The 144,179-nt window shown below is 35.2% G+C and overlaps 2 protein-coding genes across 2 annotated transcripts; one reads left to right on the top strand and one right to left on the bottom strand.

The window, feature by feature from the left end:
* Positions 1-37,017: 37,017 nt before the first annotated feature.
* LOC138385696 (multidrug resistance-associated protein 1-like) lies at positions 37,018-119,844 on the top strand. The gene is made up of 28 exons (XM_069471951.1): positions 37,018-37,089; positions 45,012-45,073; positions 51,208-51,355; positions 52,072-52,214; positions 59,094-59,271; positions 66,753-67,007; positions 69,078-69,143; positions 71,505-71,642; positions 73,356-73,502; positions 76,085-76,169; positions 76,264-76,330; positions 76,700-76,826; positions 80,651-80,827; positions 83,887-84,054; positions 85,238-85,400; positions 91,115-91,190; positions 97,475-97,535; positions 98,080-98,299; positions 104,075-104,229; positions 105,996-106,151; positions 109,173-109,372; positions 110,135-110,261; positions 111,634-111,735; positions 114,670-114,813; positions 116,093-116,251; positions 117,905-118,071; positions 119,164-119,358; positions 119,706-119,844. Exons 1-28 carry the CDS (start codon positions 37,018-37,020, stop codon positions 119,842-119,844), a joined length of 3,897 nt encoding a protein of 1,298 aa, XP_069328052.1.
* Positions 119,845-129,735: 9,891 nt separating this feature from the next.
* On the bottom strand, positions 129,736-138,850 carry HSPA13 (heat shock protein family A (Hsp70) member 13). Its single transcript, XM_069472449.1, has 5 exons — positions 138,826-138,850; positions 136,950-137,290; positions 134,434-134,647; positions 132,563-132,730; positions 129,736-131,005 (listed from the first exon to the last, which is right to left on the bottom strand). Exons 1-5 carry the CDS (start codon positions 138,848-138,850, stop codon positions 130,338-130,340), a joined length of 1,416 nt encoding a protein of 471 aa, XP_069328550.1. The 3' UTR covers positions 129,736-130,337.
* Positions 138,851-144,179: the final 5,329 nt, after the last annotated feature.

The raw sequence follows: 144,179 nt of genomic DNA, 5'->3' as shown, positions 1-144,179 counted from the left end.
TCTCAAGATCTGCAGTTGGCAAGCTGTACTTCCAGGCTGAAGGCAGGAAAAATCTGAAGTTCCAGCTTGAAGGCAGCCAGGCAGGAGGAATTCTCTCTTATTCAAGGATGGGTGAGACTTTGTTCTATTCCGACCTTCAGCTGAGTGGATGAGGCCCACCCACATTAGGGAAGGCAATCTTCTTTACACAGTCAATTGACTTAAATGTTAAACTCATGCCAAAATACCCTCATACCCTCACAGAAACACCCACAATAACGTTTGATCAAATAGCTGGGCACCTTGTGGCCCTGTTGACACATAAAATTAACTATCACACAGGAGAAGAGTTTAATTCACGTGCATGTGGGAACACTCCATAAGAAGTGACTCCCTGAACAGCCAGGGGTAAGGGTTTATATACCAGCTTAACAAAAGGTGGGTACATTAGGACTTTAGTATGGAAAGTTCTATTGTGCTCTTGGGCTCATTTATAGAAATTTTCATCTTGTGCTAATTGACAGTCTTCTTTCTGGCCAGAAGCTCCCCAAAAGGGTAATTTCTGGCAGCTGAACTCACATCCTAGTGCTAAGGGTCCATCTTCTGGCAAACAAAAAAACTCTTGGAGGAAAATTTGTGGCAGCTGAACCCAACAAGAAAAGAGGCTTTGCTTAAGTCAGTAAAAGCAAGTGGAGATGAGATGTCCCTGCGGCTGCTGTTTGTTCAGATGTCTTCAGTTTAAAGTAATTAATCCTTATACTATTCTGGTGTGTTGTTGGGGGCTTCAGTAGCAAATATACTCACCTGTTTACATTTATGTAAATAATCTGGTGCTACTTTTCTTAAAAGAGAAATTTTTGTTATTGGTAAAAATTTAGTACTTTTAACTTGCATTTATTATGAACTAAGCCATTTTGGTTCAACTAACATATGCCTCTGTGCATATCCAGACATGCATCAGACATTATTTTTTAATTGTTCAAATGACTATACAATACTTTGGTCTGAAAAATTGGTGTGTTCCTTTGACCAGAGATTCTTAAATTAGTAAATCTGTTGCTTTAAGATTCAATTCAAATCTTCTGAGCTTAAATGCCCATTCCCTAGCTGGTGGCAAAGCCCATGTCACAAGATTTTGGATGCAAATCAGACTAACCATTTGCCCTTCTAGTCTCTGAACATGTGCACACAAGTAAAATCTGGTTCAATTAAATATCATATTCAGAAAATAATGACATAAAAAGCTCCAAAATCTCAGCCTGTGGGTTGTACATGAAAACAGAAGAGAGGCAGTTATAGGCCATTACTTTGATGAAAATCTCAAGCCTGTCTTTCTGGTACCACCTCCACCTTCAACCCACAGACCACCCAGCTGCCTGGACATCAGCTTATTCCCCTTTCCAACACCCATTAAAGTAGAACTTAGTTATTCTCATCCACTGTACCCCAGGAGTAATTGGGAACCAAATGAAAGAATTCATGCAAAATACCACAATGTACTTTTCTGAAGAACACTGGAGATAAATTCACTGAACTGCTTCAAAGAACTAAATTTTCAGATAATAGCAGGAAAAGAATATGAATCAAACTTTCTTTGCTTACTGCTGTAGATGGTCATTACTCGATTTGGGGAGTAGGAATGAATGAATGGATGAATGAATGAATGAGTGAGGGATTAAAGCTGTAAGAAGTTAATACTCACAATAGCTACTCTTTATTCAGGCTGCTTAATGCCAGGCATTAGTCCTGAGAATAACACCATAGAGATGAGGAAGCTAAAGTTCAGTTGCCCAAAAATACAAATGTTTTTTCAGGAAAGAAAAGCTAGAGTATAAATCTTGTGGAACTTGTTCTAGTGACCTTACTATATTAATGCACTAGTGGTACCAAAGATTTATTTACAGGACAATTAACTTGGCAATGTTTTTGAATGGAAATTTGTTTAATAGGTATGATTACCTTTTGCAAGAATTGATTTCATTGTAACTTCTAGGTATAAAGCTATGCCTACTATTCAATGTGACTGAGAATGAAGCTCTATTTAAAGGTTCTGCCTTAGCTTAGTGTAAATTCCAAATCTATTAAACTTACTTTGGGTAAATTAAATGGAGGCATTCCTATAATATTCTGTGCAAAAGAACCATTTTATAATAAGACTGCTTTTTTGTTTTGTGATCACCTAATTATCCTATTTCAGTTCCATATTTTTCCAAGTTCAATAGTTTTTTCTCTATATAATATGCACAATTTAGGAAATATAAGCACAGAGAATTTTAGAAGAACTGATAGAATGTGTATTTTTTTTAAGCAGAAAGGCATCAATATTAGGTCTGGAGGAGAGTAAACAAGTGGCAAGGCGGTGGCTAAGGCTAGAGAGCAGCAACCGAATTGTAGCTAGGAACCAAACTGCAGCTAGGAACTGTTACCTGGTAGGAACATACATAGTAATAAGTTCCTGATGACCTCTAACTGACCTAGAGTTATTACCATCTTATTAGCATGGCATGGATAGAGCTTTGTGAAGAATTCTGGGGAAGACACGTGCAGAAAGAGAAACTAATATATAACCAAACTGTTATGTAACCAGTTATATAACCTCAACCTGTCAATCACCCCCAAAGGCAGAAACAGTAACCAATCCCGCCAGAGGAAAGGCAGGACAAACTAGTGAACTTATAAAGGGCAGCTTGTGTGCTCATACTTCGGGGTTTTTCTCCAGTTGTAGAGGCTGACCCATTCCACTCTCTTTGGAACATATTTTCACTTTGTGTAGCTTCCTTCCTTACTTGCAGTCTTTCTTTTATATGATAAACTGTTTGTATAAAATTGCTCTGTGTTTGGCCGGGCGCGGTGGCTCACGCCTGTAATCCTAGCAGTCTGGGAGGCCGAGCCGGGCAGATCGTTTGAGCTCAGGAGTTCAAGACCAGCCTGAGCAAGAGCGAGACCCCATCTCTACTAAAAATAGAAAGAAATTATATGGACAGCTAAAAAAATATATATAGAAAAAATTAGCTGGGCATGGTGGTGCATGCCTGTAGTCCCAACTACTCGGGAGGCTGAGACAGGAGGATTGCTTGAGCTCAGGAGTTTGAGGTTGCTGTGAGCTAGGCTGACGCCATGGCACTCACTCTAGCCTGGGCAACAAAGTGAGACTCTGTCTCAAAAAAAAAAAAAAAAAAAAAAAAATTGCTCTGTGTTTGTGATCACTCCATCACGGGCTCAACTCAATACCAGTACTCATTCTTGACACTGGGAACCAAGGGACCAGGGAACATTCACAGAGATGAACCTAACATCAGTAGCAAAACCAAACAAAATAAAACAAACAAAAAACCCAGAACTTAAATGAATTCTAAATGCACAAAAACCACCACTTACGAAGATGAATAATGAAATGCTACATTCTTAAAAATTTTTAAATACACTTTTTAAATTTTTGCTTGATTAAATGGTTATGTTACTTGCTTAAAGAAATCTGAAATTCGAGGCATGACTGTTCTGAAATTTGAAAGAAAGACAGGGTTGTTGCCCAGAGAGTATGGCCAGCTGCCTTACAAGGTGGAATTGTCAAATTGAGCATGATTCAGCATTAAGCCCTCAATTTTGAAATTCAGAAACCTGATTATATCTGCCCACCTCTTATGGATATCCTCATACTACATAATCTCATTTAAAGACCAATCTCCATCTCACCATGATGCACATATGTAACAACTATTTTGACAAAAGGATACAGCTTCCTTAGCTCACAGATGTTTGAGTTAGCTAAATGTACATGACCCAAGCTGAACCAATCTTCCTTGACCTCTTCTATTTTTGGCCAACAGTGATTAGTCAGGATTGACACCCAATCCAAGGTGAGTCAATCATGGTGGATTCTGCTGGAAAATACAAAAGGGAATGAGTGGCTACATTCAGAAAATGTAAATTTGGGAGCTGACAGTAGTCATATTTTCACATTGTGGCTAAGTAAAACAGATGAAATCCTACAGAATAGATTAACATAGACATACACGGAAAGCAGAAACGAAAGAAAGTAATAAGATCCCAATTCAAAATCTTCCTAAGGCCCAGTGATTTTACCATAAATTCCCCCTTTTTGCTTAGGGCTTTGATCTAAGTTCTAAATAATACTCTCCTCAAATCCAAACTTTTTTTGTAAAGATCATAGGTATAGCTGGTAATGATCTCTATGTTAAAAGCTGAGTTCTGTCACTTCCAATCTGTTACTTTGTGTAAGTTGCTTGATATTTCTTGTTTGGGTTTTCTCTTTAGAAATATTACAGTAACTTACATTTCTACCTGCTGTATATGAGATAGCTTACTTTCCAACAATCTTATCCTCCCTAGATATTTAACCTCTTTAATCTTTGTCAATCACCAATTTAATAAGCCAAGTATGTTATCAAGTATGGAATGTTCAATTTCCTTAAGAACCAAGTTTAACAGCTGATATCTCTGAACTATCACTTTGACACTTCTTGTTTTATTTTTGTTGTGAGGGTACATCCTCAGTCTTTCAAGGGCATGTTTTGGCTTGTGATTATCTTTCAAAAAAATTTTTAGAGCAATTTTTGTGAAACCATGGATAAGTCAAAAATTTGTGTTCTTTTTGAGTATGAGTTCTAGCATGGAACCAATGCAGGGTAGACAGCTCAAAATATGAATGAAGTTTTGGGAAGGATGTTGTTAATAAACGCACAATATGTAGATGGCTTGTGAAGTTTCATTCTGGTGATTTTAATCTTGAAAATGAGCCATGTGAGCGACCTGAGACCAAGGTGAATAATGATGAGCAGAAAACTGTAGTGGAAGCAAATCCATCTCAACCTACATGTAAATTAACAACAAGATTTGATTTTACTGTGCCAACAATATGAAACAAATGGGCAAGACAAAGAAGCTGGATAGATGGGTTCTGTGTCAACTAAATAAGTGCTAGAAGAGAAATTGTCTGAAAGCTTGCCTTTCTTTGCTGTCACAACATAACGGCGAACCATTTCCATGCTGTATTGTGACATGTGATGAAAAATGGATTCTTTTTAACAATTGCAAGTGTTGGGCACAATGGTTCAATAAAGATGGAGTGCCAAAACACAGTCCAAAATCATATATTTATCAAAAAAAGCTAATAGTGTCTGTTTGGTGATCCAGCACTGGTCTCCACTAGAGCTTCATGAAACCTGGTCAATCAATTATAGTGGATGTCTACTGCAACCAACTGGATGAAATGATGAGGATGCTTGTGATTTAGCAGCTGAGATTGGTTAATAGAAACAGGCCAAACCTCTTGCAAGGCAATGCTTGACCACATGTCACACAAATAATGCTACTGAAACTACAGAAGCTGGATTTGGAAACTCTCTATCATCCACCATATTCACCAGACCTTGTGCCAACTGACTACCACTTCTTTCAGGCTTTGGACCACTTCTTACATGGAAAAATATTCAATTCTCAACAAGCTTTGAAAAACGCCTTTTGTGATTTCATAGCCACTTGCTCTCCAGGCTGCTTCGCTGCTGTCATAAACAGGCTACTGTTAATGTGGCAAAACTGTGTGGATGGTGTAGGCGCATACTTTGATTAATTTTACTACTTCTTGTGTGAGATATAATAAACTACATTTTTGATTCAAACTCGGACATTTCATATTTAATGAGCTTATATTTTTTATTGATATTTGAATTTTTATATATTCATTATAAATGAAATTTATGGAGAAAAAGAAGGTTGAAACTTTTTTCCTATTTATTGTTCATTTCCTGATCTATGTGAATTAAGTTCTTTGTCCATTCTTTCTATTGGGGGCTCATATTTTTCTCAACTATTTTTAAGAGGTCCTTATATAGATGGAGTTATAACCATTGGCATTTATTGTTGTTGCAAATAAACTTTCCCTGTTTGTCATTTGATTTCAATTTTGCTCAGATATCTTTGAACTGGAGAATTTACAGTTTGTAGTCAAGTCTATTTTCTACATTTTGGTGCATGCCCTGTGTGACTTTCTCAGGAATGCTTTTTTAGTATTAAATTATGTGACTATTTCTAGCATTTCCTCTGGCATATTATTTCACTTTTAACATTTAAATGTATAATCTACCTAGAATTAACATTATTGTGTGGTATAAGTTAAGGATCTATCCTTCTTTATCCTACAAAAAGTTAAAATGACCCTTCTGTCATATAATAATTTCTTATTTGTATGTGCTTCTGCACTTTTTATTCCATTCCATTGACCTATCTGGTTTTACAACAACACTACATTATTTTAATCACTCTGGATTCACAACATAATGTGCTATTTTCATAGGTTTTTGTGTCTCCATAAGACATTTATACTAACAAAATTTTTTTTGCAATTAAAATTTGTTTTTCTGCTTGTTTTATTTTGTTAATGCAAAATATTTTAAATTGAAGAGCTTCATAGCTATAATTTTAAAAAGAGCCTAGCAAAATAATCACCTTAAAGGGTAAATTTTGCTTTGAGTTAATTTCCTCTCTTTTCTAATCTAAGCTAAAAGATCTACAGAATTGTTGTTAAGTATTGGCAACTTATTTTAAAAATATGTATGAAAAGGCTGCCCTCTTGTGACAATAAAATTTATATTTTGTGACAATATGACTTATAATTAAGTAGTTTTATGTAGACTTTATTTCGGGTGAAAAGGATAAAACAGTAAATGCTTTTGAAAATTTATATGGCTATATTAGTAGTAATAAATAATAAAGGAAAATGAACAATCCAAATTGCTCTCTTTTTTCTTTTTTCACTTTTTTCTTCTCTCTCTCATCTTTGTTTAAATGATAGCTCTTATAACATGAACATTTTTTCTGCAAATTATTTCCCAGTTATAAAAGTGTTAATCCTATTTTCAATGGTATTTACACATAATACTTTAAAAAGGACTAAACAGTGCACAGTCTTTGAACATCTATATCTATGTTGGAGAAGTGTTTCACCATGGAGAGAGCTTTATTGGAGTAGCTCTAGATAGAAACCAGAAAGAGACTACTCTGAAATTCATATAGCATGACCTTTGGCTAAAAAGTGGAAATACTAAGTGTTAGTAGAGAGAGTCCAGGTGGTTTACCTATTACAGAAGCACATGCATAAAGCAATTGTGTCTTAAGTGAACATGTACATGAAAGTTCTGGAATTTGAAAGTGGAGGAGAAACTGTATTGAGCAGCATATGACAGAGTTTTCTGTACTCTCTAAGCTGCTAGGTTCATGAACATCAGAAACATCAATAACAGTTTCAAATGAGAAATCTGCTGAAGAAGTTTTTTTGCCCCTAGCTGGAAAAACTATGGAGGCAGGAAGGTTTTGTAGGTCTGCTATGGACTGAATATTTGTGTCCTCCCAAAATTCATATGTTGAAGCCCCCAGTGTGATATTATTTGGAGGTGAGGCCTTTGGAAGGTAATTAGGTCATGAGGATGGAGCCCCTCTGAATGGGATTAGTGTCCTTATAAGAAGAGACACAAGAGACTTTGTTTCCTCTCTCTCTCTGCTCTCTGCCATGTAAGACTATCATCTGCAAACCAGGAAGCAGGCTCTCACCAGACACAAGATCTTACAGCACCTTGATCTTGGATTCCCCAGACTTTAGAATGGTGAGAAGTAAACATTTATTATTTAAGCCACCCAGACTGTGGTGTATTTGTTGTAGAAGCCTGAACTGGCTAAGATAAGGTCTAAGCAATTCTGCAACAAAGGGTAGAAGCAGCAGGGATAAAAATTCCTTCCCACATATGGAGCCCACTGTACTTGACAAATCTCCCCTTTTGTGCAGCAATGAAGTTCCAGTAAATGAAAATAAAGAACATTTTCCAGATTGCAAATAATAAGCTTTCATCTTTGCAAATGTCCACACTTTGTAAACGATAGCAATGTTTCAATTGCCACTCTTAGGAAAAGGAGAGAACATGTTTAGGTGGGTTTTCCCCAGAAATATAGTAAATGTATGCACCAAAATAATTCTCTTACCCAGAGACATCTCTAAATAGTTTAAATTTGCAATTTATATATCTATACATGAGCATTGACTGCTTGGCATTAAATAAATAGCGTTAACATTCTGTCAGAACTGAAACCAGCATACTTTCCATCTACTCCTCTTCACTTATTTACAACTAAATCTCTTGTGATAGACATTGCAATGCTAAATAATTAGGTTCTGAATAACAGAACTCATGAATAGGAATTGGCTTTTTACTAAATTTGCTGAGAGTTAGGGCAACACTGAGATATTCATGAGCGTCCTATTAACTCTGAACTTTTTAAAAAACTGTAGCCAAAATATGGTGCCCATAAATGGATGAATGGATAAATAAAATGTGGTGTATATATACACAACAGACTACTATTCAACCTTGAGAAAGAAAGAAATCATGTCATTCAGAACAACATGGATGAATCCAGAAGCCATTATACTAAATGAAATAAGTCAGGCACAGAAATAAAAATACTATTTGATCTCACTTCTATGTGGAATCAAAATGTTTAACACATAGATGTAGACAGTAGGAGGTGTCAGGGTATAGGAGTGGGGAGGGAAGGAGAAATGGGGAGATGTTGGTCAAAGTGTACAAAGTTTCAATTAGGAGCAGTAGTTCTGGAGATGTATCATACAACACGGTGACTATAGTTAAAAATAATGTACTGTATACTTGAAAATTGCTTAGAGAGTAAATTTTAAATGTTCTTACCACCAAAAAAATAGGTATATGAGGTAATAGATATATTAATTGCCTTAATTTAATCATTCCATTATATATATGTATATATAAATATCACATTGTATCCCATAAATATATGAAATTTAAAAAAAATAAAAGAAATTGAGGCTTGGAGTAAGTTAACCCACCTCTAAAGAATTATGCCCATTTTTGGCGAATTCTTACTGTGTCAACTTTGTTAAACTGCAACTAAATTTTCCAGAATTCTCTTCCCTGTAATCTCAAGTTAGAGTCACGCACATGAGAAAGCTGCCATTAGGCTGTAGGTTTCTGTGCGGGGCATCAGACACTGTCGCAGCTCAGGTATTTTGTTACTGGTCTGCTGGCTCTCACCTTATTGGCATGGGGAAGCAGCCAAGCCCACAGTCCTCCATATCCCCGGATCTCTTCATTCGGCTTTTCTGAGTCCCGAGGCAGGCATGTGTACAGTTCTGTAGTTACGGAAGCAGCTACTTGCACAAGTCACCCACATTATCATGGTTGGACATACTGAGAAGCAGATATGGCTTCCAGTTTGGCCTAGGTCACCCTCCTTCACATTCATCATTCCTTTTCCTGCTCTGGCCCTATTGATCTATAGCAACTTTGGGTTCACTGCTAGATGCAATGGTAACATTCTTCTACAGACTTTTCCACCAGGCCCCACAATTGTATGAGCCTACCCTATAATAGATCCCTGTTCCTTATCACTCATGGTAGTTCTTCTTCCCTGGTTGTATACAATAAATTTGGTGCCTGAAATAGAGATCCTGCCAAAATAAAAACTTGAAACAGGTGACATTGTCTCTGGGACAAGATGGCAGGAAGAAGGTGGAAAGGGCTTGAGGAATTGTTACTGAGAAGTTTGGACACACAGCTTCCTCCCTGTTGTAATGTGGAAATTAACTAGGATATCTAGCAAACTCAGAATGGGAAAAATGCCACCAGGCTTCTTCTAGTTTTCTGTAATTAAATACAAGATTGGTGGGAGGAGAGATGCTAGGGAAGAAAGAGAAACTAAAGAAGAAATTGTTCCATTTTTATTCAGATTTTAGAAATTAGATAAAGGATCAAGGGATTGGTGGGTTTGAAAAGAAAATCATTTTCTGTCCCCCGTTATTGTAAACGATTCTCAAAGAAAGAAATAGCTTCAGCAAATACAAAATCCAGTGCACTAAAAGAAACTCAGGGTAAAGATCACAAGGGCGTGACTGCTGTAAATCACTTTGTTGAAACTCAAAAAATCTAAGGACATGCCTTCTGGGGTTTTAAAGAATTTTGTGAGTATTGTCCCACAACATCTTTACTTGCAGTCCAAGGTGGAGAAGGACCCGTGTCAGTAAAAAATGTGTGTATGGTTTATGCTAATGACATGGATTTTTATTTTTTTCTTTCTCTTTTCTTTTTTTTTTTTGTTTTCTTTTTTTCTTTTTTTATTATTATTTCAACATATTGTGGGGGTACAAAAGTTTAGGTTACGTATATTGCCCTTGCCCGCCCTGCCCCGCAGTCAGAGCTTCAAACCTGTCCATACCCTAGACAGTGCGCATGGCACTCATTACGTGTGTATACACCCATCCCCTCCCCCACCCACATCTGCCCGACACCCTATTAATGTTATTCCTGAATGTGCTCTTAGGTGATGATCAGTGATTTTTAAATTACAAAATGAATGAAAAGAAGTCTATGGTCCAAACCCTCCCAATCTACTATGGATGCGAAGCAGGGTAAGAAGGCTATTTGGTTGCAAAAATTGGCCGTTCTGTATGGGTAAGGAGGCAGAGGGCAGGATCAATAGCACAGGAGGCAGTGACAGCAGACAAGGGCAATCATTCCCTGGAAGCAGAACTGTTCCCAATCCTGGATTTCAGCATTACTGATGACCAGTAACTGCTGTGCCTCTTATTCCCTCCACTTTTGTAGGGGAGTTTCCATTGCACATATCTTTCTCTCACCATTGCGTGAAGGTAGAAAAAATTGTCTCTTTACTTCATACTCATCAGACACAGAGGAACCAAGGCCCAGAGGGAAGCCAAGGAGCCCCATCCATGCCTGGACCTGATTTAGATGATGACCACTTGAAACCTGGCCTAAGTGTCATGCTATAATGCAATGAGAACTTTGCAGGGGTCATGAATACTTCTACCAAGCCCAACTTTCAGAATTTTAATACAATCAGATTGGTTTTATTTGCTTTTAAATATCAGTAAGATGGAAAGGAAAGAACTGATTTGCTTGTCATGTTTCTTTAACCAACTCAAATAACTTTCCATATGCCTCCTGAACAATTAAATGTATTTTAGAAACTGACTTGCCTTTAATCTTTTTGAAACATATCTGTTAACTGGGAGGTTTAGATATGCATGGGCACCTGTCCTTCCTTTTGGTTAAAAACTGAGTAAAATTACAGAACTTTAATACTTAGAGTTATTCTGTAAAATTTTTACTTCTCATTTAATTTTAAACAGAAAAAAAATCCCATTTAATAATATGCTAAATCTATAAACAGATATGTTTAAAGCTTGGTCTAAAAAAGTCATAGGAAATAATTTACATTAAAGCTGCTCTAAGAATTTGCATATTCTGCTTATTGTTGGCTTTTGGTTTCCTCTCTGAGTTGGCCATCTGTGTAGCTCCCTCTCTTGGACTTCTTCCCTCACACCTAAACTCCAGCTACCACAAGCTGGATAACCTAGAAAGCTTCAAACCCAGTTTGATCTTCTCAGGTCAAGTAAGAATACAAAAGTACTGTTTATCTCAGTAAATACTTTTCATTTTTTTTTTTTTTTTTTTACATTTCAGGGAGACAAAATAGTTCCCCCCACCCCAACCTTCCTTCTGAATCCATCCTGTTTATTTACAGTGACTGTCACACAGCTCCAGCCTGGCATTCTCAGGCTTTCTAATCCCAAACATGTAAGTGAGATTATGCTCTCCGATATTTCCTAAAATTATTAAATATGAATCGAGATGGGCCCCTGGAATCTATAATTGTTTTGTGGTTTAAGTCCAAGTACTAAATTCTTCATAGACCAGATTATTTGGGGGGTCCCATCCAAAGAGACAGGTGTGTAATGACAAACATCCCTTCCTCTGGCCGCCAAGCTTTCTTCAGCAGGCGAAAAGGGGTGTTCACCATTCTCTCCCCACAACTCCAACCCTTGTACTCAAAGCTTCCTCCTCACTATTTCCCTTAAGACCATTAAGATCTTATTACGGTATTTATCTTTATTTACTTTAGTTATTACTAAGAACACATCAGGTCATCCCTCATCTCCCACAACATGGGCACCATCAGATATGGGAATATCCCTACTTTGATTCATATTCTTCACTTCCAATTTCTGAACTTTTCTGTCTTTTTAAAACTTACAGTCATTCAACAGCAAAATCCCCTATACCCTTAACCTGTTCCATTACCTTCCTCCTCTTACTGAAAGTAGATTCTCTCCTGAAGACGCTGGTTCCTGGTAGCTCTCTCAAGTGGTGGCTATTTTCTCCTGCACCCCCTCAACCAAACTAGAGAAGGGGTTGCCTCTCTGCTCAACATCGCCATCTTCAGATCATTCTCCCTTCCCACCCCCACCCCCCCAGGGTTGGAATGAATCACCTGCCAGGCCTCCTCATTTACAGTGCTCTCATTTGTTGAATTTAACTCATGGCTCACCAACAGTCTTTTCAACATTGTTCCTGCCAAAATTCTCAGTGATTTCAATTTACACGTAGCTGATCCTTCCAAATCGCTGGTCCCTTACATCCCTGAACTCTTCTCTAGGGATCTCAACTCTTACCCTACCTCATACACTCACCCCCATGGTCAGAATCTAAGACTTTGCCCCATTACCAAAAAACTGCAGCCTCTCCATATTTCAATTTCAGAAATCTCACTCTTCACTGACCAACTGGTGTTTTTAACAGGTGTGGACAAGAGCAAGATACAGATTATGAGAGCTGATATGATTATGTTTTAAACCCTGGGCCAATTGTAGGCTAAACAAACACACATTTCATAATATTGCTTCACTACTTTATTGTTGGGAATCTGAACATCTTTACTTTTGTAGACAGTACTATTCTAGACATCTTTGTGCACATTGTTGATTGTTAATGCATAACATACATTTCCAAGAGTTAATGGATTTAGAAGGAAGAGCTCTTTTTGGTGCTCCTAGTACATTATCTGAAAGTGGTTAGCTTTGATCAAAGGAGTTTTGATAAGAATTGGAAATATAAAAGTCTGTTATTAATTTTTTCCTCTATACTTCAGTATTGTTTGAATTTTAAAATAACAAGCATTTATGAGTCAGTTGTGTAACTAAAAGCTTTTAATTTTAAAAATAGCAAGTAACATTAACCTGTGATTCACAAAGAAAATAAAATTGTCAATCAATATGTAACAAAAAAAGTTCCAAAGATGAGGTCTGAAATATTCTTTGATTCTCTGTAAGCAACTTAATCACTCTGCCTTGATAATTTTTAAGATTTTTCTCATAAAAGTTATCTTCTGATTTACAGAATATTTAAGGTGTGGCTTTCTTCTCATTGATTTTATCTGAAATATATTTTGTTCTTTTTCCAAGTTGGCTTTTTTCTTCACTTATGGGATATATAAAATCAATTTTTTTTCTCATCCATCTCATTTTTTATTACAGCTTATTCACTGTCATACCAACCTGCTCTTTCCTTGTAGTCTTCTCTTCTTATTTGATATTCAAACATCTTATGTCCTGAAGAGAATAATAAACATTCTCATCATTACACTTCTTACAGTAAATAATTTCTGGAATCTATCCCTTCTCTGAAACATCAGGAGGATTTCTTTTCTGTTGCTTTGTTGAGCTTAAGAATACTGAGTTATAGAAATGCCTCCTGTATTTTTGGAGACAAGATTTGATTTCAGAAGTCAAATAAGGCTTTGCCTTAAAGAAAAAATATATGTGTTAGTTCAAAAGCTGCCTCGCCTCAGGAGGGCGTCTCATTGGTCGGTAACAGCTGCACTTCAAAGAGACAGCTGTAAACTAGGTCTATGGTTCTCACCTGTTTTGGAAAACAAGACAGGCTTCACCTAGGGCCATAGGTTGCTGGAGCTGACCAACAAAGACCCCCTGGAGATGAGAGCTGATCAAATAGATATGCCAATGCCCAAGCCGGGCCCAGACGGAACCATGTGGTTAAAGTAATTAACACAAGGCACAGCTCATGTTGACTTCTGAGATCGTCTCTGTCTCCAAGAACACAATCACTGGAGCCAAGATGTCTCTGGTTTTTGCTAAAGTAATAGCCTTATCATAAAACTTAGAAGTTTGCCCTAAGAAGATTTTGTAACTCATTGTTCCCTCAGATAGAGTTAGTTAAAGGATCTGTAGTAGCCTTTTAGAAGACTTTGACCCTAAATCAAACTGCCTGTTAGTATGTAAATCCCATTGCCCTTGGCAACGGGAGCCTGTATCTACCCTATAAAATACCTATGTGGAGTTTCAGTCTTTGATATATTTTCGTGGGAGAAATATATCCATCTGGACTTCTCCTTTGTCTATTTTCATAAACCTTTACTTTATAAACCATATCTTTGGCTCTGTGTATTATTATTCTTTTATTTCTGTTTCCTACTATTTTTTCAACCTTTGCGATGACCCCTGCCTGAGAGACCTGACTGGAAAGAGAAAACCTCTTTGCGGAAGCGTAGCTAACTCCCCTCATTGCTTTACCGTACATTTTCATATTTCCTCTTTTAAAAGTGTACTAATTCCTAAATGAGGAAAACTCTCCCCAGATGCACTGTTTACCAAATTACATGAAATGGGGAATGGGTTCATGTCCATTGTGTGCCCACTTGGGAGCAACTTCTATTCTTTTCTTGAATCAGAATACTATGTCAGGACCATGGGCTGAGTTCATGTGCTCTTTCATTACCTAGAAGGCTTTTATCTATTTGGGGCCTACAAAAGTGAGTTGAGCTCTTTCTACATTCAACATCTTGGTATTTTAACATTCAGACCAGATAATGCACATGTTTTATTTATTTATTTTTTTTATTTTTTTTATTTTTTTTTATTTTTTTATTTTTATTTATTTTTTTTTTTTGAGACAGAGTCTCACTCTGTTGCCCAGGCTAGAGTGAGTGCCGTGGCGTTAGCCTAGCTCACAGCAACCTCAAACTCCTGAGCTCAAGCGATCCTCCTGTCTCAGCCTCCCAAGTAGCTGGGACTACAGGCATGTGCCACCATGCCCGGCTAATTTTTTCTATATATATTTTTAGCTGTCCATATAATTTCTTTCTATTTTTAGTAGAGATGGGGTCTCGCTCTTGCTCAGGCTGGTCTCGAACTCCTGAGCTCAAACGATCCGCCCACCTCGGCCTCCCAGAGTGCTAGGATTACAGGCGTGAGCCACCGCGCCCGGCCCAGATAATGCACATGGATCTGTAGAACCCCCTGTGTGCACCATGATGGAAGGTCTTCCTGACCCCATCCCTGTTTCTATTGCTTTATTTGTAGGAATTACATCTTGCAGAAAATAGTAAGCTACTACCACCAGTTTGCTTTTGGGTGGCTCCTGTTTCTATCCTATTTGTATGATGGAAATGCTGGTCTTTAATTCAATGTAGAGAAAGTTGAGTTGGGATGTAGACATTGACATGACAAAGTAACATCTAGGAAGTAGAGGAATGGTTGTCAAGCTTTCTGTTTGAAAAAGATCTTCAACTTCTGAAACACAAAAAAGATAGCAAAGGAGTGAGAGAGGATGGCTCGCTGCTTCCCTCTGCTGGGCCGATTGGCTTCTCACCTCCATCAGCCTGGCACTTGGTAACACATTTTTACAGATTCAGACAAATTTTCTGCCGTGGCTATTGTGAATTTTACTTTCTTCTGTTTCTACTATTGGTTATCTCAGAAGCTGAGTGAAGCCAATTTATTAGAGTCATTTTCTAAAAAAGACAAGAGGCCATTAAGTAATACGTTTTATTTTGTAAAAAGGAAACCAAAGCAAGCAGATGGGGAAAAAATATCATATAAAAGATTGATTTTGTTTTCAAATTATCCCAAAAGAAAATTTAAGCTACTGATATTTTCTGTAATCTGCATTATTTTTTACTGGAAAAAAAACATTTAAATACAGCTAGGGCACAATTAATTTAAATGGAAAGTATAAACATAAAAATTACATTATCGGCAGCCTTATGTCCTTAGAGTAGACTTACCTGCTCTGTCATCATAGCTTCTGAGGGTCATATAGTGCCTTTAAATCAAATAGACTTGGTATTTATTCATCTTAACACTCACCTGAAGATATCATTATTTATTAATATATAATACTTAAGTGTGTAATGATAAAGAATTTGATTGTAGGAACATATGCATATAATTTGACTATATTATTACTTAGAATATTTTCAGAAATTACCATATGTTAGTTCTCCTAAATTCCTTATATAATATATCCTTTAACATTTCTTCTGGGAAACTGAATATCTGAAATCTATATTCAATCCGTATTAAACACAGAATCATGGACCAGTGAAATTTGTACAATTTCATATGCAAAATGGGAAACAATGATGTATCTCACATGTTAAGGTTAGAGTATTAAAATACTAAGATTATCCTTGACACCTTGTAAATTATCAGTAAATATTTTTCCTCTGGATCATAAAAAATATGCCACATATATTTCAAGAGTTCTAGATGTAATCATGAAAGGATGCATGGAAATGAACCGACATTCTATCAGTACAAACACTTAAAAGCAAAGCTCCATTCCCAAAGAATGAGAAAACATTCAACATAGCTGTACAATTGAACAGCTTTCAATATTAAAGCCAGGATATGCTATAACTATGTTCCGTTTTCCATATCTGTGCCTGTGTTTATCCATTGAACCAGATAATTGATATAATTCTCCAGTTGGAGTTAATCTGTGCAAGGATGAATTTTAATATATTTTACTCTGTAGAAAATATGATTAGGAGAAGAGAAATAGACCTCATTTCCTCAAATTGTTTACCCATTATCTAACTAACATATTCAGTTTGTGAGGGATATATTGTAGCAATGTATTCCTTACAATCTGCAGGGATGGTGCAGCAGCAGGGACAGTGGATTAAAATTCTTCTCAGCAAATCCAGGGGAACTATCTTCATATCACAGAGTGCAGCAAGGATAAAGGGACGTGACTGTATCATTCAAGTGTTAACAGACCATCTTACTTTATTCTATAGTTTTCAATATGCAAAGATATTAATGTTTTGAGTCATCATCCCCTTTGCTACCATGAATATAGCAATATAAATACCTTTCAAAATTCATTTTTGTAATGAGAAATAGAATAGAGAAAAATACATTTTACATGTGTCTGAGATTTGTAATATTACAATCCTGCAGCTTTCTGAGAAGACAAATGGCAGTAATGAATATAGAATTGTTATACAGAATTATCAATCCTTCCTAGCAGATTTCAAAAGAAGGCTAAGGAAATCATTCCAGTCCTAGGAACTAAAAAAGACAGACTAAAAACTGCTTCCAGAAAATAGAACTCCTCGTCTTGAGTTTCAATTATTGACGCTTCCGTTGTGATTTTGTTAAAAAACAAACAAACAAACAAACAAAAAACAACAACAACAACAAAAAAAAAAAAACAGCTATAAACAGGTTTGGCTATTAATCCAGCTAATTCTTGTGTGGAGAATTTCTTTTTGGTGTGAATTATCAAATCCTGTGTAGAGTACCAATCAGTTTACTATATATTAAGCAAAATCAAACTTCACTCTGACAACCTTAATTCAAGAAGCTGTAGAAATTGAGTTATTCTAGTAGAAGGTACAGAGTCAGGGGCACTCTGTGTATGTCAAGACTGATCAACAACTCTCCTTGACCTATTTCTCGTCTCTCACTCTGCTCTTTTTATGAATTCTGTCATGTTTTATTTAACAAGGGGTAATTCTGAGAAATGCATCATGAGGCAATTTATTTGTTGTGTGACCATCATAGAGTGAATTTACACAAACCTAAATGTTATAACCTACCTCACACCTACACTAAATGTTGTAGCCTATTGCTCCTAGGCTACAAACCTCTACAGAATGTTACTGAACTGAATACTGCAAGGAATGTAACACAGTGGTAGTTTTGTATCTGAACATATCTAAACATAGAGAAAATACATTAAAAATATGGTATTATAATCTAAAGGACCATCTTAGTATATGTAAGGTGGAAACACTCACAGGTGGAAACATCGTTATGCAGTGCATGACTGTCTTCTCATCCATTATCTCTGTGAATCATACCTGTGTCCTTATTCCATCCCTGAGCTCAGCCTAAATACCGGCTCCTCATTCACAAGTGCCTATTATGTGCCTTTACTGTGCATATTTTATATGGTTGATTGTATTAGAGAACATAGGGGAAGAAACCAAGGCCAGAATTTACACATGAGCAGTAAAAGTCAGTTACCAGTACCATTACACAAACAAAATAAATAAAAACAACAAAAACCTCAGTACAGCTCCTTTAAACCTTCTAATTTTAATTATTCCTTCTGCTACGCAAAACAGGATGAATTGCTATGAAATATGACAAGGTTAAACAACCTATTGGAAGATATTTTTATTTGATATTGTTCATTGACAGATAATTTCTTTTTAGAAAAGCCAAGTTCTGCAACATATGTAGAAAAAATACTTAACATCATTCCAATTCCTCAAGAAAAATTAATTTCAAAATAAAGTTATCTAAAAGTTGTGCTGAAAACTATCTTAGTTTATAACTAGTGAAGTGTTAAAATAAGAATTAATCTTAAAAGCTAACATGAATTTTCATTAAGTGGGTGTCTTTGTTTAGAAAAATAGCTAGAACGGCCACTAGAGGGCAATGATTAGCAGGAAACTAGTGAAAGTAAAACGTGTCAGAACTGCCTAGAAATGAATAGGATGCAAAACGAAGGGAAATGGAGAGAAGAGCAAGAGAGAAGATAATTAACAAGGTGTTGCAAGACTGAACTCTTTGTTGTCAGAAAGCACCAAGCGACAGTGTTTAATATTCCATTTTAAAATTATTCGTTTTGCAGCAATATCAACCTAGACCGTCTGTCCCAAACATCAACAAAGTCAACTATGCCAGCAAAGGCCTTCTGTGAATAAGGGGTTGTGTGTGTGTGTGTGTGTGTGTGTGTGTGTGTGTTTTGAAAATAAGGAAAGCTCTAAGTTCAGTGTTTGAGTAAACAGGTTAGGAACAGTGCCAATATATTATTTGTACCAATTTAATAGAAGCAGGATTTTGAAAATAGAGACATAGACTATGGCAATAATTATACTGAGTATTCCCAGAAATCTTGGGGAGGCCCTTAAATCGTTCATAAGACATAGATTTAGAGTTTGTACCAATCTTACAATCTTAAGTGGCAGGAGAGTTTATCATAGATTTTAGATTAAACATACACACACCTTTCAGTCATTGAGCAAAAGATTAGCACAGGGCTTTTAAGGGCTTGCTGGTTCACAATGGCAGATGAAACAATCTTAGCAGGCAAGTAGCCTCCCCTAATTATTGGAAATTTAAATATTTTCCCCAAAATAAGTAAAAATAAAGAATCCCAGAAGAAAGAAAAGTGTAGTCCAAAACACTTACAGAACATACGGCTCCTAAAAGTGGGAACAGCAATAAAAGTACTCTAGACCCAGAGTTTGTAGATACCAGGAGCAAAAGAATTTGAAGGGGCAACTGCCAGTGTGGTCCATTGGGTTATTTGCAGAAGAATCATCCAGGCTGGGTGCCCCCACCCTCCGGCCCATCCACTGTGAGCCCCTCCTGTGAGCAGCAGCACCAGGCCCCTGCCTCCAGGTGGGACCCGAGAAGTGTGTCACCAAACAATGACTTTGCCAACTATTCTTGTTTCTGTTTCATTTCCATTTCCAGTTTTTATGACACAAAGAAAACTATACTATGAATGTATCAATGTTGGTACTAATTCTGGGGCTGTGGGTTGGATAGATGAATTTAATCAAAATAGTTTTATGTTACAAAATTTTTAACATATCTAAAGAGTTGTTAAAACAGTTACAAGATAGGGAAGTCAGCACATATCATAAGGCACCTGGCGATACTTTGTGCCTTCCTTAGAGAACTGTTCCCTCGGAATTCTGGAGCATATTCCTCAGAGTTGGGCCAACTCTCTGCCACCTTGAAACTCACCTTTGGGTTTATTTAATCTCAGCATTCTGTCTCACTTCATGGCTTCCTGGGAAGGAAATTCAAACTGTTTACTAATGGGCTTAGGAGGAAATTGAAAAGAGTAGTGTATGGTTTTAGAGAAATTGGCTTGTAAAGGTGGAAGTTGTTTGTATTGATAGAATGCTGGTCTCCTTCTCTTAAAGGCACTAGCCTGTCTCTGGTTGGTGACTGATCTGATGGTTATGCCCAGTGGGTTAAGAGAATAAAAGGCATAGGAATATTAGAGGGAAATAGGTTGTTCCCTCTGCTAATGTTTCTATTCCGTGGACATCCCAAAAGTTGTTTCTTCTGGCCTCTTTTCCTAATTCTCTTAACCCTGTTACAGAGGAGATGTGTGTACTGGATTAATGCAACCTATTAGTCCACATTTCCTAATCGTGTGGACTTATTTATAAAAAGCTGGATATCCTAGGGATTCCACTTCCATCTTTGCCCTCACCCCTATCTGCCCCAAACTCATGTGACTCTGCAGTCCTACAAGAGGGTGTCTGCTCCACAGACCCAAACTTTCTTCTGCTTGTCTGTGCCAAGATCTACACTTGATGGGAGGAGGCAATGCTCACAAATCTTTCTACTTTTCCTTAGTTCTTTTAAACAGTTTTCTATTGTGTTTCATAACGAGAGTTTTTTGTTTGTTTGTTTTACCTTGGAATTCTAAGCTCTGTCCCTCATTTGGGGTCAAGGAATTGGAAATGGAATTTAGAATTGCAAATTCTGACTTTGCATTCCCATAATGTCCAGCCATGATAGCTAGTATGGACCATGAGACGTGATGTAATGAAGTCAAATCACATGAAAATACTGCAACAATAAAATACACAAATGCTTTAGTAATAAAAAGCCAGTAAAAGATTCCCCAACTTTAATATAATCCCTTAGGATGTTTCCAGGGAGAAATTGACTAACAAAGTTAATCTCCTTACAACCTAAAAGAAGTTAATGGAAATTAAAGTCCCACAGACTAAAATAAAATAATCTTACCCTTGTGAGTTAACAGTCCACAAGCTCAACCGTTTCTATGTGAAGTTTTGAAAGAGAAATATGCATTGTGGAAGGTTTAGCAACATCTAGATTCTAGCCTCTACCCATTAGATGCTAATAGCAGACTTCCACTCCCTTAACCCCCTACACTGTAATGACAAAATATGTCTTCAGACATTGCCACGTCCTCTGGGTGGAGAGGCAAAACTGCATTTGGTTGAAAACCATTAAATTAGTACAATACCACCTTAATATCTATATCTTTATGTTTTAGTAGCCAGCAAAAGTCCATTTTCATTAATTTTCTTTATCAATGTTTTTGTTGGCTAGGCTCATCCTTTTAGTTTTCTGAATGAATTATTTTTAAATATCTTATTTGTAATTTAATTTGAACTTATATATAATAAAAGTATTTCGGATGTCAAATACATTATCTTGTATGTCTTATCAGAAACATGACTTGTCTCCCCTTTTTATTTAAACTTAAATTTTGCAGTCCTGAATATTTTATATTTTTGCCATGATTTGGTAATATGTTCTTCAATTACATTTTTAAATTGGTTTTTATATTACAGAGGAAAAATCTTGGTTTTCATATATTTATATTTTTCCATCCACTTTATCACCTCACTCATTCTAATGTATTTGTGATACAGTCTTGAGATTTTCTTTAGTAGACTATCATACTGTTTGCAAATAATAATCATTTGTATCCACCTTTCTTAAACATAATTATTGAGTCATAATTGAGGACATGCTATCTTGTTTCTGACAGTAGGTAAAGAATGTCTTGTACTTCAACATTAAGCATAGACTTATTGTTGATTTCACAATAATAGTCATTATAATAAAAAGAGTATTTTTCTTTCTCTTTTTTTTTTTTTTTTTTTTTGGAGACAAGGTCTTGCTATGTTGCCCAGGCTGGTCTTGAACTCCTGGGCATAAGTGATCCTCCTGCCTTCGTATCCTAAAGTGCTGGGACTACAGGCATGAGCCACCACACCCAGAAGAACTATGTTAACTTTTGAATTAGAAATTAACATTTTATGAAGTGCTTTTTGTGTCTACCAAATTATAATTTTTCAATCTTTTGTTATATTTGTATGAACAGTTGTACTAATAATTATCATCTTATGTTCCTGAAGCAAGCATTATTGAAGTTTTAGTAAATATTTGAGTTTTCATAACTTAGAATCTGTTAATGTCTTGCACAGGACAAATCTGTACCACACATTATGGGAAGCATGAGTACAGGTAACTTAAAACATACATCCAATGACACGTTGTCAAAAAAGGAAAAACAGCACTTTGCAGTTAAGACACAGCCAAGACAAATCCTACTAAAGTGCTCTGTCTGGCCATGCTTGTGTGACATGCTTTACCTCTTGAAATCATTACTGTGTTATTGTGAGAAAGAAGAATGTGTACTGTGCATAGAAAGTAGCTACTATGTGAACGTTTAATACAATTAATTGCAAAGGTTTACTTTTTTAGTGCTATGAATTTGCACATATAAATCAGCTTTCTAATATGTTTTTACATTTTGATTGGGAGAATACATTTTTGAGAGTTTTTTGCATCTTGTATTGTTATTGATCTATTCTGGCATTCTTTGTCTTCAAGTTTTAGTGGTTTCGATTGATGTTTTTCTATTCTAGAAAATTTTTTCTTTCATATGAAATTAATTATTGATTCAAATAGAAATCACTTAAAATTAGAATAAATTACATTATACTTGCCCAAATATATACTATTCCTTTACATTTTTGGTATCATATCCTTACAATATTAAAATTACTTTTCAACTTGAAAAGTTCATTTGACATTACTATGCATTGACATAAAAGGCCAAAATTGATATAAAAATAAGTGGTATATATAAGACTATAAATGCTCAATTACTAAGGTCTTAATAAATGATGTAATTGTGCAACTAAATATCACTCAAGCTCCAAGATTTTAACACTGATTGTGTTGGTGTTTTAAATCCAATATGGAAAAATAGAAATGTAAAATGTTTATAAGGTTAATGTTTTATACAAATTAAAATATTTTTTTCCTAAAAGGAGTTTTAGGTTTTAGTATTTTATTCTTTATTTGTATTTAAGAAAGTCACCTGAGACAAGCCAGGTGGAAATATCTCTTCTGTCTGAAGCCAATTTAAATAGGCAAAAGTGGCTGCCAGTATCTTTAATACAGCAATTTAACTTAGCAAAGCAGAGATTTTTGGCTGACCATAGAGACCCTAATTTTTTGGCATAATTTCAGAGATTTGTGGAAGGATCTTCAGTTGGGACTTTGTAGTTCAAGGAGTGAAATTACAAGCTAGCTCCCAGGTAACAGGGAAGCACTTTCTTCAAATTCCTAAAGTTTCTCTCAAAGCAAAATCTAGAAATTTTGTATCTTCTTATTTTAAGCTCATTGTAATGATGATACTATTCTCCTATTTATTCATTCAACAAGTGATGCCTGATATAAATTCCCATATACAAGTAAAAAGCAAGAGCTAAGAAGTGGTTAATATGTGGTTAGACAACCATTGATCATATTAACAATAATAAATATGTCTTCTTAAGAACAAAAAGATATAATTTTATACGTGACAAAATAACATATAAGTCAGGAAAGGAAAAAAATAATTTCTTAGTTTTCTTGTATTGTTCCTGAAGAAGATAAAGGTATTGATTAACTTTAGACTTTGCTTAGTTAATTATCAAGTTGTAATTTCTATAGTGTGTACTAAGAAAACAGAAACTGAGTTTATAACTTCCAGCAGAGTAACGGGAAAGGGGATTGATGCCAAAAGAGGTCAGATCAGTCTAAAACAAGGCAAGAAAGGAGAAAAACGAAGCATAGAACAGACAGAAAAATGAAAGGCACAGAATAAGAGGACATATTTAAACTCAAATACATCATTAATAATATGAAATATGAAAGTTATAGATAAATTTTCACACTGTACTTTTTAAAAGTCCAAGTATATTATATATACAGTAAACCAAGTAATGGAAAAGGATACTGAAATGTTGAAAGTAATAGAATGGAAAAGTCATATACTATAAAAACATAGACCAAATAAAAAAACTGTTGTAATGTTATTAATAGCAGGAAACAGATTTTAAAGCAAACATTATTACACGAGGTAATGGGGGCACTTAAAAATAATGTAATATTCAATTCACTAGTTTGATATAAATTTAATGTTGTAGGCACTTATAATATCCTCCAGACATATAAAGCAAAAAATTGCCAAAGATATAAAGAGAAACAAATTTACAATTTTAGTGAAAGATTTTACACTGCTTTATATATAATAGAAATAACAAGTAGAAACACAAATCAATGCCTGTTTTCTTAAGTAAACTTTTATTATAATAATACAGCCACACTCATTCCTTTACTGTCATCTATGTTTGCTTTCACACTATGATGGCAGAGATCTCGTGGCCCCCAGGATTTTGGGTTCTGCTGATTTAGTGATCTTGGTTCCCAAAGGAGTATTGCTTCCACCAGGGACATCGTCATATGGTTCCATTACACTGAAGGTTGAGCCCACACCTGGCCACTTGGAGCTCCCCATGCTAGTAAATCAACAGGCAATAAAGGGGTCAAATGTGCTAGCTGGGTGATTAATTCTGACTATCTAGAGGAACTGGATTGCTACCACACAAAGGGCTTAAGTAGAAGTAAGTCTGAAATGCAGGGGTTCTCTGGAATATCTCTTATAGTCACAAATCCTCAGTGAGTTGCTTGTTATTTAATATTTCCAGTAGATGGTGCCCAAGTAACATGCATAGTTGACTTGGGGGCTCCTGCAGGCTGTTCCAAATGAAGATCTGTTGCCACAGCCAGCCATCCCTCTTTGCCTGGGAAAGGTTAAGTCTGCATTCACATTTGCTAACGCTGGCCCGACAGCCTCTTGCCTATACAGTGAGCTAAATGTTACTGCTTGCTTTACTTTTGGTTTTGAAAGAATAAAGGTCAATCCATTATCTTACAGTTTTTATAGACCTTTACTGATACAGTTTTTATAGAATCATAAAAGAAATATATTCTTGAAATTAAGTAGGAAAAGTGTTGCAAACATGAGGGCAATAATTTATAATCATATATCATACTTTTAATTGAAAAATCAAATTTGAAAGGTGTGCAGTATTTTTAATACTGTACATACACTGTTTAATATAGTACATACACTCTTTTGTTCTAAGGTTAGCTTTTAATCCTAAATAAGAATACTTCTCAAGCCTTGTTTATTCTTTTATAGGGAATCCCTCATTAGCTGAAATGAATAGTCAAATGCTGTAAAGGATTTCTATTTAAATTTACAAAGCTATAGGTAATAAAAAACACTTGCTAAGCAAGGTTGATGAAAGGTTATGATATAAAAGGATTTAATTGTTTCTGGCAAAATGATTGAGAACGCAGACTCCAGAGCCAACCAAGTTTCAAACACTTTCTCCATATAATTTAGAACAAAGTTCTTAGATTTCTTTCTGAACCTTCATTTCCTCAGCTGTAAAATGGAGATAATAATAGTTTCTCCCTCACAGGTTTGCTAAGAGATAACATGAGTACAAATAAAGCACTTGTACCATGTCTAGCATATATAGGAAGTGCTAAATAAATGCTAAGAATATTAATTACCATTATAATTATTTAACAAATATTAAACTGTGTGAACTCATGTCTAAAATATTAAAATTATCCTGTGTAATTTGGATCATTAATTTAAGGTAAATTTGTCCCTTTGTTCTTACTTAAATACTTATGTAAATCAACTTTTTTTACAGAATGCAACATTATCTGCCATTTAAATAGCATGACACTCAGGGTATATTTAATTAAATTTAAATGGATTTCAATTAAATGAGGATTTAATTCATTAATCAGACAATGTACGAATTCTTTTCTATGAATGACACATTCTGGTTCCATAGACAAATATTTATATTCTTGATAATTAAAATATAGTTGCAAATTTTACATTGAACTGTAATAAATATTTTAGAACCCACACCCTATGTATTTCAAATAAGGTATCCAATTAACAATAGTTCAGTTGATTCTGTAGCTACAATCAGACACGTGTTTTGTTCTAGTTAAAAAAGTTTGTTTAAGCGAACTCTAATGGGACCACTGAAAAGTAATCCTCTCTTCCCAACAGTCTCATTTATGGAGATTGCTGCACCTGTGCTACGTTGAGAACGCATCCACAAAGCCTTAACAATTTTATTCTAATTATATTGAAAAGATATCAGTACTCTTGAAATTAACACAATCCTGTGCTCTACACTATTTTGCAACTCAACAAAATAATTCTAAAATTTTCTGGTAAAAATAAATTTGTAAAGCTGTGAAATAATACTGTGAAACTAGCAAACACACAAAAACCATAAGTTTAGGAAAGAAAGTATATATAGTCTACCAAAGAATGAAACATAAATTGATGCAATAATCATTGAAGTATTATTTATTATATTGGCATGAAAATACATCAATGAAAAAGAATAGAAAGTTCAGAAATAGACATAATTGATTATCATAATTTAGAATATAAGGAAGTACATGTAAACAGGATAATATTTAATAAGTAATGTGATAAATGGAACAATGTAGAAAAGACTATATGCACACAGTTTAACATACTAAAAAATAAATTCCAGAAATATTAAAGGGTCATATATTTTAAAAAATGCAAGTGTTAAGGAAACCAATCCTGCAAGATTTTTAGTCCTATTTGCATAGTATGATTGGGAAAGTTTATCTGAAAGAGGTTAAATAATATGCAGAAGGTCACAATGTTAATTAGTAGAAGAGCAAGGAATCAAAATAAGTTCATTTGAATATAAAACCTATAATTGTCCATTACAATTCTATATAAATTGCTTACAATAGTGCCCTGCACGTTTTGGACTAGATAAGCTTATTATTGTTGGTGGTGATGTCATCATCACTATCATTATCCATAGAGCAGGAGGATGGTTGTAGGATATTAGGTGAAAAAAATAAATCAATTTATAAATAAATACCATTCTAAAGACAATGTAACTTAGCAGAATACCTTTAGGTAATGTTGCCAAAAGTTAGATAGAGCCATTAAAATGTTTAAACCTCCTGAACTATTAATTCTTTGTAATTCATTTCAAAGTAATAAAAACAAGAGGGTAAAAACACTTTTGCGCAAAGATGTTTATGTGCCAGTAAAAATTTGGAAATGATAAAATATCAAAGAATCCACATTAATTAATTAAATTATGCTACATTAGCACAATAGGTATTGTAAAATGGTAATTATGGAGATAATGCAGCAAAAGAAAACCATTTGTGAAATCTAAAGAAGAAATAAATAATTATGGTAAAATTGTGATTAAATACAAAAACAGGCCTTACAGGAAAACTGGGACATAGAAAATCACACACAGATTTGCCATGTGGTGGGGCTGGGGGTGGAGTTTAGGTGATTTTTTTCTTTTCTCTTTTTAAAAATCATTTTTATGTTTTTAAATTTATAAAATTTGGAGAATATATATGTAGCTAATTTGCTTAATCATGAACATTAACTATTATTTCTAAATATGAACATAAATACATTTGACTATTTAAATTCAAACTAATGTGGGTTTTAATTAGATTGTCTTAGCTATTACAAAGAGAAAAGTTTAACATATTAAATAATATGTTTCATATTCCTCCTTTTTGTCCAAATTTGGAAAGATTTTTTCCTCTTTAATCCTTAAACTCATTCCCATTTAATAATAATTGAAGGGAGAAACCATGTTTTCTCCCTATGTATATTTTTATAGGAATCTACCATGATTAAGGCTCATCACTTTAGTAGACTTTGAAGAATCTAAAGGCTTTTCTGACTTCTCTCTGCTCATTAATGTGCCATTTAAAAAACCAAATTAATGAAACTCTTCCTTGTGTAGCTCTTCCTTATCACATAAATTCATCTTAGTTAATGTTAATGGGAAGATAATGACTACATTCTTGTGTCATAACCACCATCCTTCTTTTAATAAATGAAGATTGATGGTGATTCTAAGGATAAGAATATTGGCCAAAGAGGGGGCTGAGAATGAAGTAGAAATTGTGCACCAACTTGTTATAACCTCATTTTAAAGCTTTAAAGTGCACATAATTTTATTGTGTCTACTTCTAGGTACTTAAAAGATATTAGCCTTATTCTGAGATGATTTTTTAAGGAGAAAACTCCTTTGCAAATCTTTATCCTTGACTGAATTCCACCATCTGCTGTTCCTAATACTATAATTCACTGGATCTAAGATGTCAATGATTGTAAGCCTTACCTTTACTTAATGGGCCACTAAGAAAAAATATACTACAAATTAAGCCATGAAAAAACCGTTTTCTTATATACATGTTATTTTGTACTTATTTAATTCTAAAGTCTAAGCTGCTTGTTTAGAATAACATTTCTAAACAAGCACTGTTGTCCTGGGTTTCTTCCAAATTGCTAACACCTGTTCTGCAAATTTTGATGCCAGGGTTTCCTAGAAAATTACCAGATAACCACATTTCTTGCTCCCCTTCTCTCTTAGTTATTTGCTTAAAGGCCCTGAAGAAATTCAGATGATACCACACCAAAATATGTTGCTTTGGCATATTGATTATTTTGAGTGGAGGTCTCTTGATAGACAGCGAATGCAGGGAGAATCTTTTGCTGAACTCCCCTTATCTGTCTGAAGACAAATACTACATAAGAAACTCAATTATCGTCAATCCCTTCTCTGGGAGTTTCATCAACCAGGAAAAATTGACTGATCACAGAATAGAAGACTAGAAGTTGACACTACATCCAGATAAACTTTGTCATGAACTATCACATCTCCCACCTGTTCTTCTTCTGAGGGTCCACTCACCTTTCCTAAAAATCATTACTCTTCCCTAAGTTGCCTACGTCCCACTTCCCCTTCCCTATATTCTCGTCTACATTCCCGTTATATATGGTATATAAGCTCCTAAGTCTCACTGCTTTTTTTTTTAGATATTCAAATTTTTTCCTGAAATGCCCCTGTGTACATAATATTAAAAATTAATAAATTTGTATACCTGTTTTCCTATTAATCAGCCTGTTGTCAGTTTATTTCATAAAACCAGCTGTCAAACCTAAGAGAGTAGAGAGAAAGTCTTTTCTCCCTACAAGCCTTTTACAGCGACTCCCTTCCTGACCACCGTCTACAAATTATGACGTCACCCATATTCCTATCACTTTTCCCCTCATTAATTTTCTCCATTGCACTTATTGCCATGTTACTTTAAAATATTTCATTATTTAAGTGTGTAGTGTCTGTTCTCCAAAATACACTCGACAGTAAGTTTTATGTGGGAAAGATTTTTCTTCCTGATTTTTTTTCCTCAGCACTTTCCACAGTTCCTGCCCCATAATAGGAATGCAATATACACTTGATGGACGAAAGATCCCAGATTCAAGGAAATATGTTTTTCTCTAGCTTTTCTTCCATCTATAATGTTGGCAATCATTGAACTCTCTTGGTCTCATCTCTTCCTCTGTGACATGGTAGATTTGAAATAAATCCTAAGAACCCTACAGTCTTTTCTCCTATTGTTTTGATTTTAATTTCTCTAGTCCAGATTTTTAACTTTTGCCATGTGGTCAAAAACGGTCCAACTTGCACTTGTTTTTAATAAATGGGGTTAGCACATGACTTTACTACTTCTGCTAATGTTCTTCTAAATCCAATTTACTATCAGCTCTCAGGAGGAATAGAGGGATAAAAAGTTGGTGATTTTCCCAAAACTGCCAGATCTTGAGGTCTGGACTTTACATAGAGAAGCCTGTGCATATAAAACAGAAGTAAACCCAGAAGTTCTAACTTAAAAAATATGTTTGATTCTCCCTGTGGAAATCAACACCTGCCCTTTAGCTGCTAAATGCCATTATTATGCTGAGTTTGAAAGTTCTGAAGAAATGTTTACTCCTGGGAAAAATTGGTAGCCATGTTCAACAGAGAATCAAACTGTCAACCCCAAATGACAGACCAGCATATGGTTTCCCGTAGGACTTTCGTTATGACCAGTGAAAGAAAGCAGACTTCACCTTCACCATGCAGCATTCTGTTGACAGAGATAACAGAATATTGCCAGGCCTGTCACTCTCAGGGCATATTTGGAATTACGATCTGCTGACTGATTGTTTAAATGCCACTCAGAAAGGTTTATCCTCCTTGAGATGATCAGTACTTTGACCTCCAGGTGCCAGTTCCCTATCACTTTCTTAGCTTCAACTTTATCTCTATCAAAATTAAATGATCTCATGAGCACTCTTGATTCTTGCATGTTTTTGGACCTTTTACAGATCCTCTATGTTGAGAAAGTCCAATCATTCCTTTTGTTACTCCTGTTCCCATGTTCGTAAGCAGACCTGCGAAGACAGCCTCTGGGTTATGCTCGCTGGTGGTTTCCAACCTCCACTGAAACTCAACCTTTAGACTTTCTGAGATATGGCTGTAAATGTAATAATGATTGCAGTATTTACTGATTACCTACAACATGGCAGGCTCCGTGCTCAGCATTTTACATTCAGTATCTAATGTAGTACTTTGGATGCCCAGTGAAGTAAAAATGAGGCACAGGAAACCGAGGATCAGATACAAGAGCTTAGGTACTTTGTCTGGTTTCACACAGACAGCAAATGCCAAATGAGATTCAATCTCTGATCTCTCTCGCACCCAAGCCCCTGCTTCCAACCAAGCTCTTGATCAGCTCCTCTGAGACGCTTGGCGTGTGGAGGTGCTGGCAAAGGATTTTTAAAGAATGTGTTGAAGAATTATGTATGTATTGAAAAACACATCAGCCTCATGCAGAAACCTCATTTCACATTTATTTTTGTCTAACTTTTGAAATGAATGTCTGTTAGCTATAGAAAATTTTGAAATTATATAAATATAAAGAAGAAAATAAAAATTATTCGTAATCTCACTACTCAATGGGGACCATGATTAACATCTAATTATTTTCAATGTTAAATAATTTAACATCTTTAACTTAACATGTTTAAACAAAAACAACTTAATTATTATTAGCTACGTAATTTATAAATCAAATATAAAGGCTATATCCTTTTAAACATTTTATCATTATATTATTAGCATTCTCAGAGATCCTTAACTTTTATCATAAATCAACTTTATCATAATATTCCATCCTGCAGATGTGTATATGACTAACTCAAAGTTTTTTCTATTATTATAAATCATTTTCTTATTCCAATTATTATAAATAATGACCCAATGAAAGTGTTTGTCAATAAAAAATAAGACTTTATTTCTGATCATTTCCTTGGGGTAGATATGAGTCAATGGTTAATTGTTTTATTTAAAACTGAATTTTAAATTTACATGTAAATTTAATTTACACTCCCTTCAGAAGTTTCCTGGATGATGGCCTTATTACTTACTATGGGCAAACACCTGATTTTCATACCTCACCTTTTTTTACTTGTCTTTCTCGCTGTGTTGATATTTGCACTGATGGTACAAAAGTAATGATGTTTAAAACTACTGGCTCCTTAGAACAAATAAATGCAGCAGCACCAGGTACTATTAATGGTAATCATTTTATTCTTCGCTACTGAACAGTCACAGAAAATTAAAATGGGTGTGTGTGCATGCATGCACTTGCTTACACATAGGAAATCTTGGCCCCTAAGTCTGTCTTTTCAATGGTTTGTCTTATGGGAAGCACACACAAAGCCCTTCTGCTGCATAACAAAGTATGATAGTTGTCTTGAGGAAAGGCAATTGTATGATTGAGTTGTGAGCTAAATTTGCTGAAATTTCATATAATGCCATTTTTATATGAAACAATGACTGAAAATAAACTGTGATTGTTCAGACTGGGATATCTGGTAGACATTTGCTCAGAAGTAAGCAAGCAATTCTGTCACTTCAAGAAATACAACTGACAGTGTTTGTTGTCAATGAAAAATTTTAGCTTTTGGAGGAAATTATAATTTTGGAATATTGGTGTCCATCACCATAAACTTGACAACTTCCCAATATTTAAGGACTTTTCTGTTAATATTGGTGGTGATATTGATAAAAAATAATAAATATTAATTTTTTATATTGCATAAGGATATAAACATTCAGACGTTATTCATAATTCAGGAAAGCAATATTTTCCAAATAACCAATACATGTTACCAAATTAGATCTATTCAAGGATAAAGATCTATTCAAATGCAAGGTACACCAATGAACTTTAATATAACAGAGCACAAAAGATGTACTGATATGGTTTCAGATTTCACATTGCAAATAACTTTTAAGAAACTACCAGAGTTTTAGTATTATCTCAAAGAAAATTATCCAGAAATCCTGAAAAGTAATGAAATTAATTCACCTCTTCAGACTGCTTATATATGTAAAGCCAGATTTTCTTCATCTACTTCAATCAAAACAAAATATTTCAACTGATTGAATACAGAAGCAGGTATGGGAGTACAGCTATCTTCTACCAAATCAGACATTAAAATGTAAAACAATTCTAGTCTTCTAAAGCAATTTTGGTTTTGGAAAATATAGCTATTTTTCATATACAATCTCTCATTTATGAATACATGTAATTGGTTTATCATTATGTTTAAATACATTGACAAATGAATATTTTTAATATTTTCTAATTTTATTAGAAATTTAAATTTCTAATATGGTAATTATAAATAGAAATAGTCCACATTAACTAAAGTTATTTGGGTCTTCAACAATATTGAAGAAGGTAATGGGGTCTTGCATCCAAAACATTTGAGGACTCTTGATTTAAAAGAAATACACATACACACACCAGTCCTTTGAGAGAGGTGTTTCTCACAACACTGACTTTGAAATTAGCCAACACGTTGATCATGAGGTGACCAGATAAGTAATAATCACATTAATTTTGCAGTGTTTACCATGTGCCCTTGCTGTTCTAAGTGCTTTACTCATTATATGATTAAGGTGCTACTATTACTTTTATTTTATAGATGAGAAGTGAGCCCTGAGTTAATGACTTGCTGGTAAATAGTGAAGCCCAAAACTTAAATCCAAAATCTTACCTTAGAGTCTATGTGCTTAATCACTCTGCCAGGGAAAGCACCCTGCAGAAGTCAGGAACAATAGGTGAGGACTGTATAGTACAGCCTTGCATAGGTAGATGTCTTACAAATAATGTTGAGTTAAAAAATATGAAAAAAGGGAGATGTTTTACATGGTTGAAATAAGGAGATCCAAGTAGGATTTTGCAAATCACGCAGTTTATTGCTGTACATTTGCCCTCTCCAAAACTCAAGTTGAAACCTAATTTCCATTGTGATAGTATTAAGAGGTGATTAGGCTATGAGGGCTTTCTGCTCTCATGGTGGTATTAATGTGGTTATAAAAAGGCAAGTTCAGTCCCCTTTTGTCTCTTTGCCCTTCCACCTTCTACCATGTGAGGACACGGTGGTGTTTCTCCCCTCCAGGGGACACAGGGTTCAAAGTACCATCTTGGAATCAGTATTGCCAAACCTACTACTGTCTTGATATTGGTTTCCTAGTCTCCAGAGCTGTGAGCCCATAAATTTCTGTTTATAAATTACCCAGTTGGTGGTATTTTGTTATAACAGCACAAAATGGGCTACAACATCATACAAGGAGAATTTTTTTTTTTTGCCCTTATGTTCAGAAAGAGGGAGAGAAGAATGAGAATAAATCTCACACGGAATTCACTTGATAGATGAGGTATATTAACAAATCAGTTCCAGAATTATTAAAGTCTAGTTGCTCAATTAGGATGGAAGCAGGCCTCTGTAGAAAATAAAGTCTAGTTAAAGTTTGAGGTGTACTTGTATACAAATAGTCTCAGGAGAGACTGTCGTGACTAGCACAGCAGAGATCCGAGACTACAGGTAAGGTCCCCAGAGGGGAGTGCTGATGTTGGCAGAGTTTCAGAAGTTAGCTTGAAGGCTAACAGGGTGTGTCCCCGTCAAGGCTGAGCTCTCAGTCTGTGGAGAAGCAGCTGACAGCACAACTCTGTCATAGCGTATGAGGAGAGGTGGCTCACAGAGTATCGCCTACCACAGCCTATGCTCTCAGATTGCTTGTCAGACTCTTCAGTTTACACATATTTTGAAGTCCAGTAGTCGAAATCAGTAACTCGCAGGTGGCGTCTGATAAGGTGTGATGTCACATTCCCGAGGGCAGGGGAAGTTCTCTTCAAGTTCTCACATATGGAGTCTGATAAAACGTCACATTTTCGAGGGGAGGAGGGAACATACTCCACGTTCTTATCTCAGCAAACCATATATCACTCACACAGCAAACTATGTGTTTGGAATAATTTCAAAGCTACATGGCAGGGGGGAATTGTACTGCAATGACTTTATAGCAAAATGCTGTTTGTACATATTTTAAAAACACATAAAGCAGCAATATATATTTTTCAAAGATAAACAAGTATCTCCATAAATGTATAGAAGTTGAATTGGAAAGATATTCACTAGTTGCTCCAGATAAATGATTTATGGTGTGGAAAAAATGTATTGGAAAATAAGTAGGTAGGGAAATATAAATAGAACAAAATAAAGTTAAAAAAAAAAAGGCCCTACAGAAAAATGATGATGATAGTATGCTATGCATTTAATACTATTGTTAACTTAAATTTCTACACCAAAGTAAACAAGATCAATGAAAATAACATCTACTCAATCGCACCCCCCCCATAAAAATATAACCTACAATTATTTTGAAGAAAGGAATTCTCTGCTCTCAGCCATGGTGGCAAGTATATGTCCAACTAAATGTGGAAAATAGTCAGATCTTCCTTTCAGCCTTACTTCTAATCAGTCTCAGAGATTCTGACCCTGTTCATGAGCCTCTCCTAAATAAGAAAGTACAACTTGCTCTGCCTACAGAACTTGTAAAGCATCACAGAATCTCTGGGAGGATATCATGAATCTTTCCAACAAGTTGAAACATTGACTATTGAGGCATAAAATATGCCCCACCCATTACCTAATCTATGTGCCCTTTTATTCTACCCCTCCCATAGCCCATGATTTGCTTTGTGCTGTAAAAGGAAAGTGTTTACTTCACAGCCCAGCTTGCATGAGAAATGAGTGAGTCAGAGTGCTAACTTTGAGGTAAGGTTTTGCGTATGTCAGGTCCTTATATTTTATACTTCCTATTCCCTGGGCAAATCTGAATATGTCACCCTGTTTTCCTTAAGTAAGCATTGTGAACTAAGCTTTCTTGTACAAACCTTCATGCCTCCCCCCATTTTGCACAATCTTATTTTGCACTTGCTACAAAATGGAAAACTTGACATTAAAATGTAATTTTTATTACATTTTGTGGGGTTCCCGGAGATTTCCCCCCAATCCCTTTGAGTGGGGCTCCATCACTCCAGGTTCCCAACACACTTAGCATTCTCTCCAACTTGTACGCAATTACCTTAGACATTCCTCCCTCCTTCCACCAATCAAGGAGCCAGGGATCTCTATAGAGATGAGTGATTGCAGAAATATTTCTGCTGCCAAGTCTAGAACCAGGCTTTCCTGAGGGGATTGATTCTGAGAGATGGAAAGAAGACAGATGTTGGGTTTAGAGCCTGAGGTATTTTTAGGCTTTCTCTTCTTCCTGGCTTCCTCCTCTAAGGCACAGGTTCAAAGTTTCTTCTTTCCTTGAAACCATATCTGAAAAAGCAAGGGCCACCACTCCAAGAAGACCTTGTCTTTTCTAGTCTCCATAGAATCTGTACAGTGAACAGTTTGAAAGTACAGATAGGGAGAGGGTTCCTCAGGCTGAGGCTGCTGAATGAGTGTGAGACGTTCCCAAATTGGTACATGGGCTGGTAGAAAGTTTTGGAAGGAAATTAGACTGTTTCTAACTCCTGAGCTGTGCTCTTAACTCCTCACAGACACAAGGTAATTTTTGCATAGGGCCAAATAAAAACGGTCTAAAGAGACAAAGACAAATAAGTTGTGTTCTAAACATTCCCCAGGACTGCAATTCCATGAAGTATAATTTGGTCTAAATTCTTATGTAAAAATTGTCTGGCTCCTCACAGTTTGACCCATTCTATGGCCAAACCCAAACTTCCCTTCTCCCCCCATCATCTCTGGGCCCCCTCTTGTTCTAAACCCTCATCTACCTGTGACATCAATCCCAAGAAGCAGACAGAATGTTTCTTGGTCTTGAAACATAATACCCATCCTTGAAAAATATTACATTGCTTTATCTTTATTCCTACTATTAGGAAATCCTAATATTTCTCCCTTTCTGTTGCTTCAGGTTCTAAGTGAAACAAAATGCTTCATCAGACTAATGACATGTATTGTTTATCAAGGATCTGCCTCACAGTAATCTGTTGCACACCCCTACACTTCTTTATCCAAGACTCATGGTTTCTTAATATTTAGTAAAAATCGAAATGTCATCTTTAGTTTTCATATCCCACTTTATGCATCGTGTCACATTGGTTCTTTGCTAATCCTAGTTACCATGAAATTTTCCGTTTATTATCTTGTTTTATAATTAATTTCAAGAGTAAAATTTAGATGCAATATAATGTTATGGTTTTCTAAAACTAAAGGGAGTATTTCATTTGTTTTTAACGTTAAGGCCAATGCAATAAATTTGCTCCCCAAAATTTCACTGGCACGTTGTCTTCAACAATCTGCTGTAACATTGTGTTTGCAAATGTCATCCCAGAGAGGAGCGAGCTCTGTGTTTCTGTCTTAAAAGAGACACAGGTTTTCTAACAGAGCAGCCTGGGAAAGGGAAAGGTTGAGAACTACCAAGTCAATTGGGAACTGCGGGCAACCCCCAGGAAGGGATCCTCTGACTCTACAGAAAGTCCCTCCTCCTCTCCCTCCCCACTTTCCTTCCAGCCGGCTCCACCCCGTTCCACCCCCACCCCGACACAGGCGCACCCTCCGGGAAGGGCAGGCAGCCAACTAGGTAACAGCTGACTGGGCCAGCGTGAGCGCAGATCCTCCCACTCACCTTCCCCACATCACTCAACTGTCAGATGCCTGCTAGGAAAGGTGACAGCTGCAGCACCTCTTTCCGCAGCCAGTCCCAGGGTGCCCCCTGACCATGTTTTCCAGCCTGTGGAGGTGGGACGCCAGCGGCTCTTACAAGCAAGTCCCTGGGGTGCTGGATGCGCAGGTAAAGCTCCTTAGTCCTGGGGGAGAGAGGAGTGGCAAGTCTTTGGGCCACTGTGGGTGGGGAGTGGAAGTGGATAGAGCTGACTCCTTGGCCCCTGAACATCGGCTGATGCCTTAGAGCCTTGCTTTAGTAGTAATCACACCCAGAGACAGACAGACGCGCATACACACTCAATCTTGAGAGCCAAGATAAGTCCTCAGGACGGTGTGAAACCTGAGCCATGATCTCAGTCTTGGTGGAGCTGGAGGAGAGAACGAGGCATCTTTGTATAAAGAGATAAGTTAGCTCCAGTGTAAACAGAAATGAGCATTTGAGAGAGTGAGTGGACCTGTCATCATCGCTACAGCGGACAGGCTGGGGTGGAATTCTACAACCGGTGGATGGTCCCATTAAAACTACATGAGTGATTCAGGATAAATAATACTCAGTGTGTTAACTGACCAGGGTTTGGGGATGCTGAGGTCTGGGCCAAATGCGGAAACTTCAGACACTTAACTGTGCTTTGCTCTGCCCCTGATTACGCCTGCTTCTTCCACAACAGGAGTCAGGGGCAGAGGCAGTAGTCAGAGAAATGAACCCTTCAGTTGTGTGTTAGGAGCAATTTCCCTAACAAGGTTGCATTTGTTTCATTTATCATCACTATACAAGACAGGGCTTAGAAATGAGCCCTTAACACAAGTGATTCTGTAGTTCTAACAAAAGGAAAAAAAAGATTTTAGATTCAGGGGAACTTGTTCTAATCCTGGCTTTTTTAGTAACTCCAAGTGTCAAATAAATATTGCAGCTATTCTTCTGATCACATATAAAACAAAGCTATAAATTTCTTTAAAGGTAAAATAAATTGTATGCAAAATACTCTTTTAAAAGTCTTTTAAATAGAGGGGCTAAATTAAGTCCCTTGAAAATATGAACAAGCTCCATCAGGACACTATGTCTTTTGTTACTGTACAGTAGAGATGGCAGTCTCAATCAGGCAAACTGGTTTAATGTCATCAGTGTAACAACAAAGGTGATCAAAGGCAGTAAATCAAAAACTTCTAGGTTGAAAAATTACAAAACTCAATTTCATCATGCAAAATTCTAGTCAGTTTACCTCTAGTTTTCGAACAATGTTTATTCCTTGATTATTATCCAACTTTGGTAGCCTTCATAGATCAGGAATCCACTTATGTTGAAAATATTCATTTTAATTGCATTCTCTGTTATGATGTCAAATTTAAAAAAAATTATCACTTCAAAATGTGTCAAAAACCTTGTGTGATTACATTTTATAGTTGAAACTTTATATTTTTGATATACGAGATTGCAGGTAAAATCCCTACCTAACCTATAAGCTAAGAACATGCCTTTTTGATTGAGTTTCTAGGGCTGGGATGGTGACCTAAGAATAGATGTTTATAAATATTTTCTGGTAGTGATTTGCATCCACCCATCATTCATTAATTCATTTATTCATGTGAAACATATTTATTATGAGCTAAGCCTTGGACTGAAATTGGAGATAGAGAAATAAATCAAACATAGTATCCGTCCCCCAGGTACACTAAGTTTAATAGGAGAGAAGCACCTGTCAGGAAATCATGAGATAGCTGGGCAAGGTGGAGGTAAATTCAATGAGGACACATCTGAAGGAGCCTTTAAGTTACCCCTGAGGAGTTTGCTGAAATTGCTGTGGTAATACAGAACCTGTATCAGACCTTGGAGGCTGGAGTGGGAGGGAAAAAAATTACCAAGGCAGTAAATCCCGAATAGGATTGAAGCACTAAAACCAGAAGTGAAGCAGAAGAAAGTGGAAGGAGGAAAGGTCTCTCTAAGTAGCGGAAAACAGTATTGAACAGGTATTACCACAAAGTTGAGGGTGTGGGATTATGATTGGAAGATGGAATGAACTAACTGGATTAGATCCAGTGTCTTATACTTCTTAGTTGAAAGATCTTAGGTATTTCTTTAACTCTGGGCCTCAGTTTCCATATCTGTAAAATGGGGATGACAGAAATGGTTCCACCATAAAGGTATGGTATATTTGGTGAGATACTATACATAGTACAAAATCTGGCACATTTTAAGTGATTAGAAAACAAAAGTTCCTTCTGGTTTCTAGATATTTTCCCTTCTCCATGAGCATGTACTTTCACTTTCCCATAACTTCCTTCAGTATTTCCAGACCCATCTTAGAATATCCACAAAGGAAGCTCCCAAAATTAGGAGCTGTGAGCTACTAAACATAGTCACACAAACCATATCCCCGTGAGGCCACATCTTAAGTTTGGACCCAAGGAAAATTGAAAGGAACATACTCCTCTAAGTCATGAACCTGGCTATGTTGTGGTCTGGTGGTTTAAATATTTCTTGCTCCTCTGCCATAATCCAGAAATAACAGGACCTCTGTACTAGTGAAAATTGCTCTTATGTTAACAACGTTAATGTATGCTTACGTAATACATACTGTAAGCTTGCGGTCCCCAACCCCCGAGCCGCAGACCGGTATTCTTCATGGCCTGTTAGGAACAGAACTGCACAGCAGGAGGTGAGCAGCGAGCAAGTGAAGCTTCATTTGTATTTGCAGCCTTTGCTCCCCATCACTTGCATCACCGCCTGATCTCTGCCTCCTGTCAGATCAGTGGTGGCATTAGATTGCCATAGGAGTACGAACCCTACTGTAAAACTCCCATGTGAGGGATCTAGGTTGCACACTCCTTGTGAGAATCTAGTGCCTGATTATCTGAGGTGAAGCTGAGGCGGTGATGCTAGCACTGGGGGGTGGCTGCAAATACAGATTATCATAAGCAGAGAGGTTTGACTCACAGAGACCATAATAAATCAATTGCTTGCAGACTCAAATCAAAACCCTGTTAGTGAGTGGCAAGTGACAAACTGCATCTGGTGGCAGGCTTTAGAGTAGCAAATGAGTTGGTGTACTTCAATTGTACAGCTGCATCTGGTGGCAGGCTTTAAGTCAGAATCTGACACTTATTTTAGTCCGCATGTAGCCTACCAATTATTGTATATACTACTTCTGTCTGTGCCTCTTTACTGCGCTGTGTGCTTGTCTCAGTCACAGCTATGGTAACCCCACAAGCTAACCCTAGCAAAAATGAGTAAAAACTGAATGTCTCTGTAGAGCTTGTTTGAAAAGGGGACAGACCCAATGATGAGACAGCAGAAGACTCTGAGACTGCCAACAAAATGAAAGCTGCATTTAAAAGAAAATACCAAGAGTCCTACTTAAATTAGTGGTTCATTGCAACAGATGATTTAACATTTTCCAAACCTGCTTTGTATAATGTGGCAACTGGCTATCCAACGAAGCCATGAAACCTTCAAAACTGCTTCACCACGTCGAGACCAAGCACCCTGCATTAAAAGACAAGCCTTTGGAGTTTTTCAAAAGAAAAAAACGTGAACACGAAGAACAGAAGCAATTTTTAAAGGCCACCACTTCATCAAATGTGTCTACACTGACAGCACTGACCTTCATAGTGGCTAACCGCACTGCTGAAGCTAAGAAGCCCTATACTATTGGTGAAGAGTTGATCCTGCCTGCTGCTAAAGATATTTGCCGTGAACTTTTAGGAGAGGCTGCAGTTTAAAAGGTGGTATGTGTTCCTCTTTCAGCTAGCACCATAACTAGACTAACTGATGAAACAGAAAAGGATATTGAAGCACAATTGTTTGGATAAATGAGTCATAATGGTATACAATACAGGTTGACAAGTCTACCAGGGTTGACAACAAGGCAACAATGCTTGTTATTGTGCAATATATTTTTCAGGAGAATGTGCATGAGGATATGTTATGTGTACTTTTGTTGCCAACCAACACCACAGCTGAAGAACTGCCATGACTGGACGGCTTTCTGGTTTCACTATTCAAGTCAAGGAGTGTGAGTCTATGCACTGTGTCAGCCATAGAGAAAGGCTGGCTAACTGAAAAATGTCACTTGAACTAAACAACATTTTGCAGGATGTGATTAAAATTATCAACCACATTAAAGTACATGCCCTTAACTCCGGTCTGTTTGTGCAGCTCTGTGAGGAGATGGACGCAGAGCACACACATCTTCTCTCGTACACACAGATGTGAGATGGCTTTCTAAAGGTAGATCACTGGCCAGAGTCTTTGAGTACAAGAGCCGCTCAGAGATTTCTTTCAAAAAGCAATCAACACTGGCAGCACATTTCAGTGACACAGAATGGGTCACAAAACCTGCCTATTTGTATGACATATTCAACCTGCTCAACGAACTCAATCTGTCACTTCAAGGGAGAAAAACAACTGTGTTCAAGTTGGCAGATAAAGTGGCTGCATTTAAAGCCAAACTGGAATTATGGAGGCCATGAGTGAACATTGGGATTTTCGACATGTTTCAAACATTAGCAGAGATTTTGAAAGAGACTAAGCCAGGGCCTTCTTTCTCCCAGCTGGTGCATGATCACTTACTTTAGCTTTCAAAAGAGTTTGAGCATTATTTTCCAACCACAAAAGGCCCTCAAACTTGGAAGGAATGGATCTGTGGCCCATTTGTGGATGAGCCAGGTGAATCGACTTTGTGCTAGAAGAGGATCAACTGCTTGAGATTGCAAATGACAGTGGCCTTAAAAGTATGTTTGAGACAACTTCAATCTCCATACATGCTGGATTAAAGTTGAAGCAGAATATCCTGAGATTGCCACAAAAGCACCGAAAAGCCTGCTTCCATTTCCAATATCTTATCTTTGTGAAGCAGGGTTTTCTGCAGTGACAGCAACTGAAATGAGATTACAGAGGAGACTGGATGTAAGCAACACACTTTGGGTGTCACTGTCTCCCATGACCCCCAGATGGGACCATCTAGTTGCAAGAAAACAAGCTCAGGGCTTCCACCGATCTGCATTATGATAAGTTTTATAATTATTTTATTATATATTCCAGTGTAATAATAATAGAAATGAAGTTCACAATAAATGTAATGTGGTTGAATCATCCCCAAACCATCTCCCAACCACCCTCAGAATAATTGTCTTCCATGAAACTGGTTCCTGGTGCCAAAATGATTGGCGACCACTGCTATAAGCCCAATGGTAGAAAAGTTCAATAGATAATAAAATAGTTTGGAAAACAAGGGCTGTGGTAGATGTGGGGAGACAGGGAAATGAGAAACTTATTTGGCATCAATTAGGTCTGCAGACCAGAAATGCTGTCAGAGTGAGAATAGGTGAGTTAGAAGGATGAGAAATATTTAACGGAGAAGATGGGAGTAAATTAGAACATTGAAAGATACTGTCAGAATTGTCATGTTCTATTTTTCTATATAGAAATTGCTATGCAGCAACATATAAATAATAAGTTCAGTGAAATCCACAATATGAATTCAGTAATTATCTATTCATTGAGAAGTCATTTGTACATTCCTTGTGCTTGGCAAGGATTAATTACCTTCACCAGATTTTTTTTTTTTTAACCTGGCTGCTATTCCTTCTGGGAGGTAAAATATACTTTGACTTTACTGTAATATATTCATTATAAAATGCCTGGCCCACATCTAAGGAGACTATTTCCCAGAGAATGCACAGGGCTTCATATAAGATGTTTTCACGTGGAAAATAGTCCTGGAGGGAATGTTAAATCAAATATTGAGTTCTTAGTCTACTAAATTAGCAAACTGTAATAGCTTTGTAAGACTTAGGTGCTTAAAACAACAAACATTTTATTTAATTTATGATTCTCTGGATAAGTTGGCTTGTGTCCTGGTTTGGGTTAGCTTGGCTGATACCTGCTGAGCTCTTTGATGCATCTACAATCTGCTGGCAGGTGGGCTGGTAGCTGGATAATCTGGAACCACCTTACGCATGTGTCCAACAGTTTTCCAGCTGTTGGCCAGAGTGACAGACTGTCAGATGAGTGCCTCAGCTCTCCTCCACAGGATCTCTCCAGCAGGCTAGCTTGGGGGCTCAGTCTCATGGTGCACTCAGGGTTCCAAGCACAGCAAGAAGAGAAGGGGTTTTTGAGACTTAGGATTGGAGTTCTTTCAATGACACTCCTGTTGCATTTCCATGATCAAAACAAGATACAATGCCAGCCCAGTTTCCAGAGGGGAGAAATAGATTCTACTTCTTGATGGGAAAAGCTGCAAAGAATTTGTAGCCATTTACAGTCTGCCATAGAAATACATGTGTTTTGGATATGAATAAGATCCTTTCGTTGATGGTGAATTACCAAATTGGCAACTCCCTGTAAAATTTGAACCTATGTAGTAAAATATATCCTTCATGTTAATTAGAGGATTTTACAATGGTTTCCCAAATAATTTGTGTACTTATTTTTCAAATAATATGTTCAGTATCAACAGTGATGACGATATTATTGTTCACATATTTGAGTTGTGGTTTTGGGCTAATAGTGTGATAACTTTTTTTTAATTATTTTCATTTCAAAATAGTACAGGGGTATAAATGTTTGTGGTTACATGTACTGACTTTTTTACGCTTGAGTCAGCATTATAAGTGTGTTTATCACTCAGATAGTGTTCATTGTACCCATTAAGTAGGTTTTCACCTATCCTCTCCTTTCCCCTACCCCCTGCTTTATTTCCACTGAGTTTTACTGCCCTCTGTGCACATGTGTGCTCAACAGTTAGTTGGTTAGTTCAAGTTTAATAGCAAGGACATGTGTTTGTTTTTACATTCATTAGATACTTCACTTAGGAGAATGGTCTCCAGTTCCATCCAAATTGTTGCAAAAGGCATTAATTCATCCTTCTTCATGGATGAGTAGTATTCCATAGTATATATATATACCACATTTTGTTAACGCATTCATGAATTGATGGGCACTAGGATTGATTCCACATATTTGTAATTGTGAATTGTACTGCAATAAACATTTGAGTGCAAGTGTCATTTGTCATTGTATTCTTGCAACAATCTTAGAAGGATAGATCCATTTTAGTAAGTTGTATACATCTTAAATGATTTATATTATATAATTTTCTATAACAAGGAGAACAGATTTGAAGTCAAATATATTATTTTCTCTTCTATACTTAGGACATTTTGATGCATAGGATGAAATTTCATTTCACTCATTCCTCCTAGGTTCAGAATTTTTAAAAGATGGTAAATACTTTTTAGGTTTGAGTATGGAATAAGATCTGGGTTAGAGAAGACAAATGCAAAAGTTGTTAAATGTGGGACAATTTCTAAATATCAAATTTAACTTGGTCAGTTTTACTTTTCAAAATACAAAGACACTGATGCTGACTTTAAAATTGTAAAATGATTATTTTTGACGTCTTCCCTTTTTATACTCTTCTTCTCTTAGTCAAACCCACCAAATCAATAGGAAGAATTTTATGGGGATGTTATAACCTCCTCCAAAATAATATGTAATTGTGATAAATATATAATTGTGAAACTATGTAAACACACAGAAGTACACCAAATACCTCTGATAGTCTCTTCTCTATTTTTCAGAAAAAAAGACAAAATTATCTTTAATTTAGCCATTAAAATATTGTAAATTTAGCTTATACATATAAATATGTATCTTTGTATGTCTATTAAGTATGTACATTTATATGTGTCAGATAAATTGTGTGTGTTTGCATGTGTGTTTGTGTGTGTGTGTATATATATATATACACACACACACACATACACATAGAGGAAGAGAAAGAAATAGGGATATTAGAAATGATTTTCCTTTCCAACATGATTTATTGCTACGTGCACAGTCATAATGTTGGGAGAAATCTTAAAATTCCTCTAGTTCACCATCCAAGATATCCCCCTATATTTCATAAGGATCATGATATCAACATGTCTATAACTGTTAGTAGAACAAATTATTTCATGTTTACTTTTCCATTTACTGACCAAAATATTTCAAATGTAAATTAAAGACACTAACTTCATATTCTACTTGCTATATGTTTTCTTTTCCAGAAATGTGGTTCAGAAAAAAGTGCTTCATTCTTCAGTAAGGTGACATATTCCTGGTTTAGCAGGTAGGAATTTTACTAATTTATTTGTAGCATACCACGCTAAGGAAGATTCCAAGGGAAATAATTCCTGAATGAGATACTTTTACTCTCATTATGAATATTTTACATCGTAAAGATTTTTTTCATATTATTTATTACACAGAAACCACAGGTAATAACATACTAAATAGTTCCACAGAAGCAGTACTAATGTTCCTCTAGTATGTCTGTCCCTTTATAGAATTTGTATCTCATTAGCACTATTGGAAGGACAGAAAAATGAACTTCTTTGTTAGCATCAAGTATGCACTACCCACTTTGTGTCTATTATTTCATTTAATTCTCCCCCAAGCACTACGAGATACACATTTACAGATGAACAAGTGGAGGCTCAGGGAGAGAAAAAAGTTGTCCATTGATACCCACACCCAGGTAGAAACAAGTATGTGTTATAAACCAGTTTCTGATGAGTCCATGTTTCATGATTTTTTTTTTTTTTTTTTTTTTTTTTTTTTGCTATTTCATTCTACTCTTTACTAGGAATGCTCTCATATATACTTATGTATGCTAGTATTAAAACGTACACACAACTAATCATTTTTATGAGATATATATTATGGTTTATCTCATAGAATCATTCATCTATAATGTACAAAGAAAGCTCAGATGTTCTTAGAACTGCAGTCCCCAAGCTCTGGGCTGTGGACCAGTACTGGTCTGTAGCCTATTAGGAACCAGGGCCACACAGCAGGAGGTGAGGGGCGGGCTACTGAGCAAAGCTTCATCTGTATTTACAGCCACTCCCCATGGCTCATCATGCCCCCTTCCCTCCCCCAGCCTGCCCCCACACCTTCCCACCCCCCCCTCCCCCCGCCGTCTGTGGAAAAATTGTCTTCCATGAAACCAGTCCCTGGTTCCAAAAAAGTTGAGGACCTCTGCTTTAGGAGATACCAGTTTGAACTCTGACTTTAACATAGGAAATAAATCATATTAAATAAGCGGAGTTGACTTTTTCTAATTTTATAAATTCAGAAGCATCTTTAGAAATGTATTTCTTTTCCACCATAACAGAAAGTTCATGATAATGTGAAATTAAATTTTTCTCCCTACCTTTATGTTCCTTGCTCTATAGTTGGTAGAAACAAAATTGCCCAATTTGATCTACAGATATATTCTTTAGAGTAGGTGAATCCTTTAAAAAAATGGGTACTAGATGCTCCGAACTCTGATAACCTTTAAAAATGCAGAGATAAATGACTTCTTTTCTGCCATCTAGAAATTAAGAGTAAAACTACAAAGATTAAAAAGTAGACGGTGAATTATCAAAAAAGGCAAAAGGCAACATAAGCATAATTGACAATCACAAATTTTCAGGAGTGTTATTGCACAAATTTTGCACGAGTAGAGATTTAACAGACACAAATGCTTTCACCCAACATTCAAAGATGTGTAGGAGTGAGTCACGTGGTATTCTGAGTTGAGCAAATACCATGTGTGAACCACAGAGGTGAAAGAGAAGTGGGTGGAATGGTAGATTAAGCTGGAGGGAGAGGTCATAAAGAGTTCTCTAGGACATCCTGAAGGCAATAAGAATCCACTGAAGAATAGAGGAGTGACATGATCATATTTACATTTCAGAAAATCACCTTTGCAATTGTATGGCTATGGTAATGGAGACAGAGAGAGTCATTAGAGGCTCTTAACGTATCCTGGGAGATTTATGGTCACAGTCCAAACTATGATAACAATAAAGATGAGGAAGAGAAAGGAACTATTTAGAAAAGCTACTTAGGAGAGAGTTGATAAAATGAGAAATTGAGAAGCTAGAAAAAGTATAGTACAAATATCAGTTTCTGCCTCAGAAAACTGTGAGGTTCAGGTGTGGTGAAAAATTGTGGGTTCACTTTTGGAAAGATTTAATAGGAGATGCTTGTGAAGCATCACATGAACAAGTGTTTGGATATGTGGTTTCTTGGCCTTAGGATAAATCTTCAACCTGTGGATTTGGGAGTCAGTGACTGTAAGTCAGTAGTCAATACCATGAGTATGAATGAAATCATCCAGAAGAAGAGGCCATTGAATAGGCTGAACAAATGGACCATTCATTGTTCAACCAGTATTTAAAGGGCAAAAGGAGAAGGAGTCTAAAAAGGAAGCTACATAAAGGTGTTCAGAATTTAAGAGAAGTATTCATGGACAGTGTAATTGATGGCTAAGAAAAGAGAAACTGTCAAGAAAGGAGAAAAATAAAGTGGTTAATTGGGCCAAATACTGAAAAGGGGTAAATTAAGATAAGAACTAAATATTCTTCATGAAATTTGGCGACATGAAGATCATTAATGGGTTTTACGAAAACAATTTAAGTCAAAAATTTGCATACTTATGAACAAATACTTGGGCAGAGAGGTTGAGTTATGATAAGATTTCCAAGTTATACAAATCTAGTAGTCACCTAAGGCGGGAGGCAAAAATTTTATACCACTATGTAACATTAAGCTACACACTAGAAAAGAGAAAGTTTAGACAGAAATTATATTAATTTGGGCTATCTGCAGTTAATTATTTTGATTTTTCAAACTTCATATATGTATAAAAATGTTTTCCAAACCTGAATTTTGTTTCTTCCATGAGTTGAAAAAAAGAGTGATGTCTGCTCTGGCTTTAAAAAATTTCAGTGTCATTTTAAAGTCACAGGTATCACAGAATTTAAATAATGCAAATGAAATTAATTTCAAGTAAATGTAATTTTAAAGCTTTGATTATCAAACTATAAAAATAATATGCATATATATTAAATATTGCAAACATCAAACTATTAGGTGTCCTAAAGTAAGACACTAAAATTAGATTTAATAGGCAAGGTAAGTCATAGCAAATGCAAAAATATTACAACCTAGTCTCTTGAAATCTGTTTCTTAAGTCAGTCAAACAAACCATCAAGCTATAATTGTTGAATATCATTTATTTTCTGTTTAAATTTGATATCTCAGAACTAGATAAAAAGTATTTTCACAGCATGCTGTTATCTGGCACTGTCATTGGCATGGATCTAATTTGATTTCTTATGTGGTGATTAAACAATTGCAGTTGAAACGTAACTATTGTTTAAGAGAACGTCCTTTTGAAGACAGTGGTTAATTGTATTCTCAGATCTATTTTTGGAGTTACAGAATAAAGTCAGGTATTATTTCCTGGGCCAAATTCAAGCACCCATAATTATATGAATAATTCAATTAAATGTGCTAAGATGATAGAATAATTAGAAAATTATATGCTTATGAAACTTAATTCCTAAGGTAGCACCTATCTAGATTATTTTGATGATCTAATAATTACCAAAACTTTATTGACTTTATTAGCAAATATAATCTGTCATCAGTGTGTAATAATCACGGTCATAGAGTGATCCCCTTGATATACATGGAAAAATCTAGTTAATGTTTTTATAAGTCACAGTTGAATCCTTATTTTAACCAGGGATGCACTACTCAATATGTCCTAACTTTTCCTTGCACATTAATAAAATTCATCCATTAGCTAACCTTGTCCCAAATTACAGTTTTTGGAGACTGATTTCATCCTTCTACTCTCTTCACATCAGTTGGATGAGATACTTATGCACCCTTGTTAGTGCTAAATATATTCAAAATTCTCTAAAATAATAAAATTAAAAACAGAGTGGAAGTATTCCATTTGAAGGCACTGTCTGACTTTTGTTAAGTTTGCACTGGTTTTTGTCATAAGTTTTAAAAAAGTGACGTGTCTCTGGAATTTTTGGTATTTAATTGCCTGTAAAAATGAGAAAGTAGTACTGCTCTGCCTGCTTTAGGAAGTTATGAGGATCAAATTAATTGAAGTGAATGTCCTTTGAAAAGAAATATCATTCTAAAAAAATATGAGATGCATGTGTGAACCTTATCATTGCTTTAGGAATAAAGTCCATAAGTTTATGGGACCTGGCGCGTGCTACACATTTCACTTGTTGGAAGGGTCAACTGTTGGTCCTAGTTGTTTTCCAAAAAGCAGTCTCAACATTTGATTCCTTGCTTCCTCTTTTTTTTAAACTTTTACGTGAGAGGGTAAGACCAGCCCATGTGATCAGAGACTACCAAAAGAGGGCAAAAGGCGGAGAGGGAGTACACACCTGGGAAAAGGGAAGTCAAGGGAGTTAAACAACCAAGCCATGAGAATCCCAATCAATTCAGCTTAAGTGTCACTTTTAGATGCTGCATTATTTGGAGACTCAGCATGAAAGCCAGGGGTCACTTATCCCTGAACCAAAACCGCTGAGTTTTGCACAGTTCTAACTTAAAATGCTGAGGCAGTAAATGTGATTAAAAATGCTTTTGTGAAAATCAATGCAGTCTTATTTTGAAAATGAATATTTATTTTATGGAATGAAATGGAAGGACTTAATATGACATGAAAGTAGTTTATTGCTTAATATGTTTTTAAAAGTGCACTGCAGGAAAATATCCAGCTTATCTGAGCCAACAGAAACATGATTACTAAAGGTCTTTTCTTATTACATTTAAGACTTTTTGTTAAATATGAATTGTATAGGATATTATTTATTATAATAAAAGTAAAATTGAATCCAGTGAAGACTGTGGTTACCACAAAGTTTAAAATCCATCCCAGGGTCAATCAATTGAGATTATTCAGTAACGATGACAATGAAAGTGGTCCCATTTTGGAGTAGTATAATGCTCTGTTATTGTCTCTTAGGCTAATACACTTTATAATGGAAAGAACTGAGGTATAGAGTCAGAAGGCATGAGTTTAAATATGGGTTTAATATCTTACTGAACAAGTCACGGCACAGAGTATATCTGAACTCTATCACTTAGGAGCGCATTTGGCTTGAGTAACAGAGTAGCCAAATAATAATAGCTTAAATAGACAAGTTTTTATTTTCTTATGCTATTGGGAAGAGGGCTGGGAATAGGATGGTGAGTTATCAGAAATGTTATAAAGGGCCCAAGCTTTTTTTGTTTTTCTACTTCCCATACTTATTGTTTGACTTTTCATCCATGGTGGCCAAGATGGCTTTTATATCTCAGAGCATCATGTCCTCAAGTGCATGCAGGAAGGAGGAATGGGAAAAAGAGGGAGATCAAATGTGTTCACCTTTTGAAGTTTTGTGCTTTCATTTGAAAAAGAAAATTCTTCCCAGCAGACTTTTGTTTAGGTATAATGAGCCATAACTGAGTTATGTGGTTAATCCCATGCAGAGAGTAATGAGATTATTAGGACTAGGTCAGACCAATCATAGTTCATAACACTGTGCCTGAGATAAGGGCTTATCTCAATTCCAAGAAATTTTCAACTGAATAAATATCAGATTCCTGTTAGAAGGAAGATGGTAGGGCAGAGTGATAGCTGTGGATAAACACACTTCATTGTCTCCCACAATAACTTTTGTGGTAGACCGAGACTAGGCATCTTAGTTTGCCTTGCTGTTTAGACCCATTGTTCATGCATAATTATTCACAGTGTCCCCTGGGTCAAGCTCTTTGAAAGAAGGAGGGTGGAAACACTAAGAGACTGGCAGAAACTTGCCATACTTCTTAAGAAATCAACTCAGAAATGGCACTCTCACAACGGCTCATATTCTATTGGTCAAATAAGTCATCTGGCCAAAGCCAAAATTTATGGAGTAAGGACAACTACTCCACATCTAGCTGGATTATCTCTAAAGTCAAGTGGCAAAGGGGTATATAAAGTCCTAGTGGAACAGAAGAAAGTTGCAAATGCAGAGGTTGCATCTATTTCTCCCCTGATACAAGCCTAAAAGAAATATGGGTTCTCAGGTGGACGAGTGAATACATTACTGTGAAATTTTGCTATTTAAATTTCAGTAAGTGAGGTGAGATAGGTGAGTGGAACATTCTCCAAATATGAGATGAGTAAATGAAGTTAGTGTTTCACAGAATAATTGGACGTCTAAACAGCCTTTCTAAAAATTACAAATGATTATTGCACATTATCAAACTCCAGGATAAAGTTGTATAATTTTTCAAATGCACAATCTAGTCATTGTATCCTGCTCAATAAAATAATTTATAAAATTAAGGAGTGAAATAAATGCATGCAAAATTCTTTTTAATGTGATTATTTGTTTTGCTGTATTGTTTATCTTACTCTTTCATTTTTAGACTAATTACTTTAGGTTATAAGAAACCTTTGGAAAGAGAGGATCTTTTTGAAATAAATGACAGTTATTCCTCCTACGTTGTGTGTCCAATTTTTGAAAAACAATGGAGGAAGGAAGTTTTAAGAAATCAAGAAAGGCAAAAAGTAAAGGTAATTAATTTTTAAATCCTAAAGTAGTTAATTATTGCCTATAACTAGATAAAATTTTTTCCAAATATAAGCTATTATTTCTATTAATATAGAAAATACCTAAAATATGTGAAATGATAAGCCATTTCCCTAAGTACAATTGGTTGCTATTGTAGATCTTTCTGTCCTCAAACTATTCAGCATCACTTCCTTTTAATGTTCAGGAGCAAATAATGTCAATATGTATATGTATCTTTGGCTTTTCACTAAATGGTGAGAAAGACAGCTTCTGTTTCTCAAAGCATTACATCTATTGTCCAGGTAAATTTTATGGTGGCAGGAGCCAAATTTTATGGGAACAAGGATAGATACTCTACATCTAGCATCACATGCGCACATATATGTGTTTTCTAGACTTCTCTTAAAGAAAAAAAAATTGGAGATAAAAACTGTATTTATATTAATGAAATAGTTTGAAAACTCACAAAAGGGATAAAATACAACCATTTCTCTTACCATTTTTCTATGTGATATAAATATCAGCAACTAGTGTGAATACATATCATACCAATGATATGGGTCATAATTTCAAGTTTAACTGAATTTATTCCTTTCTTGTTACCTTGTCTTTGGAGTACATTAATTTTATGGTTATTTTATTTATATATAGATATATTTCATGTGTACTAATATTCTGTCCAGTTTTCTCATTGTTTCTATTTTCTTTAATTATGTAGGCATCTTTTTGTAAAGAGGCACATGCCAGAAAACCATCTCTACTTTATGCATTGTGGAACACCTTTAAGTCTGTCCTGATTCAAGTTGCTTTATTCAAAGTGTTTGCTGATATTTTGTTTTTCATTAGCCCACTCATAATGAAGTAAGTTGAAATCGTGTGTGTTTGTTTTCCTTCCTACAGGTAAATGAGAAGCAAGTGTTCTACTATAAAAGTCCTACTAAAAAAGAGTGAAAAATGTCCTTATTGTGAATTTTATTTAGCGTATGGGCATTCTATTAGGGTTGTCTATAATACAAAAGGGGATTATGGTAATGTGATCAATATTTGATGAAGCCAACTATGTATTAAGCATTGTTCTAAAATCTTATATTAATTGTATTAAGTCACGGTTCCCCAGAGAAACAGAACCAATAGGATATATATAGATATATAAAAGGGGATTTATTATGAGAATTGGCTCATGCAATTATGGAGGCCAAGAAGTCCCACAATCCTGTGGTCAGCAATTTGGAGACCCAGGAAGTCTAGTGGTATAATCCAGTGTGAGTCTGACGGCCAGAGAACCTAGAACTCTGATGCCCAAAGGCAGGAGAAGATGGATGTCCCAGGTCCACAATAGAGTGAATTTGTCCATTCTCCACCTTTTTGTTCTATGCAGGCCCTCAACAGATTGGATGAGTCCCTATGGCCTGTGATCTATTTTATTCAGTCTACTAATTAAAATGCTAATTTCTTCTGGAAACACCCTCACAGACACACCCAGAAATGTTTTACCAGCTATATGGGTATCTCTTCACCCAGTTGAGTCAACACACAGAATTAACCATCACATTACTTATTGAATCTTTAAACATTCCTATGAATTAGGAAGCATTATTACACTTACTATTACAATGCAGATACAGAGACAGAGAAGTTTCAGTAATTTGCCCAAGTCTACATAGCTGGAAAGAACCAGAGTGATGATTGAAATCAAGGAAGTCTTACTTGAATATTATGTTTAGAAAAGGAAATGATAGATATATTCACTATGTTTCCTAGCTGTAGTCTTTTGAGAATTGAATTTTATTAGCTAAGGTAATAAAATAAATAAATATATACATAAATAATTACTATATATTACATATATAAAATATGTTATTACTACCTAATGTTATATATAATATTTGTGTATATGTGTATGTCTGTATATATATTTTACTGTATATATATATAAAATAGTGAAATGACTTGAAACATTTTTATAATATCTATCTGCAAGAGTCTGCAGACAGACAATGAAATTGAGCCCTTGACTGTGTGCCATGTTTTTCAAGGACACATGGCCTTACCTCTAACTGTCAAATGAAAGAAATACAAAGAAACACATTATTTTATTAACCTGTGATTATACTTTTAGTATTGAAAATATTTCCAAGTTGTTAGAGCTTTTAAGAGTCATGTAATTCATGAAAATATAATTGACTCTGACTTACCTAACTCGAGATAAAACTTGGGAATATATTCATCCAACTGAGCACCTACCATGTGCCAAACATTCTTCTGGGTGAACTGTGTGGATAGAGTAAAAATTAAAACAAAGTCCCTGCTCTGGTGACACGCAGAGGAAGAGAGAAACAATAAACAAATGAATAAATATAAATAATGTTAAGAGATAATCAGTGCTTAGGAGAGGAGTAAAGCAAGTTAGGGGAATGTCAGTCTGGGGGGTTGGAAGTTGCTGTTTTATGTCATGTGATTAGGAAACACATCCATGATATGGTGACACTTGATCGAATTCCTAAAGGAAGTTAGGAAGGAGGCCAAGACAATATCTATTGCAATTATTGGGTATAGGAAGGGCAAAAGCCATGAGGCAGGAGTGTGCCTGGTATCTTTGAGGGCCTACAAGGAGGGAAGTGGGGTTGGAACAAAGAGGCTGAGAGCAAAAGTGGTAAAATTGAGGTCAGAAAAGTCTTGGGATGAAAAACTTCTCTGAAGGGCCTTATGAAATACGATAGAAATATTGGCTTTTATTACACATTAAAATGGAAGCCCCTGGAAGATTTTGAGCAGAGAATGATCTAATTAGACTTAAGTTTTATAGGGATCACTCTGGGAACTATGTGGACAGTAAGTAAAGAAGAGCAAAAGCGGAAGAAGCAGCACCGGTTAGGAGTTTATTGAGATGATAAAGACCAATGTCAGTGGTGGCTCTAACTAGCTTGTAGCAATGAAGACAATAAGAAATGGTCAGATTCTGGCTCTATTTTAAAGGTAGAGTCAACAGAATATACTGATGAACTGAATGTAGGTTGAGAGAGGAAGGGATGAGTCAAAGATGCTTTCAGAGTTGATTTTTTTTTCTTACTTAAGTCACAAGATAAATGAGTCACCATCTACTGCAAAAACTCAAGAAAGACTAGAATAGGGAACTGGGCTTGAGAACAAATTAATTAACATAGCAGGCCTGACTATGGACTTTGGAAGGCATGCTCTCAGGATTGGTCTTTGGCTGGTACCTGGAACTTGAGTTTCCAGAGGGTTCTCACTATCCTAACTGATGAGAGTGCCTCAATATGTCCACACTGTTATATGCAATCAATATGGTTCATGCTGAATATCTTATTTCCTTCTGGGAGTCTGGAATTTGCGTGTGTGTTAAGAAGAACGTTCCTACTTGACCAGCCTCCTATAAAATCCCCGGATGCTGAGTTTCTAATGAGCTTGCCTTGTAGACAACATTTCACACGTGTTGCCACAATTAATTGCTGGGGGAATTAAGCATGCTCTGTGTGAATTCACAGGAAGAGGACTTGTGGAAGTTTGTGCCTGTTTTCCCCCAGAATCTACCTTATCTAACATTTCTCTTTACTGATTTGCTTTGTTATCTTTTCACCATAATAAACCATAGCCATGAGTATGACTATATACTGAGTTCTGTAAGTTCTTTTAATGAAACTTTGAGCTGGGGAGTGGTCTTGGGAGATCTCCGACGCAGCCATTTAGATAAAAAGGTCAAGTAAGCAATTGTCTATATAAGTCTGGAATTAGGAAAGATACAGGCTGAAGTGATGAATTGGAATTATTCTAAATTGGGTTTGGTATGTTGATCCATTGTTCTGGATGAGACCACATAAGCATAAGTAAAGACAAGTAAATACGTTCACAAACAAAACCATCAGCTATTCCAATGTGTAGAGTTGGTGAAAATGGAGAAATCTATTCCACGATATTGAGGAGTAGCTAGTGCAGAAAGAAAAGAACCAAGAGAGAATGATGTTAGGAAATCCAAGGCAAGAAGGTGTTTATTGCTGTCAGAAACTTATTCCTGCCATCCATCCATCTTTTTTCTTTCCTTCCTTCTTCCTTCCTTCCTTCCTTTTTTCTTTCTTTCTTTCTTATTTCTGACCCTGCCATTTTTCATCCCAAATTCTCTGACTCCCTTGTCTTTTAGAATTATAAGCCAAATGTCTCCTGGATTAACCCTCCCCCCATATGAAATGTCAGACCTATCCTTCCCCTTGCCTCTGCCCCCCACCTCAGTATATCCCAGGAGTCATCGCAGGGTTATCTTATGTGTGACCAGAAATCTGTCTATCAGAGGCGTTGACCAGCATCTTCTTCCTCTCCTACCCTATTATGGTTGTCTAGTGCTGCAAAGTTAACCATGTCAAAATTTAGTGGCATAAAACAATTCTATTATGTTCACAATTTGTGGAGTCAGGACATCAGACAAAGATTGTTTTTCTCTGCTCCACAGTGATTGGGTCCTTAGCTGAGCATCTTGAACAGCTGGGGATAGCTGCAGCTGTAGCTCTCATATGGTTGGTCTGAGACATACGGTTGGTGCTCTGCTTCCGGCTGTTAACTGGGTGACCTTGGTTCTTCTCCATGTGTGCTGGTGCTGGAATGTCCAAGATGGCTTTTTAATTTATATGTTTGATGCCTGGGCTAAGATGGCTAAAAATGGCCATTTCTCTCTCTCTCACTCTTTCTCTCTCTCAGTCTCTCTCCCTCTCTTTCCCCATACCCTCTCTGAATGGTTAGCTTGAGCATGGAGGTCTCAGAATAGTTGGATTTCTTACATGGCAGCTGTATTTTCTCAGAGTGAATATTCCAAGAGGCTCAGACAAGTTCTTTTATGACCTAGGCTTGGAAATCTTAGAATGTCACTTCTGCCACATTATCTTAGCCAAGCAAGTCTCTAAGCCAGCCAAAATCCAAAGGGAGGGGAATTAGGGGAAGGAGATTCAACTTCTCCATGGGAAGAGTAGCAAGGAATTCCCAGACATATTCAGTCATGTTCTGATTCTCATTTGCCAATGACTGCTGCTCAAAAAACTCATTAGAGAATCTCACTGCGGCCACTGTCTTTCCTAAAACAGCGTTGATCATAGCAATTGAGTGTCTCTATCTTCTCTATGTTCTCCAAAAATTTGTAGCATCTACAATACCAAAGAATGTCTGTGGAGTAGAAAACAGTCTTCCTAATTTTGTGATACATTTTATAACACTTGATCAAAAACTGGCTTGATCATACCTGCAAAACAGGCATTTCAATATTTCATTGAAATGAGTCAGTAGATATGTCTCTTTCTTCCTGCCTAGTTGACGAGCTCCTCCAGGTAAAGACTCCTGTGTTATTCAATTCTTGTGTCTTTAGTTCTTAGCACAAAGCCTGGAACACATAACTCAAATAAATTTCCTGACTAGAATACTGTGTAAGTAGGCTTATCCATGTTATACTTTTCTAAGAGACTGTCATTCTAGAGTAGCTGAATAACCTTAGAATTTCCACATTAAGTAATAATTGAGTGACCAGAAAGAATTATATGAGTTTGTATGATCATAATTTGGGCCTTGGAGGAGCTAATTTTATCAAATAACTTTGAGACATATATATTTTGTTTTGCTAAGGAAAAGTCACTAGAGAGGACTATCTTTAAGGATGAATGCACATTGTCATATTATTGTGATCCATATATGTAATGAAGCATATAAAAATAATAATTTATTAGTAGAATGATACTTTCAATATTTACTAGATATGATTCTTGTTGACTGTTGTGTTTTCTCTTTTCCTCCCTTTAGGGATTTTATTCTAATATGAAGCCAAAAAAATGAGTGTTCATATTTGATATTATGAATAGTATTTTATGGTCTTTACCATGCCTTGAGTACAGATTATTTTTAATAATTCTTGATTAATATGAGTAGAACACTGTAGCACCTGGTGATAGTCACTTAGTTGTTTGAGTTTATGAAAAAGGAAAAGGTCTAATTGGTAGATATATGCACAACAGAGAGAATAATGCTCCTCTTTCAAGAAATTTAGTTCCAAGACCAAGAAGGCATTTAGTAAGTTGCTTTTGTAAAAAAATAATTTGGTGTCCCAAGGGGTGACATCTGATAGAGATCAATTAAAAAATGTAGAACCTCCTGTTGTTATTATATATATGTGGGTTATGGAAAAGTATAATAGTATCATGGAGAATATACCATGCTCTAAATAATTGTTAGTAACTAAAGATTTTACTATTGGAGACACTGGTGTATATTTGATTCTAAAGTCTGATTTTAATAAAGTTAATCTTTTGAAGTATTTGTTTGATAGAGCAGTTTGGGCAACACAAATTGCTTTTAATTGTTCACATATTAGCTGTCTAAGCCATCAGTAAAATAGATCAAAGCCTAGAAATTTTATTTACCACTTAAAAATTTAAACTTATATAATGAATAAGTTTTTAAATTAAGCATCTTTTAGGAAAAAATTTACATATAGTCACATATAATTCCATAGGATTTCCTTCTTGTTCTACTAACCTATGAATTGACTCATAGTGGCCATTTACAATGACAAAGAACATTTTTACATCTTCAGAGTTCACAGTGAAAAAGGTCTATTCATAACATCTCTAATATTAAATTAAACTGTCACCAATGAAATAGAAGAGACTAAATAAACCAAGAACTGATTGCCTGCAAAATAAATGACATATAAATTTATGGTATCTCAGAGTATCTACCCAATTTTTTTCATCATTTTGCAGAGTATATGTAGTCTTTTAAAATTATTATTATTTTCGGTCCCATAGATGCAGTTTATAAAAAGGTGAGATCACAGAAAAATGTTATTAACAATAGACATCAGGCATTTTGAGTTTTAATCAATGTTTATAGTCTAGGGACAATAAGCAACCAAGGTAGCTATGTTTAGAACCATCCCCACTGTTTTTCTGTACCCCAGCAGTGACCCTAATCATCATAACCATGCTGACACCAAACCTAAGAGGAAGTAAGAAAAGATAGAGAAGAGGGAAATAGCTTGTGTATAAAAGTAACAATAAAAAGATAAAATATAAATCAAGCCTTTAAAAATTGCACAAATGTGCCATCCTAAGAGATCCCCTACTTAAGTTCTGATTGTTATATTTCCCTATATTTGACAAAATGCATGATTTGGGGGAAAAAAGTGGTTTTATTTATTTTTTTTTTTAAGAGATGGCGTTTCACTACATTGCCCAGGCTGGAGTGCAGTGGCTGGCTATTTATTCACAGGTGCAATCAATCATGTCACATTGCAGCCTCCAGCTCCTCAGCTCAGGCAATCCTCCTGCCTCAGCCTCCCAAGTAGCTGAGAACAATGTGCCCAGCAAAAAACAAAGTTTCATATGTCCCCATGTCTCAACTTTTCTAATAAAGTTAGACTAAAACAGTTAATTGTTTGATGAGATTACCATGTGAAAACCAGAAAATAACTTCTTCCTCACAAGGCTGTGAAAATAATTGTTAATTTTATTTATTTAATCATCTAATGCTTGAGTTAAAAAAGGTGGTGGAATAAGGATACCAAATTGAGCAAGTGGAGAAAAAGAAGAGGTAGGGGTATATATGTGTGTGTGAGAGAGAGAGTATGTGTGTGTGTGTGTGTTTGTGTATGTGTGTATAACATTTTGGCAATAATCAACTCTCATAAGCATTTAACTACTTCAGATGTTTAACATTTCTTCCCCTTTCTCAATTTTTTATGACATTCAGGCAAATAATCATTTTCTGTGAACACAGCTCAGATATTGGCTGGATTGGCTGTGGTTATGCGGTGGCACTTTTTGTTGTAGTCTTTTTGCAAACCTTGATCCTTCAGCAATATCAACGTTTTAACACACTCACCTCAGCAAAAATTAAAACAGCTGTAATTGGACTGATCTACAAAAAGGTAAAACAAATTCAAGGAATTCCCAATTTCTAAATGGACTGCTCTTTTATGTACTTTAAAATAAGGGGACTAGAAAAGTAGGAGAGTATATTAAAAAGTTCTTAAGGTGTGCTTGGCATATGCACATGTTTTACTTTAAAAAAACTTTGACTCAATATTGGTTGCATTAATTTCTCTCTAGGGCCATTTCTCCCTATAGTCCCTACAAATTGTAGTCAGCCCTAATCCATGAAATTAAGTGATTATCCTTGTCTCCTGTTATGTCACTTAACTCACCTCCAGAAGGTGAATGGAATTGAATGTTTTTCTGGTTGTCTATATTTATGCATCAATAAAATTTCCTTTTTTCACAATCATTTTCATTGTACATACTACCTTTTTCTTCTCCCTCTGCTCAATCTACCTTATTTTTTCATACAACAAAGCCCTCCTTTTCTATTCAATAATTGTCTGCTTTTCTTTCATTATAAGCCCTATCCCCCAAACTTAGCTGATCCTTATTCCTGTCATAACCTTAACATTTACTTTGTCCTTTTTTTGAAAATACAATTTTAAACACCACCTCTTTACCATCCAGAGCTTTTTATTTACATCGTAATTATTAACAATTAGAGATTTTTCTTTCTCCCCTAATTATCAACCAATTATTCAATTAACAGGTGTGCTCCCCTGTAAATTGTGGGTTCTTCAAGATTTGGAATAGGAACTTATTTACCTATTATATCCTTATTGTCTAAGACAGTGGATTTTATAAATTTGTATAAAATTTGAATGAATGAATGAATGAATGAGCCCTTGCCTTCAAGAAATTGGGGGAAAGTTTTAGCATATGTAATAAATAAGTGGAACTAAATTCAGATTTTATAAAAGATCAGATGTGCAGGAAATCTACAAAGATTGTATACAGTTAAGAAAGTTTTCACATAGGAAGTCTTGAAATGGTCTTTGAAGGAGCTATAGAATTGGTATAAGTGGAAGGAAGTGTTACAATTTAGGCTGAACTGACATGAAGCATTACAGGCCATTTCACCATACTGGGAAAAAATGGGAGCAAGGAGCGGTTTTAGAGATCCTAGAATGACCTGGGACCAATTGAGCCAGTAAATGGTAATTGAGTTTGCAGCAGAGTGCTCTGCAGAGCACAACCCAATACAAGGTCAGGGTGGCTGACCCAGTCCTAATTCTAGAGGTAGGTATAAGAGGAATCCAAATATGGAGGAAAGATAAGAGAAAATCTAGGATTCAGTTTAAATACTAGCACTGGTTTTTGATGTACAGTCAGTGTGAAACAGGATTTTAATCAGTGATAAGAGCATTGGAGTTTGGGTGTGAGATGTGGGTGGATTTATAAGCATAAAAGAGTAAACTTCCATACAAGAGTAAATGCACAAAAGTGTGAGTTTACAAGCATAAAAGGTGGAGCATAGAGGATTTTTAAGACAATGAAACTACTCTGTACAATACTGTAGTAGTAAGTACATATCATTCATTATATACTAGTCCAAACCCACAGAATGTACAACATCAAGAGTGGACCTGAATGTAAACTATGGACTTTAGATGGTAATAGTGTGTTGGTGCAGGTTCATCAGCTGTAGCAAAATGGACCACTCTATGGGAGATGTTGGTAATGGAGGAGGCCATGCATATGCGGTGCAGGGAATATACGGGAACTCTCTACACCTTTCTTTCAGTTTTGCTGTGAACATAAAACTGCTCTAAATATATAGTCTTGTATGGGGCCAGAAAGGTGTAATACCTTTCCTTGTCTATCATAAGGGTCACTCCTATAACAAAAGACATGTTAACAAAAGAAAAACATAACAAATTTGTTTAATCAAAGTTTTACATGATATGGGAGCTTTCAGAAAGAAAGACTCAAAGACCCTGGCAAAACTGTCTATTTTATGCTTAGGTTTGATGAAAAATGGACAGCCTCGTAGAAATGTAAGTCCTGACACACTTCTTGGTACACAAAGGAATTGAAGAATGCATTCTTATGAATATTATGTGACCCCACCATCAGGCTCACCCTGTCTTGTACTTCTGGTTGAAAAATCATTGGGACAGAAATTTAAGGGCCCTTCCAGCTCTACATTAAATGATGTGTGTGACTTCCAGCTGGATGGTCAGAAAAGTTTCATGGTTACTATTGCATGATGTGGGTCTGAAGGATGAATTGCATGAGGTAAAGGCTCTGCTGTTGGAATGCTACGGAGGAAAAAAGTACAGGAATTAGTACAAAGCCTGCTCAGTTAATGGGGAGTAGATTAATTTGACTAGAAACAGTGTTTCATGTACAGGATAGTGGGAAGAGATAGTAAAGACAGAAGAGATTGCTTTTTAAAATCTTTTAGAAAAAGAACCTTGAAAGACATATTGTAAAAATGTACTTTAATTCCATAATAAATTGGGATCCAGTTAAGCCATAGGGTGGATGATCAGGACAAAAGGATTGAAAACACATGGAGCTGGAAAGAAGGAGAACCTTACAGCTATTGTACTGGTTCAGGAGATAAAGTTATGAGCTAGCGTCATGGCAGGAATCTAGAAATAAGCATAGACATGAGGGAGAATGTGAAATTGCCAGACGAATTTTATCATCAGATGATAAAATGAAATAATAATGTATTGAACTCAGTGATAATCAAAGTATTTCCAGTAAGTAGGAGGAGTTTGTGAGACTTGGAACTATACCTGGTTCATCTGGATCTTCTCAGAGAATAATTGAATAAGTGAAACGAATTAAGTTTCGAAAATACATGAGTCACACAGTGATGCTTGTGTGAGTGTGTGTGCAGACTAGAATTTATATGATATGAAAATATTGTAGAAAAGGAATCTAAAACTTGGATAGAACTTTGAGTTTCTTAGAAAAAGTGATTGTGATAACGATATACCTTGGCTAAATTTTTTGATTGAAGAGTATTTAGAAACTCCCAAACTTTTTACATTGTTTGAGATTTTAAAGATGGGTCTTTTCTTTTTATCTGAGTCACATTTTCTTTCTTTTATCAGATTAAAATACTTTCTACCAGACAGTTCCAGAAATGTTGCACCATCCACTGCAATCATGGTGCCTATTGTAGTATTCTTTCAAATTGTTTCATATAACAAAAGGCAGTTTAGATTGTATAATTTAGCAATAAATGGTATCTATGTCGCCCTTCATAGCTTGTGAATTTTGTCTTTTACGAAAATGTAAAGGTTTATTTGGCAGAAAAAAATATTGAAAGAAAAATCAGTTCTAATGTTAGAGATGGCATGTAAACAACATTCAATTATAGGATGACTTTTAGTCTTCTATAACATTCTGAAAGTAACATTTTTTTTCTTTTAGTATCGTCAGAACACTTAACATGAGCTCTATCATCTTAACACATTATAAGGGTAAAATACATTGTTTACTATGGTAAAATATACAGCAGATCTCTACACCTTATTCATCTTATGTGGTTAATTGAAACTTTGTACCTGTTGACTAATAACTCCCCAATTTTGTCTCCCCCTCAGCCCCTGGTAAGCACTATTCCAGTGTTTGATTTTATGAATTTGACCATTTTAGATACCTCATTTAAAATACCTCATTCCAAATACTCACGCAGTATTTGTCTCTCTGTGTCTGGCTTATTTAACATAGCATGATGCCCTTAAGGTTTATCCATGTTGTCACATATTACAGAATTTCCTTCTTCCTTAAGGCTGAGTAGTCATTTCTTCAAAGAAGACACAGAAGGGCCAACAGGTATATGAAAAAAATACTCATCATCACTAGTCATCATGCAAATATAAATCAAAACCATGAGATATCATCTCACACCTGTCGGGATGGTAGTATCAAAAAAAAAAAAACAAAGGACATGTCTTGGCAAGAATGTGGAGAAACCAGAACCCTTGCACACTATTGGTAGAAATGCAAAATGGTACAGCTGCTATGGAAAACAATATGGAGGTTCCTCAAAAAATTAAAAATAGAACTGTATGATCCAGCAGTTCCACTTCTGGGTATATATACAAAAGAATTAAAATCAGGATCTGGAAGAGATATCTGCACTCCATGCTCACTGAACCCCTATTCATAATACCTAAGATGTAGAAACAACCTAATCAATCAACAGATGAATGATAAAGAAAATGTGGTATATACATACAGTGGAATCTTAATTAGCAATTAATTTTTGACGATTATTTTCTCTTGTACATTGAAGAAAATGTGTACAATGCATAAATTTTGAAAGAGACAATAACAACCATCCATAATTCTAGAATCTAGAGATAAGCACTGATGTATTTTCTTTCAATATTTTTTCCATACATACATACATATTTGGTACATACTGTTGTGTAATCTATTATTTACTTAGTAATATTTCATGAGCAAAATATTGAGAAAATATTTTCTGAATATAATTTCTTTGTGATTCATTTTTATGTTTAGTCTTATTTTTAAATATATTTATTCTTACATACATGCATATGTTTAAATAAATTCATAGACAAACTTATTTCATATGCTCTATACTTTCTTTACTATTGTCATATTTTTCTCATTTTTTCTTACCCTCTTTCTCCTTGCTTACCATCTTCATTCCTAGCATTTTTTTTTCTTTTTGGGGGGATTTCATTGTCTTCTAAAGCTTGGACAACATTGTAAGCACCTTTTTTAGAAAATTTCATTTTTATTTGTGTGTTCAAAAATTGGACATCTCACCAATATAACTTTAATTATAATTTTTAATGGTTACATAATATTCTACCTGTGTCTGTAACCTTAATTTATTCAAACACTATGAGCAATGTTGCAAAAAAACATCCTTTCCATGCAAGGATATTTGTGTTTTTGTTCTAGGAGTGGGATTTCTGAGTTTAAAGATACAGGGAAATAATTTTAATTTTAATGAGAATTCTAAGTATTTTTCAAAAAGTCTTGAACAATTTATATTTCCAATGGAAAGATATCAAAGTATCTTCTCCATACATCCTTATTAACCATTGCAACATTGTCTTCTGACATTAGGTATGACAAAGAGAGCTGCTGCCAATCCTCCACTTCCACCCCTACCATTTTAGGATTACCTGTTTTGTTTTGATTTTTCCCTGTCTGGTGCTTATCAAGATTTCTTTTTAATTTCACCAAGATAAGAGGAGGTGCTGTTTTCTAACTAATTTGGTTACTACTTCCTGGCTGCTTTTTGGTTTAAAATATTCCATTCAGAGAAAGTGTTTTCTGTATTTTCTTCAATGATTTCTTCTCATTCTTTTCTTGCAAAATAATAGTATGTATATGTGTATATATATTTTATATATGTGTGTGTATATATAGTGTGTATGTCTGGTTTTAAGCACCATTATGTGCATAGACATACATTCAGTTGTACATATAGATGTAGATATAATGCTCATACATATAATATAAAGAAACTTAAACTCAGAAAGTTATTAAAATCGAAGAGCTAGTCTTGGAACTCGTGCATTCTGCTCTAGAGACTGTGTTCTTTATTACTCTAAATATTAAAGTGTAAATATAAATATATACATTTATGTAGACATTTGTATCTTGTGTATGTGATTCCCTGAACCTGTTCTCCATTCCTTAAATCTTTCCTTTCATCATTTCGTTTTTTGAAATGTTTTCTCTAATGTATGAGAAAAATTTTTTAACTTATCTACCAATTTACAAATTTCATTTTATTGTAGCATCCATTTGGACTTTTGATGCCTCTATTATGTTTTTCAAAAACTGGACAGTTGTATTTTCAACTTGAAAATAAATTCTATTCTTACTATTCATTTTTGATGGATATCATAGTTTTTCTCTATAAAGACCACAAGGAGATATTCAATTATTTTCTCATATTTCTCGTAATACCTCTTTTCAAGGGGAGGGTATTTATTTGATTCCTTGGATAATTCAGTTAATTTGAACTACTCAATCTTTTAACATTTCCATAAATACTAAATAATATTTTTAAAAGGATAGGAGAAAAGAATGTATATTTGTTTATAAGTTGGGGTGGATTCTATTAGATCAATGGATTGCTCTTAAAAATTATTATAGGCTTACTAAAATGAGAAGTATAACTCTTGGATTTCCATTGTTTTTCTTCTCCTCATTAGTTGATCAGTAGTTCCCTAAGGGGAGGTTAAAAACCTACCTTTGGAGGACATATGACATATGACTATAAACTTAACTCTTAAAGTGACCAGTTTTTTTTTCCTTTTTCTCTTGTGGCAGTAGTCATTCTGTTTTATCATCAGTTTCACTGTCCTCCTTACTAGTCAGTAGCAGAAATGCCTCTAATTTCTGGGCAGAAATGTAAACGAGGATTGAACACTGCAGTAGCCCTGGAGACTTGTGCTTATGGGGATGCTGGTGTCTTGTGACCAAGACGGGTGTAGTCACTCCACTGGACCCGAAGCCCCACCCCCACCTTGCATTAAATAGCCCTTCGGCCTGAAACTAGGCAATGTTAGAGGAGTTCCACTGTGGGCCCTGCCAACTATTTTCCAAATGAGCTTTTCCTCTGAATTATTAATTTATTGAATAAATAGATTTCGAGTGCCTCCTGTATCTAACTCTCAATCCTGTCTCTCTTTAAATCAATGTAGTGGAAATTCCATAAAGTTTTTGGTATGTGAATGCGTGTTTGCCTGGTTTCCAATAGACATACAAATCCCTCAGTACTTTTACAGTTGTTTATACATTTCACTTGAAATTTTAAATGGGTGGATGATTTAATAAATGCTTACTATCAGCATCATTAGGAAGAAATTACCAATACATATCTTAGGATGTTGGATTCAATATATAAATATTAAAATGCATGCACAAGTGGAAAGTACGAATTGGGCCTTTGAACAAAATACATATTTCCCTCTGCTCCATGAAGCCTTTCCAATACACTTATCTAAGTTCTCAAGACCCTTATTGTCTGCTTGTACACTTAGAATTGGCCTATGTGTGTGTGTGTGTGTGTGTGTTTGTGTGTGTGTAGCTCCAGAGGTAGATTGTAATTACCTGGAGAATTGTAGCCGTGTCCATTTTTAATTTTCCACAAATTTTTAGTGTAATACTATTCATCAGTATGCATTTGATATTCATTGATTCATTCATGTACTTTGTACTGATAACATTGAGACCGTTTAGCATCATGGGGATACAAATGGAGGAAGCCTCAATCTATCTAGAACAGATTTATTTTTGAAATTTTGTAATTAACAAGTTATAAAGAGTTATTTGCTTGGAAACTAAAATGCTACTTTATACCAATATGCAGGGAATTCCAAAACTATATACTTTGATCAATCATTATGTTTCTCACCTAAAAATTATGTCTTTCTATTTTTATGACTCCAATACATAATAGCCTTGTATATTTCCATAAACATATTAAAAGTTGTCATTAAAAGTTACCATTGTTTGATTAAAAGATGCCCCATAATCTACAGAACTCTAAAATATTTTGCTTCTCTTTTGACAGTCCCTAATTTTATCAAGTGTTTCTCGAAAAAAGTTTTCTACCGGGGAAATTATTAACTTGATGTCAACAGATGCCCAGCAGCTCATGGACTTCACAGCAAACCTCAATCTCCTCTGGTCAGGCCCTTTTCAAATTCTGATGGCCATATCCTTCCTTTGGCAAGAGCTGGGTTCAGCAGTATTAGCAGGGGTGGCTGTCCTTGTGTTCGTTATACCGATAAATGCATTAGCCGCAGCTAGAGTAAAAAAGCTGAAGGTAAGAAAATGACTGTCTCATGTTACATGTTTCAAACAGAAACTGAGTTTTCTGACTTGAGTCAACAATAACATCTAGCTAATTCTGTATATATGGAAAATAGATGTTATAAATGGAAGCCATACAAATTTGCCATTCACACATTCATTTAACCAGAAATGATCGGGCATCCAGCCTGTGCCAGGCACTGTTGTGGGCAGAGGAAGACATCAGCAAGAACTGACAGGTTCCACCTCTCATGGGACTAGTGGGGGACAGAGGCATCAAGCAATAAAATAAATATATAACATAACACCTTGTGGCAGTTTGTATATGAAGAAAAATAAGTAAGGATAAGATGATAGACAATCAAAGGATGCCATTTTACGTACAGGGGAAGGAAAGTCCTCGGGAAGGAAATGGCATATCAACAGGGTAAAGGAGCAATCCATGTGGATGTCTGAACAAAAGATATGGCAAGCAGAGGGAATAGTATGCATGCAGCCTGAAGGCAGCGGTATGCCCGAATGTCTGCAGAGTGGACTGCATGCAGCAAGTGCACAGTAAATGCTTCAGTGACTTAATTTTAACATTCTTCCTTTACATTCAGTCAGTCATTCATCGTACTATCAATATATGTTTTGACCTCCCACCATGTATCAGACAGCGTGCACTGTGCTGTACCGTAGGAATGGAGAAACAGCATAGCTCACTGTACTAAAGGAAATTGCACTGTGATGCAACATATGATTTCACATGTTAAACTAACATACACAGACACAGATGTATGGTTTATGAAACCGTATTTCATTATTTTAAATGCATCAAATATTAGCAATATCTATGTATTGATCTGGAAGTGTCTTAATCACATATTAGAGGAGAAAGCAGATTAAAGAAATATATATGTATATATTAATATATACATCTGTGTATGTATATCATGCACATATGTATCTATATAATTAATCCAATTTTTAAGATGTGACTATACTTTTGCACATGTGTATGATAGATAAATATTAATAAATGAAGATATATATCTATAAATGTATCTGTATAAGCATAGAAGTAATCTAGAGATAAAGCAGCAGTCTTTTATTAATAAGAATAGTTAGTTATCTGAGAAGTGGAATTAGAAGGAAGTGAGTTTTTTTCTTATTACTTTAATACATTTAAGTAATAAAAACTAACACTTTGTTATATTTTTCTGAGATTTTCAAAGATGACTGATATTGAAAGATGAAAACTAGAAAATAGCATAGAATTATGAAGGAGAAGTATTAAAGACACTAATGTTTTAGAATAACAGTTTTGCTTATAATTATAATGAATCCTTTTAATCTAGTTTTTAAAAAAATTCTGGATTTTAAAAAATGCCATTTAAAGTCAAATTATTAGAAATGGAAATAAATTTTTGGAACTTTTTCTAGAGTCCCAGAACCTTCACAGAGATTTCAATATTATGTGCAAATATATGAAACAGAAAATATGCATTTAAATTATGCAAATAATGTTATGAGTGTTAACTTGTCAATGTGTTCTTCATAAGATATACAAGCACTTATTTATACATATAAAATTAACTGGCAATGTTTGTGGAAAAAACCCTTAAGAAGCAATACCCAAACAATAAGTATAAATATTATGATAACTATTAAATATTTGAATAAATGTGCAATAATTACATAGTATTTATAAAAAGAAAACAGCTGGTATTTGAAAATATACATTTTAATTATTCTAATTCCCAAAGAACTTAATCTAAAAATAGAGAGCCTTATTTTTATTCCTGTTACACTTCTCTTATAAATATATACATTTATATGTATAGCTGATAGAGTTTTTGGAAATTTATTCCATTTTCATTGGATATGTGGGTGTTATAAGTAAGTTATAGTTACCTAGTTATAACTATTTTCCAACATTATCAATAGAATGATATTGTATAAGTATTGTAAAATGTTTTTCTCAAATAAATCTTATATAAAATAGAGAAAATAGACTATATTTAAGAAGTATCTATGGCCATACAAGTAAAAGTATTACCAATTTTGTCAAATATGCTTTTATTTTCTTTCCATTAAATAGAAAAGTCAAAAAGAGAACAAAGATAAACACATAAAACTGCTCAAAGAAATCTTACATGGAATTAAGGTAATATATATAAAAGGGATATGCCTTTGAATTGACTAGAGTATAGCAATAAATTAGTCAATAAATAAAGTTTGTACTATTCTCAATATCTCAAAATGACAATACATGTATCATTGTTGGGAGGGGGTTTTAGATTGCAGATATGTAGAAATCCTCATTGCTAAAATAGCATTTAAATGCAAAGCCAAATAAAATGCAGGCATTTCCTTTTTGTTTCCCACCCAACAACTAAATGCAAATATCCTAAAAGACACAAAATATTATTTATTTTAAGGAATAATTTGGAAGAGATGGGATGAAGCAGGCAAGAGTGGCAATAACCTTGGTATAAGTGGTATAAAGGCAGATTTATAGGAGGGAAGTGATGAGATAGCATTTAGCTTCTTTTATGTGGGAATACAAATGATCATATAAATGCTATTCTACAAATGATATGTTGCAAATTATTTTTTCCTTGGGAAAGCTACCTCAACCATGCCACTAATATTTTCTCTGCAGGGAAGTGAGTGAAACCTCATGAACTTTTTATATACATAATTTCAAATCCTATTGCACCTAGATTATGCTTTATCACATTTTTATAAGGGGCAAAATTTATAAACCCCACATGATATTTCTTTCTGGCTTTGTCAATGGCATTGGAAATTCCCTCTGTCTGATGCATCTGTTATTATATACACAGTATGTACCCATCATATGTACACATTGATTCACTTTACAATCAATAAAGGGCATTCTGTATTGTACTATGCAGAACTTTCACAAAATTGTAACTTACTGAAGTGAAAGAGATTGTTACATTAAAGAAGCTTTGAAAAGAGACTGATACCCACTTATTCATATGAAATTCAGTAGCCTAAGTAGCTCTGAAATTTGACTCAAATTATTTAATAAGATCACACACTCCAAACTAATATGATTCTAATGCAACTCTCAGTGGTTAATTGACAGAATTTGCATCCAAAAAAGGTAAAGCAATGTAATGCTTATAAGTTTTAAATATTGATATTAATAAAAGAAAATTTGTATTATTAATAGGACTAGTACATTGTAGGTGAAATAACAGAACGTGTCCTCAAGATCTGAGCAAGGTCCAAAACTTGAAATAGTAGTCTCAGCAAAGAACAGGCTAGAAAATTGTTAGAGGCCCACATGGCAATTAGGATAATTTAAAAGTATCCTTGGGGTTTGATAACATGTGTTAAAAAGGCTCTCTTGGATACTACTGATAATTGCTACTACTTATTGAACTTTTTGTATGTGTGAAATGCTGTACTACAACATTATATCTAGTTCCTCATATAATTCTTATAACCCCAAAAAAGGTTTCTCATTCCCATTTTACAAATTAAGAAACAAAGGCACTGAGCAGTTAAGAATCATGACTAAGTTTACAGAGACAGAGTATATTAAGGTGAGAGAGAGAGAGATTTATTTTAAGGAATTGGCTCATCTGATTGTGGGGGCTGGTGAGTCTGAAATCTGTAGAACAGGCCTGCAAACTGGAAATTCTGCAGGAGCTGATGCTGCAGTCCTCAGTCTGGAGGCAGAATTCCTTCTTCTTTAGGGGATCTCAGTCTTTTCTCTTAAGGCCTTCACTTGATTTGATGTGGCCCACCCGTATTATAGCTTATAAATCTATTTATCTCAGAATTTACTGATTTAAATTTAATCACATCAAATAAATACCTTCACAGCAAGACCTAGACTGATTGGTGCTTGACCAAACTACTGGGCACCATAGCCCAGTTAAGTAGACAGATAAAACTAAGCATCACAAAGAGATAGAGCCAGAATTTGAACGTAGGTCTATCTCATTCTAAAATGTATATGGGAGCCAGTGTATGATCCTGCTTCCCCACGTTTTGTCTCAGAAAACAGTTCACAATCTCAAAATACCAATCACCTTTCAGAGAATAGCTTAAAGTCCCAAGACCCCTGCCTTGAAGAAATTGGGAAGCCAGGGAGAAAGCTTAGCTGTGAAGAAATGTGGAGTAGACAGAAATGGGGAGTTGGACCAGTTGGAAGAGTGACAGAATGGAGCCAGGCAGAAACTGCTATGGAGCTCGTGCCTGGAGCTGGAATGTTGCCAGAGTATGGCTCGGAAATAAGTTACTGGGCGGTGTGAAAGACATAGGGCTGGAGGATGGTGATTCCCTCCTCCTGCCCAGCTCCCAGCCCCCAAACCATAACTCAAGGAAATATTTTAACTTAAGTAGAAGTGATTTACTTTTATTTATGAGTGTACCATCATTTTTTTGCCTTCACAATTGCGTATGTGTGAGTGTGGTATGTATTTGTGTGCATTTATTTCATCTACGGTATCGATTGTCAAATAATTACCGTTTGACTCCTTTACAGATCCTCAAGCTTTGTGCTTGGGAACCCTTCTATCACAATAAGATTACTGAAATTCGAGATCAGGAATTGGAATTTCAAAAATCAGCTAGATATCTTACTGTATTTTCTAGGTTGGCGTTAACTTGCATTCCGTTCTTGGTGAGTGTATATAACATTTCCTGTTTCGATTTTTAAATTTGATTTACAGATTTACCTCCAAATTATTTAGAATTAAGGTGTGTAAAGTGAAATATTCTATATATGAATTAAAATTTTCAGGAAATACATTCATTAATTTATGTAGATTAGAGAACAAAAGATTTAAAGAAGGGGAAATATGTATGTTTTCATTGGTCTGTATTTTTTATATATAATAAGATTTTACTCTGCAGATTTCTCACAGATTGAACTTATCCTATATTTAAAAAAAATACTATCTACATTTCAGAGTTTCATTCCAGCTTTAAAGTTAAATCCCTTTTAAGCAGGACCCCAGGCTGCATTATATGGAGTTGGGAAGGGAAGTAACATTTATTGAGTGTTTTTGCTGCATACCAGGCAAGTTATCTACATGATCTTATTTCATTCTCACAATAATAAGGTATTATTTCTCTCATTTCAAAAGAGGAAATGGAAGTCCACAGTAGTTTGAAAATATCTTCACAGTTAAAGAATAACTATTTAGAGGTGAATTGATATGAAGTAAGCTTATTCTCTATTACACCATGTAAACATCTGGAATCCCAGGCTGTTTAGAGTATAAATTGCCTTAGGATATGAAGCGGTGGGCAAAAGCCAAAGGATAGGCAAGCCACATATAACTGGAGCATAATTTTTTTTTTTTTTTTTTTGAGACAGAGTCTCACTCTGTTGCCCAGGCTAGAGTGAGTGCCGTGGCGTCAGCCTAGCTCACAGCAACCTCAAACTCCTGGGCTCAAGTGATCCTCCTGTCTCAGCCTCCCGAGTAGCTGGGACTACAGGCATGCACCACCATGCCCGGTTAATTTTTTCTATATATATATTTTAGCTGTCCATATAATTTCTTTTATATTTTTTTTAGTAGAGATGGGGTCTCGCTCTTGCTCAGGCTGGTCTCGAACTCCTGAGCTCAAACGATCCGCCCACCTCGGCCTCCCAGAGTGCTGGGATTACAGGCGTGAGCCACCGCGCCCGGCCGATGGAGCATAATTTTTAAACAAAGTTACCACTCCAGGAGATGATGAGGGTCAAGGAAAGTCCTATATGTCTCCCTTGATAATTTAAAATATTATTTTGTGTCATTTAAACATGTATTATTGAAGTGAAAGCAATATTTACATTTGGAATACTTTGGTAAAGAAGTTCAAGAAGCATTTGCTTAAACCAGTACTATACACATTGTAGTCAATATGCTCTCATGCGTGAGTGAACTTTTCTGCCTTTTCTAAATGAAACTCACAAGAGCAAATGTAAATCTTATCAGCCATGATTTATTCGTATCTTCTTCAGTTAATTTAGTGACACAAGGAAAACATGATTATTACATACAAGTCAGAATGTATGCACACACAACTGGAAAATAATTTTACATTAAACTTCTGCTTTTAAAAAAAAATGAACGGATACACAATTTAAATGGGAATAATAACTCTAGCAAAATATGACACATCTTATAGCAAAGAGCTAGACCACACAGTCTCAAGGATATCATTGTCCAAGGTACACAATTTTATGATCCTCATTAAATATATATTTTATGTTCTTCAGCAAGAGAGCTGGATCTCAGTAAACAAAAGAATAGTATTAAGATTATTTTCTAATTTGGAGGATTGTAACTCATAATATTGTTATCAGTAAATATTTGAAGTAAATAACATATCTCTATTTTTTTAGGTGTCCCTGGTGACCTTTGGTGTCTATTTCTTACTGGATGAAGAAAACATTTTAACAGCCACTAAAGTGTTCACATCTATGTCTTTGTTTAATATTTTAAGGATTCCTCTGTTTGAATTGCCAGGGGTGATCTCAACAGTGGTCGAGGTACACACAGAGTATCTTAAACTAAGAATCATTCCTCTGTGGAAATCTGTCTATGCTTTTGGACATTTTATTTCTTTGCCTTTTTTCTTTATCTTATTTCATCTTTTGTGGTTCTTTAACACTGCATTCAAAATTAGTCCCCATGAACTGATGAATAATAAAAAACATTATAGAATCGGAGGAATCCTGTCTTCCCTGATTATGCTTTTTTCCCCACCAATGTGACTTTTAAATATTTCAATATATTCTATTGCTTTGCTTGCTAAGTGTTAGTTTCTTTTACTTAGCTTTTTAAAAGCCGGAGTTAGCCACTATGCCATCACAGCATTCATTTTCTGTTTTCAACTGAAAATTTATAATTAGATGATTTGTATAAAACTGCATCGAATGTTTTCCCAGAATTCAGCAGCATTTCATCTCTACTGAATGTATAATCAGGGAGAAAAGAGCATTGATAATATCAGACTGCCAATAAGTCACCTGTGACATCCCTGCTTCAGCCTGCTTTTAGTCCTAATCTCCAATCCCTGGATGCTATTTACCTACTGGATACAGTGATTAATTAGATGGCTGATAAACCACAGGGAATCCAAAAAAGTTCCTCCTTGATTCTTTTATCCTGAGATTTTTAGTTAAATTTTTTGAATGTCAGGTTTGTGTTGTCCAGGCATCCTCCATTGAATTCTTTTCCTCAAGTCTGGATTCATAAACAGAGTGAATCTTTGCTTATTTGAATCAGCTCTTATTTTTTTTTTTTTTTGAATCAACTCTTAGATCTAAGTTTGCCTTTATTTTTTACTATTATTTGAATAAAGAATGACATAATTGAATAGTAAAAACCAATTAAGCCATTTTTGTTATGTCATACTCTTTTCATATTTTTTTTACTTATAATAACCAACAGAGGGCATAGAAGATCTATTGATATGATGCTTTTAACACTTGTTTTCACAGAACACTTCTCTAAAGAAAATGTCAGTTATTAGAGTAACAGTTTTGGTTTGCTTTTGAAATTAGAATCTAGATAAAGGTCTGGTTTTTCAAAGTGTTATTCAACTCCTAGTGGTACACTGCCGACTTCACTTAATAAATAAGGAGACTGATTTTCCAAAATTAAAAAAAGAAAACCAGCTGTGTGTACTAATATGAATGACACATTTGATAAAACAACACAGTATAATATCTGTTAACAGTAGAAGTCTCCCAGTTCAAAGTAAATTTAAATGTACTAGAGATTTCATGTAAGTTAGTTTCAGGAAAAAAAAATGTGATTTTATTTATCCTAATTGTAAACATTTTATAGCTATTTTACTATAAATGAATATTATTCTTGCCAAGTCATGGTTTTGTTTATCATTAGCAGCAGAATGAATTCATCAATCTTAAAATTGCTTTTAAAACCTAATCTTTCTAAACCACAATGAGATATCACTTTACACCTGTTAGGATAGCTATTATCAAGAAGTCAAAAGATCACCAGTTTTGGCAAGGATGTGAAGAGAAGGGAATGTGAGAACTTTTATGTACTATTGGTGAAAATGTAAACTGGTATAGTCATTATGGAAAAAAGTATGAGGTTCCTCAAAAAATTCAAAATAGAAGTATCGTATGAGCCAGTGATCCTACTTCTGGGCATATACACGATGGTAATAAAATCACTATCTTGAAAAGATATATGCACTCCCATGTTCATTACAGCACTATTCAGTAGCCAACATATAAAATCAACCTGTGTCCATTGACAGATAAATGAAGAAAATGTAAACACACTTGCTCAGGCACACACACACACACACACACACACTCACGTTTCAGCCTTCATAAAGTATATCCTGCCATTTGTGACAACATGGCAGAATATTATACTAAGTGAAATAAGCCAGACACAGAAAGACAAATACTTATATCCAGAATCTAAAAAAGTATAATTCATAGAAACAGAAAAAGAAGAGTAGTTACCAGGGATTGAGGGTGAGGTGGAGGAAATGGGGAGATGTTGATCAAAGGGTATAAATTTCAGCTATAAGATGGGTAAGTTCTGGAGACTTAATGTATGTCACAGTGACTACGGTTAGTAATAATGTATTTTATACTTAAAAATACCTAAGAGAGTAGATGCTAAGTATTCTTGCCACACACAAGGAAAAAGGGTAACTGTGAGGTGATGGATACTTAATTAGCTTGATTGTGGTCACCATTTCCAAATATAGATCAAAACATGTTGTACACCTTAAGTATATGCAATTTTTACTTACTAAAGCTGGAAAATACTAATCTTTCTATAATTATTGATTAAGCAGTGATAGTTTTTCTAGGATAACAAGGAAGAATTTTTGTTTCTCCTCATACTTGCCAGCATAGATGACATTAGTTTTGATCTTTGATCCTTGAAACTGCTCTTTCTCTTTAGGGATAAACTTACTTATAACATTAAAACAATTTAAACTATGCCTGCTATATTTCTATCAATATCTTCAATTTGCATTGAAAAACTTTAATCAGTCTGTCAATCATAATAAACACTTTTTAGTTTAAGTTCTACTTGAACCTCAAATAAATTCCATTTATTTTTACTTTGATAGACAAGAATATCATTGGATCGTTTGGAAAACTTTCTCAATGACGAGGAGCTTCTTCCTCAAAATATTGAAACAAACTACATAGGAGGTCAGCAATTCCTCTTTGCATTCAAGTTTATTTCACTTCTGAGTTGAAGGTAATTAGTTCTAAAATGCATGATTGTACTTGTTTTTCTTCCTAGATCATGCCATTGGGTTTACAAATGCTTCTTTCTCCTGGGATAAAACAGGGATTCCGATACTAAAAGAGTAAGTCGTGATTTGGAGAAATTTTTTTTAGATTTTGATATTGGGTTCTCTAATGCTCCATATTTTTATTTCTTTGAATTTTCTAATAAGATGAAAATATTTAAATTAGTAAGACTTTTTAAAACCTCTCACTGCACTTTTCATTTTCATGGTGATTTTACTCTCCTATTTTCATTTCTTCTATCTGCAGCACTAGATGGTTGGTTTGTTTGCATTTTGGAAGGCTAGGTGTTTATAGAAGAATGTGAAAAGCAACAATTTCAGGGATGATGCTCAGTGCTGTGTGCAGTGACTCACCTAGGAATATATATTGAAAACAACCATAACAAGAATTTCCTATATCATTTCTCTCCTTTTCTTGTCATACAGCTTGAACATAAAGATTCCAGAAGGAGCTTTAGTGGCTGTTGTAGGGCAAGTTGGGTCTGGAAAATCATCTGTGCTTTCTGCCTTTCTGGGAGAAATGGAGAAACTTACAGGAGTTGTCCAAAGAAGGGTAAAAACAACAATATGTTCTTTCAATATTTCCTGGTGTAAGAGGCTATAGCTAACTCATCATCAGTGCCCAGAAGAATTTATCAAATTAAACAGCAGATGCAAGTATTTAATGGGCATTGCTAGTTTATAACAAACATTTCAATTTCCATAGAAATCGATTAACTATGGATGGATTAGGAACAGAATTCTGTCCGCCAGATACTTCAGCAAATCATTTATGAATGCTTATGGTAATTGTTTGATGTTATTAACTGAATTGCAACCAATTATAGAGAAACAAATGTGATTTATATTGTAATTTGATTGGGTTTTTAATTATCATTCAACGAGATTCCCTAAGTAATTACAGCCATTCCGTTTCTAAGAAGTCTTATAACTGTTCATGAGTAGGATCTTTCACCTATAAGAAACCTCAGAAAAATAATAATATAAATAACTTACATTTAAGAATCAGCCTATGGACTGTCGGGAGGTCCACTCTTGGCTAATTGTTCTATTCTTAAAAATCAATAAGAATAAAAATTCAACAAGATCTTAATCAGTTGTTTCCTTTTTGAAACACTAGGCCACCCAATGAGTTTTTCCTTCCAGCCCAATCCATCCTTTTCACCTGTGACAAGATAGAGACACTCTATGTATCTGTGACCAGTTTCTCTTCACATAACTTTTCTTTCCTCCCTGGGAAAAATCAACTCTAACTCCATTTGTGTTTCCTTGGGATATATCTTTCCTCATATCCTTATATCTTTCCTGATTCTAGTCCTTTAGTGATTACTTTTTCATTATTCTTTTTGTCTCAGCATTACTGTTACCTAGTTTAGGATCAAATATGTGATTCCAATGACTTTTTCTGAGAAGATTGTACTTAATTAAAACCACTACTTTTTAACCTTAAGTATACTATCTTTATAGCCTTATGCTGTTTATAATGATTGCAATCATCCATTTCTCTATGGTTCAAGATGACTGTAACTTTCCGTAGTGTCATTTACAAATAATGAGTGTCATATTAGGTTTTTTTATATTTTCACTTAGGTTTTTCAGCTATTTTCACCAAGCAATTATTAAACACATACTATGTGCCTAGCAGTACCAGAAAAACAAACATACGTAAGACATGCTCCTCTTCTTTCAAATTCTAGTGGGAGAAATATCAAGATCAATTATGAGAAATGTTTAAATCAGATATAAAAAATTAAAGCATAAAATAGAAATTTTACTTTGAATAGTTAGAAAAAGAATTGGAAAGAAGGTAGCCTTTCATTTGATCTTGAAAAATAATTAGGAATCAGTAAAGATAAAAATGATGTCAATTCTAGTTGTCACCTGATGCATTAATAATGGTAATGAGCTGAAGAGTCTGGGGTGAGGATTGAATAAGGTAATGTGCAAAGACCTAGCCTAGCTCCTGGCACAGAGTCAGCTAGCTTCCTATGAATATGTATGATTATCATTATCTTTATTATGATTGCCGAGGCTCTCATGGTAAGACTTAAGGATCATTTCTGATATCTTTGAATGTTTGTAATTAAGAAAGTGTTCATGGTGATGAAAGAAACCATAATAATACCATTGCTAATAGTAAAAAGCAGAGAGAACACCCTTTTTATATTAAATTATAGGTGTCCAAGTCAGAAGATGTCATCTGTCTCTATAACTGGTCACTTTGACCTCCAGGAAGCTTTTGGTCTGGATCAATGGCAGGATTTGAAGTATCACGCTCTGATTTATTTCCCCAAATGTTTTTTATACAGAATTTTTGTCATCCTGATTATCTCTAGTTACATAAAATGATCATTATAATGGCATGACCAACTTAACATTTAGAGTTTTCAAAGTGCTTTCAGATGATCACTTTTTTGAGTTATATTTTATATCACAATGTTCACACTCTAAGACTGCCTATTCTCTCCATGTTTTCTCGAAGGATCCCTCACTCTTCTCAGTATCAAAGGCTCACACCAGGCATCGTTTATGAGACTGTTCAGTAATCAGTGTTCTTCTGTGACAGAATATCAGATATTTGGAGACCATTTTTAAACTAGCAAAACTTCTATTGTAGTTTCATTATTAAGAATGCAAGAAGAACATATTTTCATTTGTATGTGAGAGGGAAATAATAATTGTAATAATAATAAAAGGAAACATTTACATCTCTGCATAAATTAATCAGCTCTTTTTCTCATAATACCAATATAAGGCTATAACAGTCACTGTAGTATTTAGTTTCTTTTTTTATTGTATATCATTTTTCCCATGTTCCTTTGTCTTTTCTCCTGTATTCTTTATCTTCTGTTCTGTTTAACTTGCTCAATATGTAGCAAGTATTCAAAATATCTACCATCCATAGGCTGATTTAATATGCAATCCTAAGCAAAGGTTAGATTATTCACTTCACAAGGCAATTCAAGAGCAATTACTTTTGTGTTCAAGATCAGGTCAGATCAGAATTGTATTGTTTTTGATCTAAAGCCATTCTGTGTCTTACATACTCAACAAAGAAGAATTAAAAGTTAATCTTTGATCTTTAAAGTAGTCAGTAGAAATCAAAGGGCTAATAATAGTCGCATACATGTCTACGTCAGAAAGTACTTTAAATGTCTGGTTTTGTTACAGAGCGTGCAGTAGGTAAAATACTCCTAAATCAATATTTGGATAGAGTCCATGGGGCAGATTGAAAGGTGGGTCTCTAGTTCAAATACTACAGGGTTTTTTCAGGAAAAGAAGAGTTAGTTAAGAAGATATTTTATGCAGCAGACTGTCAAATATTTAGCAATCATTTCAAGCCATAAAATCATCAAATAATGAATTTTGGGAGCAGTGACTAATGTGGAAGACATGGAGATGTGCCACTCAGAGCCCCATTCCAGGAAGGATTTGCCACCCAACTGTCACAGTATAATCAGCAAGTCACCTTCAAGGTTGGCCTCAGTTGAAGACAGCAGCTGGGGTCTCACTTCTGTTCAGACTAACGTAGGACAATTCTGATGGGCAATATTCCTCCATGGCTTTCTAGAGGGTTGGCCAAAGCTTCGTTGCATCTGCATCATGGTGTTACTTTTCCTTCTATCTAATCTTCCTTCCTCCTTTCCTTCCACAGTGTTGATCCCCAATAAACAACTTGCACCCCCCAACTCTGTCTCCGGTGCTATAGACTGAATTGTGCTCCCCTAAAATTTGTATATCAAGTTCTAAACCCGGGTACCTCAGAATGTGACTGTATTTGAAGATAAGGTCTTTATAGAGTTAAGTTAAAATAAACTCATTAGGATGGGCCTTAATCCTGTATGACTGATATCCTTTAGAGAAGAGGAAATTAGAACACACACACACACACACACACACACACACACACACACAGGACCACGTGAAGCACAGAGAGATGACAGCCATCTACAAGCCAGGGAGAGAGGCCTCAGGAGAAACCAACCCTGCTGACACCTTAATTTCAGACTTCTAGCTTACAGAATTATAAGAAAATAAATTTCTGTTATTTTAACTACCCACTCAAAGTTTATTGCAGCCCTAGCAAACTGATACACTCAGCATCTGCTTCCAGAGAACACTACCGGAGGCAGATAATTCTGGTAGACATTATGAGAGTAAATAAGAAGCACAACTTAACTCATTTGAAGGAAACTCTAATAAACATAAATGAGATAAAAATAGGATACCATGATCTATATATTTTTTGAAAAATTAAAAATTCTATTTAAAGCTAAAGAAGGCAAAACTATAGACTAAATATATTCCTTTAATATGGTATATGCAACTTCTCCTTTTTCCTTGTTAAGAATTTTTTTTTACTTCTTTCTCTTTTAGGGCTCTGTGGCTTATGTTTCTCAGCAGGCCTGGATTCAGAATTGCATTTTGCAAGAAAACATTCTTTTTGGCTCTGTCATGCAGAAGCAGTTTTATGAGCGCGTATTGGAAGCCTGTGCTCTCCTTCCCGATTTGGAGCAGTTACCAAATGGAGATCAAACTGAGATTGGAGAAAGAGTAAGGAAAATATAATTTATCATGTGCAGGAATAAAATTCCATTCAGCTGTGCTAATAAAATGTTTCTAGTCTTTTTACTGAGGTCTTGAAGATCTATACAATTTTGTTACACTATTTCTATCAAAGAGATAGTATTATTAAGGACAGATAATTTTATATCATTGACTATTTGGAAACCATATTAAAAATCAGTAGGAAATACTGTTGTCAGTATCCACATGGGGGAATAAAAGCTCATCAATTAGGTCATCAACATTTTTGTTTTGCACACTGGCACAATGCTATTCACTTTCTCATCAGCAAATAATATAATAGTTTTGTTTGTCCCTGTATCTCTTGTACACAAAGTCAAGGCTAGAACAGTAGCAAAATAGCACCAGTCTTTAGTATTGGCACTCAAGTCCAGGTCCTAAGGAGGCTCTTAGACAATACAGCTATTAATGTGCCTATTTCACGTTTGCTTATTCCTGCTTAAGAGGAACTTGCCTCCCAATCATCTTACTCTTTGTCCCATTTTATTTTCATTGTGTTAATGAATAGTCATTGATCTGCTCAGTGTTTTGGATTTAAAAAAACAAATAAGAGGATATCATGAGCTGAAGTATGAATCCCGAGAGATTATTTCCAACCCATGACTAAAATCTCTCCATTAATTAAACATGAATGCAAAAGTAGCCTTTGCCTACGATTCATGTGTGCTGTAAAGCTGAGTAAATAAATAATCCTTACCGAATGCTTTGAATTTCTGAAAAGAGAGTGAGTATAACATTGTTAGGCATTTTTACCTCTGGCTTTATATCCTATTACATAAATAGTCCCATTACATAAACTGACAAATAAAATATATTATATAATAAAATTATAGAAAGTAGAAATATATAAAATCTAGGGTGAGCCAAAATTTACTTTGTATATAAACTTACTTCATTTATAGTCTATTACTTTGCAGATGTATTTTCTCCATAATGCTGTATAGATTTTTTTCCAACCCCTGTTTTTTTTCTAGCATATTTGCTGTCCCTAAGCAAAATGGTGTCATAACTAAATTGCAGAAATGTGACTTCTTCTTCAAACTTGCTAATACATATTGAACAAAATGCTGATAAATCCAATCTCTAAAAATGTGGATTATCTCATATTACTTAACCATAAAGAATTTTAAAAGGAAGAAAATTTAAACTAAGAAGTAGAGATTTAGTATAGGCATTAAATGCTATTGCTATTAATAAATTCATTTTATAATTAAATTTATCACAATTTGATCTTGAACTTTAAACATATAATTGAATGTTTCAAAAGGAGATCTGTTTACAGCTGTTTATGAGACAACGCAGATAACGAATGTAAAGATTTTCCTCACTTGTACTCATCTTTTCCTTTGGCCTTCTTCAACCGACCACAAACATTTATTAATTTCATATATGCCCTTGTTCTACTATGGGATACACAATGGTGAGTGAGAGAACTATTATCCTGCCTTCAAGAGACTTGTAGTCTAGGGGACCTCTGCCAATGATATTAATCAATTGTCTTTACCAATATTTATCAATCACCTAGTGTCACACACTAGGTGTTGGGAACACAAGGATGACCTAGGAAGGAGATTATAGGCTAGTGAGAGAGATTGACATGGGAATTGCCAATTTCAGCTATGGGATGAATAAACAAAGCACCACAAGACAGGATGGGAGGAAATGAATAACTTCACTTGTGACATCGAGGGAAAGGTTGCTATCAAAGAGAACTTTTAGTGTGAATAGCCCTTAAGTTACAAAGGGAGGATGTGGCCAACATGAACAGCTTCTGCCCAGTATGAAAGGGCAGCATGAAAGGTTAGTGTGGTTGGCAAATCACAGTCACCTCAGGGCAGCATTAGGAGAGTGGTTGAAGAGATAAGTTAATGTCAAAATATAAGCATCTTAGATTTCTGCTAAGAAATTTGCTGTTACTCACGAGTGATAAAAAGAGAGAGAGATGTGTGTACCCAAGTTTTTTAAGCAAGATAATGACATAATTACAGGAAAAATGATGATAAGACAGAGGATGGATTAGAGAGAGGAGTGATTGTGCCCATACTTGGTGTTGGATTTTTCCTAAATATTTTTACCCTCATCTTATGGAATGCTCTTAACAAACTCATGAGTTGGATGATATTATTTATATAATCACACACAAACACACACACACATCACATTATCACATTGCTTTATACACACACACACACACACACACATATGTGCCTCTCCCTTACTAAACTGTAAACTCTGACCTCCTCATGACATAGGCTCTGTTTCACTTATCTTTGAATCTCAAGTGCTAGCATAGTACCCAGAGTATAGTCCTACTCAGCAGATGTTTGTTGAGTGGGAAGAGGATGAAAAATGCAAAGGAGCAATGGTATTTTACAATTATAGGTCATTGGCTGAGTTCTGTGCTGCACTGAGAGCTTTTAAAGCAGATCTGTAAACACTAAACATAAAATAAATCAAGTAAATTGGGCCTGGCCCCATAATTCTCCATACATGGCTGTATATGTCAGCTTTAATTCTCACGTAGGGTGATGAATATTCCCTATTCTTGCTTCTTAGCATTGTACTTGTGCCAACAAGACTTGTACTAATCTTTCTACAGGAGAAATAGGACATGTTGATTACTGCTTTGGTAATTTAGCTATTATTCTCAATTTCCTATGTGTCAATTTAAAAATAATCACTAGTGTCAGTATATGGTTGGCAGCCAAAAATCTTGTTTAATATTCCACAGGCATGACTTTTCAGAGTTTGGGATTTGAAAATTCTTTTCTCCTTAATTGGTAGCATCTTGTTTTGATAGTAAGCAGTTAAGGAAAAGTAGATATATCTGATAACTAGCACAAGTTAGTAGTGCTAGGAAGTGGAATGGGGATAGACCTAGGAAGTTATGAATAAAGGAAAGTTCCAGCGTTCATTTCAGGTTGTCATCTATCCATGCTATGAAACATTATTTGGATGTAACCGTATATGCTTTGAGATTTACACACTTCTCCTCTGGTCTTGTTTTTCTCCTGCTCCATTTTCAGGGTGTGAATATAAGTGGGGGCCAGAAGCATCGAGTCAGTCTGGCCAGAGCTGTCTATAGCAGGGCCGACATCTACCTCCTGGATGATCCCTTGTCTGCCGTTGATGTTCATGTTGGAAAGCAGCTTTTTGAAAAAGTGATAGGGTCCTTGGGCCTTTTGAAAGACAAGGTAGGCAAAGTATCATATACTGCCTTTTTAAGGGATAAGAGAAGGATAATCCACCTAGCGCTGTGCCTATAACTCCATTTATTTTGTTTGTCTAAACAAAGTAGTCAAATTTCACATAAAAAAAATGTGATGTATATATTGCTTATTTACAGAAAAATTTCAATGGATATTTTTTCAAGTTTTACTTGTAAGTTTACTCTGGTGACAATTTATATGATTGTTACCTCATCAACTGATACCATATCTCCAGGTGATTTATGTATCATAACGAATTGTCTTTAATTTAGTTGACTTTTTTTGAAAAATGATATTTTGTTACACATTACTTTTTAAAAAATAGAATCTATTTATTGGTTACTTATAACTTAAAATTTGGTATTGTTAACATAGCAATAATAATGGTTCAACTGTTTTGTGAAGGGGCAAAGAAGATGGAAATTAATATTTACCAAGTTCATACCATATTTGACAACTTAAATTAGATCATTTAGTTCCTATAGCAAATCTCTAAGGTAAGCGTTATCCTTAAATAATTTCAAGGACTTCAGGGCACAAAATGAATTGAATGAATGGATATATGTTTCTCAACTTAAGAACGGCAGAGATTTTTAATAGTCTGATTAAAAAGCCACACTCATTCCTTTATAATATGTTTATGGATTTACTAATATAGAGCACTTTGGAAAAATTAACGTATAAAATTATAAAATATATGCCTCAGTAAATAATATACACATTTCTTAATTTATTGAGATGAATCCAAGATAAAAAGGTCTCATTCAATTATATGTACAAAATAATATGAAACAGTTAAAAATAAAGACTATGTATTATAACTTGGATCAAACGCTTTTGTAATGGGACCATACATTTTTAAAAAGTAAGCAGGAATGACATATATGGAACTGTTTTGAATTTGCTGTGAAATTAATTCATTTCTAATGAATGAAAAATACCTGAAACAAAGGGTTAAAATCACATTTGCAAATTATTTTCTCATCTACCAGCATGTCATCATCATTCATTGTGAAACATATAGACACTGCCTTAAACTGGCACTTCGCAAAAATGACACTCTGAAAGAGTAAAGGAAAAAAAAAAAAAGTGACTGCAGCTTTCTTTAAAATAAATCATTTGTGTCATTTTTTTTGTAACCTACAGAATAAAACACTTTGTTTTTCAGACTCGTATTTTAGTGACAAACAACCTCACACTTCTGCCACAAATGGATCTTATTGTTGTAATGGAAAGTGGGAGAGTAGCACAAATGGGAATGTACCAGGAGCTGATCTCCAAAACCAAAAGCCTCACTAATTTGCTTCAGGTCTTCAGTGAACAAGAAAAAGGTAAGGACACAACGAAAAATAAACCTAAATACAATATACCTATCCATTTTGAAAGTCCACTAATTGCTTTACTTCTTGCTATGAATTTACATTCATCCTGCTTAAGCCAAGGGCTGGGTATCTAGCTTTCCATTGGAAAGAAATAAATGCAACGGGACACATCAGCTAAAAATCTAGCTCATTTATGATTTTTTAAAAAAGTTTCAAATGCCCCAAATCTGTTTCTTCATCTATGAAATAAGAGATTAGACGATTTATAAACTCTATTCCAGATCTAGAATATAATGAATATAAACATTCTACCTACTTTTAAATTAAGAACAGGGAGCATAAAGCCATGTGAAATAAACAAATATTTTAAACATATGAGTTACAATATAGAGAGTTTGAGGAAGAGAAACAAAGGAAAAAATACCTGTGGGAAGGCAAAACGAAAATAATTGTCCATTTCTTAAGAATTAATAATTGGTTTTATTTACTAAGCTTTGCTACTATAGTCCTAGAATTTTAAATTAATATTCATAGAGATTTTAAAATGAATGAAATGACTTGATCTTTGCCTAATGTGTTGGACACAGGGATGTTTGAAATCCAGCATTATCTTAATATTCCACAGAGATCAGTCCTTGTCTACTCTGAAAGTTGGATGATGTGCCATCGCCTCTTTTCACAGATATAGATGGTTTCTCATGTAGATCATCACGTCATAATCCTTTTCTTATACCTTTTTCCCCAACACCCCTGTGAACTTATTGTAAAACTAGTTAGCTATTTCATAATTTCTGGGTAAAAGAAGAAATATAGAGCTATGCCTCAGTATTTTCTGTGTGAACTGGTAACTTACTTTACACTTTACCTGGATGTAAAGATCATAAAAATATGAAATTAGTCTATCAAAAGATCAGTGCAATTTATTGTTTTAATACCATGAAATCCTAAAAACAAAGCCATTTTGCTGATATGTTTCTCTTTGGGATCTAAGCTAACACACATTAGTTGTGTACTACTATTTTTTAGTCCTTGTTTTCACCCCTTTCTTACATTACAAATATTCTATTTGTAGGTACACTCAAAACTATACAATGCATCATCAGCTGACAGTAGCCATTCATAAAGGAAGCACCTCTTCTTTTCTCAATGGCTAGCAACTTTGGAAATGATTCCTTGCCTTCTCAGACAGGTTAATTAACAATGTATGCTTTCTATATAGGAAAGAGATGTCTAGGAGTGTCTCCTAGGACTAGACAGAGCATGAAGTCTGCCATTTGCTCTACCCCCAGCGCTTAGGTAGCCTCATACTAGAAAAATAACAGGTGCTTAGTAGATGTTTGTTAAACAGATGAATCTGGAACTGTGTCTCCTCAGTAGTTAACAGGATGATTTGGAACGCTATTGACCAGTGTCTTTTTTTTTGGCCATTTATTTTAAAGGCAATATGAAATATACATTGTATTATTTTGGAAAATGCAGCTCCAAAAGCAGGCAGTAAGACTTAAGTTCAATATTTAATTTGCCATAAAACGTGAACAGTGTATCTTTTGAAAGTTGTGGAATTTGCTATTGTTTAAATCCCCTGTTGGGGAAACAAAATCCTATCTCTCTTGCATTTGTATAACTTCTTATGTACAAGGGCCTTCTACTGTAACAGACTGAAAGCAATAATATTCTTAGAGTTGGGCTGACATGAATAGATGTTAGCAACTCACCATCAGGAATATGCCAGAATTAGAAAAATGTAATTCAAGCTTTTTTTTCTAATGATCTCAATATTTCTGTCTTTTCCTTTAAGATTCTAGAAGGTGGAAAGTAGAGAAAAATTTTATACTAGGAATAGAATATGTTTTTGAAACTAAATGTTTCTGGGATTTTGATTTTTTGAATGCTGGATTAAAAAATATAAGCTTGTAAAAAGCAGCCATAAAGTTACTTTACTCACAATAAACATCAGATAGATGGATAGATAGATAAAGATATGTAAAAGGTTAGCCCTATATAGTGTAATTTCTTTAGCCACCATAGAGAGGAAGGCAAACATAGGTTTTGATGATGTAAAAAACCCCATTAAACAATAGCTTTAAATTGGGTTAGATTCAGTGTAATATTCCTACAGTACTGTCCTTAGATCTGGGCCAACCTAACTCAGTCCTATATTCCATGCTTTAGAGAGTCTCCACTCTGGCCTTCTCTGCAGGGCTTTGTGGCCAAGAGACAAAGAGATTGTGACCCGTCACCCAGCAGTGTCCTCCCTAGCCATCACTCCATGACCACTGCAGATACTCAGGTCCACCACCCTCCCAAGGGGAGACTGCTCTGCAGGCATTCACTACTCTTTGATCTGAGGATATTTTTTTCTTAGGGCTGGGAAGGGTGGTGGGCAGAGCATGGACATGGGAGCAGAGGTGTCCACACATGTGCAGAGCCTCTCACGGTGCAGGATGGGGCTGGGGTGAGAGAGAAGGTGGGTAAAGGCTTTGACTGGGACCACCTCACCAAAGACTCCATGACCCCCAGAGGAAGTCTAAGAAATTCAAACATTCTGCTCTAGACCTTGCCTTCCAGGTGCTTGGGAAGGCAGATTTATCAAAGTAAGCAATAGAACTCATTTAAGAGTCTGTTAGTTCCATCCATAATTTTAAAATAATTAGAAATACAGCATGCTGACATTAATAGAGGTTGTGCTCTTGCCCTGGTTCCACAGATGTTAGGTGCAAGCCTGTCCCTGTGGGGAATTTCTTTTTCTTATTTGCATAAGTAATAGGGGAAAATTAAATTCTGTTTGAGGGCATTTTTGCTGAGATTTAGGGGAAAGGAATTACCTGTCAGGGAGTGGGATTTGAGAGGTGTTGTTTTTAGTTGTAAAATCATGCTGTGATCTACCATTTATTTATCATAATTCATCTTTTTTGCTCTTGAGTCTATCCATAAATTCCTTTATAATGTACACAATCATGCCATTTAAACAATTTTTGTTAATTTATGTGACATTACAACAGAATACAGAAATTTCCCCCTTAACTGCAGGGGATACATTCCAATACCCTCTGTGAATGTCTGAAAGCACAGATAGTACCAAATTTTATATATATATATATATATATATATATACACACTATGTTTTTTTCTATACATACCTATAATAAAGTTTAATTTATAAATGAGACACAATAAGAGATTAACAACCACAGCTAATAATAAAATAGAACAATTATAACAATATGCCAGCATCACTACTCTTGTACTTCAGGGCCATTATGAAGTAAAATAAGAGTAATTTCAACACAAGCGCCACAATATCACAACAGTTGATCTGGTCAGCCAGAGGGCTCCTAAGTGACTAATGGGCGGGAGCATCTACAACGTGGATGCGCTTTACAAAGGACGGATTCATGTCCCAGGCAGGCCAGAGCTGGATGGTGCAAGATTTCTCCTGCTACTCAAAACGGTTTACAATTTAAAACTTATGAGTTGTTTATTTCTGGAATTTTTCCTTTAATATTTTTGGACCAAGGTTAGCTGCAGGTAGCCGAAACCTTGGAAAGGGAAATCTCGGATAAGGGGGGACTACAGTAAAAGTCACACAACCTTTTGTGAAAAACAGTGGGCCAATTGTCAGGAGCCCAGAGATCTGGTTCTCACACTGAATAACTATGTTGACCTTATAGAAATGACTCAACTCCTCTGGTTCTTCCCCTTTATGAAATACAGGGCTTGAACTAGCTCTGTTTTGTTTTGTTTTGTTTTGTTTTTGTTTTTCTAGTGGCAAACATGGAAATGAACAATGCATGTTATTTCTCTCCCTTGCCCCCAAAACTCCTTACGATTCAGCCACTCTTTTTTCTTTCCCAAGCATTCTCATTCTCATGGCTGAGGTCGATAACAGGTAACTTAGAAAGTAAGCAGTAAAAAGTACTTTTTACAGAATAATTTAAGTTTGGGTACATCAGATTGCTAAGATTCCATCTAGCCCTGAAAAATCTACAAGTCTCACCTTATGAGAATGTTATCTAGGATAATAAATTAAGGGTGAGAAAGGGGTTTAGGAAGAAAGATGTAAGAAAACTAAAGATAAATTTTACATATATATAGATTTAGTCTAGGCTAATTCTTATGCACACTAATAATACCGATGATAGCTAGTATACCTTGTGTATTAACAATGTCAATATATTAAGGAGTTTTATATTTATTTAATCCTCCCAAAACCTTCTGATTTTACAAAAAGATTAAGTATCTTGCTCAAATTAAGATGGATGGTAAGCGACAAAATTGGAATCCATGCTGCCTGTGTTTCATGCTGGAGAACAACCTTGGCTCTTGAACATCGTGTCAAATGTGTAGGAACAAGTACATTGACTTAGTAATTGACTTAGGGCTGAATAATTGAGCTGGATGAGTGGCCCAGCTCACTCCTGCTTACACTTGCTTCCACCCCTCACGTCCCCCAGCCCCCCAGACCCCCACCTACTCCATCTCTCTTTGAAGATTCCGGGTTTCAAGAAAGTCACTTATCCTCTCTAAGGTTCTATTTTTCCCCTGCAAAATGTACGTGAGTTTACCCATTGTCTTTATCCAATCAGTTCATTTGGGTCCTCAATTTATATAATTCATATGAAAGTGCTCTATAAATTATATATACGTACATTTAAATATTATTAGAACTTATAAAGACGAAAATGTGCCTTAGGAAGAGAGGCTGCAACATCTCCAAACTGAACTGGGGGTGGGCCTTCTGATTTCAAGATTGTTCTTTTTTCAGCACCAAAGGAGGCAAATAAAAGCTTCATCTTTCTCTGTTGCACCCCTTTTAATAAAAGGATTTGTTCTGTAAAATTTGCATTCAGTCAAAAGGCTGCGCTTATGGACCTAGAAGGCCACATGTGGCCTTAAGGCTGCAGGTTCCCCTGCAGGATCCATCCAGTTCCTTCCCTTTAGAGAGGAGAAGTCTGAAATCCAAGGAGTTTATGCTACTGTGAAAAAAGACAAAAACAATATAGCTCTGAGGTGTTTACCATCGAATTCACAAACAATTACTTGCATCTCAGTCTCTAGTAATTCTAGGTTTGTGACCTTGGTTTGTGTGACCTGCTTAAGCCCTTAGTGCCTCAGTCTTTTTTTTGTCTCTAAAATAAGAATAAGGATAACTATAGTACCTTCCTCATAGGGGTAGTCTTGATAATTAAAAGTTTATATATATTATAGACAAACATATATGAGTTTTATACATATGAGACATATATGTATATATAACCTCTTAGATCAGTGTCTGCCACATAGGAAGCTATTATTAGTGTTTAGTGAGATTTGTAAGATGACAGATTTGGGGAATTTACCATTGTGTTTCCTTATTAATCTTCACAATAATCACATTTGTACATAAGGCTTGGTAAAACTGAATTTTTCTTTTAAAGGTTAGAATTGTGTTCCTCTTGGGAAATATTTAGCTCTTCTATGGAAGATCCAAATAAGTTAGCGCCCCTCTCTAATATCCAAAAAAGAATGCACAGGCTTTTTCATTACAGAATCATAATTTTACTAAGACACGACGAGATATCTTAACTTAAGTGGAAATAGTGGAGAAAATAAAAGTGCTCCCAATGTACCTATAGATCCAGAACTCAAAAATATCTCCAACCTATGTAATCTTCCATCATATTTCTCTCTACTTTGTGAATTGTTTGCTTATATGGATATAAAATCACTGTCTTATTCTGCAGCTCATGTTCTAAAGCAAGTCAGTGTAATTAACTCCAGAACTATGCTGAAAGAACAAATCCTGGAGCAAAACGATAGGTGAGTATTAGTATAATATCAGGCTTACTGGGTTTATGGACTGATTACATTTTTAAGCATTTAAAATGCATCCTGTAAAAAGGATCCATATGTTATGATGGATATAAAATGTACTTGGTGGTTTCCAATTCTGAACTATAAGTCAGATGGATGTGTCTAAATTTTTAAGTGAGATGAATGAGACTTAGTTTTTGAAGCATATGCTCATTAAACTCTCAGCTATTTCTGGCCAAATTCTGGTAGTAGAAATCTAATCTGATAGTTTCTGTGCCAAAACTATCCCCATCCCATAGTGTTCATACACTCTACAGATGACAATGTGAAAATAGGCTTTGGACATGAAAATGTCACAGTAGACAGAGATGATTATCAAGACAGGGTATGTGACCTAGAAATACGGACTCGGTGTAGGACCTGAAGGATCTGCCTAGTAAAATAAGAGGTAGAAAGAAAGGGATGTAGAGTGGAAAGGAGGGAGGAAAGAAAGGGGGAGGGAGGGAGAGAGAAATAAAAATGGTAAAATTTTGGCCTTGATTGGATTTTGTTATATTATGCTTCATTTTTTTTTTTTTGTAGATGACTAAGTGAGTAGTAACTGAGGCAAATTAACCTAATCAGTTCTTTCCCCTAATATTTCCCCCAGTAGTTATCCAAACAGGGAGCCGAAAGACAAAAGTAAATAATAGGAATGTAGGTATTAACAAATGATGGATAGAGTTATAGGGCACAGCCACTGGTCAAAATTGCTAAAATGGAGAATTGGGATAGATTACAGGCAAGCAAGCATTTCAGGATCAAATAGCTCAGAATGTTGTAGATTTGACCTTCAGTAAAAGAGTTGGCCTTGAATTTATTATTTTTTAAAGGATTGGCTATGCCTAAGGATATGTGGATGATGTAGATGTTGCAGGCTGGAATTTTGTGTGCATACCAGGTTTAGTTGACTCAATAGGACAACGAAATCATTTCTATTGATCATAAAGACCTTGGACTACCTCTCTTTATCTATTATCTTGGTGTATTATCTTGGTGTTCTATCTATGGTGTTGTCTTCCCATCTCATGACTTTAAGAACGCCTTCTGTACACTAATGCCTTCCAGTTAATAGCTCTAGTCTAGACCTCTTCTCTGAACTCCGGGGTTGGATAGACAGCTGACCCTCTCGGCGTCTCTCCTTTAATGTCTAAATGACACCTCCAATTTACATGTTAAAAACAGAATTCTTGATTTTCCCCCACCACACACAAACCTGCCCTGTATGCAGTCTTCTCCATTTCAGCTAACAGCAATGCCATTCTTCCAGCTGCTCAGGTAAAAGTATCTTGCAGTTATGCTTGACTTTTCTTACTCTACATTCAATCCATCATCAAATCCCATTGGCTGTATCTTCAAAACATATCCAGTAATCCAGAATTCAACCACTACTCATCACCTTCATAGGTGCCACCTTTGTCCAAATCACTATCATTTCCACCGATATTCTTGTAATCGCCTTCTTGCAGGACTTCCTGCTGCTATCCTTGTGCCATACAGGCTGTTCGCAATGTAGCATCCAGAGTGTTTGTTTTACAAATGTAAGTCAGGTCATATCACTTTTCAGCCCAAAACTTCCAAAAGATTCACATCTCAGAATAAAATCCCGGGTTTTGTAATGACCTGTAAGCCCTACAGAACCTGGACCTATTTATCTTTCTCATCTCGGAACCTCCTGAAAGTTCACCCCTCACTACTCTGCGTTAGCAGCATTGACCCTTTGCTACCTATCCTAGGGCCTTTGCACTTCCTGAACCACTGCTTAGGCTATACTTTTCCCAGATAACCATATTGCTTGCTTACCCACCTATTGATGGTTTTCACTGAAATGTCTTTTCATCAGTGAAGATTTTCTTAGCCATCATGTCATGTCTCAACACTTCCTACCTTCTTCTCCAGCTTTTTTTTTTTTTTTTTTTCCCCCATAAGCTTTGCCAATATCCAGTACTCTGGGAAATTTACTTATTTACTTGTATTTTGTCTTTCTCTTACCTCTAGTTTATAAGCTTTCTAAGGGCAGGAATTTTTGTCTATTTGTTCACTATTCTATTGCCATCAACTAGAACACTGAATGGCACATAAATCAATATTCAATGAATATTTGTTGAATGGATGAATAAATAAATAACTAGACTGAAAGAACACTCAAGGTCTTCTAATCCATCATTTATTTTATTTTTTGTCCATAATAACTTAATTTAAATGAGTATCATTTTGGAAGGATCGCCAAAAGAAGTTCATCCAAAAGCACTGAAACATACATTGAAATTCATTAGCTGTGGGGTATACACATCTCTAAATCATAAAAAGAGTTTGTACCAGTGTTTACCCTCACCATGCACTCAGTACATACCATGATAAAACCGTAAAACTTAAATCCAATAAGTATTGCTGTAAATATAATCATACCCTTTCCTGTGCAATAAATTAATTTTCCTTATTTACAAAATCACTGTTGATCATAACGTCTAAGTTGAATTCCTTAAAGTTTCTATGAGCCACTGTGGAGAAACAATCCCCCTTTTTCTCCTTCAAAAAAAGAACCCCACTCTCTATAAAGATTTGTTTACAGAATTGTTTTCTAAACATTTCTAAATTTTAGAGGCTCAAACTGAGCCAGAATTCTGAAACTTACTTCTTCCATGAAAAATACATTGGGAAGATCACCTCACTTCCAATATGTCATATTTTTATCAACACAATCCAGAAGCAAGTTGGTTTATTAAGGAGTGTGGTAAAAGGCTAATTGGTTCTAACCTTATTGACAGTCTATAAATCCAGCCATACTGATCTTTTCTTGTTTTCTTCAAACAAGAAATTTCAAGCAAGTAAATAATTTTTTATCTTATGTTTGATGGAAATATTTTAATTTCTCCAATTTGCTACACTAGTTTATTACTTTCTATGCCATTTTCTAGTCTCACTTTCATTTTTTTTAATTGGATTTACTATTTGGTAAGAATATATGGAGAGAGTCTTCCTGATTTTTCAACCTAATTCTTTCTCTCTTAGAATTACTCACCTATTTCCAGTTAGTGCAGAATTAAGGTAGAGTAAGGATAGGAAGATACAAGCAGGCAAGAGCGTTTCAACAATTAGAGCCTCTCCACAGTGGGATATAGTGAGATAGAATACAGAAAGTCTTCTAATGGAAAAGTTCGTGAGAAAACTGGCTAACTGCCTATGAGGAATGAGTGGAAAAGGAAGGGAGTTAGATCAAATAATTTCTGAAATTTCCTTCCTTTGAAATTTAAGATTTAGAGTTAGTTTAATGACATTAGTATTATAACAAGGACTAAAACATTTTGAACTGTTTTCTATGTTTTGGTGTCTAAGTTTATATGATGCATTTAATTATTTTCTTAAATTTCTAGTACTATCTTCCTTGAATAAAATAACCTGGAAGTGTTATTTTAGTATCTAGACTTCCCCCTTCTGGCTCTCATGCCAGACATTCTTATTTTTTTTTTTTTTTATTTAATCTTATTATGGGGGATACAGAATTTCAGGTTACATACGTTGCCCATGTACCACCTGTCCCCCCAAGTCAAAGCTCCAGGCGTTCTTAATTCAATCCTCCCATACACAGGTGATTGTGTGTTCAGCTCAGAGATAATGGTTTCAATATGTTAATTTTACATATTTTATATAAAAATATGTAAATAAGTATTGTACCATTTTTCCTGAGAGTTTCTGAAGGGCAGGACAAGACTCATTTTTTAAACTTCTCTACCAGCATAATAATTTGCTCTTTCAAGGGACTCAAATAAAACCTGTTATTCACAAGAAGGTGCCCAGAATCAAATGCAATATTTTTGTGGGAAAAGAATAACATTTTAGTTTAAAAAAGCAATACCTTTCTGTATGGTGTCCAATAAATTATTGGTCTTTGTTAGTTATGTCTAATTAGGAAGCTTTAATTCCCTTTTAACAGTTGGATTTCACAGCATTTTATGTCCAGCTACATTAAGAATTAATTTTTTGGCTTGATACCAATGCTAAATTTGCTTATCCAAACAGAAGCCATGCCAAGGGCTTGAAAGATGATGACAGTAATTAACCCAAATCATATACCAGGAGCCATTCCAAGGAAGGTGTCTGTTAAATAGTGTATCTTTCTCTGATGCTAAAGCTGATCGTACAAAGGACATGCACTGCAACCTCTCACAGAATGTGTCTTGCTGCTAAAGCCAGAGACAGGAAGGGAAGAACCACCAGGTTCACCAAATAAGGCATTTCTTGTTCTGATAAATAAAATGGAAACCATGGAGAAAGGAAGGCTTCTAATAATCTGCTGAGGGTGTGTACATCAGTTCAGTAATTTTAAAAGTCAATTTGATGGTAGATATACCAAATGCCTTACAATTTATCATACTCCATGCTTCTGTGTATGGGAATTTATTACAAGGAACAATGAGAGATATGTAAAAAGAACAGTCATTATAGTAATAATTAAGATAGGAAAAAAAACTGCAATCAGTATAAGCATTGACTTGGTTAAACAAGTCATATTATGGTAAAATGATAAAATGTTATATTATAAAATATAATGCTGTCATAGAAGAATATTTGATCATATATTGAGTTACAAAGACCATGTATAATTTTTTTAAAAAAAATTAAAGACCAGTTATAGAGCAACATTCATATTATTGTACCACATACATGTACAGAAAAGACTACAGCAGTATTCACAAGCTTATTAGCATGAATTGTCTCTGAAACATAGAATTATATATCTTCTTTTTTTCTCCTTCATCTCCTCCTCCTTTCTTCTTACTCTTGTTCATGTTTTTTGGTATTTTCCAAATATTTCTCCAGTAATATAATTCAAAAGATATGTAGAAGATGGAATTGACTATTACTTGGTGATTGGTTGGAAATGTGCCATGATTAAGACAGAGAAAGTATTATGGCTCTTTGCAAAGCCAGAGAAAACGTGAGAGGAGACAGGTAAATAACCAGTTCAGTTTAGGATGTGTATGAGACAAACAAGCAAAGAGATAAAGTAGATGTCAAGCAGGCGTTTGACATATGGATTTGGAGCTCAGGGAAACGATGTGGATTAGAGATATTAATTTGAGAGTCATTCACAAAGAAGAAGGTTTTTGAAACTACAGGAGTGGATGAGATTTCTCAGGAGAGTGTGAAGCATACAAAGGAAATAATAACTAGAACTGAGTCCAAGGAAACATCAACATTAAAGAGAAGACAGAGAAAGTTGCCTAAGGAGAAACCAGTGGAGGGCCATAGAGATACGAGGAAATATCAAAATGTAGTCGTGCAAGGAGGTGAAAGGAAGAGCCCCTTAAACAAATGAGTGATACACAATGTTAACTGTCATGAAGAGTTTAAGTGATATAATTTTCAAAATACCTAATGGATATAGCAATAAGTCATTTGCTAATATCCTTGATGAAAATAGTTTAAGCCAGATGCCAGGAAGTTTAAGGAGGTAAAGGAGGTGTAACAGTGAAATGTTTTGCTACAAAAGGAAGGCAACAGATAGGAACTGAGGGGGGACATAGAGTTGAGAGTGGGATTGTTTCCATGGGAAAGGTTGCAAAATGAGAAGAATGTGTTGTTCTCTGTGGGCTGATGGGAAGGAGCCAGTACAAAGGAAGAAAGTGAAGATTAGAAAGGAGAGAGAACAGTCCAGTGTTTTTCAGACTTGTCTTAAGTTTAAAAGACATATTTCTAGGGGAGAAATCTTATAATCTGTATTTGTAACTACCCATGTTTGTTACAAGAGAGAATTGGAAAAGGCTGGGTAGAAATGCAGCTAAATGTACATGTTTGGTGACTCACTTTTCTGTCTGCTTGTATTTTCTCCATGAAGTGAGTCCCCTTCTGAGAGTGATGTAAGAATATCTAGGCACTATTAAGGCCCAGGTGGAAGGAAGATATTAATTTATGGAGGAACCAATTTTCAGGTCTGCATGATTTTTTGAAGCAGCACTCCACAGGAATAGGTGTGACCAAGACTAATATGTGAGTTCTAACAGGGAGGTTTAATGGAAAGAAATCAGGGAATGGGGGTTCAGAATATTACCCCAGTTTGGATGGATGAAGTGACAATCATGGAGAATAGGCCGGAAAATGAAGGGAACAGAGAGAGGGTAGAACTTTGCCTGAGATTAAGAAATTCCCTATAATGTGGAACAATAAATGCTAAAATGGTCGAGAATATGTAAGTTTTAAAAAATGGTTTACCTAAAAACTAAAAAGTGAACATTTTCTTACTTTATCAGGTCCTCCTTGGATCAAGGAAAACAGTTTTCAATGAAAAAAGAAAATATTCCTACTGGTCGGGTAAGTACCAGAGGAACTAATGTCATTTATTATTGCCCACCCAAACATAAAAGATTACCTTGGATTATCAATAAATACTATAGATTTTTCATTTAATTTGAGGAGGGTTGCCAAATAATAGTTTGAAGATATTAAATTAAATGGAATTGTTGGATATTGGAGTCATGTTTAGTGAGTATTACATGTTATTTGGCATGCATATATATTTTTTACTAAATGATAGTAACTAATATTTATTGAGCCAGGACTGTGCTTGACACTTGAAATGTATTTATAATGTGGCTACTAATATTATTCCAATTTATAAATGGCCAATCTGAAAGTTAAAGGAGTTAGTTACTTAACCAAGATCACAAGGCTTAGGAAATGTCAGAATTGGATTTAAATCTTGCTTGTTTGACTTTAAAGTACAGCTTTGAAGTCCTGTATCATATTATTTAACTGATGCTGATCAAAAACTACCAGTAATGAAACTTATTCAGAAATGGCATGTCATATTCTAATATTTCTCAGTAATGTAATGTTATATCAATTTTACCTTTAGGTGAAGTTCTCAATTATTCTGAAGTACCTCCAATCTTTCAGCTGGCTCTGGGTGTGGCTGGTTGTGTTCACTTACCTGGGGCAGAATTTGACGAGCATCGGACAGAATCTATGGCTTAGTGCCTGGGCAAGAGAAGCCAAACACATGAATGAGTTCACAGAATGGAAGCAAATAAGAAGCTATAAACTTAATATCTATGGATTATTTGGATTAATACAAGGTAAAAAAAAAAAAGTCCAGCTATTTCTCTTTTCTTTTTCTGACCTAATTGATTTAAACACAACATATGGCATCATGTTATTTCAAATAAAATCTATGCCATAATATTCAAATACTTGGGCATCCTTCAAATATTGCTTACCATATTTGAGAGACAGTAAAGGAAAAATGAATGAATGAATGATCAGAGAGCTACAATGGGATTGGATAAAAGAATGGATAGAAAAGACTTATATAAGAATTGTTGATTTGAAGGTAAGAAAAGGGCATCCCTCAGTCATGATTTTGAGGTTTAGGCTGGGTAGTGGGAAGAGCAATGACGACAAAAATAAGGAAACCAAGAGGAAGTCTTACCTGGTGGAGCAGAGAAATGGGGAATTCAGTAAGAATGGATATATTTAATAAGAAGTGTTGGTGCTTTCTCCAGTAGACAGATTAAAACTCCTCTGGAAGTTTGGAAAGTAGGCTTCTTTATCTGTAAAATGAGGGGCTTACACTAGATAATTTCTACATTTCCTCCAAATTCTAACATTCTATAACTCAGTAGTTCTACTTAGACCTGGAATCATTGTATAGAGGTAAAAAAAATGAATCTGTAGGAGCAGCTGTGGATCACTGTGAATGAAGATTTAGAGCCGTAAGGGTGGATGAAATTTTTGAGGAATACCCCCCATAGAGCCAATTAGGGGACTGGCTTCACAGAGTTGAACAGAGATAAGTTCCTGATCAGAGAAAGAAAGAGGTAAAACAACAACCACAATAATGTGAACACTCGCTCTGTGCCTGGAAACCCAAAGTGTTTTAGTTATTGAGGTTGAACTAAAGGAAATTGCAGTTTCATGTAGTTTAAACTAATACAGTGATTCATTGAACATATATTCTAGTGAAGGAATAGCTTAAACTTAGGCATGTTACTTAAACTTAGAGCTTTATCACTTCTAAAATGTAGATATTCCATACCCAAATATTGTTCCAGTGATTAAATTAGATACTATGTATAGCACATATAGAAAAGTGCTGAGCATACAGCAAGACTGCAATAAATGTACCATTATTTAACAATAGAGAAGATAGGTAAAATGATCAAAGTCCTATGACTAGTAAGTTTCAAAGCCAGGATTTGAATCCATGTCTACCTGACTCCCAAGCCTATGTTCTCAACCACCAAATTAGCATTTCCAAAAGGATTTTACATTAACAGTAATGAGATGATCCACAAACACATCATTCCATGTCAATAAGTTTGGGAAATTAAGAATTATATTCTTCTATGAGTCTGAAATCTTCTTTCCTTCATTAAAGGTTTTGAGTCATTCTACAATAAACCGATCTGTTTAATCCAATGCTTTTCAAATCCATTTGACTATGGAAATTTTTTTTCTTGTGTTGCCTATTAACATTTTGAGCAACTTGTGTTCTACAGAATATACTTTGGGAAACTCCATACTAAGATAGACTTCCTTCCAAGTAAGCCAGAAAATTACAATGTAACAAAAGGAAAAAAAAAAAAAGGTTCTCAAGTTTCTGAAATGCTGCAAATATGTTAAGTAGAAAAAAAATTGAGAAATGACCCCTGATTATAGTCGAGGAACCATCATCAAGAGAGAGGTGGGAAAAGAAGAAAAGAATTCAGATTGTAGGTAATTATATAATTGAGAATTACAGGATAGATAGATATAATGATAGATATAAATATCTCCATCAGAAAAAAAGCAAATATTGTGAGACTGATTCATGTTCATTCTGTCATTGCATTAATAACCTTCATTGGGGAAAGAGATGTTTATAACTAAAATAAGATATAAGGGTTATCTATTGTATGAAATAACAGGACTTTACAATGTGTTTGGTTTTGAATCAGCTAGAGCCAAGTTTATTGATGAACAGTTTGCAACTCAGTGAGAAAAAAATACACATAGAGGTCTAGAATTCTTAGCAAAGGAAATATCCATTTATACAGGAATTTCTGTATCTATATATATCACATATACATATGAAGGTTAAATTCATACTACTCCAGTGAATTCATGTCACAGCTTTAAAGTAGATTTAATAGTCTTTGAAGAACGTTTTAAGTGAGTAACTATCCTTTCCTATAATGTATAAAGCATGAAAGTTTGTCTACAATATTACCATGTAAAATCTTAATTTTAATTGACTGTCAATAAATATGGGAAGTATTTTATAACAAAGGCAACAGATTATGTACAGTTTAATCATAAATATTTTTTTCTGATTAGATTTTTGTTTGGAGTGGCCTGCAGTCATTAGAATATAAATTTTCCTTACTTTTTTTTCTTCACTTTTATTTCTTACATATAAAAAATTTAAATTTTTATCAAAGCCTATTTAAGCAATTATAAATTTCATTTCTATAAGGCAAGCCTAAAAAATGAAAATCTATAATTTCATATTTTCTTCAGCAGAACATGCCTACAGCTTATGGAACCTGATCCAATCAAGAGAAGGCTGTATTCACTGACATCATCATAGCTCACATTTTTTTCAGAACTTTAAAGCATAAACAGCACTTTCACATGTTAGTACCAGAGGCCCACTATGAATAATATAGAAGACTAACATTCAAACAAAACTCGAGTACTGAAACAGAAAATGCTACATCTATATTTTATGACAACAATAAAGATCTTACCTCATTTTCTAAAAATGAAATAGCCTTGAACAGTTTTTTCCTTGGGTCTCAGCGATTTGCTTTTGAATCTCTAGGACACTCAACACATCTGTAATCTATTGTATTTTATGTTTCACTATTAGGAACTTCCTTTCTCTGATCCAATGTGTAAAATATGGGTACTGTATTTTCAAAGTGTACTGTTTAAGGAGGACACTGCTGCTTCCAGTTGAAGGTGGCTGAGTGGATCATTTACTTTACTTACCTCACTAAATTCCACTGAAATGACAGTGAATAACTATAAAAGCAAGGGCTTCAGGGGGTTTCAGAGTAATACATTTTTATATATGCGATTATACTGACAGGAAAGCAAGTGTAGAAGAAAACCTGTAGCTAGGTACAGATACTGGGGAAGCTGGAACGGAAGAAGGAGATGTTCAGTTGAACCAACACTAAACGTGTGGTCACAGGTACAGAGAGTAGAATTGAGTTGCATGGAAGTAATCAAAGTAGTTCACTAGAGCATTGTTCTGCTGGCCTATTGACCCCTCCTAGAGCACCCACGGCCACCGCCAATGTAACAGCCACTGATGTAGTAGCAGTACAGTGGAAACTAGAAAGCTGATGTTTAAAGAGAAAAGGAGACATTATGTATGTCTAGCATGACATACATAAAAGAAAGCCTCCTTATTGTGGCTTTTGGAGAAGCCTCAACCTACATGTCTTGATCCCCATATGAAGACTTCCAGGGTCATACCCACCCACTTAAGTGGAACTTGAACCAAACTTTTCCATTCAGGGGAGAGAAATGATAGGGGAAATTAATGTATGCAACAGCAGAAGAAAGCCACGTCAGGTACCTATATTAATTAACCATGTGTTTCTCTCATATTTTTAAACTGATAATGATGGATGGTGATAAATTTTAACAAAACCAACCACATAAATATAAGTCAAGAAACACAGCAGTCTAGCCCAGGAGTAAAATAATACTATTTGGACTAGAATTAGACCTTAAAAGGCTCTAATTAGTGTCTTCATAGATTCAGAATATTACACCCATAAAGTTAAGTACAGAATGTGCTGAAATAAGTTCAGTCTGAGAACAAGAAAGTTCTTGAAAAAAATTAAAGAATTTAAAAAGATTATACATGTGTGAGAAGATAAATTAGAAGAAATTATCCCAAATGTACATCATCAAAAACAGAGATAAAAATGATAGATAAGAAAAAATTAGAGGAACAGTTCAAGAATTTCAACATTCATATATAAAAGGAGTTTTAGTAAATGCAGAAGAAAAATTATTAAGGACATAGTATTTAAAAATATTTCCCACAACTGAAGAATACAAATGCCTGTTTCAGCAACCATTTTAGTTTAGAGCAGAGAGACAGAGGGTTCCAAGAGGATATTTTGTGTTTCAAAGGGGAGGTTCTAAATAGGATGAAAGAAACAATATAATATCTGATGAGAATATCTGATGAATATATTCAGAAGAGATTTGCTGGCTATTGAAGTGTTTGGGAGTAAATTATTGCTAGTTACATAGAAAACTAAGCATATGGAAAAGTAGTGGCAACAGCAATCTAGATTTAGTGAACTTCATGAATAATATACGTTTAGTGGTAATGTAAACACTGAATATTTGAGGGAAAAAAGGGTAACCTATTTTTGGAAGGGGAAGAGGGAAGTATGGGGGAGGGATGGAAGAAAATAACTGAAAATACTTACGACTGAGAAATCAGTTAATAGCAGTAATGTCATATTATTTAAAAATATAAAGAAACTAGCTGATGAAATTTAAAGTGGTGAGGGTCAACTATTTTCATTTTGTTTTGTTTTAAACTGTGATGCCCACAAAGGAACAAGGATTATGTGGGCAACACATTTTTATTAGCAATTTTATATGTTAGTGTACAATGGAGCTATTTTATATCTGTTAAGAATTAAGAGCAAACTGGCTTAAGTAACATGGAAATCCATTGACACCCAAAACTGAAAAGCCCAGGCATGGATCTTTAAACACACCTGATCCAGAGGCTCAAATAAAGTGTCCATGACTCTTAATTTATCACATCTCCCTGTTTTCCTCCTTGGTTTTATTTTCAAACTCCACAGGGTGATGAAAATATATTTTTTAAAGAACTTTTGTCCATAGAAGTCTATAAAATTACTCTGCTTGAAACAATTTGAGTCATATATCTCTCCTTGAACCAATCAATGTAACAAAAGCATTTCTTCCTCCAGCCCTAATGTTTTCCCAATTTGGGGATTCTTGTTTTCCTTACATTTCTTGTCACATACTGGATAACTCTTTTCTGAACTTGTCTTTTTCTTGTCACATTTTGTCAAATGCAGTTAACACTAGTCAAAACGTGCTATTTTCCAATCTCTTCCACTAAAGCTACAAGTTTACTTTATATATTATCTGCCTTCTTAGTTATTACAAGAACAATCTTCCTACCAACCAAATCTTAGTACCTTAACGCACCAAAAGAAGCTTATTCCTCACTCATACCATGTGTCCACTGTGGATTGGGAAAGGGACTCTGCTTGTCCTAGGGTCCCATGTTGAAGGAGCAATCCGACCACCATTTTAAATGTCTGTAGGCACTAGGAACTGTAGCAAGTCTGACACTAGCAATTAAATGCTTACTAACCTGAAAGTGTCATATGTCATTTTCTCATAATTCCTTGTTCAGAACTATTCATTTGATCCTATCCCCCACAAAAGGGCCAGAAAATTCAGCTCTTCCATGTACCTAGAACTTTGGAGAACTGAAACTATTTGGCTAAAAGCACTAGTCACTGCCACACTGTCCCACAGGACATCATAAAGTTAATAAGTTGATAAAATTCCATGAACCAGATTGATCTTTTATCGTCTGTGTATTTCTGTATGGAACCCATGACCATGAATGAGGAGCGCTCTGATCTGGTGCCATGGCAAACCATTAGAAGTGCCTATTTATTTCAAATGCACATATACATTTATATTTAGTTCAGCCCATAATTACACATTTGTGGTATGGTATTTGGGTTTTCAATTCAAAAAATAAATGCTATTACAAGCAAACTCTTCAAAGTTAAAACACAAAATTCCTTTATGATGTTAATATGACCCTGATAACAGTGTGTGTTTAGGTCTCTTTGTCTGCTCTGGAGCCTATGTGGTCACCAAAGGATCCCTGACTGCCTCTCGGACCATGTATGCTCAGCTGTTGAATAACATGCTGCATCTCCCGCTACAGTTTTTTGAAACCACCCCCATAGGCCAGATTATCGATCGCTTCACCAAGGTAAGGAAAGATGTACCTTACTACACAGCATTGCTAAAAATGATGACCCGTATTTAGTACCTTATAATCTCACTTGTACAAACTATCATGTGTTTAGTACAGATTTCATTGTTGAATACATTTCTAGACCTGTTACACATAATTGATGTATGACAGAGTTGCATCTTACACATATAATTAAAAGAATTCTTAAAAATTCCTTAAAGAAAGAATCCAAGAAACACATGAGCTTTGATGTCTACAATTCTTATACACGCTGAGTTTGAGAATCACTGGTTTAGGCTAAGAGGGGAATGAAAATTTAAGTCAATATGGAGATATCTGCACTTTGAAAACATTCTGCCTTTAAGAAAACTTAAGAAATCACTTGTGAATGGGGCATAGGTGGAGATTTTCAGAATGCCTCTGCTTACCTCCAGGTGTTTTCTCAATGTGTTTACTATTAAGCACTTATAATTACACTGTCCAGTAGAAATATAATGCAAACCACAAATGTAATTTTGAATTTTCTGGTAGCCACAATAAAAAGATAAAAAAATAGTCAAAATAATTAATTATGATAATATATTTTCTTTAATAAAGTATATCCAAAACATTACACCAAACTGTAGTATAGATAAAATTATTAATTAAATATCTTATATTTTTGTACAAAAATCTTTGAAATCTGGTTTTTATTATATACTTATAGTACACTTCGGTTTGCAGTGGCCACATTTCAAGTGCTCGATAGCCACATATTGCTAGTAGTTCCTGTATTAGACAGTGCAGTCCATAACTTTAAAATATGTTAGTACATTTATATGTAAAGAAAATGATGTGTGTATAAGCTAGTGGACATTTCCTACGATTACTGAATAACAATCATTTTTTTAAAGTAAAATTTCAAATGATTGGGTCTTGAGCAGATGGAAGTATGGGAAAGTAAATTCTAAAAACAGGCAGGAAATTGTATATGAATATGATTCTGTTACACTATTTGATATATAAGATAGTCAGGAAAATCCCAAAGCAAGATAGAATTAATAAAATGCCATCTTTATATCAGTTTGTCACTTTGTATCAGTTTTGTCTTGAACTGAGTAGTTTATCCATTCAAGGTTTAGTGTCTTTTTCTTACTTGGGCTCTCTAGGTCATACTTTGCACCCCAAACATAATTTGATTAAGTTATATGCAACAAAGAGTAAGAATTAAAGAATTAAATGGCCTTCCCCGTGTCCTCTCATTCTATTTTCCATTTCCCTCTTTCAGTTTCTAATTTTGTAAATGAAGATTATTTTGTTTTTCTACCTCTTCTGATACAGACAAAACCCAGCTACTCACGAAAGCCACTGTACATGTTTTTAGTTGGTAACAATGCCCCAGGGATGCTTTACAATTTTTGAGTAGTAAATAGTTGTAGCCCAGTGCCCCAAATACTGGATTTTGAAAACCCTTCTACTGGATTTGAGACTTTTTTTTTGGTATTAGGTTGTGACTTCAGTTATACAATTAATTGCCATGTAGTTGTCATTGGGAAATATAAATTGCCTGATCATAGGCATCTTGTTACTAGAACGGCCTTTTAATTGTTACAGTTGACTACAGGGGATAAATATACAAGGGCAAGCGAAGATCATGTAGTTAGACTTAGTTAATCATCAGACTGTGACACCTGTGAAAATATCTTTTTAATCTTTTTCACTGAATGATACATTTCTCCTTCCCCTCATTCTAAAACATGAAAAGTTAAAAAATAAAGTGACCCGATAATCAACTTTTTCAGGACATGTTTGTAATTGACACATGTTTCCATTACTATTTACGAATGTGGATGAATTGTACGTTGGATGTTGTTGGAACAGTTTTGGTCATCGCAGGAGCTTTGCCACTCTTCATTCTGGGGGTTATTCCCTTGGTTTTCTTCTATTTCTCCATACAAGTAAGTACATGGATTTTTATTTATATTAATTGCTTACCAGCCCACAGTCAAATATCGTTTCAGACCCACTTAAACCTCCTGTTAGTCTAGGTTCTCCAGGAAGCAGAATCCAAGAAAGGATTAGATACACTAAAGATTTACTGGGGAAAATGGCTGTACAAGATAAAAGAGAGTGATCAGGAGAAGGACTGGGTTGAGCAAGTCAGATCTGATCCCTGTGAGGGAGAAAAAGAAGGAAGAGGGTTTGGGTAGAAAGAATCTTGGACTGTGGAATAGTTTCATTAAAAAGTTCACTGGAACCCATGGGAATTCCTCAGTCCAGCTTCCCCTTGGGAGAGTTCCACTGGCCCTGGCATGGGCCGGCTTTAGCACTATTTGCCATGCTCAGCTGTTGGCTGGGAACAACCCTTGGAAAAAGTGGCTTTCATGCTAATACAGTTGCGGACCCAGTGGTGCAGCAGCTGGGGCTGTCACTCAGTCAGCTATGCTCCCAGAAACAGGAGAGCTGTCTTTGCATTTTTATGCCCACCACAAAACCTACATGCTGTTTACATTTTAACAGAAATTTAATTTGCCTGCATATCCAAGACAGAAACAGATACTGACTTTTTGTCCTGCTATCTCAGATATCAGCACATGATTGCTGGAAGAGCAAAATATGTCTTTCATGGCACTTATGTGTGATATCTTCATATTAAAATGTGGTCAAGCAATTTAAACTCTGAAATTATGTCACTATAAGGCCACGGTTGGAAAACAAAATTTTTTAACACATATTTTAAATTAAATATAAAAGTAATCTGAGGCTGTTTTAAAAAAGGGATTCTTATAGTTTAATGCTTTCCAAAAACCTAAGTTTTTAAATTAATACTGAAATTTAGTCTGCTCAAGCCAGAATGCTAATACATTTTTAGTTTCTATACCTATACTCCATTATTCCTCCTACTTCACATGGTTTCCCTATTCTTTCTGTCCGTCTGGATCTTACTTACCCTTCATGGTCTAGGTCATATTCCATTTTCTGTGTGAAGCATTCTCTACCAAAATAGTGCAAAAAGATCTGACTCACCTATGTATTATGGAGTTATTATGCTGCTAGTATTATCAGCTTTTTTTTTTTTTTAGGAGACCAGAGATTGTCTCCTCAATGAGCTTGTAATTTCTCTAGGGGCAGAGACTATGTCTTATATATTTTGTAAAAAATCTAGAAACAGAAGGAGGGTATTGAGGATCCATTATATTTGCTTAGGAAAAAACCACTCATGTTGCAAATACAATTTTCCGTGATGGTCTCATGGTTGATAAATTATAACTGGGTGACCAGGAGTGGAAAGTGACCATGTCTTGTTAGGGGGAGTTGTAGAGTGTAAGCTCTGAATTTGGATTCGAGAACCTGGAGTTCTAATCACCTTCCTGACTCCTGTGCCCTGCACATCATTTCCCTGGCTCCAGGTTTTTCTCTTGTGAAATAACAAGTTTGATTTAGATGTGTGCTACACAAAGTGTGGTTCCTAGACCCAAGGACCACAGGTCTATTGGATCAGAATCCCTCGGGGTGGGGCCCAGAAGTCTGCATTTTAACAAACCCTCCAGGTGATTCTTACTGAAGTGAGAGCAGCATTGATCTAGATCAAAGGTTCGTAAACTAGATCTCCTGGACAGTTTCATGGAAGAACCACATGGCTTCTACAATTCACTGAAATTTTATAAAAAGCTCTGAGTATGTATGCATATTTACATTTGTCTAGAGAAAAATGTTTTACCCTTAATCAACTACTCAGAGGGTCCGTGACCCCAGAAACATATTCCCTGGTCTAGATAACCTCTTAAATCCCCTTGTGGCCTCAGAATGCCATAGTTGTCTGTATTCTCCGGAGCACTTAGCACAGAGCAGAGTTCATAAACTGCAAGCTAGCAGGCTGTATGTAGATTGAGGTATGTTTTTATTTAGCTTGCTCAGTGTTTTAACCAACTGAAGACATTTTAAAATAAGGAATTTTACATAAAATTCCAGATCTGAAGACTTTCCTGAAAATTTTGCAAGATCTGGTAACCCTTAATTCAATTTTAGTTGGTAGCAATTTTCTGGGACTAATTAATGATGGTCCTGTGCACTCAGGGCTTGCTCCCTCCAGCTTTCCCCAATCCCCACCCATCCCAATTGTCCTCAACCTAAGGCCAAGGGGAAGCCAACTTGAAATTGTGGCTGCACTAGTGATTTTTGTAGGAAAAAAATAAATATTTTTTTTTCTGTAATTATGTTTAGGTACAAAAATATTATTTGTACACTTGGTCTGCTTCCCTCATTTAGTGGATTAACTGCCTGGTCACATTTTCAACATCTAACACAGAGCTTTTTCCGTAGTAGATACTCAATCATGGTCATTTGAGAGCACAGTCAAAGTGAAATTTGGCCAATTATGCTCTTGTGGTGCTGTCCAGAATTTGGGCCTTTTGCTGTTGTGTGGATATATTAGTTTCCTAAGCCTCCTGTAGCAAAATATTTAACAACCTATTCATAATAATATGATGAACTGGGTGGCTTAAAACAACAGAAATTTATTTTCTCAGTTCTCGAGGCCAGAAGTCCAAAATCAATCATGTAGGCAGGGTTGGTTGAGAATCTGTTTCATGCTTCTCTCTTAGCTTCTGGTGGCTGTCAGAATCCCTGGCATTTTCCCTGATTTATAGACACATCACTCCAGTCTCTGCCACCATCTGCACAGGGTGTTCTCCTTGTGTCTGTGTCTTCTTTTCTGTCTGTTATACGAACACTCCGCATTGGATTTAGGATCCATCCTACATCCAGGCTGATCTCGTCCTGAGATCATCTTGTTAATTACATCTGCAAAGATACTATTTCCAAGTAAGTCACAATTCAATAGGTACCGGGGATTAGGATTTGCATCTCAGTTTTTGGGGTCACTCTTTAAATCACTACCCAAGGGTCTTACAGTTTTTAAACCACTGAAGCAATTTCAGCTATATCTTTCCAACTGCCTCTTTCTGTCCTCTGATTAGAGATATTACATGGCAAGCTCTCGGCAGATTCGGCGGTTGGCAGGAGCTTCCCGTTCTCCTATCATTTCCCACTTTAGTGAGACTTTATCAGGAGTGTCCACTATTAGGGCATTTGGACACGGACACAGATTCATTCAGCAAAACAAAGAAGTGGTGAATGAGCACTTGGTCTGTTTCTACAATAACGTAATTTCAAACAGGTAAGTCAGATCAAAACACCTACCTTGGGATCAGTCTCTTCTTAGATATCTTGCTCACTAACTTCTAAACAGAAAGAGTGTGTTGTAATGGCATTTCATCCAATTAAAAATATATGTAAATAATAAGCCCTAAATATTTCTTAGTATTTAATATACATTTCAATTAAATTGTATCTATTATGTTCATATAAAAGGTACATACTACTTTATATGAAAACAAGGTCCCACGTTGTTGAAGGATATACAGGATGCTATTAGAATTACTTCTTACATGATTCTACATTGTATTTTATATTTTTAGAATATATTTTTATCTGTGTACACTATCTTATAAAATTGTTGAATTTGAAGTTATAATTTCCTTAAAGGAGAATAAATGAAATATTATGTAGTAGTTGGGCGCATTTTAATTTTTAGAGAATAATTTTATCCTATAAAAAGTGTATGTAATTGGAAAGATAATTGATTTTCCAACGGAATTTTTAAAAATGCAATACATCATTTTAGCTAGTGTTCTTTTCCTTTGCTTTTAAATTCTGATCAAATTTTAAAGCAAAGTTCTGCAAGCACATTTTTATGCAGAGGAATTTTTTAAGCTATCATCATGTGAAAATCCTGTTTGACTGAATTCCAAGTAAGTGGGGGAACAAAAGGGAAGCAGCTATTGATGGTTACTTCTCGATTTCCCAGGGGAGAGTTAGTACTAAGTGCATCAAAACTTTTTCATCTCACTTACTTAAGAATATATTCCCTTTATCACAGGTGGCTGTCTGTTAGACTTGAATTTCTTGGCAACATAATGGTGTTCTTTGCTGCACTGCTTGCTGTGCTGGCTGGCAATTCCATAGATTCAGCAATAGTTGGTTTATCTATATCCTATGCCCTAAATGTAAGTAAATAATGATTTTTACAATACATGACAAGTTTATAATCCAATTAATTAAACACTCTTCTCCTTTGTCTGTCTAAATTATAGATTATATTAACTAAGTAATGAGAGACAAATCTGGATTGCCCTGGAGGCTTATTTCTTTCTGTTTGGGTAGTAGCAGGAATCTGGCTCAGCAGTTCTAAGTCAGCTAATAGGAAGAACAGGCTGATACCCAAGGCTGAGCACTAAGGGACCAGGAAATTCCTGCTGTTCCATAGTTACCCAGAAGTTTCTGCTGCCCTTACAGATTAATAGAGTGTTACAGGGTAGACCCCTCTTCACTACGGCCAGTGCATCCAATTTGCCCAGCCTAAGCAAGAAAATAGTGCAGGCTCTGGGGAGAGTATATGTACTGCTTTTCCTTTGCTTGTAAGTTTGTCCTTAATAAGCTCTATTTTATATTACACTGCAAAGCACTAGTGGTATGAGTGTGTTCATGCTCCCTTTGTATAATAGCAAGTGCCCTTAACTGTTTAATATAATTCCACGTTAGTTAGAAGATAAGTCTATGTGATTTTGGTTTATGCCCTTAGACTCTGATTCAAAAACCTTGAGGCCCGTTGCATTTTAGAATTCAGAATTTAGGCTTCTAGAAAGGGAATATGGCACATATCTCTATGCAGGGCTTGGGGCAGAACCCCATAATCAAACATTACTGTGTTTTGCAGTGAAATATGCTGATATACTCCCTACGTAGGTTAAATAAACATTTTGAAGAGCCCTGTATCAGTTAAACTCAGGTGGGCCACCAAATGAATTGGCACCAAACTCAAGAGAAAACGAGATTGCCAAAGTTTTTTGACCTTTAGAATTAGGTTAGAAATAACAACCTTGCAGAATCTACATTTGGGAATAGAGTGAGAAGAAAGTATAGTCAAAAAAAAAAAAAAAGGAAACAAGGTTAGGAGAAAGTAAAAAAGTTAGGAGAAACTTCCTTCTGACAGAAGATTGTGAAGAATGCCAAAGTGTTTGTGCACTATTTTTTTCTTCTCATTTAGGATATGCATTTTTGAGGCTTATCCCATCAATCTTAGCATTCATCATTCCCTATACCAAGTATGGACTTAACATATATGGAACTATGGTTGTTCTGTCTTCTGCCAAATAATTGCATTTTTATGATCTTAGTGAGTTTAATGTACTTAAACAAACACAAGTGTGTATATGAAGAAATATATTTACATCTAGAGCTGTTATATAATCAAAAGAAATAAAGTATATGAAAACTCTAAAAAATGAAACTTTATAAAAATAAAGTATTACTTATATTACATAAAAGACAAAAGAACATGCATTAAGCTCTTGTTTCCCTCTCCGTCACCTCCCCTAGATTACTCATTCTTTGAATTTTTGGGCAAAGCAAGCATGTGAAATTGAAAGCAATGCAGTTTCCATTGAAAGAGTTTGTGAATATGAAAATATGGATAAAGAGGTAAGCACTCCTAAGTAACCAATAAATAGATGCAGGATTAAGATATTTTAATGCACCTTGAATTGACATTTAAAAAAAATGAATTTTAGACAAAATCTGCATTTCGGGAGGGGAAAGATAAAGTGAGGATGGTTAATGGGTGCAAAAATGTAGTTAATAGATAGAATGAACAATATTTGGTAGCACATCAAAATGACTAAAATCAAAAATAAGTCAGGATATGCTTTAAAATAACTAGAAGAGTAGAATTGGAATGTTCACATGAAAGAAGAGTTAAATATCTGAGGTGGTGGACACCCCAATTATCCTGATTTGATTAATTCTCACTGTATGCCTATATCAAAATATCATATGTACCCTATAAATATATACAACTATTATGTACCCATAATAATTTTTAAAAAAGCCTGCATTTCCAAATTGATGTTGTAATATTCAACATTTCAATGAAATTAAAACTGAAATTATTGTAAAAATGGACCATTATTTTATATATCTCTAAAGTAGAAATAAAAACACTTCTAGTTAAGTTAGGACACTCCATAAATTGTAAGATACATCCCAATTTCAGTAAGTTATAAAAATGAAATATGATAACCTGTTTTTAAAAGGCACAGTGATTTATCCTCTACTGATGTGCAGGGTAAAATACAGAACTTATGATTACAACTTTGTGGGGATTTACATTGAGAAAAGTGTCAATATAGTCAGCTCATAATTATTTAGAGTCTGCACAATTTCTAAGTTGATTGCATCCTTATTGCCTATAACTTCTGCTTCATTTACTCATCATTAATATCTCTGTGAATGGGAAGGAGGAGGAGAATAAATCAGTCTGTTTTGTTCTCTTTAATTAATTATAATTTGGGAGGGCAACGAATGAGACTATTGACAGCATAATATTTAACTTATCCATATATTTCACTCATCTGTGTTACTTCTGCGCCCAAGTTCGGTTAATTAACAGGGCAGATGGTAAAGATAACTTGAATGTCTGTATCTTCTTTAGTCTACCTACAAAACTCTTTTGTTTTCTGTTCATGACTCTTTTTCTTTTGCTCCTAAGTCTGAAGAAGAGGTGTTCCTCCTCTAAATAAAAATCTGACATTTTCAGTTGCATTTTTGGTAATATCGCTTCCTGTCTTAGCTCTGAGTCCTTGCCCATTAACAATCTCTTTTAATTCCTACCCCTTGCTCCTCTCAGCCCATAAATATGCCAAAATATTTTCTATATCCTCCAACTCCTGCCTGAACTTTGAATGTTCCTTTGAATTTTTCCCTAGGTCTCATCTTTCCTTCTCATAAATTTCATGAAAGATTAGTCTACTTTCACAATCCTCAGTTACCAATATTCAATTTGCTTAGTCCATTTGCCATCTGATGACTAATATACAATATTATTTTTCCCTGGGCACAGTGACTCAAGCCTGCAATTCCAGCACTTTGGGAGACTGAGGCAGGAGGATTGCTTGAGGCAGGAAGATTGCTTGAGTCCAGGAGTTCGAGAGCAACCTGGGTAACACAGTGAGACGCTGTCTTTACAAAACATTAGCCAGGCATGGTAGCATGCGCCTGTACTCCCAGCTACTCAGGAGGCTGAGGCAGGAGGATTGCTTGAGCCCAGGAGTTGGAAGTTACAGTCAGCTCTGATTGCACCACTGCATTCCAGCCTGGGTGACCAAAAAAAAAAAAAAAAAAAACCATAAATATATATATATATATATATATATACACACACACACACACACACACACACGTATATATAAAAAATTTTCTACATTTTCTAAACTTTTTGATATTAATATATTTTTTGACATTGGAAAAAGATGATAAAATATGTACGTATGTATAGAAACACATTTAAAAAAACAAATAAAAAACTTCCATGAAATTTAATGCAAGTTGTGACCAATACTGCTGCAAAAATACTTGATGTGGAAGAGGTCAATTTGTCCATATAACCCTCTTCACCCCTTTAGAGCTCTGTTTCTCTGCTTCCCTTTGCAGAAGAATTCTTTGGAAAAGTTGCCTATACTGGCTTCTCTATTTTGTTTCTTTTAGTATTTTTTGGACCTAATCCAAACAGGCTTTCAATCCTACCAATCCACTGAACCTGCCCTTTTCAAGACCAAGGATGGCCCCTCCTGAGTCCTCACTTTACCTGACCTATCATTTGACATTGGCCTTCACTCCCTGTCCCATGAAACACCCCACCTCAATGTCCAGGCACCACGCTCTCCCTATGTTCTGCCTCATGCTTCCTCCAATATTCCAGACAGGCCCATCTTGGGGTCCTGGGAACAAGTGATTAGTTCAAGCTAGTTATTAATCCCTTTGTCTAGAATGCTCTTCCTCTGGCCTCCATATGGTTTTTTCCCTCAGCCTTTCATAACCACCCTACTTAAAATAACACCTCTTCCTCCTACCAACTCCGCTTATTCTTCTTGTCTTCCAAAGCTTTAATATCATCTAACATTCTACATATGTTACGTGGTTCTTTCTGTCTGACCCCACTAGCACGAAGGGAAGAGTTTTTATCTGTTTTCCTCACTGCTGAATCTCTGGCAACTAAAACAGTGACTGGTAGAGCAAACATTCAGTATCTGGGGAATGAGTGAATGACAAACTGTCCTCATCTCAGCTAAAAGTTCAGGTTACCTTTAGCCCCTTATACGATTTTAGAAAGTTTTTCTTAATAACTTGACAGAAGATGAGAAGTCTTTTACCTGTGAAAATTTATTTCTAAGATTTTCTGATAACTAGATGAGAGGTTTTATGCTGTTAATATTTAAAACTATTTTCAAAAAATCATAATATCTACAAATGTCTCATTTATCATCATTTATCCTCATTTTTGTTTGCATGCATGAGAGTTATCTTTGGGGGGTATATTTTATTGCAATTGTAGTTTAAAGAATATTTCTTTGTTTCAAGGCACCTTGGATAATGTCTAGAAGGCCTCCATTACAATGGCCCAATAAAGGGATAGTGGAATTTATTAATTATCAGGCTCAATATAGAGATGATCTTGGTTTAGTATTAAAAGATATCACTTTCAAGACTCATGAGGAAGAGAAGGTACCATATATATTTCATATATTTCATTTTCTCTTTAATCTGAATGCATTCATTAAGTACAATATGATATTAAACGTAAAGTAGTTTTTTCTTGAAATTTCATATAAAAGTAATAATATGTGGTTGGTGGGTAGACAATAAGTTTTCCCTCTATAAAGAAAAAATGTTTTAATTGCTCTTACACTATTGTGAAACATAATTTTAGTGTACATTGTTTTTACTTCCTCTATAAAGTAATTTATAACAATAAGTAAAATAGTTACCTACAAAACAGTAAATCCATATTATGGATTATTTGTATAGACAATGACATTATATTTTCCAAGACTATTAGAGAGATGTAAAAATGCTTGAAATGTAATTTAGCAACCTACAAAACTGTTGATAGTATGATCCCAGTTTTGCATTTTTAAAAAAGCAAACATATACATTAGCACATATATTTTGGGAACATAAGTATATGGGGAGCAAATGAAATCATTCTGGAATTTTGATTTTCCCAACTGATTCAATAGATTCATGTTTTTTTTTCTCTCTGATGTATTTGTCAGATTTAAAATTTTATATTAGGGCAAGCCAACGACCTTAATGTTCTCTCTGCCTAATGTTCCTATTAACGCTAACACATGAATCAGCAACCAGAAGACATTGCTTTGGTTCTCGTGGTCAAAGGGACATGTTTAATTACTGGAATGTTTATAACAAGCCAATTAGTTTGGCCAAGAGTCAAATCCTTGAACATTATCCATGGCCATCCACAGTAGTTTTAATGCTAAGTTGTTTGGATACACCAGGGAAATTTACAGGCATTCCTTTGGATTTTCTAGCCTATTTGGCAAAAGGTTCCAGTGCCTTTTATTTGTTTGTTTGCTTGTTTGTTTGAAGGGAAGGAGGGTAGAGAAAACCTCATTGTTTGCAAGTTGCAGTAAAGCCATTTCATCCTCAGCGCCTCCTTTGCCCTTACCTTTATTGGCTAGTTCAGAGGTGGTTCAGGGATGATCTACTTTTCCTGGGGCTGCTGGGGTTCTCTAGTTAGGTAGCAACTAAATCAGTACAAGTAGAGGGAGAACACATACCAGAGCCTCTCCAGTGAGTAAAGAGTAGCTGGATAAAGACTGATCCTTAGAAGTCACATTATATCTTCCATGCCGCTCAAGGTTAGTGTAGCTGGAAAATTAGATCCCACTCACCTGGCACCTAAGGTATTTTTTGTCAGTGAACAGGCTCTGTTCCCTTACAGAAAGTGCAGCATGAACTGTTCATGATCATTTCGTTACAGATTGGAATTGTGGGAAGGACTGGAGCAGGCAAATCAACACTATCAAATTGCTTATTTAGAATTGTGGAGGGATCAGGAGGCAAAATCATCATTGATGGAATTGATATATCCACTATTGGACTTCATGACCTTCGTGGCAAACTTAATATTATTCCTCAGGTAAAGTGTTTTGCCAGTGTTCTTTCTTAACTCATTCCAAGGGGACTTTTTTTTCTTTTTCTTTTTAAAATTTTTTTCTTCCAAGTATATAAATTCATTTTTAGAAGCCAGATTATTTTAAAAATGTGTTATGAAAAATTGCTACATGATTGAACCCTATTTAAACGCTGTTATTGTGAAGCATTCTTTCTAAGGGCATTTATCTATTTGAAGAACCAATATCTTGCTTTGAAAAAGTTCTCTTCCTAATAGTAAGTACAAATAAAATTCAAATGAATAGATCAGACTGAAACTCACTGGTATTTTTTGGAAGTAAAAAAATTATGAAGTCTTTGCTTAGTCGGTAGTTTGATTATTTTGATGTGAAGTTTAGAAACGTTAAAAAAAAGAACCATAATTCAGTTAGTTTTCTTTTCTCAAGTCCTTTTGACTTTTTGGTCTGTGGAATCAAAGGAACTTGATCATCAACAAGTATGCAAATTGGCCCAAAACTATGATGCCTGTAAAATCAAATATGATTTATTCAGTTGAGTTTGAAAGAATAAAGATATCTTCTGACCATTTATTAAATATTTTTATGCTGCCTTCTAAAATATCTTAAAATACTAAAATCTCAATCATATTGCTTAAACATATACTTGTATTAGAAGATTTGCTTCAAAACAAATTTGAGGTGGTGAGTAGTGGCTCACACATGTAATCCCAGCACTTTGGGAGTTCGAAGTGGGAGGATTGCCTGAGACTGAGAGTTCGAGACCAGCCTGAGCTACATAGCGAGATCCTGTGTCTACAAAAAATAAAAAAGTTAGCTGGGCACAGTTGTGCATACCTATAGTCCCAGCTACTCAGACAGCTTGAGGCAGGAAGATTGTTTGAGCCCAGGAGTTTGGGGTTGCAGTGAGCAATGATGACACTGCTGCATTCTAGCCTGGGAAACAGAGCGAGACTCTGTCGAGGGGATGGGGGTGGGGGGGAATTGTGTAAAATCTAGAATTCTGGCAGGGAAAAACACTTGCTGGAAAAAAGAGACATCAGTCATTCCTCTCTTATAAATAAATGCAGGTATAGTAAAATATAGTTTCACCAGGCATCTTGTTGTACTAGAAAGAAAATGGTCTTAGTCTGCTTTGAATTCTACTCAAGAACTTATCTTCTGTGTGGTTTTGAACAAGTGCTCTTTGAAACCTCCAGTTCACTCTGTGTAAATTAGGAATATTAACCTCTATCTTTCTGACTTCGTATGCTGAGTGATAATATTATATAGATACTAAATTTTATATTTATTATGTTATACATCATATCTCTGACTACATGGCAGCTATCATCATTATTGTGGTTGTTGACATTATTGTAAATAATAGGAGGAGGAGAAAGGGAATCAGGATGCTTATACTGATTTAATATAATTTAATTAGTTTATTAATATAGTTTATTAGTTTACTGATATTAGTTTATTAATTAGGTTATTAATATAGTTTATTATTAATTATAGTTTATTTTGATTCTCTTTTATTTTTGTTTTAAATATAAAATGAATTTGATGACTTTATTAGGTTTCATCATTTTACCTTTTTCTTACTTGAGTCTGAGTTTTTTAAATTTATGTGTGCCTCAGTTGACCGTACGATTACAGAAGACTATTTTATTCCCTAGGACCCTGTTTTATTTTCTGGAACCCTTCAAATGAACCTGGATCCCCTAAACAACTATTCTGACAGTGAGCTCTGGGAGGTGCTGGAATTGTGTCACTTGAAAGAGTTTGTGCAGTCCCTTCCTGAGAAGCTGCTGCATGAGATTTCAGAGGGTGGTGAGAACCTCAGGTAGGCTGCTAAGAACAGAGCTAGCCCTGGTTATTCATTCTAAACTCTTTAGAAATTGTCCTCAAAGGGAAATAGCTCCTGAGCCACCAAGGAGCTTGTTTGGTCTGTTTAAAACACATCATTGCTGATTCTGTCTAGGGAAGAGGAACAAGGAATAAAATGGTAGCCATTGGCTTGGGAACTGTTGATGAAGAGAAAGAAAAGAAAAGAAAAGAAAACAAAAGGAAAAGGAAAAGAGAAAACTGTGGAATGTCACTATTTAATTGAATCTTCTTTTCTCAAGACTGATACTCTAATAGCCTTGTTCCTTAAAAATGTTATAAAGGGTTACTTTCTCTCCATCACTGTTTGTTGTCTTAAGACTGTCTGTCCCCTTTAAGTGATCAGAGACTCAAGCAAAGTGAGCTGGATTCCTTTAATGGCCCACATGGCATGACTCCCAACTCTTCCTTGATAACTTTCTCCCTTTCTCTCTGTGTTGCTGCCACATAGGCTGGTCTCCTTGTTGTTTCATGAGTTTGCCAGGCCAGCTCATGGCTGCCTCAGGGATTTTGCGTCTGTAGTTTCCTTTGCCTGAAACAAGTTTCCAACAGAAATCTGCATGGCTCACTCTCCACTTCCTTCAGGTCTTGACTTAAAAGGCAACTTCTGAGAAATTCTTTGGCAGCATTCATCTAAAATGCCCACCCGACACCCACATGTTATACCTCTTTCTGTGTGTTTGACTTCTGCTTAGAACTTATTATACACATATTATGTATGAAATTGCTATATATACTGTTGTATGTATACATATATATGTACTATATACACTTCATGTTCTTCTTACTATGCATTTTACTCAATTATTATTATGTTTATTTTTTTCTGTCTTCCCTGTGAGAATGTAAAATGTACACAGATTTTTATGTTTTGCTCAGTGCTCTAGTGTCTGGCACATAGTCAACCCTCAATAAATAATTTCTTGAATAAAAGATAGAATGAATGTGCAGATTAGAAAAAGAATGAATGGCCGTATCATCAGAATTTTAGAACAGGAAGTGTGTAACCATAAAGTCCCTTGTTGAAGTTAGTTTGCTTTTTTTCTCATAGCGTGGGACAACGGCAGCTTGTCTGTCTTGCTCGCGCTTTGCTTCGAAAAACAAAAATTCTCGTTTTGGATGAGGCAACAGCCTCCATTGATTTTGAGACTGATGACTTGGTGCAGACCACCATCAGGAAGGAGTTTTCCGATTGCACTATCCTGACGATTGCTCACAGACTGCATTCTATCATTGATTCAGACAGGTATGCTTGCTTTCTTCTCGGAAATAAAACAATTTCTGCATAGCTAGATATTGGACATACAAAACACACTAATTACTTGCCACTAATAAAGAATGTTATCTGTGCTGGGAGATAAAACATTTTCATGAATACTGTAGAAAATATTTTTCCAAAATAATTACAAGAAAAATTTAGTGCTCAAAGAATATTAGAAAACTCAATTTATTTCCTGAATTAACTAGTAACTTATATAGTTTGTACTGAAATATCTCACACAGTAATTTAAACCTTCTATTAGCAAGAGCAAAAAGCTGAGGTGGAAAACTGATTATAGGTTAGCTGACTGTGTTTTTATTTTCACATTGCAGGGTGCTTGTTCTAGACTCTGGAAGGATTATGGAATTTGAAGCGCCAGAGAATTTGATAGACCAGAGAGGACTTTTCTTTGAAATGACAACAGAAGCTGGAATAACACCAGACTTTGGGACAAAAAATAAATTACTTTAGTTGCATCTTGATTATGCCGAATTAAAAAAACTATAGTGCATTAGTATTTTAAAAAACAATGATGATGAGAAATACACAAACGTAGACCGCTGGCACACACATACCAATAAGCAGCATAGTTTCTAACCATCCTGGGCTATACCCAGTCTTCTGTCCTACATTCATGCCTGCCTTCTCTGCATTGCCCAAAGTGCTAAATGCCACTTTTCCCCTAAGTCTCTGACTTCATTCAGGAGTCACCTCCTCAATGAAGTGTCCCCTGATCGTCCTCTCTGCATTTCAGTCTGATCTAGATGCCCCTTTTCTGTGTTCTCATGAGCCCCAGGTGCATACCTTTATCTTGGCTGGGACCATACTGTATTTTAATTCTTCAATGTCTGTCTCCTCCAAGATAAAGGTCTCTGAAGACAAGGTCCCAGTTTTAATCACCTTTGTATGTCAGGTTCCTAGCATAGTGCCTTTTACATAAATTAAACCCAACATATGTTTGTAGAATAAACAACTAAACATTTTAGAGCAATGTGATGTAAGTACTTATTTATTTATATATAAATATAAATGTACAGTTTATGAAATGGAGGAATCACATAAGAAATAAGTTATTCATCTGCTCTTTGGAAAGAGTAATTATATATTAACAGAATTTTATGATCTACTTTATTGAAAAATAATGTTTTATAATATTTTTACTATTTGCCTTTTAGCAAAAAAATACATTTTCTTTGGAATATCATTGTTTGGTTGAATCAACCTCAGTGAGATATGTATCAGATTGTATATATTCATGAGATTATTGATTTGGAGTGCTAATATTTTGAAAGGCTTTTTCATTTAGTAGTCTTATGTAATAGAAGCAACATTATGTCCCTGTACTGCCCTTCAAATTTAAACTGTTTAAATTTTAGTAGTATTTTTCTTTGAAGATAATTTTAATAAAATATTTAAGCATGTTCTTTAAGGCCCATCAATCATTTCTTTCATCCTCCTTTTCTCTTCCCTACTCAATCTTGTACAATCTTGCTTCATTTCCTAAGGGTATTTATGAAAAGTTGCCTTACTATAAAAACATTTATTATGAAAGTCTCCTCCCTTTAAAGTGTAAGCTACTTGAAATGTTGTACTGTCTTTACAATTCCTGAAGTGCTTTATAAACATTGAATAAGTATCTGTTAAATTCCATTAAGAAAAGGATCAAGATATTTCATTAACGTCAATTAAAAGATGTTTTAGCTCTCTACTCCTATAATTTCAGTAAGTCAGAGAAGCTGCATAATTATAAAATCCAATGGGAAATCAACTGTAGCTGGGATAAACTGTGGTATATTCATATAATGGAATTCTATACAGCCATGAGAATGAACGTACAATAGCTATAGGCAGGCAATATACTGAGTCTCACAAACATAATGTGGAGGGATAGGAGCCAGCCACAGAAGAATATTGTTATATGAGTCTATGATTCTACTTATATAAACATTTTTTCTAAAAAAAAGAAAAACTAATTTATAATATTAGAAATTGGAATACAGGTTATCCTTGGTAGAGAGGGGGTAATGATAGAAAGTGTGCATAAGGTGGGCTTCTAGGAAAACAGTTATGTTCTTTTCCTTGATCTGAATCTGAGTATTGGTTCACTTTGTGAAAATTCATCAAGCTGGCCGGGCACGGTGGCTCACGCCTGCAATCCTAGCACTTTGGGAGGCTGAGGCGGGCCGATAGTTTGAGCTCAGGGGTTCGAGACCAGCCTGAGCAAGAGCGAGACCCCATCTCTACTAAAAAAAAAAAAAAAATAGAAAGAAATTAGCTGGACAACTAAAAACATATAGAAAATATTAGCCGGGCATAGTGGCACATGCCTGTGATCCCAGCTACTTGGGAGGCTGAGGCAGGAGGATTGCTTGAGCCCAGGAGTTTGAGGTTGCTGTGAGCTAGGCTGATGCCACGGCACTCTAGCCCAGGCAACAGAGTGAGACTCTGTCTCAAAAAAAAAAAAAGAAAGAAAAGAAAATTCATCAAGCTTCATACTTAAGATATGTGCAGTTTTCTGCATATATGTATATGTGGATACATATCTTTATAATTATTATCATATACGCTACATAGAGTAAAAAGAAAGCAAAAACATGAAAATGACAATCAAATTATTCAAAGATAATTTTATTGTTTTAAGAAATTAATATTTCATTCTTAATTAGGTACATCAAGCTTGTTCAATCACTGAAGTATGCTAGGAAAAAAGTATATGGTACTCAAAATATCTGGATTACAGAGAGGTAGCACATTTGTATTTTAAAATGCTTATTCCATGATTGAAAGATTTGTTTAGATACTGTAACTTCAAAATGGATTAAGAATAAAATAATTTCAACATGCAAAATATTTACCTTAGCTGATAGAAGAAAAATTCTAAACAACATTAAGTTGCTTTCTTTGAGGATAATGAGAATATTTATGATGAAAAGCCCACAATGTGCAAGGCATTTGGAACATTTGTCACTTTCAATCCTCCATTCTGTTTTATCACAAATTACATTAACATTCCAAGAGGAGTTTGTCCAGTGAGACGTAGAATCCAGGTCCATGTGACTACGAAAGTGATGATGCTCTTTCCAGTTCCCTACCAAGATGACTCATTCCTAGAAGAGTCCCTTAAAAAGAGTGTATAGTTCGAGAATAGTTCAAGATCCTTAAAAAGAAGGATTTTAAGAAGTAACTCTGTAGGTATAGTAAGTAAAATGAAAGCTTGTGGTGGGAGTGGGGTTCACTCCTCTTTAAATACGGTATTAGTTTGAACCATATGAAATAGTCATTTTTGTAGATCAAAAAATGGTTGAATAATAGCAATTTCATATACTTATGAATGCAGCCTGGATACAAACTTGGTGTTAAGAAGATTTAATATTATATTTTAATATGCATATAAGTAATAAATAGTTCTACCTGATCTAAAAGATCTTTCTTTTTAAAAATTTTTTAAAAACTAGAATAGGACAGTATTATGGTAGTTAAGAGTTCAGCATCCCGAGACAGGATGCCTATGTTAAATCCCAAGTCAACCACCTATGAGTTGTATAAACTGGGGAAAGTTAACTTACTTTCCTGTGCTTATTTGAGAGTGATAATTCTATCTACCTTGTAAGATTGTTTTGAAAATTAAATCATATAATTCACATTATCACTTAGGATAGTGTCTGGTATATAGAAAACATTCAATAACATGTTAGCTATTATCTAAATATCAACAGTCATTGTTCCTTATAATTATAGTTTTATATTTACAAAATCACATCACAGGATACACTATTAAGTAAATAAAAAAGGGCAAAATGTTTACGAAAGTCTAATCTGTGCGCAGCAACGTTGGGATAACTGGAGATTAAAATAAGACACAATTCTTGATTATACACAGTATGATCTTGGTGAGATCAAGCAAAGGTAAGGGAGGCAGCAGTTAGGTCAGCTCTCCTTCAAGTTCCTTCTAGCTCCCCTTTTGGTCCCAATTTTCTAGATGCAAGTGCACCATTTGTAAGGTACAAGAAGTCAGGACTTCTAGCTGTATTGTGAGCCACATTTCTCTAAATCTTCTTACGTAAAGAAAGACTATTTGGTGGTTCATAATGGCTGCTATGCTGTTGGGTTAATGAGGCCACAGTAATGGGTCCAAACCATACAAAGGCTGACTGGCTTCTCTTGATGATTACTACCTAGAAGACAAGGGCTGCTTGCTTGTTATTTAGAGAATGACTAGTCTGAGCTTAGTTATCATTACTGCCCAAAGACAGTAACCTTTCATCTATCTCAGGAATGCTGCACAAAAAGTGAAATAAAAAGGAACAGGCATGCTAGTGAGATGTAAAATAGATCATAAATTGAAAAGTATTTATGACAAATTTGCTCCAGACATTGAGAAGGAAAATGACACATATGCATTTTTTTGTGTGACCAGGAAAGTAACACAGGATCAATTTTTGAATTCATGTTTATAAAACTCAGGTCATTGTTAATGCACTTGTGTATTGGTTTATGGCCATTTTTTAATTCTCATCTACAGAGTAGAAAATATAATGTGGTGATCAGAGAGGAAGACTAAGATGAATGATTTTAGAACACAAGACAGTGGAGTACAATAGGAACTAGGCATAAATATTAAGACAACTTCAGTCTGCACTAATTCCCTCTGAACATCAGCTTCTGGCTTTCTGTTCTGAGCATGTGTGCAACAACTTCCAGCTATTGCAGGACAAGAACATACTACTGCTCGAGCTATGTTGCCATATCTATCTATGAATTTACAGAGTTAATGGACAAGAATTATTGCTGGCCATGATGCATAAGATCTTGAAAATTATCGTTTCATATATTTTGTCTAAGTTTTTAGTTGATACAGGAAGGAGGGAAAATCAGTTCCTTTTATTCCATCTTGGCCATAAGTGGAAGCCCAACAAAGGACAATTGGACTAAATGTTTAACCAACCATATAATAAGGGTCATAAATTCAAGAAGTACAAGGGGAAAAAGAAGGAAAGCAAATAAAGAAATGTAAACAACAAAGGGGCTTATTGTTCTTGGGTAGAAAGAAGTCCCAAAGTAGAGAGCACAAACTTGGTTGAGGTGGCTCCGTAACACCACTGGGCTGCTCTCATCTTTTTCCAACCATCCACAGAATGTCTGTTGCAAACCTATTGCTTTCTGTCCAGCATCACGTCTGCATTCCAAGAAAGAGAGTAACAAAAGATGAGAAACAAGATGTTTGTAGAATCCAAATGTGTAAGTTAAAAAGAAAAGAAAAAAAGCCTGGGTTTCTATTAATAGCTAGTGATTTATGCTTGTATCTTATTGGCCAGAATTACATCACATGGCCATCTCTAGCTGGAAGGGAAGCTGGAAAATATAGAAATATAGTTTTTGAAGTAGGGAATATTACTGCTCCAAATACAAGTGAGTTCTGGAAGTAAGAATGAATAGGATATCTTGTGATACCATTTAGTAGTAGTCTGATACAACTACTCAAAGTATTTTTCAACCATGTCAAAATTATCTTAGTTTAGCAACTTGGGGGACAGAAGAAGGGTAATGATTAGAAATAACAATTGAAACCCAATTGCCAGTTTCCAATAGTCCGTGTTAGAAAATTTAAGATCAACAGATGAACTCTTAACAGGAGAAATGTGTGTGTTTATCAGATAAACTTTATATACATGTAATAAATTATAGAGTTACAAGTATTTTACCAACTGAAATATTTTAGGACTTTTAGGTAAGCCAAATAATAGTTAATTCAATGAGGTCTAAAACAAACTGTATTTATTCCTGCTTTAACATTCAAATAACTTAATGTGAAGCAAACTGCTTATTAATTCTTCTAAGTAAATGCTTTATCAATACAAATTTATTTTTTTTTTCAAATTTCATCAGGGGAACTCTCAATAACTTGCAGAAACTTTAGACCCACGGGATTAGACTCTTCAGGATATTAGAGAATGTAAACTATTTTGTTGTGACTTTTTTTATAATCCCACATAAAATTGGCAGTCACTGAACTTCTTTGTTCATTTCGCTATCTACTATATCTTTTGATAATATTTGTCACTGTCTATGTGCTAGGCACTAACAAAAACCTATTGAAATATGTATTGTTATCTCCATTTTGTATTTAAGAAATTGTAAATTCTAAATTTAAGAATTTTACAAATTTTAAATCTGCCTGTCAAAAATGGAAGGATTAAATAGCAGTAAATCTTTAATTTTAACATTATTTGGTAAATAAGAGGTCTTGCATGGATACTATCCAGCAGTTTAGTAAATGAACAAAAAAGACATTACAAGATTGTATTATGTGGCCGGGCGCGGTGGCTCACGCCTATAATCCTAGCACTCTGGGAGGCCGAGGTGGGCGGATCGTTTGAGCTCAGGAGTTCGAGACCAGCCTGAGCAAGAGCGAGACCCCATCTCTACTAAAAATAGAAAGAAATTATATAGACAGCTAAATATATATATAGAAAAAAACTAGCCGGGCATGGTGGTGCATGCCTGTAGTCCCAGCTACTCGGGAGGCTGAGGCAGGAGGATTGCTTGAGCCCAGGAGTTTGAGGTTGCTGTGAGCTAGGCTGACGCCACGGCACTCACTCTAGCCTGGGCAACAGAGTGAGACTCTGTCTCAAAAAAAAAAAAATAATAAAATAAAAAAAATAAATAAAATAAAAGATTGTATTATGTGATGGATGAGGCAGCACGACATTGAGATTAAGAGCATAGACTGGATTTGAACCCTAACTCTGCCACTTACCAGCCGTATAATCCTTGGAAAATTACCTAACACATTCAAATTAACATGTTAATTTCTCCATTTGAAAATGGGGATAATAATACCTACTCATATATTTGCTGGGAGAACACTAAATTGGTTAGTATTAGTAAAACATTTAGGGCAGTGCCTGGTACATAGTAAGAACTCCATTACCTACCACTGTGTAACAAATGAGTCCTAATTTTAGTACTTTAAAACAACAAAAATGAATGCTCTCACATTTCCATGGGCGAGGAATCTGGAAGTCACTTAGCTGATGAATGGTTCTGGCTTAAGGTCTCTCATGAGGTGGTATTCAAATTGTCAACTGTGGCCGCCTCATCTAAAGCCTTGACTAGGGCTGGGGGGTTCATTTCAAGGCAGCTCTGTCACATATCTGGGAGTTGGGGCTTTGCTGTCAGCAGGGGTGCCTGTTTGCCTCCATGTCACCTCTCCTCTTCTAGGGACCTTTTTCTTCACCTGTATTTCCCAGCTGTTGCGGTCCGATTACAGAACGGGGGATGAACACATAAACATACATACAGACACACAAAAAAACATGCAGACACACGAAGACGGTAAAGACTGCAGTACAGTAAAGCACCAGTCACTTTATTTTTATACTTCTTTTGTCCAGCCCTGAGGGGACATGTTCCATTTCTTATGGAAATTGCTCAAGGGAAGGCAAACGTTTGCATCTTAACCTTTGACCTCATTACCCACGTGCAGGATGGGCTGTGTCCGGACCCATTGACCTTTGGACCCAAGAAGCACGTCCAGCTTCCCTGACTCTGAGCTCAAGCCAATTCTTGCTCAGGGACAATCCCTACACCAGCATTAATAGCCTGGTCTTCTTTATGTGGCAGCTGGGCTCCAAGAGAGGGAGCCAGCAAGCAAGAGGGCACATGCAAGACAGAAGCTTGTCTTTTCTAAACTGAACTTTAGAAGTGATATCCCAGCACTTATGCCATATTCTCTTCATTAGCAGTGAGTCATTAAATCTTGCCCAAATTCAAGAGGATTACACAAGGAAGTGAATACCATGAGGGAGGGATCATTGAGAGCCACATTAGAAGCTGCCTACCTTAAGAAGGAACTGTGTATTTGTTAAATAAAATAAATATGAAAGTGTCACTGTATTTCCTCATATATTTGAGTATTTGTGCAAGGGGGTCAAGTCCACCATCTTTATCTAAGGGTTCACCTTAAAAGACTATGCTAATAAAATATTTCTTTAAAAAACAAAAACAATTATATTGAGTTTTTTTGGTCCAAAAACTAATACTTTATTAGAAAAGTATAAAGTATTTATCATCCACTAAAGGATTACATTAGCCTGGTATGCAGGATTATTTATTAAACTAGCTAGATTTAGCTTAGTTTAGTTTAGCTCTTGGTTCCATTATGGTCAGAAGCCATGAAATGGGATTCAGAATTCTGGAGATAGTGTTCACATCATATAATAACTAACTCTTCCAAATTAGGAAAGTAAGTGGAAAGTATATAAGCAATCCCAGAGACTGGATGCAGGGAAATGTACACTTCTGGAACTAGGCTATAGCTACTGAGGTCAAGTGCCATAAGCATCAAATTAGCTTTATCGTTTCTTTCTTATTTATATACCTTAAAAGTGTACTCCAGCCTAGTCCTGAATGGAAAACAAAGTACACAGTTTAAAAAACAAACTGCAAAATGGTTATTTATTTACACTAAACCATGAATTACCTGTATACACACACATTTAAGAGGCACAATTCTTTATGCAGAATACCTGTAATATTTAGTCCACACAGTTACACACAGTAGTTATCTGTTAAGTCAGTGGTTTGAGTGGCAACAGTACATCAAAACATTCCTAATACAAAATAAATTACTTGTTTACATGTTCTAATCACACAAGACACTTAATATTTTAAAAGTTATGTACTTCAAAAAACACTAGCTAAATGTACAACTAAAGTATACTGTTTGCCTTATGAAAAATGACTTCAGATTGTTATTCATAAATGATCCCTTTTAGGATGCATTCTTATCTTTTAAATAAATGAACTACATTGATTTCAAGACTATATACAGCCCCCTAAACATGATTGAAAACAGACATTCCTTCATTTTGTTAAAGGTGTAACTATACTAGAGAACACACAAAACTATTGCCCCCAAATTCCAACACTGCCATTCTATCTCTCAGATAGAGTCAAATTATTTAAATTCCAGTATGAGAATTAGTTTAGTATGAGATTAGCTGCCTGCCTGTTTTGTAAATTGTTTCCTTTAAAAATAGTTAACAGATTACTAGGTTGTCTTGAATTATCGCAAATATTTGAGAAATTCAAGCTTTTTAAAAAAAAATTTTAAATGGTTTAGGTTAAAGCTGATACTATATGTAGAGATAAATCGAACACTTTTCTCTTAAAGACCTTCATGAAAAGAATTTTTCAGTGTTAAAGTCTATTAAAGATTTATATAAAGTCCAAGAGAGCACTTGGAATATTTTCATACTGCAGTGAAGGATTCTTCTTTGGCATTTCTTCATTAGTTCTAAAATAAAACGTAACAATGCACATTTTATATTTTTCTATTTACCTACTACACACATTTTCTCTACACAAAAGTATTTGATTGAAATTTTTGTGTTAACAGCAATTTCACTGGTAAGAAACATTTTTTCAACCAAAAAATATTAACATTCAGATTTTTTGCTGAGAAGCTGAAAAGTTTTGATGGTGTTAAAATAAATTTGCTTAGTGATCCTCTTTTCAGTGATTGGAAATTCAACATCCTTTAAATTCAACAATGGATAAAACAAACACCCTTTTTATTAACAAAAATGTTGATCGGGATAAAATTTTTGAATAATAATATGAAGCATTCTTCTATTAAGGAAAAAATATGTATAAATATATTTTCAAATAAAATGAGTATCATAGAAATCGAGCTGCTATATTTTCTTCCTTGGTCCCTGTGGCTTTTAAGGAAATAAACAAACAAACAAAACAAAACAAAACATACAACTCAAATGTTGATTTATGGAAACCATCTCACAGTGCCTTCCCCACATTACTTCTAGCATTCACAAACGTTTTATTCTCATTGCATACTAACCTGATGGCTGAAAATAGTCCAAGTGTAACTATTTAAAAATAATAGAAAATAATAATAGGGTTTTTACAATTGAACACATTTTCCTTATTTAAAATTAAATATGAGAAAAAATTTTAGTGAAACTGAATCAAACACCATTTGATAGCTCAAATGCATGCTATAAGTCCCTAGGGCTTACTGAAAATATAAACAAAGAAAACAAAAATGTAAAACCAATACAGTAGGTAATGAATGCTGTTTAGCAATGTCTGAAAAGGTCTTGGATAACAACAAATGAGATAGTAATGATGGCTTTGTCACATTAAACATTTTAAAAATGCAATTAATAATTTCCTATGTGTTCTAACCAACAAAATCATAGCAATCTACAGAATGATACATAAGAGATGAAGGAATTAGAATATAAATTAGGTATTTCTACTATCTGGTATTAAAACATTTAAATAAACCTGTACCTGTTTTAGAAAGAAAATAAATTGATTTATTAAATACATAAAAAAACCTAGACAATGCAGATTATGAGAATATGACACATAACAGGATACTGAATTTGTGAAGGTAAAATTTGTCAGATAATGTGGCAGTTATTGAACATTATGTATGCAGCTTATATTAATAATACGGCTATCTCCCAGCCAATGTAAATACTTGACACCAATACTGTACTTCAAGTAGAATTCAAACTAATAGTTACATGTGATAACCAAGTAAGGAAATTACCAGCTCCTGCTAATACAATTTAGTAAGAACTGGGAATCTTTTAATTGGCACTATTTAATGTTTACAGAATATGTTAAGCGCCTGTGGTTATCTACTTCCAGAATCTAGGAAATATAGTCACTTATACTCTTATAAGAGAGTTTTACCTCAATTCTTTCATTTTAGAAGTATTTGTTGGAATGGGATCTCTCCAAAATCAAACAGGATCAATCTGGTTACATATAATCCTAAAATAAAATGCTACGTAAAATTTTCCTATATCTAAATGTAGGTAAATCTGTGAGATATTTTAGATAGAGACTTTCTTTTTTGGAGGAAGTAGTCTGACAAAGGGGAAAAGATCATCAGACAAGATCACAAATTATCATCATTCCTCCAGAATTCAGTTGAAGTTGGTTTTTTGTAAATGCTTATTGGGAATTTCTAAAGCACTAACTTGGAGAGGCCAAGAGCCTCCATCAATCCCTGCTTGGATAGCCACTCCCGTTACCACTGCTAGGTCAGGGTCTACAGATGTGTTGGGATCCTTTCCAAAGAACTCTTGAATGACTTGGCGGATTCGAGGAATACGAGTAGAGCCCCCAACTAAAACCACCTCATCAATCTCAGTCTTTTCCAGATGGCCTTCTTTTAATACTTGCTGAATGGGGACGAGTATCTTCTGGAAGAGATCTTCATTAAGGGTATCAAAGAGCTTCCGTGATATTTCTGTTTCAAATAAAACCTGACTTTCTCCACTTGTCTTTTCAATAAGGCCAGGTCCAAACCCACTGTTCACATGGTGGCCATCTGCTGGGGAAAGTCTGTCTTTTGGCAGTTCAGGATCACTACTCTGAGGTTCCTTCCTGTCCTTTTCCTCCACTGTTAGTAATACTGATAACTTAGCAGACTGATGAAGAGTCAGATTTAATTTGACCATTTCCACAGCTTGTCTCAATCTGTGGATTTCCTCTTTCCTAGAGGGAACGAAGCCATACGCTTGATAGATCTGTTTATACAAGTACTGAAGCAATCTTTGATTGAAGTCCTGTCCTCCAAGTTTATTGTTTCCTAAACAACAACAAAAAAAAGTTTATATTGTATTTATGCATATATATGTGTGCATATATAAATACACGTGTGATGTAGGCATAAAATTTATATTCTGGGAATAACAAATCCCTTCTTTAATGTATTATTAAGATTTTAGGGAGCAGGCATGCTATTTCATGCCAGTCATCCCAGCACTTTGGGAAGCCGAGACAGGAGGATTGCTTGAGCCAGGAGTTCAAGACCAGTCTGGGAAACAGAGCAAGATCCTATCTCTAAAAAATTTTAAAAATCAGCCAGGTATGGTGGTATGTCCCTATAGTCCTATCTATTCAGGAGGGTGAGGCAGGAATACTGCTTGAGCCCAAGAGTTTGAGGTTGCAGTGAGCTCTGATTGTGCCACTGTACTTCAGCCTGGGTGAAAGAGTGAGACCCTATCTTAAAAAAAGGAGAAAAAAGATTTTATATAAAGATGGATTAAAAATAACTGGGTTAAAATAATTTTAAACCAAATATATACTATTAAACAGTGCACACATCATGGTTAAAATTTTTAAATGATATAAAAAGAAGTATCTCTTAATGATATAAAATAATTTTGCAGAAAATAGAGATTGGGAACACAGATTTGTCCTGTAAATAGCTATTTAAAAATACTAAAAGTCATTCTCAACAGAAGAAAGTGCTTTCTATAATTAAAAAGTAGGCATTTTATCTTTTTATTCTTTCATTCTTTTGCTTGCATGATTAAGAACTGAAAAGTAGAAAAATGATTTCAGGCCACGCACAGTGCTCATGCCTATAATCCCAGCACTATGGGAGGCTGAGGTGGGAGGATCACTTGAGGCCAGGAGTTCGAGACCAGCCTGGGCAACATAGTGAGACTCCATCTCTACAAAAAATAGAAATAATTAGCTGGGCATGGTGGCACACACCTATAGTCCCAGCTACTCTGGAGGCTGAGGAAGAAGGATCATTTGAGACCAGTTTGCAGCTGCAGTGAGCTATGATCGTGCCACTGCACTCCAGTCTGGGCAAACAGAGTCAGACTCTGTCTCAAAAAAAAAAAAAAAAAAAAAAGATAAAGTAAAACAAAAATTATTTCAAAGGAAAAATATAATGTAATAAAAATCCCCAGCATTTAGCTTGGTTTAAAAGTGTCTGAATAAGAGAAAGCAAAATGCAGAGGTTAAGACACACTATAACTTACATCTCAACTTTTCAAACAGGTTTAATTCTTTAACCTAAGACAAAAATCTTTAAAAAAGATTTAGAATGCAAAGCCTATCATTTCCTAGGGAACACTAAAATTAGAGTTTCTAAAGACATCCACTTTATAAAACATAGTATCAAAGGAAATACATTGATCACTGTTCATTTTAAAGCTGTTTTTCTTCTCTCTGTTCCCTTCCTTCACCATCACCATGAAAAGTCCTATGGGCTCAGTGAGCTGTAACTGGCAATCCATTTATTTGACTTATAGGATGCCCAATTCTAGAAAAAAAATGTCCTACATATTAAATATGTTAAGGAAAGCACTGCCTGAACCTCTTTAAACTCTCCTTGAATTTTTCTTACCAGACATTGCTCGGGTTAGAAACATTCCTCCTTGTTTATTTAGTAATGACACATCTAGAGTTCCTCCGCCCAAGTCTATCACCAAGACGTAGAAGACATCAGCCTTGTGGAGACCATAGGCCATAGCTGCCGCTGTGGGTTCATTTATTACTCTCAAGATCTTCAATCCTGCAAGATTGGTTGAAGGGAAGAACAACTCTTGAGAGGATGCTATGAAGAAATTCCTTCCCACTCAACCTCATAGTGTGTTTGTGTCTTCTATGACATGAACTCCACTGTAATAATGGGAGCAGTCACAAACCCAATAGAAATATGAAATAGAAATAATAAATATAGGTTCTTCTAAACAGTATCATTAAAATTATTATGAAAGAAGATAAAAACATAAAGAAATAAAAGCCCAGGTTCAGTGGAATAAGTTACTTTGTTCTTTATTAATTAATACTTAATTTTTAATGAATCTCTCTGCCTTTTCTAATATTCATATTCTACCTGAGAATATATGAGCAATAAAACTTTAATCATTATATGCTATAAACTAATGAGATAAGCTTATCCTGTAAAGGCAAAATATCAGGTTTCCTGGAATAAAATTCATGCTTTAACCTAACTGCCATACTTAGTGAGTGGTCTGGGAAATAATATGCCATTATGTATCAGGAGCCATAACAACATTCAAATTCTAGAGAATTCTTCCAAAGATCATAACACCCTTCCCTTTAGCTCTCTGACTTTATCATTCGCTCTACTCTGGCCAGACTGGCCAACTTCCTATCCTCTTACGCACCAGCAAATTCCCGTTTTATGGCTGTTGCACTGGCCATTTCCTCGTCCTGCAACCTACTTTCTCCATCTGTCCACATGGCTAACTACCTTACTTTCTTCAAATATGCTTAAATGTCACTTTCTCAATGAGGCCTACCTGATCACCTTATTTAAAACCTACAACCCCCAAGCCCCTGACCACCACCGGCAATCCTGATCCCTTACCATGTTCTCCTGTATCACAGCATGTTACTTTCTGATATATCCTGTACCAGTGGTGCTCAAGGAGGAGTGATTTTACCTTCAGGAGAAGTCTGGCAATATATGGAGATATCTTTGATTGTCACCATCACTACTTGGTTATGGAGGGTGCTGCTAGGACTTAGTGAGTAGAGGCTAGGGAATGCTCCTAAATATTCTGTAGGGCACAGGACAGTCCCCCACAACCAAGAATTATCCAGCCCAAAATATCAGTATTACTGAGGGTGAAAAATCCTGTATTAAACTTTTCTGCTTACTCTATGTTTCCCTCCAGTAGAACACAAGGTCCACGAGAATAAAGATTATTCATTTTATTTACCAAGGCACTCAATATTTGTTGAATGGGGCTAAATGAATTCTCTTCCACCTCTAATTTTTTCTTTTAAAACGTTACATTATCTACCTTACTATAAAAGAAAGCTTAGAAGAAAAACACCTCACTGTTAATATGTGTCCATGTTTTCTCTCAGCCTTTGCTATGTACCTATCTGACTGGCTTATATTATATACACATTTTACATTGTGCTACAGAGCTTGCATAATTATCATTTATAAAACTATATAAAAATCAATCTAATTTACCTACCACATTGTTTGTTTATGTGCCTGTAGTTAGGTGGTCTAGACAGTAATAAACCTTACTACAGAAGATTTTCAACCTCACAATTTTTTTTTAATTCAATATATTATGGGGTATAAACATTTTGGTTAGATGAAATGCGTTTGCCTCACCCAAGCCAGGGCTATAAGCATATCCTTCCCCCATACAGTGTGCCCCGTTTCCATTAGCTGTTCAACCTAACAAAATTTTGAGAAAAATGCAAGTTAGGCAAGGGAGCTGTTACCTGCAAGGTGAGCAGCTTTAATTGTTGAATTTCTCTGTTTTAGATCAAATTCTGCTGGTACGGAAATGACAGCATTGGCAACTGGCATTCCAAGATACTCCTCTGCCATTTCCTTTAGCTTCAACAACAGGCGAGAGCCAACATATTCCGGGGAAACAGTGATGGTCTCATTACTTGTCACAGAAAACTCAACCATTCCATTTTTGTTTAGAACCTGTAAATAGGATTTGAAAAAAAAAAAGTGTAAAAGTTTGTATCTATATACATATATACATACTAGGCTTATTCAATAAAAGTTTACATTTACCTTTATAAAATTAAATTTATTTGTAATCTATCCAGTACATTCACCAAGATTAGAATTTATTAAATGTTACACTTTGAAATCTATAAAATGAATCCACACTACTGCTTTCAATAACAGCAGAACGAAATTCATCACTAAGCACATAACTAGAACAGAGAAGATTCTCAATATCATTTGTTGAATGAAAGAATGAATGAAAAAAATAAGAAATAACAGTTGTTCAATCATGTATGTAACTCAGGATCTTTTCTCTTTTTCCAATTTACTTGTTTCTAAAAGTAACAGATAATTAAAAGAATTTTCTAATACATATTAACAAGAATAATTTTAGTACTTCATTATGTTCTTATCTAAGACTCAAATATCATTTACATTCTCATTTCCATGAAAACATGTATTGTGCATTAGCTCATTATCCCTGATAATGTGTGTATACATTTTAAAAAACTAGATTAACTTTTAAACATACTATCCTAGTTTTACCAACAGATTGCATTAATGTCAATATTAAAGAGAATTAATCTGTTCTCTGAAATTATAAGAATGTTTCCCCATTCTAGACCTCTTAATTAGGTTTCAATCAAAAAAATCTGGTCTTTCAAAAAGTATTTCACCAGTATGGAAAAAATATAAATGAGTTATATAGACACTACTAAAATGAGGAACAAACACACCAGAACCATCACAACCCACATGAAACAGAAACAACGACAAAAAAATCAGATGAAATATAAACAATAAAAAAAAATCAGATCACTTAGAAATGTAAAACAAAATAGCTTTTGGATCAATAAGTAATGTACCCAAAGCTGTAATTTAGAGAAAATGTATAGCAAGAGATGATTTTATCATTACATAGAGATTGGAAATCAGTAAAGAATCCCAAGAAAAAAGCTTAAAAAAGAACAAAGTAATAAACCTAAGAAACACAGGGAGCAAATTTCTTTCTCCTTTGAAAACTGATAAAAATTTGAGAATTTTTACAAATAGGGTCATTCAATAAGCAGCACTGATATAACTGTCTATTTTTAAACTAATTCATTTAGAATCCCACTTCATACCTTACAAGAAAAACCCTACATGGAAAAAAGGTCTAAATGTATAAAAGAAAAAAAAAAAGTAAAACCGAAGCCAACAAATACTTCCATAAAAGGATCAGAGAAAAAACAACAGCAAGTGTATAGGATGGGAAAGGTCACAGTAAGCACAGTAAGATTCTAAAACCAATTTAAAAAAATTATTAAGAGATCATTTTATGACATAAAAATTTAAAACTTTGATAGCTCTAAAATAAAATTATATATCATCAGTTAAAAAATAGTAAGGGGAAAATAACAAAAACGTATAACAAAGGTATTTTATAGTCATTAAGGAAAAGAGAAAGACACCAAAAGAAAATTGGACGAGGAATGAAAAATGGATCACTAAAGAAAATTAAAATACTCATAAATTTCTACAAACTCTGATTTCACTAGAAATCAAAGGAATGAAAATTAATACAAGATACTGCTTTTCACTAGTCTAACTGGCAAAGGTTAAAAAACAATAACTAGCGAAGATATAGGCACAACTTGGCAACATAAATCAAAAGCCTTAAAAAACACGTACACATTTGACCTAGCAATTCTACTTCTAGAATTCAAGTTAGGAAAATTTCAGAGAAGTGTACAAAGATACGTGTATAAGGATATTCCTTGAACCTCCAACATTAGGGAAAACCAGTAAAAAAAGGTACAATGATAGAGACTAGTCAATTAATTAATGGAACAGTCATTCCAGGAGATCATTAAAGATATGATGTGAACCTATTAACTAATTGTCCATGGCATATTGTTGAGTTTCAAATAAGTCATAAAATAGCATACCTGGTATGATCTCTTTTATGTATACTAATATGTACACATATACACACAGAATGTCTATGTATCTATAGTATATGGGGCTTCATCAACCTTCCTACTACCTCGAAAGAGCTAAATAGACACTCTCAGGATGGGAGAGCAAGAACACAGTAAGACCTTAAGTTCTTGATAGCATTATGGAGTTCTGAATTAATTCACAGGGCTGCTGTGAAATTTCTTGTTATGTGAGATAATATAACTTCCATGTAGATTAAGCTAGTTGAGATAGAATGCTTTGTAATGTGAAGCCAAAGCATTAATTTAAACAATACAGTAGCATTAAAATAGATTTTAGATTAATCACTTACCTTAAATGGGTATCTACCAATTTCAGCCTCCAGCTCCTCGGGGGTAAAAATCTTGCCTATGAATCTCTTGGCATCATATATTGTGTTTTGAGGATCTGAATCTGCCAGCTCTAAGCTTTCATGTCCCACATATACATCACTGTCAGTAAAAGACACCATGCTGGGTATGCTGATATGCCCATTTTCATCTGGAATCACCTTTACTTTTCCTGTACCAGGAAAAAACACCCCAACGGAACAATAGGTGGTGCCAAGGTCAATACCAATCACTTTAGGAGTAGGCAACGGTAAATACTGTTGTGCCAAATAGCCAGCCAACAAGAGAGTCAAAACAGCTGATCCTGAAATACAGGCAAATTAAAAGATATAGCTTAACAAACTAGTACAATATTTTAAATCACTATAGTAAAGCTCCTTTAATGTCATTCTTTGAAACAAAACTAAAAACACAAATCTCAAAATGTTTTTTATAGAATAACATTTGTCTCAGACATCAAGTTTTTCATAGTGAAAATTAGTTATAATACAACTAAAAATGAAGTAATGACAAAACCCCCACAAAACTCTGTAACTATATGTTTGTGTAGTTCATTAATGGGTGAAAAAAGGAATAAAATGTAAAAATACTTTGATAATTGTGCTGATGCTGACAGGAAACACCATTTATCTGGACTAAAAGCTGGATACGATCCAATTTTATTGATCAACTGATATTTGGAACTTATGACTTTGTAAATTATCATTATCATTAATAAAAAGAAACTCATTACTGTTTACACAACAAAATTTGTTATTGTAAGGCTAAAACTCTTCATTTTTGTATTTCACCTCCTTTTCCCTTTCAAAAGGATTAAATGGGTAAATTGTATAAAATAATTTTGAAAATTGCTTAAGTATTAAACTATCACTTCATAACAGAACACAGTTAACTTTTTATGTATTTAAGTATGAACTAAGGACATGCTTCTTGTTGAGGTAATAATTAGGGGAGAAGCAGCGCACATCGCCTAATGGCAATATATCTGCAAGCTCCTTGTAGACAGGTTTAGTTTACTGTTGTATCTCCCACGCCAGGAATAGCAGATGCTCAACAAATATCAATTAAAGGAAAAAAAAAAAACCGAATAGGAACAAATGACATACAAATTGTAAACACAAGTGAAGAAAGATGCCACCAATTAATTTAGAATTAATCTTGTATTTGGTTTCAGGAGGCTGTGCTATACACCTGTGTCCACTCATGTTACATGTGACCCAAAATGTAAATTTGTAATTGTTAGCTCATCTTCATCAACACACAACTCAAAGACATGAAACCAAGTGTCGCCATACCACTTTTCTCTTGCACCTACGGACCAAATTTCAGAAGTGCTTCATCACCTTCTAGGCAGGGGAGGGTAATTCCCAGCCCCGTATGGTGGGAAGCGCATTGGGCTATACATCAAAGAGGCCTGAATCCCTCCAAATTCAGCATCCCCCGAGTATACAGCTCCAGATGCTGCCGCTGCTCTTCCCCCTTCCTCCACAAAGGGGTCCTGGAGGTGTTCATTCTTGTAGCCTTCCAAAGGCCCCAATTCACCCAGCAATTCAAAACCGAGGTTCTGTACAAAGAACGCTTCCCTAAGCCCAACGTCCCACGGATGTACGCAACTGGTCACCGTAGGCCCTACCTAGGCCTAGTTGGGCCTGGGCCCTCCTAGAGGCGGCCCCAACCCCATCCGCTCCGAATAGCCAGAAACCGCCTCTAAGTCACCTTTCCGACTCCCCTCCTGCTGCGCCAACAGAATCCACGAAGTGAGACAACCACCCCCGCCCAAGCCGCCTCCTCAGACCGCCTCGACGCCGGCGACAGTAACAGAGACCCCCGGGCACTAACCTAAGATCGTCATCTCTCCGGCCATCACAGTCCCACCGAAAAGGCTTGGGATGACTGTACCAGACGTGAGGCCCGCCCCCACGCCGCCCGGCATTCCCGCTGCCCACTGGGAAATGTAGTTCTGCTTTCTCCGATGCAGCGAGAGAAGCTACTGCTCCGACCCGAGCAAGGACTTCATCTACCACCAGGTAGCGGGGCGGAGAGTCTCCATTCAACCGCTGCCTGTGACGACCGATTCGCCCGCCCACGCACGGACTGCCGAACCAATCAGACTGAGGTGAAGAGAGCCACGGAGAAGGAATGGCGTTTATAATCAAACCTAGCTCGAGGTAAAAAGACGGTATTTCTGTAGCCCCGCCCCACCGCTTTCCATTCTGGGAAGTGTAGTTCGGGCTTGCTCTCCCCCGCGGGAGGGAATGAGAGGGAGAGTGAGAACCGTTAGTTATTGTTCTCCTGGTCAAGGCTTTAATCAGGCCCAGGGTTCGAGCCTGTGTTCTTTCGTTCTTCTTCCTTTTAGAGTGTTTCTTTGCCTGAGATCTAGATTCAAGATGGAGTCCCTCTTGTTCCCCCGACCCCCAACCTCCCTCTCCTCCTCAGTGGAAGGGCCCTTCCTGCAGTGCCCGGGCAAAGAAAGGTCGGGTCTTACTCATCGCCCTGGGAATGAACAGCCCTGAAACTCTGAAAGGATCCTCGCTCCTCTGTTTTTGTTTTGGGTTAAATGAATTCAAGCATTCTGCGATCAGTGCGATTTATGTAAAACAGCAGGGACACATTTTCTCTATTGCTAACACTGAAGTGGGTCATTAAATATAAACAAAACAAAAACAAAACCCTTTCTTTTGAATTAAGTCTTAAGTGGCTAGAATTGCCCCTGCTAAGCAAGTCCTATACCATATGGTGGCCATTTCGGACACTTATGAAATGTTTTTCAGGTTCTAGTCTGTGATAGGATTTTTCTCCTATCTTGGTCACCGCTAGTACTTAATGGCTGCTTCTGAGAGTGGCTTTGTCATTATTGCTCTTAAAATTCACAAGACCTAAAATGCTGGAGAACTAAATCTATTTCCTTACCTTAGGTAGAAACCAAACAATGCCTGTTGACAAGAGATCAGCCAGCTGTGGGAATAAATCGCTACTTTCTAGCTGATTTAAAAATATAGATATAAATGTTGATTATTGAAACTGAACCATGGCTAATGGGGATTCATTATAATATTCTCTCTATTTTTGTGTACTTTTTAAGTCTTTCGTAATGTGAAGTATAAAAGGTGTGTGTCTATAATTGCTATTCAGCAAGATTCTTATGAAGAATGCATAATTCAAGCATTCATTTCTTGAATATTAGGTGTAATGGGCTGGAGTGTTCTGGGCAGCGGGAACAGAGTTACCAAGGCATAGAAGCAGAAGATCGTCTATCCCACAGACTGGAAACTGCTGGATCATAAAGCATGAGGTAGAAGTCTGAGACATAAGACTAGAGACTTAAACCAAATCAAGAGGATTAGTCATTTGTGGCAGGCATTGATCACTGCCATTCTCCCTGCCAACCACCCCTTTCTCCCTGCATGTGGGATCCTGATGTGTTCAAGAAGTAGGTAGAGATTACACGATCTCAGAGTGGAAGGCCTTTAATATAGGGGAAGAATTATAAAATTGATCTAAACAGATTGTTTTCTATTTCTGCCTTAAGTTACTGCAAATTTATTGTCTTGAACAAGCACAAATCTATTATTTTATAGTTCTGTATATCAGAAATCTGGTACGGTCTGATAGGAATAAAATCAAGTTGTTGGCAGAGCTGTGTTCTTTCCTGGAGGTCCTAAAGGAGATTTTTTTTAATGCTAATTAGAGTTGTTGGTAGAATTTATGTCCTTGCAATGGAAGGACTGAGGTCCCAATTTTCTTGCTGGGTGTAAACTCCCAACTTCTGAGGCCACCCACATTCTTTAGCTCAGGGACCCTGTTACTCCATCTTCAAAGCCGGTAACAGTGGTTGAGGCCCTTTTCAGAGGATATCTTTTTTCATCCCTCTTCACATTCTTAGAGGTCATGTGATTAATTGGACCTACCTGGATAATCCAGGATAATCTCTCCATTTCAAACTCTGTGATCATCTCATATCTCCAAAATCCCTTTTGTCATGTGAGGTAAGTTTCATTAACTAAACCAACTAAATTGGTTAATAACTGATGTCACTTATCCCTTCTTGTTTGCTTACAATCAGACGAACAATGAAATATTAGATAAGAATGCTGGTGAGACTATTCCAGTTGTTTCTCAGGGTTATAGTAATGTTATAAAAAATGGAAAAGTCAAGGCACTGAGGTTGTGAAATATGGATGAGGGCAGGAACATGGGAAGAAATGTTGTGTATACTTATTTCTTCATTTTTCTTAGCAAGGAGTTAATATTAATAAATATTATCTGTATGAAGAATTTAAGAAATAGAATCTTAAATAGATATATTCAAGGTTAAAAGTCAATTTTCTGTAGGACCAAAAAAATAATAAAATTTACGGTTAAATTTTTATATATTTATTTATTGTTTTGACAGAATCTTGCTCTGTCACTTGGGCTAGAGTGTTGTGGCATCAGCCTAGCTCACAGCAACATCAAACTCCTGGGCTCAAGTGATCCTCCTGACTTAGCCTCCTGAGTAGCTGGGACTACAGGAGCACACCACCACACCTGGGTAATTTTTCTTTTTAGTAGAGCCGGGGTCTCACTCTTGCTCAGGCTGGTGTCAAACTCCTGAGCTCAAACAATCCTCCTGCCTCGGCCTCCCAGAATGCTAGGATTACAGGCATGAGCCACCGTGCCTGGCCAAAAAAATTTATTTTAAAAAAGGAATAGGTTATAGATAAGAAAAAGTGGAGTACAATAAAAATATGTACAGTTTTTCAGTTTTCCATAGAGGAATGCCAAAGCATATCTTTTAAAATTAAATTTTAAAAATTCATGGAGCAAATGTATCCAAGGAAGCATTAAAAACAATAGATAACAGATTTAGGATTAATTTTTATTATCTCCATAGGGGGAATAAACTAAAAAATACCAGATTGTCCTTTAAAAATCTGTTTCTGATTAAAGCAAAGCATAAAAATTAAAGGCATGTGAACACGTGAATACTTCCTTACATGATTTTAAAAAAGTCCCAAACAACAAACCAGCAACAAAGGTAGAATCCTTACCAGTAAAATTGAGAATGAAATAATAATGTCCATTTATAATTATTATGTGTATAATATTACTCTGAAATTAGCAGCCAGGACAAGAGAACAAAATACTGGGTATGAATTTGGGAAAAGAATAAAGAGGGAAATTTATTCATTTTCTAATTATATTATTGTATATAAAGGAAAAAATCAATAAACTAAAATAACTGAGATGCAGTAAGAATTAAATAGGGGGTCACTTCAATAATATTGTACAAAAATAATATTCCTATATGCAAATAATAACCAATTAGAAAAAGTGTGGCAAGAAAGATTCCATTTACAATAGCACACAAACAATAAAATCCATAGAAGTAAATTTAAAGACAAAAAAGAAAGAAAGCTCTCAAACTCTTTTAAGACTATAACAATACATTTAAGTAAATTAAAAGACAAAACATTCTTGGATAGGAAACAATAAATTTATTATAGAAAATTGTAAATATATACAAAAATAGAATTAATTACCAACTAAAAATTATCAACTAGTGGCTATCGTATTTTATATTTATGTCTACCCATTCCTCATCTTTTATTACTTTCTAGTAAATAGGAGATATATCATTTTATTCTGATATATTTCAATAGGTATTCCTAAACGGTAATGATTTTATATATACACACTAATATTACCAAACTCAAATTTTAAAAATTATTTTCTGCTATTAAGAATCATCAGTGCTCAAATTTCCAGTTGTTTCATAAGTGTTATATTGTTTTCCAGTTTTCTCCTTTGAATGAGAATCCAAATAATGTCCACAACTTGCAGTTTTTAAAAACAAATCATTATCCTACAAAGTTTCCTACACTCTCGATTTTGCTGATTGTGTCTCCATGGTATAGTTCAGTGTGTTTGTCTCTTTTGTGTATTTAATAAATTGGTAGTTGAATATGGAGATCTGATCTAATTAGGCTCTTTTTTCTTTTTTGTCGTTGGTCATGTTTTTCCATTAGGAGGCAAAAGTCCAATTGCTTTCTTTTTTTTAAAATTTCAGGGTATTACAGGAGTACAAATCCTTTTGTTTACATGGATCGCTTTTATAATGCTTGAGTAATGATTATAAGCGTGCTGTCACCCAGAGACTATCCATAGTATCCGTTAAGTTTTCACCCATCCCATCTTCCCTGTGTCCCCTGCTTGATTTCCGTTAATTTTTACTTCTCTCTGTGCACATGTGTGCTCATCTAATTTCTCTCTTTTCATGATTAATTCCCAATTTATTAATTCATTAAGCATTATAAAATAATGATATTCTTATTATATTTTTTATTCTTTATTATCTGGAATATATTTATAAAGAGGAACTTTTCTCATTTACTATTTGATTACCCAGTGGTACCGTTTATGTAGAAAAGGCAAGGTGAATCCTTAATTCATTATCTTTGTTTTCTATTTTTAAAAATAATCAATTGGACTGCTGTCATCCTCCAATGATGACCAATTAATTTGTTGTTACAGTTGTTGTTACAGCTGTGGTTGTTACAGTTGTTGTTATTGTTTGGTGTTGTATGTTCCATTCCATTGCAGTTATTATCCTTCTTTATTATCAGATTGTTCCAACTTTGGCCAACGGCATCCTCTTCAGCATTCACTCATGAGTGCTTTTGACACAACTGTAGTAGGCTTTTACTTCCTTGCTACCTGCTCTGAAAAGATGCCTCAGGATCTTTTTTTTTTTTTTTTTTTTTGCCTCGTACGTGTAATAGCCACATCTCTAAAGCACTTTACTTACTTTTATTAGAGTATGGTATTTGGCAACCATAATTTGTGCACTAGGGGTTTATTATTTTAAAGATACTGTTCTCTACATGTTTAAATTCATGCCAGAAGGATATTTTACTACTTGACAAAGTGACAGTACAACTCATTTGTAATATTTAAGAATAAGAATTTAATGAGAGAATAGTCCTTTTATATGTTAAAACAAATGACATATAAAAGCTGGGTGCAGTGGTACCTGCAGGAGTTGTATTATTCAATAAATGTAATGTGGCAATTAGTTATTTATAACAATAAATGTAAAAAGGGATGTTACACCTTAACCCCAAAATAAATTCCAGATGGATAAAAGATTTAATTCAAAAAGTGCAGGTAGTTTTATTCATTAACTTGGGTGTGGAAGAGACATTGTAAATTAA

The sequence above is a fragment of the Eulemur rufifrons genome, chromosome 7 (assembly GCF_041146395.1).
Source record: "Eulemur rufifrons isolate Redbay chromosome 7, OSU_ERuf_1, whole genome shotgun sequence".
Classification (NCBI taxonomy): Eukaryota; Metazoa; Chordata; class Mammalia; order Primates; family Lemuridae; genus Eulemur; species Eulemur rufifrons.
This window is presented reverse-complemented; position numbering and strand designations above follow the sequence as displayed.

Excerpts from the sequence above, each read along its gene's own strand:
- HSPA13 (XM_069472449.1), bottom strand. The coding sequence starts at position 138,850 with ATGGCCGGAGAGATGACGATCTTAG. Across the intron at positions 132,731-134,433 it reads TAAAGCTGCTCACCTTGCAG|GATTGAAGATCTTGAGAGTA; the intron begins GTAACAGCTCCC and ends CCAATCTTGCAG. Across the intron at positions 131,006-132,562 it reads TCTAACCCGAGCAATGTCTG|GAAACAATAAACTTGGAGGA; the intron begins GTAAGAAAAATT and ends GTTGTTGTTTAG.
- LOC138385696 (XM_069471951.1), top strand. The coding sequence starts at position 37,018 with ATGTTTTCCAGCCTGTGGAGGTGGGACGCCAGCGGCTCTTACAAGCAA. Across the intron at positions 76,827-80,650 it reads CAGGAGTTGTCCAAAGAAGG|GGCTCTGTGGCTTATGTTTC; the intron begins GTAAAAACAACA and ends TTTCTCTTTTAG. Across the intron at positions 114,814-116,092 it reads AGACTCATGAGGAAGAGAAG|ATTGGAATTGTGGGAAGGAC; the intron begins GTACCATATATA and ends ATTTCGTTACAG.